The sequence below is a fragment of the Nymphaea colorata genome, chromosome 12, assembly GCF_008831285.2.
Source record: "Nymphaea colorata isolate Beijing-Zhang1983 chromosome 12, ASM883128v2, whole genome shotgun sequence".
In the NCBI taxonomy this organism is placed as follows: Eukaryota; Viridiplantae; Streptophyta; class Magnoliopsida; order Nymphaeales; family Nymphaeaceae; genus Nymphaea; species Nymphaea colorata.
This window is the reverse complement of record NC_045149.1, coordinates 15,123,641-15,260,902: the sequence shown is the minus strand read 5'-3', so window position 1 is coordinate 15,260,902 and position 137,262 is coordinate 15,123,641. Positions and strand designations below refer to the sequence as shown.

The 137,262-nt window shown below is 40.3% G+C and overlaps 19 protein-coding genes, 1 non-coding gene and 1 pseudogene across 38 annotated transcripts in view; 8 read left to right on the top strand and 13 right to left on the bottom strand.

Moving 5' to 3' along the window:
* Positions 1 to 852, top strand: part of LOC116266188 (uncharacterized) — a 3,304-nt gene extending 2,452 nt beyond the window's left edge. Inside the window, exon 3 of one of the 2 annotated variants that reach the window (XM_050081024.1) lies at positions 38 to 852. In XM_050081024.1, the coding sequence (XP_049936981.1) occupies positions 38 to 676 (639 nt within the window). In that variant the 3' untranslated portion in view covers positions 677 to 852. The remainder of the gene's footprint in view (positions 1 to 37) is intronic. The other variant, XM_031647302.2, reaches the window with a different exon arrangement.
* A 732-nt stretch (positions 853 to 1,584) lies between these two features.
* Positions 1,585 to 9,585, top strand: LOC116266362 (probable enoyl-CoA hydratase 2, mitochondrial). 4 transcript variants are annotated; one of them, XM_031647540.2, is made up of 10 exons: positions 1,585 to 1,767; positions 2,942 to 3,016; positions 3,197 to 3,420; positions 3,986 to 4,092; positions 5,534 to 5,608; positions 6,428 to 6,518; positions 6,640 to 6,691; positions 7,936 to 8,039; positions 8,151 to 8,227; positions 9,224 to 9,585. In XM_031647540.2, exons 3-10 carry the CDS (start codon positions 3,252 to 3,254, stop codon positions 9,398 to 9,400), a joined length of 852 nt encoding a protein of 283 aa, XP_031503400.1. In that variant the 5' UTR covers positions 1,585 to 1,767; positions 2,942 to 3,016; positions 3,197 to 3,251; the 3' UTR covers positions 9,401 to 9,585. The 4 variants fall into 4 exon arrangements, with proteins under 4 accessions (XP_031503400.1, XP_031503401.1, XP_031503398.1 ...); XM_031647538.2 differs by having other exon boundaries at positions 1,590 to 1,767; positions 3,986 to 4,155; XM_031647541.2 differs by lacking the exon at positions 3,197 to 3,420 and having other exon boundaries at positions 1,586 to 1,767; positions 3,986 to 4,155.
* A 528-nt stretch (positions 9,586 to 10,113) lies between these two features.
* LOC116266110 (glutamate receptor 2.7-like) lies at positions 10,114 to 15,011 on the bottom strand. Its single transcript, XM_031647203.2, has 5 exons — positions 14,680 to 15,011; positions 12,269 to 13,599; positions 11,225 to 11,537; positions 10,745 to 11,151; positions 10,114 to 10,620 (listed from the first exon to the last, which is right to left on the bottom strand). Exons 1-5 carry the CDS (start codon positions 14,930 to 14,932, stop codon positions 10,315 to 10,317), a joined length of 2,610 nt encoding a protein of 869 aa, XP_031503063.2. The 5' UTR covers positions 14,933 to 15,011; the 3' UTR covers positions 10,114 to 10,314.
* A 1,727-nt stretch (positions 15,012 to 16,738) lies between these two features.
* LOC116265271 (endo-1,4-beta-xylanase 5-like) lies at positions 16,739 to 20,782 on the bottom strand. Its single transcript, XM_031645825.1, has 8 exons — positions 20,726 to 20,782; positions 20,380 to 20,467; positions 19,943 to 19,992; positions 19,311 to 19,530; positions 18,455 to 18,621; positions 18,050 to 18,148; positions 17,171 to 17,959; positions 16,739 to 17,080 (listed from the first exon to the last, which is right to left on the bottom strand). Exons 1-8 carry the CDS (start codon positions 20,780 to 20,782, stop codon positions 16,739 to 16,741), a joined length of 1,812 nt encoding a protein of 603 aa, XP_031501685.1.
* A 645-nt stretch (positions 20,783 to 21,427) lies between these two features.
* On the top strand, positions 21,428 to 24,900 carry LOC116265395 (uncharacterized). Its single transcript, XM_031645975.2, has 4 exons — positions 21,428 to 21,890; positions 22,600 to 22,715; positions 22,818 to 22,975; positions 24,327 to 24,900. Exons 1-3 carry the CDS (start codon positions 21,537 to 21,539, stop codon positions 22,930 to 22,932), a joined length of 585 nt encoding a protein of 194 aa, XP_031501835.1. The 5' UTR covers positions 21,428 to 21,536; the 3' UTR covers positions 22,933 to 22,975; positions 24,327 to 24,900.
* Positions 24,901 to 27,184: 2,284 nt separating this feature from the next.
* On the bottom strand, positions 27,185 to 27,258 carry TRNAN-GUU (transfer RNA asparagine (anticodon GUU)). Its single transcript has one exon. It is a non-coding gene; the product is annotated as a tRNA-Asn (tRNA).
* Positions 27,259 to 28,415: 1,157 nt separating this feature from the next.
* Positions 28,416 to 29,989, bottom strand: LOC116265611 (oleosin L-like). The gene has a single exon (XM_031646336.2). The coding sequence runs from the start codon at positions 29,101 to 29,103 to the stop codon at positions 28,693 to 28,695; it is 411 nt and encodes a 136-aa protein (XP_031502196.1). The 5' UTR covers positions 29,104 to 29,989; the 3' UTR covers positions 28,416 to 28,692.
* A 141-nt stretch (positions 29,990 to 30,130) lies between these two features.
* On the bottom strand, positions 30,131 to 37,261 carry LOC116265610 (nitrate regulatory gene2 protein-like). Its single transcript, XM_031646335.2, has 4 exons — positions 36,151 to 37,261; positions 34,576 to 34,760; positions 33,102 to 33,325; positions 30,131 to 31,152 (listed from the first exon to the last, which is right to left on the bottom strand). The coding sequence occupies exons 1-4, from the start codon at positions 37,160 to 37,162 to the stop codon at positions 30,342 to 30,344; spliced, it is 2,232 nt and encodes a 743-aa protein (XP_031502195.1). The 5' UTR covers positions 37,163 to 37,261; the 3' UTR covers positions 30,131 to 30,341.
* A 3,671-nt stretch (positions 37,262 to 40,932) lies between these two features.
* Positions 40,933 to 48,181, bottom strand: LOC116266270 (leucine carboxyl methyltransferase 1 homolog). 4 transcript variants are annotated; one of them, XR_004175317.2, is made up of 14 exons: positions 47,997 to 48,181; positions 46,824 to 46,912; positions 46,579 to 46,721; positions 46,267 to 46,314; positions 45,743 to 45,824; positions 45,542 to 45,644; positions 44,503 to 44,623; positions 44,326 to 44,373; positions 43,558 to 43,641; positions 43,393 to 43,457; positions 43,206 to 43,257; positions 42,538 to 42,692; positions 41,303 to 41,341; positions 40,933 to 41,171 (listed from the first exon to the last, which is right to left on the bottom strand). XR_004175317.2 is itself a non-coding variant. In XM_031647416.2 (13 exons), exons 1-13 carry the CDS (start codon positions 48,062 to 48,064, stop codon positions 41,127 to 41,129), a joined length of 987 nt encoding a protein of 328 aa, XP_031503276.1. In that variant the 5' UTR covers positions 48,065 to 48,179; the 3' UTR covers positions 40,933 to 41,126. The 4 variants fall into 4 exon arrangements, 2 of the variants coding, with proteins under 2 accessions (XP_031503276.1, XP_031503277.1); XR_007575104.1 differs by having other exon boundaries at positions 42,538 to 42,656; positions 47,997 to 48,180; XM_031647416.2 differs by lacking the exon at positions 42,538 to 42,692 and having other exon boundaries at positions 47,997 to 48,179.
* A 7,636-nt stretch (positions 48,182 to 55,817) lies between these two features.
* LOC116266335 (ethylene-responsive transcription factor 2-like) lies at positions 55,818 to 57,107 on the bottom strand. Its single transcript, XM_031647501.2, has one exon. The coding sequence runs from the start codon at positions 56,978 to 56,980 to the stop codon at positions 56,117 to 56,119; it is 864 nt and encodes a 287-aa protein (XP_031503361.1). The 5' UTR covers positions 56,981 to 57,107; the 3' UTR covers positions 55,818 to 56,116.
* A 14,530-nt stretch (positions 57,108 to 71,637) lies between these two features.
* LOC116265270 (ethylene-responsive transcription factor ERF105-like) lies at positions 71,638 to 72,711 on the top strand (the record flags this gene model as incomplete). Its single annotated transcript, XM_031645824.2, has 1 exon — positions 71,638 to 72,711. A coding segment is annotated over one exon (828 nt), but the record flags the coding sequence as incomplete, so codon positions are not given.
* A 1,396-nt stretch (positions 72,712 to 74,107) lies between these two features.
* Positions 74,108 to 75,509, top strand: LOC116265825 (ethylene-responsive transcription factor ERF104-like). Its single transcript, XM_031646771.2, has one exon. The coding sequence runs from the start codon at positions 74,295 to 74,297 to the stop codon at positions 75,300 to 75,302; it is 1,008 nt and encodes a 335-aa protein (XP_031502631.1). The 5' UTR covers positions 74,108 to 74,294; the 3' UTR covers positions 75,303 to 75,509.
* A 3,792-nt stretch (positions 75,510 to 79,301) lies between these two features.
* LOC116265760 (ATP-dependent 6-phosphofructokinase 6-like) lies at positions 79,302 to 87,741 on the bottom strand. Its single transcript, XM_031646635.2, has 14 exons — positions 87,375 to 87,741; positions 85,713 to 85,759; positions 85,568 to 85,607; positions 85,407 to 85,469; positions 85,198 to 85,335; positions 83,782 to 83,940; positions 83,640 to 83,693; positions 83,469 to 83,537; positions 83,044 to 83,173; positions 82,782 to 82,822; positions 81,352 to 81,576; positions 81,179 to 81,227; positions 80,057 to 80,211; positions 79,302 to 79,726 (listed from the first exon to the last, which is right to left on the bottom strand). Exons 1-14 carry the CDS (start codon positions 87,642 to 87,644, stop codon positions 79,484 to 79,486), a joined length of 1,683 nt encoding a protein of 560 aa, XP_031502495.1. The 5' UTR covers positions 87,645 to 87,741; the 3' UTR covers positions 79,302 to 79,483.
* A 1,049-nt stretch (positions 87,742 to 88,790) lies between these two features.
* LOC116265761 (uncharacterized) lies at positions 88,791 to 90,632 on the top strand. 2 transcript variants are annotated; one of them, XM_031646637.2, is made up of 5 exons: positions 88,791 to 88,987; positions 89,199 to 89,243; positions 89,683 to 89,848; positions 89,953 to 90,013; positions 90,157 to 90,632. In XM_031646637.2, the coding sequence occupies exons 2-5, from the start codon at positions 89,213 to 89,215 to the stop codon at positions 90,490 to 90,492; spliced, it is 594 nt and encodes a 197-aa protein (XP_031502497.1). In that variant the 5' UTR covers positions 88,791 to 88,987; positions 89,199 to 89,212; the 3' UTR covers positions 90,493 to 90,632. The 2 variants fall into 2 exon arrangements, with proteins under 2 accessions (XP_031502497.1, XP_049936830.1); XM_050080873.1 differs by lacking the exon at positions 88,791 to 88,987 and having other exon boundaries at positions 89,102 to 89,243.
* A 3,679-nt stretch (positions 90,633 to 94,311) lies between these two features.
* Positions 94,312 to 96,265, top strand: LOC116266201 (uncharacterized). Its single transcript, XM_031647317.2, has 5 exons — positions 94,312 to 94,425; positions 94,601 to 94,645; positions 95,382 to 95,496; positions 95,617 to 95,677; positions 95,829 to 96,265. Exons 2-5 carry the CDS (start codon positions 94,615 to 94,617, stop codon positions 96,129 to 96,131), a joined length of 510 nt encoding a protein of 169 aa, XP_031503177.1. The 5' UTR covers positions 94,312 to 94,425; positions 94,601 to 94,614; the 3' UTR covers positions 96,132 to 96,265.
* Positions 96,266 to 97,566: 1,301 nt separating this feature from the next.
* Positions 97,567 to 100,120, top strand: LOC116265151 (transcription termination factor MTERF4, chloroplastic-like; annotated as a pseudogene).
* A 483-nt stretch (positions 100,121 to 100,603) lies between these two features.
* On the bottom strand, positions 100,604 to 111,669 carry LOC116265660 (uncharacterized). Of its 3 annotated transcripts, none has more exons than XM_031646430.2 (15): positions 111,512 to 111,669; positions 110,603 to 110,736; positions 109,675 to 109,795; positions 109,474 to 109,538; positions 109,281 to 109,394; positions 109,085 to 109,159; positions 107,785 to 107,823; positions 107,516 to 107,641; positions 105,536 to 105,649; positions 105,384 to 105,455; positions 105,267 to 105,303; positions 103,652 to 103,764; positions 101,883 to 102,074; positions 101,250 to 101,369; positions 100,604 to 101,028 (listed from the first exon to the last, which is right to left on the bottom strand). In XM_031646430.2, the coding sequence occupies exons 1-14, from the start codon at positions 111,564 to 111,566 to the stop codon at positions 101,283 to 101,285; spliced, it is 1,344 nt and encodes a 447-aa protein (XP_031502290.1). In that variant the 5' UTR covers positions 111,567 to 111,669; the 3' UTR covers positions 100,604 to 101,028; positions 101,250 to 101,282. The 3 variants fall into 3 exon arrangements, with proteins under 3 accessions (XP_031502290.1, XP_031502291.1, XP_031502294.1); XM_031646431.2 differs by having other exon boundaries at positions 107,570 to 107,641; XM_031646434.2 differs by lacking the exon at positions 110,603 to 110,736 and having other exon boundaries at positions 111,512 to 111,661.
* Positions 111,670 to 112,544: 875 nt separating this feature from the next.
* On the bottom strand, positions 112,545 to 119,606 carry LOC116265204 (lipid droplet phospholipase 1). Of its 2 annotated transcripts, none has more exons than XM_031645753.2 (11): positions 119,373 to 119,606; positions 117,947 to 118,014; positions 116,327 to 116,397; positions 115,971 to 116,219; positions 115,576 to 115,739; positions 115,411 to 115,466; positions 115,276 to 115,328; positions 115,060 to 115,177; positions 113,749 to 113,846; positions 113,103 to 113,285; positions 112,545 to 112,848 (listed from the first exon to the last, which is right to left on the bottom strand). In XM_031645753.2, the coding sequence occupies exons 1-10, from the start codon at positions 119,498 to 119,500 to the stop codon at positions 113,214 to 113,216; spliced, it is 1,077 nt and encodes a 358-aa protein (XP_031501613.1). In that variant the 5' UTR covers positions 119,501 to 119,606; the 3' UTR covers positions 112,545 to 112,848; positions 113,103 to 113,213. The 2 variants fall into 2 exon arrangements, with proteins under 2 accessions (XP_031501613.1, XP_031501614.1); XM_031645754.2 differs by having other exon boundaries at positions 115,276 to 115,319.
* Positions 119,607 to 120,285: 679 nt separating this feature from the next.
* LOC116265970 (uncharacterized) lies at positions 120,286 to 122,344 on the bottom strand. Of its 2 annotated transcripts, none has more exons than XM_031646991.2 (2): positions 121,951 to 122,310; positions 120,286 to 120,629 (listed from the first exon to the last, which is right to left on the bottom strand). In XM_031646991.2, the coding sequence occupies exons 1-2, from the start codon at positions 122,165 to 122,167 to the stop codon at positions 120,532 to 120,534; spliced, it is 315 nt and encodes a 104-aa protein (XP_031502851.1). In that variant the 5' UTR covers positions 122,168 to 122,310; the 3' UTR covers positions 120,286 to 120,531. The 2 variants fall into 2 exon arrangements, 1 of the variants encoding a protein (XP_031502851.1); XR_004175231.2 differs by lacking the exon at positions 120,286 to 120,629 and adding an exon at positions 120,647 to 121,814 and having other exon boundaries at positions 121,951 to 122,344.
* Positions 122,345 to 123,083: 739 nt separating this feature from the next.
* On the bottom strand, positions 123,084 to 133,457 carry LOC116265683 (protein ARABIDILLO 1-like). Of its 6 annotated transcripts, none has more exons than XM_031646482.2 (14): positions 133,100 to 133,455; positions 132,852 to 132,891; positions 131,195 to 132,386; positions 130,851 to 131,009; positions 130,658 to 130,738; positions 130,440 to 130,571; positions 129,117 to 129,244; positions 127,997 to 128,084; positions 127,255 to 127,349; positions 127,090 to 127,153; positions 126,749 to 126,921; positions 124,815 to 125,036; positions 124,046 to 124,130; positions 123,084 to 123,664 (listed from the first exon to the last, which is right to left on the bottom strand). In XM_031646482.2, exons 1-14 carry the CDS (start codon positions 133,125 to 133,127, stop codon positions 123,482 to 123,484), a joined length of 2,670 nt encoding a protein of 889 aa, XP_031502342.1. In that variant the 5' UTR covers positions 133,128 to 133,455; the 3' UTR covers positions 123,084 to 123,481. The 6 variants fall into 6 exon arrangements, with proteins under 6 accessions (XP_031502342.1, XP_031502343.1, XP_031502341.1 ...); XM_031646483.2 differs by having other exon boundaries at positions 132,852 to 132,885; XM_031646481.2 differs by having other exon boundaries at positions 130,703 to 130,738; positions 131,195 to 132,891; positions 133,100 to 133,457.
* A 1,511-nt stretch (positions 133,458 to 134,968) lies between these two features.
* LOC116265214 (uncharacterized) overlaps positions 134,969 to 137,262 on the bottom strand; it is a 5,678-nt gene continuing 3,384 nt past the window's right edge. For both annotated transcript variants that reach the window (XM_031645770.2, XM_031645769.2), the window contains 2 exons: positions 136,684 to 136,794; positions 134,969 to 135,549 (listed from right to left, as the gene is read on the bottom strand). In XM_031645770.2, the coding sequence (XP_031501630.1) occupies positions 135,182 to 135,549; positions 136,684 to 136,794 (479 nt within the window). In that variant the 3' untranslated portion in view covers positions 134,969 to 135,181. The remainder of the gene's footprint in view (positions 135,550 to 136,683; positions 136,795 to 137,262) is intronic.

Here is a 137,262-nt window from a genome sequence, read left to right as displayed (position 1 = left end):
TCTTCATGCTTATTCGGCGGTACATGTAAAATTGCAGGCTACCCAACTTGAAGCAGCTGAAATGCCTTTCTCTCTTGAGAATGTGCTTTTAAGAGCCAAATGTGAAGATCTCCAAAGTAGGCGTCAAAGGTTCAGTCTTATTCATCCAAAAGACATAGTAGAAGGAGGTACAAGCTCTACCGAGGAGGTTTATACAGTTCCCGCAATAAAGGAGGAAAATCCCAGAAAGAAGGAAGGATGCGATTTAAAGAATGTGCTTTCAAGTTGTAAACGTGAAAATGATCAGAAGATGGTCACTAGACCTCTAACAGGAGCTTTTTTCTCGCCAAAGAACAGGGAAAATAATTTTGCCATGGAAATAATTAACTCGGTGGCTGAAAAGAGAAACTGTGCAGCTTCAGCTGCAAGTAACAGCAGAACAGAGGAGAACAAAGGCTACGATTCAACGAGCAGACAAGAGGGTTACTCAACGCTAAGCACAGCTCGTATGGCTGCTAGCAGAAGGCCTTTTTCAGAAACAAGCAACTTTGTTCAATTGCAGAATCTAGATGGAAAAGTTGGAAAATGGCAGTGTCCTCGAAAGCGCAAGGCTGACTTTGGACCACCAATGAAACAGCTCCGCCTTGAACGATGGGTTCGTCGGTCTGAAACAAAACGCTTTCAGCATATTCGTTAATACGTATTTGGCTTGTTCTTGATTTTAGTCAAGCTTGTTCATGGTTGCTACTGTTTTTCCTAGCTGCATATCAGATACTAGCTGATGATACATGACCACAGTCCTGTTTGTTGTACTTCTGACGTCCTGATGTATCTTAATTAGTTTAAGAGTATCCTTCTGAATTCCCGTCTTCTGACAGTTCTTTTGATGTCGTCACATTGATGAACGAAACTTATGGGAAACCTCAGGTTTTTTACAAACAAATTAAGCCTTGCTGCGTACCCCATTGATATGTGATGACATGATGTTTTAACAACTTGGCGAACCAAAAGAGAATTTAATTGAATGGTTTTTGAGATATGTTTGCACAAGCCAGCTTGTGGCCCATCTAACAGAAGCCTGTCAAAGAGGGCCTACTCTGCTTGGTGCGTTGGGCTCATTTATGGGCCTTTTTTGGTAAGAATTCAGGTACGTGGGGGTTGGGCTCACTTGCAAGTAGAGCTATTTCAATCACAATTTCAAACAATAATATGAAATCTTTTCGTTTGAAAAAATAAATAAATAAATTACACATAAATTTGTAATCTTTACATCATGATAACATTTAAGAGGAGCGTGTGCAATATCAGTTTTGTCTGGGGTTGTCAAATGCCACCTCATGTTCGGTGGAAGCCAATCAGCCATACTCATCGTCGGATACGGGATCCAATCGATCCCCATCAGTTGGTTCCCGCGAGCTGCACGAAATGATGAATGGCGTCCATCTTCGGAGGCAGCGTTTGATATAAAACGACGGTCTCGGCTGTCCCCCTCGCAGGAGAAAAGAGAAGGGAAGTGCTTCTATTTTTAAAGCGTGTGTTTTTGAAATTTTTTCTTCTTTTGTGGGTGGATTTTGTAAAATTCAAAGAGGGGCGGGTTTTATCGTCGCCTCGCCTGTGCCTCCTCTTTTTTTTTTTCAAAGAAAAGAGAGAGAGAGAGGGAGAGAACGGGCGAGAATGAGCGGGAGAGGTGAAGAGAGAACGAGGGAGACCGAGAGAGAAGAAACGAGGGGGGAAAACAGCAAACGAGAGAGTAAGAGATAGAGAAAGAATAGAGGAACGGTAGAGAAGGTAAGTCATTCGAATTTCAATTTCTTCTTCAACTATTTTTAAAATTTCATCTTACATTAGAAGTTTGAATCTCTGCCTTGTGAACTTATGATAGAGAAATCCCGTTTTTATCAGCCTTAGCATGGGATTCACATAGAAGTGATATTTCTTGTTTATAGAGGGCTGAATGGGTCATGCGATTGAATTTTTGAACGCCGTTTCTCTGAGTTCGAGTGTTGATGGCTATGGTAGAAGTGTTCAGCACAGATTGTGGAAAAGGAAAGAAATTCTCAGTTCTGTATTATTTTCAGATGGTGCTGAAGCTGTACGGTTTCTTTTTGAGTCTTAATCAGAGATAATGTTAAAACAGAAAGGGGGCTTTTATAATTTGGTAAGAGTTGAACAAAAAGGAGGTGGATTTGGGGAAGGCTTGACAACGTAGTTAGAAGGTTTGTTCTTGGTGAGGCTGCTGGTCATGTAAGGGGACTGGGTTAAGACCTTTAATCAAGGTTAGTAATTGAGTATGTATTTATTTGTTTAGATCACAAAACTGCACCCAAGGACGTACCCGGAGAACGTATTGAATAGTGTTTTATTTTTCGGTGAGCAGATTTTAGTATGTTTCATCTAAAGTATATCTTCATGATTGTTTAATTTGTTGAGACAGAACTCAGCTAATAGAGGTTGAAACATTTGAAGGCAAGCAGATATAGTGAGAAGATAAATTGATTAGAATACTAATAAAATCTTTCAGCAAGTCCCGATTGTGACTGGCCACAAGGGCTGCTTAAGGGCAGTGACCAATGATAGCCCACAAGGGGTATGGCCTGCAAGGAGCAAGGAGCAAGTTCTCTTAAAAGAAAAAAAAGAAAAGGAAAAAAAAAAGCGATGGTCCCTAGTCCCAAGATTCCATGAAGGAACAAATCCTTCAAGAGTGGGACCTCAAGGGGAGAGCAAGTCTCACTTGAGGCGGTAGGGCGAACTTTAATGAAGAGATTGACATGAGAAAGCTAGAAATCCAACAAAAGACAATTAAGTTTGAGCTCAAAACAACTCTGAGATATGCTTGAATGCTTGTTTATGTGGTGTTATCTCTTAAGTGTTGATATCATGTATTTACCTTCATTTGATATGATCTTACAGTGTGATACTCATTGAGTCAATAGGACTCACTCTTTTGTATTTCTCTTTTCAGTTGAGCAAGATAGAATTTCTGAGAAGGCAGCTAAGCATCAGTTATATTTAAGCCTCCGAGTTCCTAGTGTGATAGGTAGAGTTAGATTCATCTTTATTAATTATGCATTGCATATCATGTAGAAAGTAGCCGTTACACTTCTCTTCCAGTTCATATTTCTAGTTTTAAATTGAAATTGTGTTCTAGTGACAAACTAACAATTAGATTTTGAATTGTGCTAGAAAGTTACAGTTTTCTTCTCACTCCCTGGTGCAGGAGGTGATAATCTTTCTCTCTGTGGTGATTCGGAAGCCTTTTTCCTTCTTTGGGGATGGCGATGAGTCTTGTGCCCTGCGTGAGAAGGTCCCTCTCGGCCTTTCGATGCTCTCCGAAGCCGGCACTTCTTTGCCAAGGAGTGAACAGCCAGTTTATTAGGAATCTCATCTTGGAGACGATCTCCGAGCCCATCAAAACTCAACGCCTCTCTGGCTCCGACTCCGGTCTTGAATTCCTCTCTTCTTTTTGTTTCCTTGTTTCCTTTCTCCCATGGGCAGCTTTGCTTGGTTGTCTTCCATCCTTGCTTTTTGGGCGTTCCATTCTATTGATACGTGAATTTCTTGTGTTTTCTTCTCTTTTTCAGTTTCTCCCATAAAAGAGGTCTCCTTTAAACACCAATTTTCAACTGATTCACTGTGTTCAATTGATCTTCACATTTTTAGTTTATGATTGATCTTTCTATGGCACTCACTCTTTTCTTCTTTTTGTCTTTTTTGATATTTCCTTTAAGGGAGCCCTTCAAGGAGAGGTTCAATTTAGGAGGTGTTACCCAAGTCAATCTTGAAAGGGCGTTTTTAAGTGTTTATTCAGAATAACAGGGCACATTGGGAAATGGGTTGTGCTTAGAGGCTGCAAAGTTCTCGATTGATTTACTTTTCTGTATATGTGGGCCATCATGCAATTGCCCCCGAGGCCACTGTTTTTACTTGAGCTATCAATTCCTTCAATCACGTTGTTCCTTGTTTGAATTCCAATTCCAAGTCATTAAAACATTAGCATCCATTGTAGGAATCGTGGAGGTGAGCTTGGACAGGCCAGGTGCTAAGAATGCAATTGGGAATGACATGTTGAAAGGCTTGCGGCGTACCATTGAAGTTATGAATGAAGATCCATCAGTACGTGTCGTCATGATTTCTAGTTCGGTACCAAAGGTCTTTTGTGCGGGTGCCGATTTGAAGGTTTTTTATCCTCTTCATCTATTTTTCTCTTCCTTTCTTGTGCTTCTCTTGTGGCTATGAAAGTAACCTAGAGACGATTTTTTTTGCTAGACCAAAACCATATATTTCTAAGTTTCTGGTAATGGGAAAACATTTTCTGGGCTGCTATGTTGGACTCTTCAAAGTGATGAATAGCACATTGTTTTGGTATTTTCTATGTTGAGATTTTGTCATTGCATATGAAGTAGATCACGCCCACAAGGAATTGCCTGTTAGAAGGTTAACATTTAAAATCAGAGAATACTGCTTTGGCCTCTTCTGGCTTATAAATCCTACCTACAAATACAAAAAAAGAAAAAAACATTACCGAATAGTTTATTCTTAATTTTCAGCATAGGGATGGCATCAATATGGTTTACTTACATAGGACATCAAGGATGTGAATCCTAACCAGACACTATACATGCAAATGGCTGTACTTTTGCAAAATTATTCAGTAATCTGTTTTCTGTATCAAGACCTAGGGCCTCCAGTTTGTTCTTGTACATCATAGTTTTCATCAGTAAAGGTGGGGAGACCTTCGCCCTTTGGAGCTACTTTCTCCTGGACTATACATTTGCAACACCAACGTCACTTCTGACATATCTCTGTGCTGTCAATTAGAATTGGTGCAGACAAGTGTTGTATGTACTTGCATATATGATACATTATGTTATGCAATGTAACTATGAGGAAAAACGACAGAATACACTCCTGAAACTAGTTTGTGCCTTGTGGGACTGTAGGAGGTATAAAACTCCCTTATTGATGTCATGGTAGGATATTTGTATTTCATGTCACACCTTCAAAACATTATAAAAATGAGAAAAACTTTTCTTTGTTTTCTTAAACTTATATAAGTTTCTCGAGGTTGAACCTTAATTTTGTCACAAAAGGCATTCTTACATGTTAAAGTAAAAACGTAAAATTTAGTGCTGATTGTATGCAACAAAATTAGAGCAATCATGGTTTTTTGAGCAAGAGCTTGTGGTTGTCCTCCAAAATGTCAAGTTCTGTTATCATTAAATTGTTTCAGGACTCCAAGGAGAATCTCATACACGATAAGTGCTTATACGTGTAATTTTGTGATGTTTATGCAATTTATGATTTTTCATAGGGAGAATCTTTTTCCTATTTTCCAAAATTTTCCTTCTATCTTGTATATTTATGATTTTTAAAATTTCTGTTTATTAATATTAAAAATTTAATTTCTGATTTTTTATGTTATGGTATGTACCGAATGTTGGGCCCATCAGATATGGTCTACAGCATGCAGACAATTTTGTTTCTTAGTTAAATACCTTAGTTGCATTTGACTGTCTGCAAATGACATGTATTAAATGGCAAATCCATTTTGCAGGAGCGTAGATTGATGTCCCCTGAAGAGGTCAGGCACTTTGTGAACACTCTACGTTCTACCTTTTTATCTTTGGAGGTTAGTGTGAGGATGTTCATTCACATTTGCTGGAACAGAATGACATTCACATGAGAAAAATTTTCAATCAAATTTTGATGGTATTGATTGTGTTCGCACTTTGTGTGTTTTTGTGAATTCTGTTGAAGCTATGCCATATATATTTTAACCAGGTATATTTTCTTGCATTCAAGTTGCATAGCCAATCAAATAAGAATGTCTTTGATTCCTTAATTCATGCTGCTTGTCTTACCCCATGCCTATCTTTTATTATGAAGACCAACCACAGAATTATTCATTCAATCTGATGAAACATTATTACCAATTTGGTGTTTGTCCTTTTCTCCTTGGATGTTTAATTCTAATGTGTTTGTCCTTTTCTCCTTTTTTGGATGTTTAATTGTATCCTTGCTACTTGTCCACATTTTTCTGCCTTATCCTGCTCTATGCCAATCAGTCAACTATTTTTCTTTTTCCTGTGTGTGGAGGCAATTGGGTTTTTGCATTTTTTTTATACATTATGCTCTGGACTTGTTTAGTTTAAAGGTAAGTAGGAGGCCTTCAAACCGATGATTCTATCAAAGATGTTATTTCTTGCATTTTTCTACTAGACTCTTTTTATTTATTAGTCTATTGAGTGCACTTAAATGGCTGCCATGTATTCATCATTTGCATGTGCCCTGCTTGAATTGTCCCTCTTGTTTGTATTAGATGTGCCTTCTTGTATGAACTGCAATGCTGCATGACTCATGGGGGTGGTGCTGTTTTGTTCATCAATTGTTACTGGCTAATATATGTAGAGCCTACAGCAAGTTTGTTAATGGGCTGGTTTATGTGCAGGCACTGCATGCTCCTACAATTGCTGTTGTTGAAGGTGTAGCATTGGGTGGTGGACTAGAACTGGCACTATCTTGTGATCTTCGGATATGTGGTACAACTTGTTGCTTATTAGACATTTTTATGCTAGTCCTTGAGGTTTGAAGCCTTAAGTGTCATCCAGAAAGCCATGACTGAGGCCTGACAGGATCCCGCTACTGCCTTCAAACATTCAGGAGGTGATGCTGTGTTTGCCATGCCAGAGACTGCACTTGCTATAATCCCTGGGTTAGTGCTTTAATTCTGATATGCTCCTGCAGAATAAGAATAGCATAACAAAAGTGATCTTCTATAATATATCATCTTTGATGTTCATAACTTCTCACCATTAAGATTATATTGAGTGGCCTGGCTATGCTTTGCCAAGCTTGTTCAATAAGTAGTCAAGTCTTAAGCACGAACTCTGTCTGAGGTTTATGTAGGATCTGAGTTCTCAGGTTCTTCAACCAGATGAGCCTGGTTGAATCCAATTAAGAACATCCGTGTGGTTGTTATTTTCTCCCCTTTTTGTTGCATGCTCGTGTCAGCTATGGAATGGGTCAGAGACTCAGAATCTAGGTCACATTGGTATGGTTACGGGTTCGGGTATGTACGGGTATGGCAATTTTAGAAAATCTTGTTTCAGGTGTACGGCAAACAAGAGTGTGTATGTGTATATGTATATATAACACATTATGAAGACAATTTTTCATAGTTTCTTTCATAAATTCTACATATAATATCATAAAACAGAAATAAACTAACAAAAGTATGGTTAAATTGTAAGAAAAAGAAATTTTAAAAACAAGGTTTGGATCAGTTCCAACCCGGTACTTGTCCAAACATCCCACTGTACCCGTACCGGCATACTGCCGTACTGTTACTGGTATGTGGGCATATCCCACGTACTACTGTGACATAGCTCGCAATCCACCAGATTGGGTGCACAAAACAGTTCGTGACAGCTCACAATCCACCAGATTGGGTGCAGGGAACAGTTTTGAGGCAGTTGTCTATATGCTAAGAGGGGTGAGATTATAACATCTCAGGTGTTGAGATGACCTGAGAGAACAGCCTTGGCTTGTGCTACGTACCTCCAACTTACTGTTATTCTTTTCCAAATTTCACTAGCTTTGGTGATAAGTTGTACTTATGATCCTAAAAGGTATCCTTCGTGCTCAATCTATTTGTGCTTATGGGCCTTAGATACATCTGTTTTAGATACTGTATCTTCTTTTTGTCATTCATGCACCCTTGAAAATAGGATGAAGCATAAACTCGTTAATTTACTTCTGCTACATATCTCTCATAGACATGCCAAAGATGCATTTTGTTGCTTCTCAAGAGAAGAATCTCGTCGTAAATGTCTCTATAAGGTGCATTTGTTGTGCTAGTTCACTAGATTAATTTCTTCTCATCCAAAATGTGTGTCATTTTTTGTTTTCTTTTCCCTTTTTCAATTTAGGTTCTCATAATATGTATTCTGTGTGCAGGGCAGGAGGTACTCAGCGTCTTCCTCGGCTCGTAGGAAAAACATTAGCAAAAGAACTCATATTTACTGGGCGTAAATTCCATAGTGAAGATGCATTAGAAATGGGTAATATATATCAACATACAGTATTTTTGCCTGCTTATAGATATTTGCTTGATTGTCCCCAGCAGTCCTTGTCATCTTGGATCTGTAAGTCCAACAGTAAATGGATTGCAGGTCTTGTCAATTATTGCGTTCCTGCTGGAGAAGCGTATTCAAAAGCTCTTGAAATTGCTAGGGACATAAGTCAGAAGGTATGGGATGCAGGTTCTTCAAAGCCACTTGGTACCTTTTTGTGGTCATGCTTCTTGGTTTTTACCTTCATGATGCCAGTTAAATTTTTTGGGTTTTATTCATACCATTGATTCATTATGTTAAGAGTTTCTTCAATATTCATCTTACATTGCTACCTGATCTTATAAGTCACTGTATTTTTTTCTTAAAAATTTTCCGACCTGCATCTTTTGGTCAGTTGATTTGGAAATTGAACCACCTTTGAATCTAATTGGTTTTTCATCATTATTAAAATTTGATCATATATTGATAAACTAAAAAGTCAACATAGTCCAGGAGAGTTCTGTCATGTCTTGCTTCCGGCCCTCTGGGTGGAATTTTACCTATGGATGACATGAATGATAGCTCAGCATGACACCAATTTTGAGTTTGCAAATTAGTGATCGCTATCCACAAAACAATTTGACATGCGTAATGAATCTTTCAGTTGTATTTGCTAATTAGTGCCTGTATTAGACTATTAATCTTTTCATAGTACTGCAAAATCAATCTGTGAGAAGCTTGCAAGTTACCTGCATTTTTGATGTCATATTTTTGCTCTGCCAATTTGGCCCTTTCTCAAGCATTACCTTGATTTAACTGGATAAGTTGGTGTAAAAGAAATAGAAGGTACAAGGCTGTAGCCTGTAAGCTGTTGTGAATTGACCAAACCCAGCAATTTGAAAGCCATTCCATTTATGTCCTTCCAAAGACTCCAAGCATGATAGTGAAGGTTTAAGAAAAAAGTCCATGCTTTTTTCACTAGAAAGTGAAAAGTTTTATTTTTCTTGCATATGAAAAATATCAGCAAAAAGGCAAGGCAAGCTCATATATTCCAAAAGGAAGGCGGGAGGCCAACTTCTAGTGACATTTTCTGATTATTATACACTGGAAAAAGCTGATGTATGTTGCATGATGCAAATGATCCATATTCTTGGATCCATATGGCTAAGAAAACTGTTAAATTCCATTGACAGGGTCCACTAGCCGTTAGAATGGCAAAAATCGCTATAAACAAGGGGATGGAAATGGATTTGTCGTCAGGCATGCAGGTTGAAGAGGACTGCTATGAAAGAGTATTGAATTCAAAGGACCGGCTGGAAGGCTTAGCTGCATTTGCTGACAAAAGAAAACCAGCATATAATGGGGAATAGGATCCATTTGCACGAATTTTTACCCTTCACCAATGTCAATGGTGGGGCTGCAGACATTGTCTACAAGCAAGTTGACTGCAACACTTATGAACTTGTGTGATGTTCAGATCTACAGGCTTATCTGTGATATCCATGCATTCTTCATATATATTAAATTTATGTCTAATAAGCTGTTTTGCGACAAAGTGATGATTTTACGCTCACTTGCTCTGAGACACTCCGGAACATTGTTTGTTGGAAAATGCTACGCGCTTGTGTTGCCATCTAAATGTTAAAGTCATTCTTTGGAAACTACTCATATATATATATATATATATATATATATATATATATATATATATATATGTATATATATATATGCGCTCCACAAAAAATTTAAGGCGTTTTTGTCGTGCCAATTAACCTAAAAGCAACCTGTATATATATATATATATATATATATATATATATATATATATATATATGTATATATATATATGCGCTCCAAAAAATTTAAGGCGTTTTTGTCGTGCCAATTAACCTAAAAGCAACCTGTTTCTGATGCTAACAAATCAGAACTCTTGAGTCATTTGGTTATGGAACTTAAGGAAATCAGATTTTGATTGATGTAGAATTGCCACTCGTTGCAGCAAACGTTTCTGTGATTTTAAAGGCTATACAACTCTTTTTAGAAGTACACGATCAAAGCACAAGTAGAAATGCTTAGTGGGCTACCATCAGATTATTGGGTGAACGCTTCATCTAGCTGAAAGCCTCTTCACGAGTGGACATGTTTTGCTCCACGGAGCTACCGTCTTTAAATGGAATTTCCTTATTGTAGCAGGAGATGCTTACCCTGGTTCACCGCCGGCTGGATCACCACGGTTCTGATGGTAGGAATGACGTATCTTTCTGATCAAATAATCTAGTCATGGCTAAAGGGTTGTGGGGTGACCTGGTTCAGCAGATAAGCTTGCTATGGAGCGGCCTTGCACCCATCGGTGGAAGGAGGAGAGGATGAAGACGATAATAGCTCCCAGTGAAGCAGTTCCTGTTATCAGGAAAAGACCCCATAAACTAGAGAAGGTGAGGCTGTTGGAGTTCACTTCCTGATTGGGGTCTGCGCATGCTTCAGAATGCTCAAACCAAGCCCTTTCGATGGACGCCATACTGTCTCCTTCTGTGATGTTTAACACTGCTCTCGAAATGTCCGCAACCAATGGAGAACCCTTAGGAAACACCTGCAAGAAACGTTGCCCATTAGCGGAGCATCCAATAGTCTATTTTCAGCTTTTGGTCTTAAAGAAGACAACACCACAAGCAGTAAATAATTTGACGGGTAGAATGAGAGAGGGTAGGATTTACAAAGCCAAAGCCGCCGTTCTTGTAGGTGGGTCCAACCATGGAGAAGCCGGTGCAGTACTTGGCAAGGAAAAGCTTGATGTATGGGATCTCGTCGACAATGGCGGACACCCCGCCACCGCTGCTGCCCCTCGTGAGCCCCTCCTTGTACTGCTCCGCCGTCGAGTACTCCCTCAGCTTCGACTTGTCGACATTCATTCTCTCCAAGAGGCTGGGAACAAAAGATCCCTCCAGGTAGCCAATGTAGTCGCCGTTCCGGATGAGGCTCTGGATGCTCGTGACCGTCGGCCGGAGCTGCTGAAATGTGAGTATTGAGGTCAAGCTTGCCGTGTAACTCGACGTCAGGATCAGCACCACAAACACCCAAACGATGACCACGAACCGTGCCAGATTGCTCTGTAGTCTCTCCTCTGCATCCATGAATACAGTTACCAACAGTCAAGAGAAGAGAGAGAGAGAGAGAGAGAGAGAGTTGTTACGTACTGTGTGCAAAGACCATGGTGGAGAAGGCGAAGTAGAAGGTGACGCCTATCTGCTCGAGGGGAGTGCCTCTGAACTCGGGGTTGATTCTGTGCTCCAGCAGCCACACCACCAACCCTGTGAAGACGAAGAAGGACCCGCTCGTGATCCAAAGCTCCGCTGTCAGCGGCTTCGAGAACACGAACACACTCTTCTTATGCTCGGCCTCCGTTGGAACCAGCAACGACACGCCCGATTCTGTGTATGGCAGTGTGAAATCTACGTAGTTGGATCGGTTGGCGATGATGGTAACGTCCCCCACAACTGCGTCGTACTTCTGCTCAGCACCACCACCAAACTCACCATTAACAACATGAAACACGGGAGTTTGTTACCAGGAATTTTAAATATGGCAAGAAGTTCCGTCAACTCATTGGTTTCACCACATGGCTGAGCCAGATCTTTTGAGCTCAGGGCACTAATTTTAAAACTCTCTCAACTTTAGGGGCACCAATATACATATAAACGAAGACACCAACATGAAAATTAAAGAAATTTGTGGCTACACCGATGCAGCAGCTAGCACATGTATTTGTAGTTCATTTTTTGGAAAAAAACACGAATACCATGAAGCATGATTAGAAGCATATAAATCAATACGAAAACTATGTTATTGGATATAATTTTGAAATTTTATAAATTTCATGTATACATTTAAAAGATTCTATTCTTTGTGCATCCGTAACGTCTTCAATGCCAAAATCACATCCAATATCAGGTATATTACAAAACAAAGAGTGAAATATACATGTGAAAAAAGTGTAGTATTCTCAGTCTCGAAATCAATGCATGGAACTGCATGTTGACAGCCATGAGCAGCTCCAACAAGCCAATCCATTTACGTCTAATGTTTCCTTTTTCGACTGGTATATTGGTATTTTCTCCCAGTAGATGCATGGAAACAATTAATGGCAGGCAGACGCATTTCTCTCTCTCTCTCTCTCTCTCTCTCTATATATATATATATATATATATATATATATATGGGAGTTGAAGAAGCTAACTCACCCCAAGAATGACTTGGTCGACTAGTTGATCGTATGTCCCTCCACTCTTCCCATGTTCATCAGTAAAGGGGATGAACTCATAGGACAAAGAATACGGCAACACGTTCACGACGGCCTCGAATACGTCTATGCAATAGCCTCGCACCGTGGTCTTGTTGGTTGCAGGGTCGGTCCGGACCTGGAGGAACTCATTGAACCCAGTCTTGTATGGGACCCCAATCCTCAGCTTATTCCCGTTGGTCGGCACGACCCAGCCCTTGGGCACCGCACCTGGATCACCTGGCCACACCACTGTGCTTAAATTGGCTCTTCCAGGCTTTCCTTCCACTGGTTGGGAGGAAAGCCCGGTCTGGGGAGTCCACACTCCCACCACCCTTTCTCCTTTTCCGATCACGTTCACAACCTCGAACCTATTGGACTGCAACTCCCCATTAGCGAAACTGAACTCCCCACTCAAGCCCACCTCATTAGTTCTCAGCATTTCATTCAAGAGTTGGCGACCTGTTCGCGAGATTCTCAGGCTTTCCACATCCGTGGAATTTAAATTCCCAAGTTGAACCTGCTGGAACTTGAATTTCCGGGAATTGGTTTTCTCCACAGCGAAAGCCAGCGCCTGAATGGTGTCATAAGACCAAAGCCCGAAGACATCGAGCTCCGGCGTGGTCTCGACGTCGGGATTGTCCAACCGGAACTGTCGGCTCCATCTCGCCACGAAGTCGGCCCGCTTCGCCGACTCCGGTACGTAAGTTCTCACCCCTAGAACGCCTTGCATTGCGGATATTACGGTTGAATTCATGGAGCCAAGGAGATTGCCAACTCCATTAGTGACGATCCAGACGTAGTCACTGCTCATCATGTCCAGCTCATGAACGGACAGGAAAAGGCGGGCACCGAAGGACGGCGTGACGTGAACGACGAACACTCTGGTCTGCATGGTCATGAGTCTATACAATTCTGCCTTGATGAAGCTGTTGCTGCAATCAGTTGGGAGAACGGACCTGCTGGCCACCTTCACGTCGATCTGCTGAAGGGCATCGGCGAGGAAGGGAATCATCCCGCTGCCGAAATCGTTGTCTTCGTAGATGGGCACGACCTCTCTCCAACCATAGAGCTTAACTATGGACACGATTGCTCCGATCTGAGCTACATCGTTCTGTGCAGCTCGGATGAAGTATGGCTGCTTGGCTGGAGAGAGCGAGGGGCTCGTTGCCGTGAAGGAAATCACGGGGACGTGAATTTTCTCGCCTAAGTTCGCAATGAAATCCGCTTCGCCGGATCTTAGCGGGCCTAGAATTGCCTGCACGGCCTCCACATTCTTCAGCAGGTCAATGGCTGAAAATATGAAAAGGCCACGGATCGAGTCAAACACAAAGAAGCTGTTTGATAAAAAGAAAACTGTGTTCTCAGAACATACATGTTTTAAAAACGTCATATTTTGTTTCATAAAAAATATATATATAATTGTAGATGTTTATTTTTAAATCCAACAATCATGATCCTTGATAGGGAAACCTTTGTATTATTAGTTGACTAACTTACGAAACAAGTTAAATGGGCACATTTTGTTGACCACCAAAAATTTGCTATTAGTTGACTAGTTTTTTTTTTTTTTTTTTTTTTCTCGATGGCATATATCTGGATAACAAACTTAATCATAAACAGGGCCTTATTTTTAAAGGCGATCAGCACCAAAAATGAAAATATTGCAGGAAAAGGGAAAGAATCATGCCGATCTTGCTACCTCAGATGATCGGACTATTTTTTGTTGTAGCAATATGCAGTTTGGTGCAAGTACATCCATGAAACTGGAACTAGTTTATGATGTATTTTTGTTGACTTCAAAATTTAATTCTGGTCGCCTTGACTACAGAATTTTAATATGTTATTGCTGACTATTATTTCTTCATGTCATTTCGCTTCTAACATCTTGTTTTGGTATTTGAATTGTTCTTTTGAGTTTCTTTAAAACAGTCTTGAATATATATTATCCAGGTATGCAAATGAAATATCAATAAAACGAAATCAAATGAACACAGATAAGGCGTTACCCCAGCACCACTCAGTTGAACAAGAGCGATGTAACATAACAAGAACGCCCAGAAAAGCAATTCCAACCGCCGTTAAAAGACGACGAAATTTCAGTTTTTTGCCATTTGTTCTGTATCAGATTCTTAAATAATCTACACGCGACGCAAAATAAAAATGAAGTTGAATCTTTTATGAAGGATTTTCTGGACCTTTGATGTTTCAGTCAGAATCACAGTCGTGAAATACCAAATTCATGGATCCTCTCACTCTCTCTTCGTCGCAGGCACCATTAATCAGCACCCGCGTATGCGGTAATTATATTATATAAGAACGAAGGGAGCTTGAGAAATCACAGAGAAGTCAGAAGGATGAAATAAGGGAAACCTGCGGATGCTGCACCGACGACGCCCCCATCTGCGTAGTCGAGGGCGTGAATGACCAAGCGCTTCGTGTGGTTCCTGGTGGAGTAGAAGTCGTCGAGCGCCATGGAGATGCAGGAGTTGCTGATTCTTGATATGGGCATCTCGAAATCAAGGATCAACCCTACGTTTACTGGTACCGCAGATTGATTCCTCATGGCAGCATCTGAAGTTGGCGGAAACAAGACCACCAAGACGAAGAAGATGACGACGATCATGGAGGTAGCCCTAATCTTTCTCCTGTGTGTGTTTGTTGGAGATGAGAAAGGGATGTTGGTGTGAGGTTGAGGAAAACAAAGCTGGCTTACAGAATCAAAGATTCGTCTGAAAATTCGTAGCGACTTCCACCGTCTTCATTGTTGATTCCACCAGCAACCTCTTCATGGACATGGACGGGATCGCTGATTTCTCGGGAGCTTCCAATAATAGCACAAGCTATGCACTCTAGAGCTTGGGATCCAAGACATGGGTTTAGTTTGTGAGGAAGAGGTCAGGACCCGATCTATAAACCAACTTTGGAGCATCTATGATCCATGGATCTGGCCTGCACGTGGACCTTGACGGAGTCCAGTCAAAAGTCAGGGATATCTAATTGGCCGACAACTCGGATCCTTTTTTATTATTGGTTCAACCCATGCATGGGTCAAAACTTTCAAACCGGGCAAACAAAAAGTCTGCCAAGAGTGGTGAGCGCGGATTAGAGATGTGAATTATAATCAGTCTGATTCATATCGAATCTAAGCTTACCTAACCTGGTTCAATCGGGTCCGACTTAATTGGGCATGGGGTCCATATCGGGATAGAATAATTATACTTACATTCATTTCTGTATTAGCTTAGAATCTGTGATACTTATGCTTGAATCGTCACTATAGTTTACATTCATTTCTGATTCTCGTTCTAACAACCTCCTGCAACTTAATTAAATTCTTTCAAGTCCGACCTTCATCTACTCGGGAAGCTCTATCCTTGGCCAATTAAGGCTCTTAGATGTGATGTGGCACCTTTTACTATGATAGAGGGGAAGCTAGAAATTTCTAGCGAAGGGACACTAATTAATTCAAACTTTGAACTTTTAACAAGTACTAATATCTGATATACGAGACAACAATATGTAAATAAGCAACTGCCCACACAAGCCCTTGATCAAATTATTTACACTTCCAGGTTTGAACCCAACAATCAGCTGATTCGAGACATTGTGATGACATAGTACTGAGAATAAAGTATTTCTTCTTTAATTACCTTGATGTTGATTTCCTGGTAATTTGTCTGAATCCCTTACTAAACTTTCTTTATGAGTTGGCACAAGAAAAAGAACAAGCATCTAATAGAACAAAAAGGGCCAGGTTTATAAGTTTGAAAATCCTTCTATCAGATCCGATTCATTGGCAACGTCCCTAGTTAACACTACCAACAAAAATTTGATTGTCATGGTATACCATATACTTTTCTTACATGGTTGATTTTTTTTTTTTGGGGGCTCTAAAATTAAATACTCATGCATGGTAGACTAGTAGTTAGGGAGCAAATGGTAAGCAAGTAGACTCTTCTAGAGGGACTTTTCTCATCTTTGGGCAGATTTTGGCGAAGTAGAACCGCCAAGTCAATAACTATATAATATGTGATGCAGGAACTTTCTCAGCTGGTAAGAGCAAAATGTGTAAGGATATGTTTATTTTTTAGGAAAAGAAAAACATAAAAGGAGTGGCAATTAACTGGTCCGGACCCAAAAGCTGTCAAATAAAGACCTGAATGAAATCTTCGATAACTTAAAAAATTGAAGGATAATACTTAAGATACCGAATACTAAAGGATTGGATTTTCTTTAACGTTTAATTAGATATATGAAACATGGGCGACTAATTCACCATTTAGTCCACAAACTTGAAATTCAGCTTATCCAAATTAACAAAAAAAAAAAAAAACAAATTGCATATAAAAACTGAAAAGGACACCTAAATTCTTCATCTATCTCATTCGTTCTTCAAAGGATGATTCTACTCGTTTTTTCTGCTTCTCTTTCAAGCAGAAACTTTCATTGTATTTGGGGTTCCGGCCGTGACGCTCATCGGGTGCGCGGAGGACACATTGGTCAGGGGGTTGAGGACCGTTACTTCATACTCTCCATGAGTCAGCGACATTTCGAGTCGACCGTTGCCGTCCGTCGTGCCCTCCAAGTCCACCGCGCCTTTCCACTCGCGGAGGAGCTTGTCGACGACGTCGCCCGTCGCTAAATTGTTGAAATTGTGGTCCGTGAGGCACATCCTGTTGCAGCCCTCGGGGCTCCATCCCACCCACATCACCATCCCATTCACCGCCGGATGAGCGTACACCTCTCTAAGCACTTGCTCTAGGTCACTCGCCTGTAAAAATTAAAATAAAATTAAATACAATAAACAGATAATAATTAATTAGTTATAAAATATATTAACCGGATTAATTTTTCTCGTTACCTGATTTGGTCCACTTTGCAGATCCAACTCCGTGATCCAAATGGGCAGCTTGGCCTGAGCCAGTTTGTCCAGGGCCGACCTGATGTAGGCGGTATCGACGCTGGTGGAGAAATGCCCCTCTAGCCCAATTGCCAGTTTCAGGCCGGCGCTCCCCGGATACGCCTTCATCTGGTTGATCTTGGCCAGGTACTTTTCCGGCGTCGAGTTCGGGTCTCTGCTGTCCTCCAAAGTATTGTACTCGTTCAGGAACAGATATGTTCCAGGGTCCAGCGTCTGGGCCTTGTTGTAGAACTTGGAAGACGCGTCCGGTCCCAGTTTGGTTTCGTAAAATGAGAAGTGCAGGTTCTCGTTCACAACATCCCAGCCGATAACCTGGCCCTTGTACCTACTAACAACCGAGTTGATCCTGTTGTCAGCAGCCTGGGAAAGATCAGATGGGGACAGCGAATCCACCCATGAGGGCTGGTATTTTGGGTCGTCCCAGAACACGTTGTGGCCCCTAACTGCTATCTTGTGGCTCTTGGCGAAGTTCATGAGGGCGTCCGCCTGAGAGTAGTCGACGGTGCCGCGCTGTTTCTCCGTGGAGTACCACTTCATCTCGTTCTCGAAGACGGTGACGGTGAACCGAGGGGCGAACCAGTTCTGGTACGCCGTGTTCCCGATCAGGTTCTTGTTAATGGCGGCTCCAAACGGGAAGTTGGGTCTCTTCTGTTGCAGCATGACCTTCGCACCGGGCAACTCTTTGCCTTGTGAGTCCACAACATGGAACTTGGCCTTGGATTTGCGGACCTGATGATTCTCAAAGTTTTAACTTCAAACAAGGAAAAAGAAGAAGATGCTGCAGTAGATCGATGCATCAATTAGCATATGTGGTGTTACCTTCTCAATGCTTTGGCTCTGATGAGATCTCCACTCTTCCTCTGTGAATGGTTGAAGTGAGACGTTGTCCACCCAGATTTCTGTTCTATTGTTCAGGCTCTGCAACAGTTGATCGACCAAATGAACGAGTTTTTTTCTTTTATCAGTGAACTTATGATTAAGAAGATGGATTTCTATGTTCATGATCAGGGGATATGCCGATTGCGGGTTAGACTTACTGGCTGATCCATTTCTGGATCCAATAAGTGATTCCAGTACCTGATCCGGACTCGGGTTCAAATGGATTCCTGCCAGATAACCCGAACAATACTCACTTAAAGCATTTCTGTTTCAATATGGACCTGGATCGGGTGCTATCTGATACATGATGACTGCTAGATGCGAATGCATGGAAGGAAAATGTACCTCAAAATAAAGTTGAGAAAATCCTGAGGATCTTGGGGAGAAGCCTCCCTTGAGCATGGACCAGCAGCCAGACCTTGCACCAACTTCACCAGCACGCAGGTACTGACCCTCAGCAGTTTTAAAGATGGCTCTCACTGTTGCCTTTTCTCCATCTACTTGCACCCAAGCTGCAAAAAATTGCGGGGAAAACATCCGGTTATTGTTCTCAGATTGTATCCAGATCCAACTATCCAATATGACATCCAAATGTGATTCGACGGTAGCTAGATCCCTAGATTATGTGTTGGATTATCAAATCCAGGTCCATATCTCATGAGTCGCCACCATCCTTAGTTTTTTTTTTTTTTATTATTGTTTATTTAAGAGAAATCACCTTTCAAGGTCATACCCTTATACCTCCAAGATTTTGGGTTAATTTGGAGTCTCGGTGGACCAATAGTACGTCATTCAACTCAAACTGCTGCACTTGCCAGTATTTACATAACACACTGCAACATGATGATGGCACGAGCGAGATTCAAACATCGGATCCTTTGAATATAAGTTGCCTTACTGCCAGCACTATGACCCTTGAGGTATCCCCATCTTTAATTTGCATGCTAATGATGAATTTTATGTATTAGAGGAGCCATAAATTTTTTCTGATGGGGGCACTCGTTCAATACCTTTAATTTCTTTGGCACACTTACATGTATAACAATCAAATATATCAAAACATTAACATTTTGTGAGGTTGAAGTGGGCAACTGCCACACCAACCACCATGTGGCTACGCTACTGATTTTTCAGTAAACACGTACACACATACATTCATACATACACAGATACATACATACATATACATATGTGCTCTTACCTGAGAAAGTGTAACGATTTTCCTTCTGCAGGTAGATCGTCTGGGCAATGCTATCATACGAATGGTTCCGACTTACGGCTGCTGCGTACCGGTTGCCACTGTGAAATCTTGCTTCCAGTTTTGCCCCTCCAAAGTTGACCCACCCTTTCAAACCATGGTCAAATCCTGGGTTGGCTATGATCCCTCCTTTGTACTGGGCATCCTTTGGCTTGGCCAAACACTGAACAACAAAGAATTAGCACTTGGAAAAGCACTTAAATTTGGAGGAGCTCCGTTCCATGTTCCCTCTATGGTTAAAAATCATGAGTTAACAAAAATACAGATATTTTTCGTGGAAAAATAAGCTATTAAATTCATGTTGACTTAGCTAAATAGATGTATTAAATCCTCCAAATTCATTGTGCATAATAATATTGCATGCCACATTTTCACCCTTCTAAATTGTAATTTGCAGTATCCTAGTTAGTGTTAATTTACAGGATCTCCACAGACATCTCTCTCTCCCTCATATATATATATATATATATATATATTACTGTACTTATTTAATGGTAGGTTTTGTGGCAACGGCAACCACAATGAGATGAAGAACAAGAAAAGATTATGGTACCAAAATGATACAAGTAGATCACCTGATCAGCAGTATATGAGTAGTCGTATATCAACCCGTTGGCTGTGATAGCTACACAATTAGAATAAACAAGTGGAATTCAGAGATCTAGAGAGTGGAAAAGAAAGAGAGTGTGTCGCGGACAATATAAACGTGGGTGCTGCAATTTTTTAACCACAAGTAGTGTTTCGTGCAACGCAATCGTGAGTTTGTGCTGCGTTCCGTCATCGCCTCTGCTGATCATGTAAAGTATTGCATTTGCAATTCTAATAACATGTAGTAGTATGTATTTTGTTCGACCATACACATAGATGCACACATATATACATACATACCACAGACAAACTCATATTTTGGGTTTATATGAAATAGTTGCTTAATGCAATAACTATTAGAAACAATGTCTTCATTTACTTGTTAAAGAATATGAATTGTCACAAGTGATCATATGATGCATACCTGCAATAAACTGAAAGGAAACCAACAAGAGCAAATAACTCCTAAGGAGCTGATGCAAATTACTTGGATCCGTCTTCATGATATGTGCCTGCCCAAAGACAACGCAAGAAAAAGACGGCATATATGATCGTTAATCTTACACCAACAATAAAAAAAGAAGAGAAAAACAGATTTACAGGAAGAAATTTCTGGGACACTTACTATTGATAAAAGAGAGAGAGAGAGAGAAATGGCTTTGGTTTTCATCTTATTTAAAGAGTGAAAGCATGGCCAAGGATGGCATAAAGGTAAGTATGTTAAGAATTGATTCTGCATGGGACTGAATTATAATGACTCTAGAGATTGCCTTATTCTCTAACCCAGGATTTGGTCCAAATCTCCCAAAATTGTAGCCATTCTTCATGCGGACCAGTGCTCCTAAAGGAAAACAATAAAAACGATATACTACACTTCATTTTTTTCCTAACTTTCTTCAAAAGCAATATTTAGTTCCTTAAAATGTATGATATATCAACAAACTTTTGGGTGTAATTTTTCATAAAATTTTGGTGACCTATTTAAGCAGCAAAAGTAAGCTTATTTGAAGTATAGCCTAGGAAACTCGTCAGTTTAAGTTTCATTTTATCATCGGAAAATATATATTGCCTGTATTATCACAAAAAACTGTCTACTATAGGGAAATTTTCAAACTAGCGAATAGCACCAAATTAAATAAGAATTTTCTAGGAACTGACATGCAATCCAAGTCAAGTAATGCATACTTAGTCACTCTTGTATTTCTTCGTTCGGTTCATGAGGAGACCAAGTTAATTAGTGCAGATCAATCTACTAGATTTGAAGCTAAATAAGAAACGTTGCTGTAAAATAGAACCTAGGCAGATTTGCATCTAGAAGAATATCAAATTATCTCTGCACGTATATGAATGAATCCAGACGTTTTCTATTGGGCGGCTGCTCGATAAAAGTTTAAAAGTTGGGGGCCGATTTGTGAATTGCTCACGAGCGGCTGGTTAAATAACACTGGGCGTGGTAACGAAGGAACGCCCGCCAAAGAGAGCAGAGGAAAGAGACGAGGGACAGAAGTCGGAGCAGCTGGCCGGTGCTTCGACTTTCAGGGCGAGCATTTGCATCACTTTCTCTTTACAAGATGAATCCAAATGAAGGGTAGCGTTCCACGTTGCTGGAGCTTATTGCGTTTCTCCTCTTCTCCGGAAACCAAACACATGACGCTGAGGAAGACCCTCGCCCCCAAGTCCCGCTCTCTGCTTTCCTTTTTCTCGTCTTCTTCTTCGTCTCCTCCTCCGACGATTCGGACGATTGAAGTCGGCGATGTTCTGAGGAGATGGAGGGTGTTCACTCCCGCGGACGTCGACGCCTACTCGAAGGTCAGCCACGACACCAACCCCGTCCACTTCGACGCCGATCTTGCCCGCCTCTTCGGATTCCGGGATCGCGTCGTCCACGGGATGCTCGTAGCCTCCCTCTTCCCCAACGTCATCGCTTCTCATTTCGTGAGATCCCTGTTTTCCGTTTCTTTAATTTCTCTAACCGTCCTTTTTCTCTTTCCCCATTCTGATTACAGAGGCGTATTTTTCGGTGACTTCCCCCTTTTTGCATTTCGCTTGGTTTCAGACACGGAAAACCTTGGCGTCTGATGTAGCTAGGTATCTAACACTGAGACTGCAACCAGTTGGTTTCAGTAGTTATATGTATGTATAAAACATAAAGGATTCGTACCGTCTTTTGTTGGTAAGTTTTAAAAGGAAAAGAACACAAGTGAAGATAAATAATCAGACCATACAGATAAAGTTAATGGCAAAATGTTGATTGTGATTGACATTTATTTGACAATGGCCAAGAACGTGTTACGGTGATGCGGTGTGCATATGCCAGGTTTGAATATGATGTGATCATCAGCTCGAATGCAATGACTGTCTAACAGGGCATTCTCCATCTCGCTTCAATTCGTTTTGCAAGTAATAATTCGAGTTTATGTAAGACGCAGACAGTTAACAGCTTTTAGGCGTTTAAACCATTCATCCAATTTCTTCTATGTATATCATTGCCGTGTTTTATTTGCTCTTGGATTGCTGATTATTTCGGCCTTATTATTTGGTGTCTGCTCTTTTCTCGATGTACTTCAGTTAACCTGTGACCGCAAATTGTACTTGACAGATTCTTTTCTAAATACCAGTTCACTCCTTTTTGGATATTGTGCAGCCTGGGGCAGTATATGTCTCGCAGACTCTTCAATTTAGGTCTCCAGTTTATGTTGGGGAGAAAGTTGTTGCTGAAGTACAAACATTACATCTAAGAGAAAACAGGAAGAGGCACCTGTAGTATTCTGAACTGATTTTGTTACTCCCAAGTTTTGAGAACTCTGACGGACTTTTCCAGTTTTATTTGACGCACCTTTTTCCATTTATTCAAATTTACAGAGCAAAATTTCGGACGAAATGCCTAAAAGATGGGAATCATGTGGTCATTGACGGTGAAGCTATGGCGATATTGCCAAGCTTAGAAATGAGGGAAGTGCAACAAGAGGAGTCATGATCATCATCTATCTGGCAATCATGTTATTGACTTCCTGAGTCAGGTATTTCACAGATTTCTCAGCTTTTTGGAAAAAACAAATTCAAAATGATGTTCGTCTAGGTGGGAGATTCGTTATTGCAAAAGTATAAGATGTTTGCTAAATGCTTTCTTACAGCCAGGTAGTGGGGTATGGAGGGAAGTTTCTCATTTTAGAAAAACGTGGGTCGATAACATAACTCTTATGCATACAACTAATGCTGCAAAATTATTCTGTACTTAGAAGGCAGTCAGCAGCATTGAGTGCCTGTGCAGAACGTGCACAGCAATATTTTAAACTTAACTTGGTATTCATCTTGTGGATTGGAAGTTCCAATGGTTTATATTTTGTTGCCAAGCGCCATTTGTGCTGTCATCACTATCTGGCATATTCAATTGTAGAAACATGAAAATATGGAGATGAGATTAAATTGGTAAATGACCAAATATGATACTTAGAGTAAATCATATGTACTGATGTGAAAAATAAAGGGTAATGAGGAAGCAAGGATATGACAATCAAAAGAATGAGAAAATCAATTAAGGAAGCAAAAATGAGTGGACTAAGCCAATTTTTGCTATTATAAGAACTGAGTCATCTGTCAGTAAAAGATGAGCTTCCTCAAGTTCTCCTCTGCAAAAGAAGCATGAAATTTTCGGCTTCTGAAGTAACTTTGCCACTTAGATAGAAGCTTCTGGCTGCTATATTCAAAATGTTTTTTTTTTTGGCTATTTTAAGCAGTTCAATTTATTCTTGAATTATACTTAAATTATCTCTTTAGATGATTAAGTGCTGGTTGTAAGCATCTGTAGGTCAAACTATATGTCTTTGTTTGCTTTTCTTTATTTTAATATACATTTCAGTATCGTTATTTTATCATGCGACAAGCCCTGTTGTTTGTGGTCACAATCATGTAGATGCCTGGAAGCTTCCATAGCGGCTTCGTTGATGGGGATATATTCTAATTAACCAGATTATGCCAAAAAAATAGGACCTGCTTTCGATTCTGGTGGAGCTTTCAAGCTACATTTCAACTTTCCAATAGAAGTCCTACATCTCTTTACAGAATGAGCATTCAAAGCAAAGAATGTTAACACTGTAGGGGGAGTCAGGTTCTGATGTTTGGTAATTGCCATCAGTACTATTTGCAAGTTCCCTTGGGAATTTCAATTTGTGAGTGCTTTGTTGGATACACGATCTATTGCTGGACCAATGCATTTAAATATCCTACACTACATATGAACAAAATTGGAATTCTAGCGCATTTATTCTTCTGCTTGAGAAATCTGTCTTATTTTTCAATCTTCTGATTCTTCTTGCTGTGGCATGAAATATGAGGTTTAATCGTTGTTCATCTGTTGTTCACTCCTTCCAGGCTTAAAATTGTCCTTAGTATATGCATCAAGTAGTCAAGGTTTAGGGTCATTATGTGGTAATTGGTGGAAATTTGGTCCTTCATGAGCTTCTTTACAGTCAGACACTGATCTAGGGAGCATAGCAGCATGAGCCCCTTTATGGGACTTAATTAGGGGGACCAGGCAACCATACGGAACTTTGCAAAGTAGAGCAAATGGGGATTGCCAGACTCGCCAGTTGAGTTATTCATCAGCACCGTTGTTTATTGAGGAGAGCCATGGCACCAGTTGGCTGTAACAGAAGGATCAACAAATATAATGCAGCATCATTTTTTCATGATTTGGAGCAAGCGAACTCTGACCACCTGATATGAAGCTACCCGAAAAATTCAGAGGTTGTTGTGACCACCTAACATGAAGCTGCCCGAAAAATTCAGAGGTTGTTGTGTCCACCTAACGTGAAGCTGCCTGAGAAATACAGTCGTTGTTGTTTTGTCAGTAGAAGTCAAAGGAAATCAATTGTAGTAATCGGAAATACTTGAACTCTCTCTCTCTTGATATCTTCTAATTTGAACTTTCATTTGATATCTTCTAAAGCTGGATTAGTTATTCACCAGTTCCATTTGCGGTTTCAATATGCTCGCCTTCGCTTGATATCTTCCTAGTTCCTTCTTTTCGGGATGGAATCGAATGGTTTTTTGGCGGCGACAAAGCTGGAATAGCTCAGTCCTCTGCGGTCGCAATGATTGCTTCTGCTGCCATTGTGATCGCCCTCTCTCTCTCTCTCTCTCTTCGTGTTATGGCTCAAATATGCATCCCAAGAAAAAGTGCGACAATATTTCATTTCTCTCTCTTTCATTTATATTACACAATAGATGCTACAAGTTGTAGTGGGTAGCGATGCTTATTCTAGGCACTTGCAAGTTCTAAGAGAACCATTGCCCGTTTCTCTCAAAGAAACTGAACACAATTCTATATGCAACAGCGAAGGATGTCTCCCTTCATGATTTCGATATGGTGCATGCCTCCCACCCGAAGCGTTTTGGCAAGACATAATGTCCCTCTACCCCTCTTGTTCTCATGAAAGAATGACAATCAAGCTTTTGCATGGATTGCTTGTCGGATGTGTGATATCCGCACTAGTTGCCTCTGTCACGGTTCCTTACCAACGACATTCAATTCTGTTCTTCCATTTGATTTCTTTGGAGATGTTTGTAGTTCACGATATTTAAGGTACTGATTCAGATTCACATGTCGTTGCTGTTTTCTCTGCACTTGCATAATCATTGTTAAAGCCGCCAGAAGCATCATAGCGGCTGTTTTTTAGCAATAAATTTTTTAATTTAATCACAAGCATCTAAAAAGATTTTAATCACAAGCATCTAAAAGGATTTTTATCACAAGCATCCAGAGGCATAGCTAAGGCAGTGAAAATGGACATTGAGTTTTGGTAATGGTTTTTCTGTTTGCCGCCACCGCTTGTACCCGACCTAAAGAGGTTTCTCCACTCCACCTGTGTCCACTGCCATTAATTCATCGTGCTTTTGGATGGTTTCTTCATTCGGCTCAAAGCCAATGTGGGTAGATGCTCGGACTGGGTTTGGTTCCGGCAAAGCTACCAAAACTCCAAAGGATAGCCGGTGACAGGCTCTTTCTATGGTATGGGGTACAGGTTTCTTTTATAAACTGTTATTTTAAACTATTGGGATTTCATGCTTAGAAATATTGATCACCCATAGAATTCCAAAAAAAAAAAAGCCTCCTGTTATGTTCTCTTTGCAGTCCCTTGAGATCACAAAAGTTGATCCGTAACTAGCTGTGATGCCATTGTTGGACATCTTGATATACCATGTGAATCAGTTCTGTTTGGTTATCTTGGATATGCAGCGGAAGAACGATGAACAGTGATTAGCTCCAGTGACTCGACAGGGACGACATTCTCACGACTCGGAGAACGCCCTGCTTCCACAATCCTTGCCGCAGTCACCTTCTCTTCTGTCACCCTCTGCTCATTGATTTTCCTTTTCCCAATCGAAATGCAAATGGCAACTACCATTATCGTGAGCAATGGTGCATTACAGCATTTTAGTTTTGAAAAGATTGCAGACTGCCTCTTTCACATCCCTTCTGATTATATGCCAGTATTTTGTTGAAGGATTCAACCCCAAAAGCATTAGGATCAGGCGTCTTGCCATTCTTCAACATAAACTACACTTTCTCTATCTCCTCTCCACTAACAAGCTCCTAAAAAACTCTCTTTCCAAATCAGTCATCTTATCACATTCAACCAGATTGTTGAGAAACACACCATCAAGCCTACCACTCGTGAAAAAAATCTATGAAAAGTTCTTGCATGTTGTACCCGCAGCTTGTAATCCTTCTTCTCTCACCACTTGTAATGGTTTTTCTGTTTGCCGCCACCGCTTGTACCCGACCTAAAGAGGTTTGGCCACTCCACCTGTGTCCACTGCCATTAATTCATCGTGCTTTTGGATGGTTTCTTCATTCGGCTCAAAGCCAATGTGGGTAGATGCTCGGACTGGGTTTGGTTCCGGCAAAGCTACCAAAACTCCAAAGGATAGCCGGTGACAGAAAGCACTTAACTGGTGTGCCCTCTGAGAAGTAATAAAACTAGTCGATCTCGGTTACCATCCTTACTAAACCTGATCCAGACTCATATGAGGTAACATGCCATGGCATCGGAAGTGTTTTTTTGCACTTGACTTTTTGTTTCGGTATAAGATCCATCTCCTCAATAAGTATAAGGGAAGGAGCAAGCAAATAACTGCTACCACAACCCTACCCACAAAGGGTAGGAGAATGAAACGCTGTTAAATTGAAAGGCAAAATAACACAAAAATAGGCACACTTTCACTAACGCTAGAAGGAGGGCTTGAACCTCCGACCTTGTGGTTAACAGCCACACGCTCTAACCAACTGAGCTATTCCAGCCTTGTTGATGACTATGGAAGATTAAAACCTTTAAAAATATATTAAGGTTGTGTAATAGCTTATCGGATGGCTCGGAAGAGACATTAAAAGAAGAATTTATAATTGCATCCAACCTCCCTCCCAAAAAGTCTATGTTCTCGACCGTTGTTAACTCACCACCCATCCAACCACCAACGCATACAATAGCTTACTTTATAATAGGCGACGACTTGTGAACGTTCTGTCTTCCGTCCGACAGCAACTATGTATTTAGAAAAGAACTGAAAAACAAAGTTGAGATATGCTTCATAAAACATGTTTTCATAGAAAAAAGGGCTCAAATTTTTTGCCGAATTGACGACAATATATGCAACTAGTATACCAAATTTTTCCGGGATTTCAATTCTGACGATTCGTTTCGCACGAGTAATGCGGCGAGTCTTAGATTACAGCAGGCAGACCCAACGAGGTTCTTGGATATCAGATTGGGGTTGAACCGGAACTGATCACCTTTACCAAATGTGAATGGCCGCCGGCGGGCCTGTGGTTGGCGGATGAGTTCCAAGGAAACCAATGCCAATGTACCCGACCGAAGGAAATCCCACGCTGAGCAGCTTCAGAGGCCACCCACTTGACATTTTCTTACTGTTTTCATTGGGTCGGGTCGAGAAACTCCTTGAGGATCTCTTCTCCCCACAGGCGAGAGGGCCACTGAATTCCTTCAATGATAGATGCGGATATGACCGTTGATTACAATTCTTCAGAGTGCACTCAATCAATTTTACTAGCTACCCATCATTTTTCGTCTCCTTTATGTGCCACCATTACCGTTGATTTTTTCTGTCAGAGCATCTTCTCGTCTGTTTTCCCTTTCTTCTCATTTCGCCTTTTCAACTAACTGTGTACCAAATTTTCATCGTTCAATCCACACAAATGTGAGACGAGCGATAAAATTGGAATTTGAGAAATGCCGCCATGTAGACGTGGTGACTACCATTTCATCTCCCTTCACCGATGAACATTTAGTAACAACTAGAATTATGTGTGCCATGCCATTTGAGATTCGTAAGTCCCAGTTTAAGTTCAGGAATTACATAATATTACGTCTTCTCGTCAATGTCGTCACGATGTGAATGAAAGATTAGTAACGGACATAAAACGGACTTCTATATCAAGAATAAGAACGAGAAAATCAGTAGAGAAGGGCCAAAATTGCAGAACAAAAAGTAATAAATGCATGTCCAGATACATTCGCTTCTTCATCGCACATTCTATGATTCTACCGCTCCATGCCTTGCCGAGAAAAGACATGCAGTCTTGACGCTCATGGAACCTACTGTTCTTTCCTGCATCAGGACATGAGATAGACAGAGGGAGAGAGAGATGTCCAGGGCGTAAGGCCTTTCATTAGAACATGAAAATGGCAGCAACAGGGAGCCAGTCAGCTGCCCACTCCTAGTGGGAAGCGGCCTCATGCGCCCTGCCATGGACGTGGTGAGCGAAACGCTCAGCTCGCTCCTTCGCCTCCCGCGCCTTGCCTGCAATGCAGCCGCGTACCGCTTCCATCCCCTCAGCCCCCGGCGGCCTCTTCCCCGTCGCGTACCTATAAGCCCAAGCGAACACTGACACCGCGGCCGCCGCGAAACCGCCAGACGAGAGGAAGCCCAGGACCAGCAGGATCGCCGCGATCGCAGCCGGGACGAGAACGGGGCTGAAAAGGATCAGGAGCGGCGTCGCCACCGTCAAGGCGACCACCGTTCCCCCAAGGCTCAGGCCAGAAAGGACGGTGAGGCTGCCGCCAATCGTCACGGCCGTCACCACCTTCACCACCTGCTGCGTCCGCTGGTCTGCCTGCCGCTCGGCCATTTCGACGATGGGGCTGAACGTCAACGGCGAAGGAACGCCGTTTGCGCCTTTGCTCTCTGGGTCTCAAACTCCACGCGCTCAGGGAATCGGACGGAAATAATGGCTGTTGATTGAAGAAGCAAGCAGACCCCGTTGTCGAGAAAAGCGGGCACCGTTGTCGGAAAATCGATGTGGGGAGGCCGAACGGTAGCACCACATAAATAGCCCCAAGGCAAAACACGTTGCGAGTGTAGAGAGAGCTTGGAACGTGTCAAATCCACCTTCATGCAGAGCGATAGCGTGGAAAGCAGCCATGAGTTCTACATAAGTATGTGGCAAATGGTCAACGAGTCCGGTTAGTTCGAATCTCTATGGCCAACCTATCTTTAAAAAGAAAAGTTCGTCCTCGTCAGGCTTCGAAGTTCAGGGATAGTCGTTAGGATTTTCCAAATTATTAAAACCCTCAGACAAGAGGCCACACATTTACGGTGCCACTTACAAAATACATCTAACTCAAAAAGTTTGAAATTCTATTCAATCAGCTTAGCTAGAGTTTCAACTCAACAATTCTGTCAATGGCAACCTCTTTAGATGAAACACAGGGAATGCCAGCATATTTTTCAATAAACAAGGCAATACAAGAACCGTCCTTGACGTTCTACAGGACCACACAGATGATCAAGCCCTTATGGATTATCTCATATCTAAATAACAAGGAATATGAAGGGACATTTTCTGTCAGCAACAGAAGCCCCAAAGATTAGAACTGCAGAAACAAATAACGAACTACACAGAGCATGAATGAGATAAATTTTCTGTTGTAAGCAGACAATACACGGTTTCTGTTGTAAGCAGGCAATACACGGCTTCAATTAAAATAGTAAGTTGCGTAATGTGCGTGTGGGCCCTCATTTACCCCTGCGTGTTACCCCCATATATTCATGTTGGAGAAAGATTTGGATTGATGGGAAAAGAAATAACAGTTCCACAGATTATTTGAACCTACCAGATAGGGTTCAAACTACATGTTCTGAAGGAACGAAAAGAATTGTGGGACAAATTTATTTCATACATTTGATCTTATTACTCCATAGTAAAAAATACCTCCCTGTACAACTTTATATATTACCATCAACAATAATAATATACTCAAATTTTCATCAAAAGAGAAGCTGGTGAACCTTTTAGCTTTACCTCTGACCACCAAGATTATAGGTGGTTTCACCTGAACAGCGCCATAGCATGGTTGCTGCCTATGACTAGACTCCAACATGGTTGCATACGGCTTCGAACACCTCAGAACACACACCAGAAAATGCTGTCATAGACTGGAAGACCCCCGGCAAGCCTGTCTGGATGTTGTTAAGAGTCATTGCCCTTGTTACCTGCACCGCCTTTGCATGCTTTGAAAGCTCTTCTTCTGCTCTCCTCCGGCACGATTGCACTGCCAACCTCTTCTCAGCTAGTGGATCCCTTGCATCAATAGCTGCTGGATCTGACCCACTGCCTGGAATATTAATTCCTGCGACTGAGTATGAGGCCACTGAACCATAGAACTTCTTCTCAACTGCTCTGAGGGCAGCAGTCTTCTTCTCAAGTTCTCTTGCTGCTGATTCAGATCGTTTTCGGCATCTGAGCTCCTCTGACTGTTGCAATGCAATGGTCTGAATGACAGTGACAAAACTTTTGATAGCCTCAGAGGCAACCGTATCAGGGATACGATCCACAGCATGTCTCCACTCATCACACAGGGAGTAGATGCGTGAGGCAGATTCGGAGGCTAGAGGCACTGTGGCAGCAGGGAGAGTTTCAGATGAATCATCTATGCGTTGAAGGGTGAGTCTGAGCCAAGAATGCAACGAGTGAATGTAGTCACGGTGGTGCTTTACCAACCGTGAGAAGGAAGAGTGCCAGCCAGATACAGCAAGTTGGAGATGGTGAGTTGACTGCCGGTGTAGATCAGAAGTTGAATCTCCAACAGTAGAACGGCTTGTGAGACCACGAACCTGCTGAACAATATCATTTTGGATCTCGTGGAAATGATTCATGGCCTTCCACATCTTCATCAAACTGTACAGCAACAGATGGAAACCTTTAGTCTTTTCTAGCTGTCCAAGATCATTTCGAGTTATGAACAGATATGCAGGACACCACATAGAGCGGTTGTTGGTCTCATGGGACAAAGAAGCAAAGTCTGTATGTGAACCCACATGCATATATGATCACAATGAACTTGCATCGATCCTGTGATATGATGATAAAATTACTTATTCTTATCTGCCTATGTGGCTTAAAAACATGGTAGACTCATAATTTTTTATTTCTAACCTGAAGAAACCATAGGATAAGTGAGACTCTCTCGTTCTCGGAGGCATAAATCTCCTTAGCTAGTTCCCCCACCCCTAGGGCCTATATACCTGCTTAGGCTTGCACAGTAAGTGGTGCAAATGAAATAGGAACTTCGCTTTCCTCACAGCCATAGCCCAATCCACTGCACCAACCACCTTGGGGCTTGTAGAGTCATTAACTGAAAAGAAAAAAGGAAAGTGGTGTGCCAACTCTGTTGGGAGCATGTAATGGCACGTTTAACTGAAGTATCCCAATACATGAAGAAACCATAGGATAACTGGATAAGTGAGACTCTCTCGCTCTTAGCAGCATAAATCTCCATGGCTAGTACCCCCGCCCCAAAGCCTATACCTGCTTAGGCTTGTACACTAGGTGGCGCACAAGAAGTATGAACTTTGCTTTCCTCACAGCCAAAGCCCAATCCACTGCACCAACCCCCTTGGGGCTTGTAGAGTTATTAACTGAAACGATCAAAAGGAAAAGCTGCTCCACCTCTGTTGAGAGCACGATAATTGTACATTTAACTGAAGTACCCCAACAACAATGATTTAGGGCCATGTAAAAACTATAGAATAAGAATATTATGCTCATGCTCCTACAACCACAAAAAAACAGACGGACATTCATTGTGGTTGTCCACGCTCAGCAGCATCAACTTTTCCATAAACTAACAGCCCACTAAGAATTATATCTGGAGATGACAGAAAATATGTACTTTACCTAAAACAGTAACTGGAAAAGGAAAGATACACATTTATGTAGTATCTCAATATATTTGTTCTGTCAAATGCACTAGAAGAGAATATAACCAATGGTGTAAATATCATTACATATAAGTCGGTAATATGTAGTATCTAGATATTTTATTCTGTCAAAGGCACTAGAAGGGCATTTAGTTAATTCTGCAACTACTGTTGTACAATGTCCGATACCAGCCAATACACATTGTCACATTCAGAAACAAAATGAAAAGGGCCCTGTTTTGATATCAGCCTCTATATGGGGCCCATATTAGCCATATCGGTAGTGAACACAACATGGTATTGGCAGACATACAAAACAAAATAATAATTTTTTTATTTTAACAATTTGATTTTAAAAAATGAAGATACTGATAAGGGTGTCGTATCATTTAGCAAACCGTCATGGTTATGAAACTGATACTGGCAATATCTCATATAGTTGAGTTCGATGGGTTTTCCTGAAGATGAATCTGGATCGCCATGTTCAATCAGCAAGGTAACATAACGGCCCCAAGTTTTGGAAACAAATTAACAGCAGAGATATTGCAGTGTCTGCAGAACCCATTAGCTCATATGTTTGACCTGCTGCTTTCAAGTCCAAATGGTCTCAAAACCAAGGGCTGGCCACATGCTTAACGGCCTTATGTCTACACCTCAATTCTAACACGAAGATATAACTGACAATAAACTGATAGACGTGTACAATAAGAAAAGGAAATGGATTTCTTTCTTCATGTACAACTAAACATGTGAATCAATCTTCATATTCTGATTTTGAAAATGTGGCATGACTATGAACCCACCAACCCTTAGAGGGGTTGACGTGCAACCTTCTTTCCTTCAGTTGGAAGAGGAAAAATACTCATCGAAACAAAATGGGAGAGAAACAAAACGATGCAGGAAGAGAAAAGGGAACATTGGTGGTACCCATGACAAAGCTCAAGCAGTTGTGGCCCGAGTTCATTATCTCTAACTGTTGTAATTGCAGAGGAAGTTGTATTTACAGCCTGAGAAGCAACCATTATCAGAGACTGCAGCCTTTTTATAGATGCCTTGGTCTTGTCCAGCTTGACCTCCTTTTCTCCTTTATATTCTTGGCTCTGTAATAAACTCAGTTTTTTCTCATGTTCTATTCTTCCTGCTTCCCTTTCCTGAAACATGCATTAGTGTGTCATATCCCTTTTGAAGAAGTTACAAGTATATACACGGTCATATATTCTCAAGCATTATATGGATTCCTTTTAATAGACGACTTTACTAGATGCACTCAACAACGATATGAAGCATAATTCATGTGCAAGAAGAAAAGAAACCAAAGCAAACAACAGATAGTACCAATTTTTGAAGGAAAACCCTTACTTTCATTAAAACAAGCTGCTATTTTATCAAATAGAACATCATGTGAGGAAGTTTTAACATGATAATGGGGTGCTTGTTAGTGGACAATCCAAATTAGATAACATAAAGTATTAGCTCTACAACTGAGAAAATCACAAGGACGCTTGTTTTATTTGCCTTTTTTATGGTGGAGTAACAAAGTCAATGCTTACAAATGCTGTCAAGTACCTTGAGGAACTGCTAATCTTCCAATGGCTAATTAAGATGTGCAAGAGATGAATAGCAACACAGAAACAACTTAAAGGTGATGAGTGGGTGTCAAATGCCTGACCATAACAGCACCATAACTCCAGAGCCTGATCGAATTAGTGCAGAATGACTGCATGCATGAATGTCATTAGAAGCAATAGAGAATTGCAGACAACATGAGAGTTCATTTTAATCAAACAATTGCCTAAGAGCAGTGGCGGAGACATGTGTAGGCTGGTGTGTGCAATTGCCCACATCAGCCCACAAAAATTGCTTTATTTCTATATTGATACCTCCCAGAGTGCCCCTTAAAAAAGTTAAACTGCTAGTGCCCCTTAGCCAGAAATTTCAGGCTTCGCCACTGCCTATGAGACAGAGAAGATCATATTGTTCAAATTCCTGATCCCTAAAAGAGAAAGGGCAAACATCTCTTCTACTCTCAAATCAAATCTCCATAAGGACACATTCCACAACTAAAAAATGTCGGAACTAAAGTAGTCGCTTATTCCTCAGCACAACAAAATGAGCTGCAAAAGATCCTATTTTGTTAACCTGAAGATCTTCGAGACTTGTACAGCTAAATGTCATAACAAAACCAATACAATATGGCACCAAGTGGCAACAAAACCACCAGACAAGTAAGAATCAGTACTCACATTTTACGAATTCCAGCAAATATTATAAGCAAGAGTTAATACATCAACCAGGATTCTGACAGTGTATGTAAATGCAGCTTTGATCAACATACTATTGCTGCCATTGCACAGAATAAGCAATTAAAGTGCAATTCAAGGACAATTGACAAGATACTTACCTTGACTTCTTCATAAAGCTTTTTCTCCCATGCAAGAAGTTGCTCCAACGTAGAGCAGTGGCTTTTCCGATCACCAGATTCTATGAGTGCCCCTGTCTTCATGCTGTACTTAATTGCAAGTGGTGGCTTCGATGTCCAAGTAGAAGAAATATTAATGAAGACATTGTTTGAATGGTAGACAGTTCCTGAGGACAACAGAGAAGAACTTGAATTAGAAGGATGAACCGTTGGTTCCAAGTTAGCCAACCCTATAGACCTTTCCCATTTAGAAGGATTTTGTGATTCAAAACTTAGTTAAGGAAGCAAAGAAGCAAACCGGACATTCAAGAGAAAAATATAGAATAGACTCCTCATCGGCATACAGAAAAAGATATGAGTTCTACATTTTTTTGAGCTTGTATACTTTTGGAAAAAATGCCCAGTATACCCTTAAGCATGGTTGGCATTGTGATTAAATTATATCTCCCAACAAGGATACCAAATATCGTAGTTACTAGTAAACGAACAAAGGTGTGACGTAAATGAAAAGGACACGTGAAGCAGAAATACGGAAGCAAATACTTGAAAAAAATATTCCATCGTATAAGTGACGAGATTCGGCGAAACAGCGAAACGCGAAGCGGATCTAAAGTGGGGAAGCGATTTTTTAAAAGAGGGAGCTGTATCATCGCGACTGTGCTGATCATGCCGTCATCGTATCCGACGAAAATTTAAACTTAGAGAAAAGAGATCTAGCAGATGAGGCGGGAACAAGACAAATTGGTTTTGCTAGACATTTACTTGTCCTTTTCCTCAAGTGGCAACAAGGATCCTTTTAGCTGTAAAAGAAAAGCATAGAAAGAGAGAAATGGCAATAATTTAGAGTCCCAACGAAGGAATCCTGAAAAATTTACTGCCAGAGAAGGCACCTGCACCAGCGGAGCCGCCGGAGGCAGGAAACAAAACTCTGGAAACAGAAGGACGCCAAGTTTTTAGACGGCTATGAGGTTAGAAACCGGCGCACGACCGTATATGGTAAACAAAGGAGCAGAGAATTCTAAGCTGACAAGCAAAATGTGTACGACCGTCGAAACAAAAGCTGCGTGGCAAAAACTATAAACAGATGGAGACAATGGCCACATGAATTGTCTCAGACACTAGCGATTTATTCGGGAACTAAGTAAGTAACCATTACGGTGGATCGGAAGCTGTATAATTCTGCCTGAAGTCTGTGCTGGAACATATATTAAAAAAAAATTGGAGAACACTGAACACCGATTCTATGGTATCTAAAAGAAAGAACTGCAAGGGAATGTGAAATTTGATCACGTAGGAGAGCGAAGCAGGAAAATCAACAACACATTTTGGAAAGATAGCAAGACTTTTCCTTTAAAATTTTAAAGCAAAACCCAAACTTCAGCAAAATAACTGAAAGCCACAAACCAATAAATTAGGAATGAAAGAGGATCGCTTTTCCCCTCGCAGATTTAGAGGCTGGGGGCGTTTCCGCAGGATTTGGTTATGAAAAAAAAGACGACCATTTCCAAATGCAGGACCAAGAGTTGAGGAAAATGACAAAGTCCTACAAATCCTTACTCGTCAATTGCCGGAAACTCCGATCAAGCTGCTCTCTATCCGTCTCGAGGAGTTCCGCAACCTCCTTCCCGGCTTCAGCCGCCTTAACGAAACATTCTTCCAATGCCACGGCGATCTCCGCCAGATCCTTGTGCCTCCTCACCATCTTTAAGTCTTGTACACTTTCGTTCCCATTCACAGAGGAGCGAACCAAATCCTCATTGTCCGACCTCCGGCTGAACTTCTCCACCGATTCTGGCGGAACCCAACTTTCGGAACGAGACTCCACGTTCGCCGGCACTCCGTGGTTCCTGTCATCATCGCCGGAGTCGGCTTCACTGCTGCTGCAGCACTGCTCATCTCCCCACTCGCTGCATTCCACCTCCTCCCGCTCGCTGATGACACTCTCCTCGTGCACCCGGGATTTCGCCTCTTCGCGCTGCCGATAGAAATCTGATCCCGGCGGTGATGGAGGATAGAAATTCTCCCAGTCCCACATCGAGGACGTCTGTGAAGGGGACATGTTGGAGTAGACTGAATTCGTCTTCGCGGTGACGCTGGGTTTTCCCGCAGCCCGGAAACTGGAAGAAGCAGAGGATCCGGATATAGAATGAGTAGGCGACGGGCTTGCGGATTCCGGGTCAAGTCTACCAGTGGAAACTCCCGCCGTCACGGCTTTGGCGGGAAGGTGAAGATTAGCGGGAGAGGAATCGGCGGCAGAAGTGGTAGTTTGGTGGAAGGATTTGGATTTCGCGGGAGGGTGAAGGGCCGGAGGAGGAGGAGGAGGAACAGCGGCAGAGGATGAGAGGGAACGACTGAGGAAGACGGGGGGAGTACCGTCGCTGACGGCGAGGGACTCGCCGGCCGCGAAATGGGAGAGAGCCGAACCCGTGAGGCGGAGGTGGCGAAGGTAGTCGGCGTGGGCGGAAGCGAAGTGATGGCGGGACTTCACCGCCTGCTTCATGAGGCGGCGCCGCTCTCTGCAGCGGCCCACGGTGTCCTCGCTCTCTACCTTGGAGGTGGCGCAACCCATGTTGTGTCGCCCGAGAGAGAGAGAGGATCTGTCCTCTGTACTCCGTAGTGAGCCGCAAGGTCGTCTGCCCTGTAGTGAGAAAGTTAGTGAGAAAAGAGAAATTCATAAAGACTTGCTTTTTTAGTTGGGTTTGAAACACATAAAATTACCAACGGTTACTAATCTTTATTTAGTGTAAAATATGCTTCACAGTAACACAGCTAAAAGGTTAATAGGATTGTGAGCAGCTCATTTTCACCCCTTTAAAAACGTATAAGCATACAAAAATGTCAAGTTTAATTTGTACTAACTAAACCACTCTAAACCAAAATAATTAAGGCATATATATATATATATATATATATATATATATATTGTAAAAGAGAATGAAAAGGGAGGAAAATGAATGGAGCAAGTTTTGGAAGTAGTTGCACACCATCTACCAAAGCTAGCTTCTTTTCTGTGTGGAGCAGCTGTGTTTGGACTGTACTATCGCATTGATTCTGCTTGCCTCCTTTTTCGGGAAAAACCCATCTTTTAAACTAATATTTGAATTTTTCATTCGTGGTTCAACCGACCCATTCCTTCCTGTTGTTTATATCTTGGTTTAATGTTCCTCCTACCAGATTCGGGTAGCTTACGGAAGCCTCATCACATTCAACACGTTTAGCAAATCTATCTAAATTTACCACACTCTTGTATAATTTTTGTATAAATTAAAGATTTACGTTTGAATATCTAAACGAATTCATCATTCATGTCTCATGCATCCTCATAGAGGACAATATGCTACTCCTTGGAAAGCACATCTAAATTTTGGTGTTATCTGTTATATGAAGAACTGTGGAAAGATTTGGTAGTTCGGGTTTTGCTTTCAATCTACTTTCTGTTTCGTGTGTCAGAAAGCTCTTGGCTCAACTACTTGTCAGTATATAGCAGATCAAACCAGAGAAGTAAACTGAAAGCAAATGAGCCGGCAGTTCTACCTGGAAAGTCTCTGCAAATCAGCTTAAATTAGGAGTAGAAATAGATTAGATTCAAATAAAATAGAACTCTTAAATCACTCCCCTAAACTGGATAAATTGAATGCAAAATCAAGTTAAAATATGGTAATTAGTAAAAAAATGGCAGAAGCTCTTACCGTTTCCGCGAGCCAATCTCAGACCTATTCAGACAACAAGTCGTACGTGAGAAAAGAACGCTAGCTGCTAAGAACAAAAAAAGGAGAGCGCATATATAGTTTTCCGTTCTTACATTTCGGGATCCTTTTTCTTTAAAAAGAAAAAAGAAATCACTGTTGGTTCTGCAATTATGAACCAGGAATTGTCACCTTTCGTGAGAGCATGTATCGACGCCACTTTCTGCTTTACTGTAAACTTTTCATTGTTTGAACAGTGAGGGAAACAAATACTGTTCAATTCTTGCGTAACCTTCCCTTTTAACCTTTTCCATTAAGCTTCGGTACGTGCAAGTCAGAATTGTAAGTTGTCTTTCTGCATGCACATAGCACTTGGGGTTACATTACCTGAGAATTTCCTGATCCAGAAATGGTGAAAATGCCTGTGACAGTATCTGATCGGCTTGGGTGATGGGGGGAGAGGCAAAGATTCACGCCTATTTAAAATTCATGCTTGTGCATTGTCTCAAGCAGGATGAAATGATCAAATAGATTCATTACAGTCTTCAGATTGAAAATGTATTTTGTAAAGGGGAAATTAAAAAATAGTTTTCATCTGGAAGATTTACGTCGCCTAGCTATCTTTGAAGTTTATGAAAAAACATAGTTGCAGATGAAATTCCAAATAGTTATATGAACGATGGCGTTAACAGAAAAGAAGTCAGAAAAATCCATTTGTATGCCCCGATTCAAATGAAGTAACATTTAGAATGAGGTAAATTATTGACCTAAGTACATGAGAATAGAAGGTGAGGAAAATCTCTTTTGGCTGATCCGCAAGGGGCCCATTGCTGTTGTCTGAAGGCCAAGGAACCAGGAATCAGCTTGTTGCAGTGTTGAACCGATTCTCTCCCTCACATGGACAGCTAACCAAATGGTCCTTGTCTGAGCGCAAATTGTAACATTATTTGCCTTCTGTGGAAAGAGAAAAACAAGAAGAAGATGGTGGTGGTGGTGGTGGTCGGGTAGACTGCAACGGGTCTTCATCTCCGCAAGGGCAATATGTAGTTGCAGGGTAAGCAGAGGAGGTGGCTTGCCTGTTATGGCTCAATTCTTTTCGTGCCGCCACAATCTGATGATGGTGGTCGCACAGGAAGATTTAGAGCAGCTTCTTGTTACTCCAACTTAGCAAATTTAACATATATATACACGCATATTTTTTGCTGGAAAATTAAAAAAAAAAAAAAAAAAAACGTCATTCTTTTCTTTACAAGCAGGACGACAATGTGGTTCTTTTATAGAATTTGATTCTCAAACAGCTACTTGCAGGCAGATTGGACCCAGATTGCCTAACTGCATTGGAAGCGGGGGTTAAGATTAGCATCTTACAGCTAGAAATGGCAATGACGCCCTTACCGTATCCACCCATTTTGCTACCTTACCAATAACCAACAATTCATGTTCCCCTACATTATATACTCTGGGCTTCAGGGCCATCCTTTTCTCCCTCTCCCTTTTCCAAATAAAATAGGCGAGGTGGAACATGCAAGACCGATACTGCACTACCTCCATAGCTGGGCAGTGAACCTTTAAACTTCTTCCCGGGGTCAAATGTCAGGGATGGGGCAAGCCCCAAAATCATGATCAGGCCGGCTTGCCAAAGAGAAACTGGATCTTCCAAAATCCAACCACGCGGGACCAGTAGTCTCCCACCGGCGTAAAAGGCGAAGGGGATTGAGCCGAGCAGTGAAGGTGGTGCGCTTTTTCACGCTTGTCCCCCTGCCCCGGATGTTTCTCCTAGCCTTTTCATCACCGTCCACGTCAGACTGAGTCCCGTCCAATATTTGTCAGTACACGGCTGGATCCCATTAGGACCACAGGCAGGCACCACGGGGCCACGATGCCGCGGTAGAGTGAACTGAGTATACGACTACATCGCCGAAATGCCGTATTGATACGCATGGTATCGGTCTGTTGCCCAACCGATTTCAAATCGAAAATATTGCTTTTATCGGTCGTTTTCTCGGTAAGATTTATTTTTTGAATAAATAAATAAATAAACTGGTAAGGACCAAAAGTAGTTTTATAGGCCATTTGAGCTGCTTGGCTCCAGTAATAATCATCGAAAAGACTCGCAACGAAGACAACTTCGCATAGAATATTGGGGAGGCGACCAAGGCCAAAGGCTTGGACCCCAAAAGTGGTTCCTTAGCTTAAAAAAGGTGCAACGTCCGACCGACCTCCACCCGAACTCAAAGTGGTTTGCCGTGAAACAGATCTCAGGTTTACATCCTGCTCACCGGGACCAGACTTAGAAGCCGTATTTTCTGACTCATCACAAGATGCCTTGGAGACGAAGGGAGTCGTTTTCAATCTCCAGCCACATCTTCAACTTCAACCCAACATAAATTCCACCATACCACGATAGAAAAAAGTGCCAAGATAAAGGAAACAGAAAAGAACGAAATACATATAATAAAAAGGAGTAAAAGGAGGGGAACAAAGAAAATCTCCTTTCCGACCTTCACTTCAAAAATTCCCACCCCGCGGGCCCTTCCCCTCAAATAATCTCAGTGAGCAACAAGGGACCCCCTTCCTTTATTGGCCGTGTAAAGCTTCTTAGCCGCCCGTCCACTCGCACGTTAGGAAAGAAAAAAGGAAAACATTAAGAGAGTTAAAAAAGACATCATCGAAGCATCCAACACTTACTTTGCACAAGCGTCAGCCACTACAAAATCAACAACAATCTTCCAAACACCATCCCCAACCAAAATCAAGCAGCAATTTTTCGTGACTGAGAATATGAGAGAGAGAAAGAGAGAGAGCAACCCGGTTATTTTCATCCCAACTCATCAACCCAAGCATATTTTAGGCTTCCTGATTGCCTGTGAAGCCAAATCCCTCGAAGATGCCCTGTGACAGAAGAAGAGAAAACAAAGAAAATGAGATCAAGGAAGAGGAAAAGCAGTCTGATTGCCAAAAAACGGTTTCATAAGGAAACAACGAGGAAAAAGAGAGATTTGTCATCGGAAATTTTCCTTCACCTCAGCGTCGTTGATCGCGTAGGCCACACAATAATGTTCCTGCAAAAGAACAAAAATAAGGCCTAAACAATTAGACCAGAATTTGGTACATAAAACGGAAACACTATCTGTAGTCCTGTAGATCCAAATAACGAGACAGAGCTCAGCCTTGTCTCTTTTATATGGATCTGGATCTGGCCTTAGCAGGCCGTCAGATATAGATACAAAATTACCGCAGAACCGTTGGTAGCTCCAGACTGATTAACCCTATCAAACTAAAGAATGAAAACATGGGCAGGCTTAAAGTTACCTTTTATCAAACAGCTGACAGTCAAGGGTAAAGGCCAGTGGTAGAGCCAGCTAGGGATCACCTGCCCACTCGCTTTTAAAAACCTTAATATACCTACATGCATAGGCAACCTTATCCCATACAACACTAGCTTATACGAGCTCAGCTCAATGAGGACAATTTACGCATACACTACCAACATTTTAATCATTTTTCATGAAACGTAAACCAGAAAACAAGAACGGTGGAGGACGTGTTTTTCCATCAGCTGCACATTTCCAATTTTCTTCTAAACGCATCATAATTACGTTAACCACAATTTTAGAAGATACATAGTCCTTCACCCAAAAACACGTTTTTTTTAATGGACCTGTCCCATTTTGAGCACATCATCACACTAGCAATTTATCATTTCTAAAGAAATTTGATTTTCAGTTATATTGAAATTTTTGCATTTCATTTAACTAAATCCATCAGCATTTGCCGGTGATTTGGTTAAAAAAATCAGGCTTATTCTCAGCTTATTCATTGCCATAAAAACCCCGGCAACAAGATGTGTGACTGGTTTGGATGGTACTAGGGGGGAAAAGTTGAAAGTAACAAAAGGACGCCGGACAGGGCATACACAGCAAGATAACATCTCTAGGGCCAGGCACCAGACACCAACCATCCGGATGCCAGGTCGACAGGGCAGCGGTTAGTAAAATGTCCACATCAGGCAGAGTGAAAATCAAAGGAGAATCCAACCAGACCCCACACAAGCACGCGAATGATGCCAATAAAACTATGCTGATAAGCTCCGTTCCTTTGGATCATCAAAACCTAAGATCCAAACTCCCACCTGGTTTAAGACATGCAAGCATGGACCAACACAAATGCAAACAAAAACTCGCTCCAGTAAGCGGCGGAGGACAATTAAAAGGACTTGAAATAGGCGGTAATCGGCTTCTCAAAATATAATTCTTACTTTGGGTCTTCCTAGGCTATGCCAAAGCCTCTAATTTCAGGCACGAGGTACTCCATGATCTCCACTAGGAAGCCTTAATTTCATTGGGAATTTCCAGACCAGTGTGGAGTCCTTCAAACCTGGTAAGCACTCGGACCCAAGTCACAGTGCAGATACTGCTGAAGTGTTAGCTCGAAGAAACAAACCAATTTTTAAACTGAAACCATTTTACGTGCTTAAAGAATTTATCTTTTCATATGCATTACATACTCGATATGCCCATATTTTTGAAAAAATTCTTAAAGGAGAAGCATCTTTCTTCCGAATTATCTAACACAGGTTTCCTCGACCAAACTTTTCTACAGGCTCAGATCTGCATCTAAAGGATGCAAACACAGGCTAGCAACAACTTAAGAGCCTCAATTCAGCACTAGGGCATCTTAGGATGAAGCCACCCAGCCCAGGAGAAAGAAGAAAGGAAGGAAGAACACGGAAGCAGCCCACCAACCTGTCTACTCCTTCCCCCCAGAAACTCAAGTAAGTTGAGCCAATGGACTCGCTTCCATCTTTAGGAGATTTATTGGATTCTGAAATCAGCTACCTAACCATTTTCTTCCCCTAGAAACTCAACTGAAGTTTTGAGATCATACACCAGTTCACATTCATAACATGTCCTTAATGTAACTAACCTGCATCATATGCCACTCTTCAAATTCGTCAAATATCTCCAGCCGCTCGATCCTGAGCCAGATTCAAGGATGTAAAAAAGAAAAAGTGCCAAACATGAGTCCAACAAATTGCAAGTGGTGATGCTCTCAAAGAGTGATGCAACAGAAATTAAAGATGAACGAAAAGCATTTTAGCTCCTCCAGCTACCTTCGTCTCTCTTGGACATCAATAAAATTACTGTAGACCTTCTGCATATCCCAAGCAACAGCTCTCTGCAACAAACCGCACATGGTAGTGCACCAAAGAGTAGATCAACAAATCATGCACGAGATAAAAAGCCAATGTGCAGGATGTACATATACAACTACCTACCTGCCACCCTTGATCAAGAAAAAGCTTTTCCTTTGCTTCTAGAGTTGGTGTTGCATAAATACCTAGAAGAGGGCATCCCCGGCTCTGCAAACAAGATAAACATGGAATTTTTTACAAAAGATCATCACTCAGAAATTTTCAGTTTGCAAACACATAGTATACAACTAAGAACAAAAATAGTAGCTGCTTACTGACAAATATGACACTAACTTTGTTCCATATTGTTCTAAAATATACATGGTGAGATGTAATTTCTGTAAATTTTAATATGCATGTGATGAAAAAGATACTACTTTTGCATACAAAAGCAGATAAAATAATGCTAAGCTATTGGAAGCCAAAACCAGGCTTTGGACATAAGTACTTTAGAAAGAAATGGTCCATCGCTAGGGGAAACGGACTTGTACTCAACCAAAGGGTACAGCACAGTCTTTAGCCAATGTATCGATCTCATGTATGTGTGAGGGAAGGGAGGAGTGGGTTCGGTTCGTGAGCGCCAAAATTCCAGCAGACGATAGAGATAGAACAAAATAGCAAGTGAGCAGGAATATACTAAAATACAGATTAACTCAAGCAAGGACTGTCGTGCAAAGACTTAAAGAATATTAAGCCACCAACAGAACAAATTATTATATGGTTCCAATATAGGTAGACATTTAATGCAACATAACAATTTAAGGATTAGCAGTTAAACAAAGGTGACAATCTTCAACATGGTCTCTGTCGTGGAAAGCAATTTCAGAATCATGGTAGGAAGAAAATTGCTACCTCGAGATTTCTGATCATTTGGTGTCCAAAAGCATCATCTGGATGAATCTGTTATCAACGGCTACAAATTACTAAACTACTAACTAGATGCCTTAAAACAGGAAAGTGACTATAAAAATCATGTGTTTAAATAAAAGTGAGTATAGAACTCCTTTGGCTGGATGGACAGGGACATACCTGCTCATATAGGAAAAATATAGAACTGGAGAATGTCTTTGAAGACCAACCAACTACAGCACGTGTAGCATCTGGATCCAAGTAAATTAGAACACATTCTGCAATGATGAATGTGGGCAAGCTGCCAACAACAGAAGCAAGTAAATAAAAACAAAATGGACCAACATATGATCACACAAACTACTAAAACATCTTTAAGGACCTCCCTTCAAAACCCAAGTATATCAAGACATAAAACAAGGAATGAAGAAGACATCCATAAGGACCTCACGCATTCCTAACCAAAAATCCCTGATTATCTTGATATCCCAAAAGGATCTACTTTTTAACTTTCAAACAGCCTATAAGAATATCTGTAAGTAATAATAATAATAACCATGCACTTGAAGGAAAACATCTCTTGTATCAAGATCTAGAAAAATGTCTTCTCAAAACTTAGTCCATAGCGGCTTTCATGTCTTACAGGCTACTACCTGCAAATGTGAATGTATGGGAGTTTTACAAAAAATGTGTACTGTATTGACATAATTGCATCTAAATCTTCTTCTCTTCTCTTCTCTTTTTTTTCTTTTTTTCTGAATAAGCTTTCTCTCCTCAAAGCTGCAATTTTAAAACACTACAAGTCTCTTTAACCACACAAGTCACATTCATCATCTTTCATTAAAACACTTGTAAATGATATCTTTTGCTATTCATTTTCCCTAAGCCACCTAAATGAACCAACAGATACACAACCCATTGGTCTTGGCCAGCATAGTGGCAAAGACAACTGCTCATGATACAAAGGAAATAATTTAAAAGAACTTAACTTGGTCTTGGCCAGCATAGTGGAAAACTAGCAAAATCATCCACCATTTTTCTTATCACATTGTATATCCAACATGTACATGATTGCATTCATAAGTTGCATAAAGATCTTAAAGTAAATAATCTTGTTTAAGCAGTTGGATAAGCCCTCGTTTATCATACACACTCGACTATAAAGTGAACTGTCATTTGGCACAAACATTCCAAACACAAAGCAGGATATACTGCTCACCTACAATCCAGCTGAGCTTTCTCCAGGACAGGATCTAATTGTTTGATGTCCCGGAGATCAGCAGGAAGAAGCTTGTAATGTTCACTTAATATTTCCCCTCTCTCTGCAGTCCAAATCCCAAATTAATTGGCTATAATACAAAATTCCAAACTTCGTGTGAAGGCACATATTGAGCAGCATTGGATCTATAAAAGAAATGACCATGTGAAATAGATGCCTCTTCCCCAAGGTGGTCTCTTAGTTGTTTAGAGGACTCCACAATTGCAGCTTTCTTGCTAGTTACCTGAACAAGCCATCAAGGTATCAAAGATTGTTCAGAGCCTATACAGGACCTCGCTTGAAAATAAAAAGAATAATTTCCTACTTCAACAGAAATAATTCAATATGAAGAATGAAGAGGAAATTGATTTCTTATAAGTATGGTTGAGCAAGATGAAATATATTCAGAAAATTAAATAAGAGTCACAACATGAAGAGACTGGATGCAAGAAAACTTTTCTTTTGCATCTACGTTCCCTTCATTAGTGGCCCTAACATTCTAGCCAAAGCTAAAACACTCATTGCACAGCAAGACTTCCCATAAATAGAACACCAACCAATTGTTAAGAATTGCATAAATTGAACCCAAAATGCAATATTAGGGTGGTGAGTAAGCACCACGCAAGAGATTCACAATTTGCACTATTAAACCCAAACCTAACATATGAATGTCCTGAGCAATCTACCTCCTTAAAATCCAGCTCCACATATAGATCAGGTGCATTACCATCCTCCTACAAAGAAGCCATTATAGATGAATTAAACAATTGTCCATGAGTTCTTATGGGATGAAGTACATTTCTGTTCATAACTTAACCTCTGCATTTCAAGAACAGCAAAAATGCAGAACACTTTATCACATAAAGCAAATTAAGATTTTGGAACTGATGCTTCATATTTGCAAAAGCATGACATGTTGCAATAAGTATGCAACCAGCCAAAAGTGCCAATTCAGTCCTTTTATATCCAAATAAATATATAAATGAAGAAATACATACCCGAAGCTGGAAAAAGGTCGTATCGAAGCCAGCTCCAAGAGAGACAATCTGTTTTTTGGCGTGGCTTTCAGCGTCTTTACCATGTCCAGAGTTCAAGAATTGAAACATAAGCTTCCTCAGAGCAGCCCATCGTGCATAGTAACCTTCACAAAAACAATTTGCGTGCTTACCCGCAAGAGAGTTTAGTCAAAAGTCAAAACGTAAAACATCATGCAGCCTAAAATGGAAGCAGAAATCATCCCTACCACGATTGATTATTGGGGATCTCCGGATGGGTCTTCGGACGAATAATTGAATGTGATTATCTTTCATGTATCCCTTCTTAACACAAGATCTATATGCAACCAAAAATCAAATTTTAAACCACACTTTTACTCAAAAGTTATCCAAGTAGTACGGCTGCACATTCTAAACAAACAAATAATCCTATCCCAACAAACGGATTACACAGGACCGCAATTAATTTTCTTTATAAAAACAATAAAAGAAAAAGAAATAACCTTAACGAATAACTGGATAAATAAGATAAGACAGTACAGATCTCTTCAAGAGGTAGATGTGAGCTGCTGAACGTCGTCAATTTCATATTTGATATCAGGCTCTGCCTCGTTGGCCAGACCAGAATGGCTGCGTGACGTTCCGGTATAAGTTTCTATAGTGCTATGCATAAAGCAGACGTCCCTAGTTCAAATGTTAACTCCTCAGCAAAATATGAAGATCCGTTTTGTTGGATAAACTCATCTTGGAAATATTTTGAACCCAACTATGAGTTCGACCAAGCACCAACCAATTCTGGCTCCCTATCGTTGAATGAAACTCCCACAACACTCTGATGATGTACCTGTTCTGTTATTTTTTGTGTCTCTATATGAATATGATGCGTGCGGGTTACATAACCGGCAAGGAAGCATCGAATTTAACAAAGTCGTATCAGCTTTTTCCTGACACATCATAAACAGATTCGGTCGATAGTATAGTCACTAAATTGCAGCATACATGCGCCAAGGCTAGTCAGGAGAGAAATCCGCAAGCCACAAAAGTTAAGACGTTAGAACAACGACATAAAACCTCGCATGTTGCACCATATGAAAAAATAGCAAGATCGGATCGTCAACAAGCAACTCGCTTCTCCCCCGATCATTGCCGTCCTCTTCAATCCTATCCAGATTTACCGACTTCTCCGAACTCCAAAGGATGCCAATAGACGACCGCATACTCAAATTTGATCTCCACTGATTCTTCTTTCGCGGGAAGGAAAAAAAAAAAACAACAGGCAGAATACCCTAAAGACCGGCGCTGGGAATCGGGTAAAAGAACACCAGTGAATGAAAAACTAAACCGAATACTATTTAACAATTCAGGGAACCGCAGGAAGATAGCAGATGGAACTCGAGAGGAAGAGGGAATGAGGATCGTACAATTTACTGGCGGAGGCATCGTCGTTGGTGGCTTGGACGGCCGCCGTATTGCCCCCGATGTCCGCCATGTCCTGATCTCCTTGGCCAAACCCAGATGAGGAAACCCGAATCCTCCCCGCTCCCACCCTTTTCTCCCGGGTTAATATTTCAGGTACACGACGCGGATGCCGCGCTCCGGAGTCGCGTAGAAGACTGACGAGCGTAGACGCAAATGATCGGGCGCCCAGTGTATCCGGTTTGTATTAAACGATTTCCCATTGTTAATTATTTTGTTAATTCAAACCATATTTTTATTCAAACAAAGCATTCAATTCATTTCTCTATGAACTTTAATCATTCGATGGAAAGAGGGAGATATTTATTAATTATGCAACAGCTTAATTATATTATAAAAAGTTATTGGACATACACGTATGTGGGCGGACGCTAACGGCCGCTACTCTTGGTAATCCAGATAAAATTGAACATATTCTTGTCATGCTTTGAATCGTGTTAAATTGTAAGTGTTCATGACTTACATGTAAGTTGTTTTGGGGTTAAGATGAGAGGGCAAATCTCTCAATGTTGTAGCGTTTTAATTCAATACAAAGTTGTTGGGAGGTCTTTTGGCATTGGAAACAGTTACAAATTGTTTTATAAATCGATTTGATATTGAAGTAAATTCATGAAACAGGATGTTACATTCCACAAACCTACCACAATATTTTATGTAGATACATAAAATAAAACAGTTTGTTAATGTTGTCATTAGCAAAATACCCCCTTGATATTGGTATCAAATAATAAAAACTATAAATGGACGTCAGATTTTGCATACAACTGCAAACAAATATGTACAAACACTTATTAAGGAGAAATGAATATTATTACAACCATGAAGATAGTGAAAGTTTAATCCTAACAGCTCGTGCCTGAAATTGGCGAGTTGTTGATACGGTAACAGCGTGGAACGCAAATTTATAAAGATTTCCTTAAACAAAATTAAAGATTGGTTTCTACATGTACATTATTTCAATTTCGCATGAAAATTAAGACGATTACAAAACCAATTCAAGTTTCAAAATAAAAAAAAAATTATTAAACCTAGTTCTTCGTTGTATTGCACGGATAACGGGCTTGGCAAGGAACCGTATTAACAACGCCGACCCAGGTGAGGTCGAGCCTAAATCAAATTCAAGGCCGGCCTTTCGAATGTCAAATTTTCCCACGAAATTGTCAGGGGTCTTCCCGCGCGCAGCTTCGCCCTCCTGCCGGGAGAGATCAGCGTCTTCCTTCTCCCACGAGACAGCAGCTAAGGGCGCGAGGAATCTGCAATCCGCACAGCAACAGGTATTGAGGGACAAAGCGGGGCGAGAACGTTCGCTTTTTCTCGCTGTGGGTTCAGGTAGGTCTAGATTTCAGTTGCTCTTCCTCCAGTTGTTTATTTTAGCTGCGGATTGATGTCCAGTGGAGGCATTTTCTCCTCGTTGGAGCAATTCGGAGATTTAATTCCATTTTCGGTTGGAATGCTTTGATCTGCTGTCTGAGAGTCGTCGTGACGGCGATATTGATTTGATCGAATCGTTTTTACACAAGCATGTGCACGAACTGGCACAGACATGCACACACACACACACACGGAGTGGCCAGCGCATCCACGTCTATACATATGATCTATTGATGGCCAAGATCTCTAGATGGACAAACTTGTATTCTGTGTTGTGTAGATTAGGCGCCAACTGCATAGCCTTTTATGCAGTAATATGCATCTTTTAGTTTACTTGCATAAATTGATCCATGCCGTTTCAAAATAGGAAACAAATTACGAAAGTTTGATTTCCACGTCAGATTCTATGGATTAAAGACATTTATAAAGATCTGATCTTTACCTGAATTTTCTGTATAATCTAACTATTGACGCTTGGTTGCTGTTCCACAAGTTAGAAATATTGGTCTTGTGAGTGGAAGCGTCCCTGCATTTTTTGGGGTAAACTTGACGCCCAATATATGTACATCCTGTCAATTGAGAACAACTCTTACAGGAATTTTCTTCTCGTTCAAGCAATTCGGAGATTTCGTTCATTTTTCGCGTGAGAATGCTTTGATCTGCTGTCTGAGAGTGGTCGTTACGATGATATTGATTTGATCGAATCGCTTTTACACATGCATGTTCTCAAACTGGTACAGACATGCACACACACACACGGAGGGGCCAGGGCATCCACCTATACATACAATATAGACAAAATTACAAATGGACACTTAAGTTTTGTGCCAATAACAAAGAAGCCCTCAACTTTTACAGGGGAACACAGAAGTGCTTAACTTTTAACGAGAACTCACAAACTACCACCTCCATTAACGGAGATGGATGAGAAACGTTGTTATTTTTCTTATTGCAAAAAGTTCCTCTGTAGCTCTTGTTTCCGATCGTCCCTCCTTCCCAGTCAACAGAGCATGGCAGATAGAAGAGTGGTCAGACCCTCTCTTCTCGTCTCGAGCATGAGGTGAACAATCGGCCCTTTCGGTTAGGCGAAATAGGCGTGGCACGTCGTCCATTATTTGGTAAAGTGCCTTCAAGGAACGTAATATCGTTTACAACAATGATAGACCGCTACGCTAAGAGGCAGTGTATGATGTATGCAACGTCTTTGTTTGATCAGCTGGGTGAGAAGGATTTGTTCTCTTGGTTTGCTTTAATCGCTGTTTACGTGCATAATGGACCACCCAATGAGGTCGTTGAAATCTTATTTCTGATGCAGTCTAAAAGCATAAGACTTGACGAGTTTGTCATGCTGATTTTGATATCTGCGTATCCTCTATTGGCTAGGTGGTGTTTAGTCAGATGGATTGGCTGTTATGCTGGTGAGGCTGTATGGACCTGAGGGCTCAAGTGATGGCTGGTCTTGTGGATGCATGACTAATGTATGAACATGAACAGAACAGAGCATGCAGTTGTTAGATAAGATTTAGAGGAAATGTTTGGTATCATACTCTGCATTGATGCTATGATTATCTTTGCATGGCCAGGGAAAGGGAGCTATTGAACTGTTCTTCCATATGCTAAAGTTGGGCATCGAGCCAGATGCTACTGCATTCCCCATAGTGCTTGCAGCGTCTAGCCGTGCTAGGTCGTTCAATGGAGGGTTTCATTATTTTGAGCGTGAGTAAGGATTATAGTATAACTCCACTTGTAGACCACAATGAGTGCGTGGTTTAGTGGTGTTCCAACGAATTCAAACTCCCTCTAAAGGATGCATATGAACTGATAAAATCATGCCTGTAGAGCTACATGCCGATGCCTAGGGGTCACTTTTAGGTGCTTGTAGAGTTCACTGTATTGCTGCAAGACGTCTCTTCATTATTAAGCCAAACAATGCAGGGAACCATATTCTGTCATCAAATATTTATGTTGCCGCAAGGTCAAGGATCAGCTGTACAATGGAGGTTGTTTTTTACTGACTGCTCATCTAGGCATTTCAACAAACATTTCGGTGGTGTTCGCAGCCTCATAAAACTTCACAAAAGTTCATTCAACGGACAGGACAACTTCACAAAGTTCATTGCAAGGTAGTGAAAGATATTGTCTTGCAAGGGATGCACTCACAACTGAGAATATACAAAAGATGAAAAAAATACTCTCAACAAGGATCATTTTTTCAATGGATAGGTTACAAGGTGGTGTTCCCACCATGGGGCTGCAATTGTGAAATGGTTGTCCTTGCTGCTTCACCAAAAATGATGTAAAATGTGAGCTCCTACTTGCACAAGAGATTTGTCCTTGAAAATGCAAAAAAAGGAATACCAGCACTTATTTTTTTTTCACATTTATAATTGCTTGATCCATATTTTGTCTTTAAGTATCACATCTACTCTTTTTTAGAGTTTTCGCCTTTTTGTTGCATTATATTATCTATTTATGAAAACACCCTCATTTCCCTCTCTGATGCATAGGACCTTGTTAAAGGATATCTTGAACTTTTGCAATGGCAGGCACACTTTGCTGCTGTTGTTGCAATGTGGGATCCAGATTCTGCATCAAGGTTGATGACGACGTTCGTGTGAACATAGGTAACGAGTTAATTGTACTTATAGGCTCCTTTTGTCTTTTTTGTAGTGATCAGGAAATGTAAGCTTCAGTTGTCTGTTCAAATATTCCAATAACATGGGTGATGGGTCTTCATGTAGACTAATTAGATTAGGTCCGAGGTTGAGCCATACCTTCCATTTGAAATCCTTTTAGAAAGGAAAAGTCAAATAGGGATGTGGTAGATGTGTGGCTATTACTGTTTTTACAGCTTTTCATCGTAGAAGTTTTAATTAGTGGTGGGGGTTTTAGTGGCAAGTGTTGCGACTCAGTGACTGCTTTACTGAAAGTTACTTTGCTTGTACACACGAAATTGGGGAAAATGGCCTCACAACTTGAAATGGCATTAGGTCAAAGCACCCTTGCAAAGCCTTAGCTTTGCTCGTTGCACTATGCAGCTTTTGTTAAACTATACATCATTGTAGGCTTAAATTAAGATTAACGAGATCAAGCTTGAACATGTGATGTTCTGCATGTCTATAGGTAGAATCAGTCAATGCTGTTCAAGTAACTTCCCTTGCACCTTTTGCTGAAATAGATGTCCTCCTGGGTTTACATTAACATTAATGAGATAAAGCTTGATCATGTGATGTTCTGCATGTCTATAGGTATAGCCAATCAATGCTATTCAAGTGACTCTTGTCCACAATTTTCTTTTCTCTTGAAGTCCAATTTTAAGTGAGGTATGATTTTTAATGTCATATAGAATGCTAAGAAACATGATCATGTTGTTGCTTACCAGAAGGCTGATGAGCTTAAATCAGTTTTCTGTCAAATGGTGGCCTTCCTGATCCATCTGTTCTGAGTCAGCTGGTGCAAAATGCTGATGTAACATGGATGATGCAGAGCCTTCTTTCTTACCCTCAGTATATGAACCAGGAAAAAGCTGCCAATTAAGTTTTATTCCAATGAGTGGATCCCTTGATATTGTTAGTTGATATCTGCTACGGTTTTAGATTCGCAATTTAGAGACATGATGCAAAATTCAGAGTCCCTTCATTAGCTTTACTAGAGGCTTTGCAGGTCTATTCACTTGTCGCATTATTGTTGTATGTGTATTCCTCCCCCTCATAATGATTTCAATAAACTGTGGCGCTTATGATACAGCATCATAACATATGCACCACTCTATCTTGCCTTAACACTTATGATACAGCACCATTTCCTAAACTGTTGCTGTCTCTTCTGGGATTCGTGATGGCTTTTGGTATCCAGAAGGAGTTCAGGAGGGCTGACTTCCCAATGAGGTGCACCAAGGACGAAGTTTGAGATCATCATTTGGGTTTGGTGGAGGTGGGAGGATGCTTCCATCTGCATCATCCATTGTTGCTAAGGACTTCATGGACCTCTGTGTGTTGGAAGACTAAGCCGAGAGGGTATGAGTGTGTTCAGGGGATTAACGGGACGCTACCACTGGTCGAGTGGATTCAACCTCAGCTCTTACGTTGTGCTAGATGGTGAGATCTTGATGATTGCTATGAAGGAAAGTGGCCTGCAAAAAGCTGTTCATTATGTCATACTATCTGGAGCTCAGTAACTACAGAAGGCTAAAGTTAAATGGCAGCGGCCAGGAGGTTACCACGACTGATGACTTTCTCCCGTGTGGCATTTCTTTGAAAGCCTTGCCTTATGATGTGGATGATGATCACCTTAATGAATGGCCTTTATCACCACCCGATGCCCTTCCTTCTAGAAACCTTTTAACCTTAGCTATGTGATTGTATTTGGTCTGGGTTGGTTGGGTCTTTTTTTCCGAATTTTTTTTTATCTTGCCTGCATTAAGTTAAGATCATGATGTCCATCCAAGTCCTGATGCAGTCCAGGACTCCAGAGGCAAGGAAAATTGGTATGTGTGGTGTGTGTGTGTGTGGGGGGGGGGGGGTTGGTGCGGGTGGGTTAGGGGGTGGTGGTGCCGTGGTGGGCTTCTGCTCAGCCGAAGTTAGGTTCACGTTGCAGTTGCTGTCAACTACTAAGTATCTTTCATCAATTTAATTTCTTTTTGGAGAAGAGTCTCGAGGTTGAGGATTTGCACTGGTTCTGCTAGGGGATTTGTATTAACAGAATCAAGCACAAGAAGGAACATATATGTGATTCAGCTAGTATGAGCTAACCATGAAAAAAGCTTGTATACTTATAATTAATTATCACAGAGTAGCATACTTATGTAGAGTGAAGAAGAATAGGAAGAGATGAGGACAGCAAAAAGGAAGGTCAAGGATAGAGGAAAGAAGGAAAAGAAGGAAGGAAGAAAGAAAGGAACAAAAGGAAGAAATGAAGAACAAGGAAAGAGAGGAAGTCTTTTAAGATTTATTTAACTTGTAGACTTTTTCAATGTTTCAAAAAATATGGAGGAAAAAAGATGTCAAGAAAAGAAATTTATTGAGAAATGAAACTTTGTTTTTTGGTGTTGTGGATTATAATGACCATTTAGTCGACGGTTTCCTTTTTTGGTTATAGCCTTATAGGCTGTTGCTGAGGTAGCGAACAGAAGATAGATGCACGCGCACAACTTTTTTTTTTTTTTTTTTTTGGCGACGTAAGTATTAGTATAATAGGCTGTTACTTTGCTTGATCAACCTGTTGAATAGATGCTGTTTTTAGATTTGGCCACCTCTGCTATTGGCTGCAGCAGTAAATGATCAACAAGTTAATATCTTTTACAAGTTTTACTTGAGTGTTCCTCTCCTTGTAGAAAAGGAAGTAAAAAAGAGTAGCCAATCCATTAGCAGCAATCACAGAGAATATATATCTGTGAAATCTGCCTTGTCATACATCCATCTTACTTCCTTCGGGATCACATCAAAATGATAAGTAATTCAAATCGAAGATGATATATTTTGATGCTCTTTTACTATTTTACTCATTTCATATGGTGCTTCTGTTTATTTTCCCTGTGCTGACATGTTCAGTTTATCTAGTTTGGTTTGTATGTGTGATAGTTCCTAGTTTGCTATCCTGTAGAATTTCTAAGCTCTGGTTCAATTGTCGGCAGAATGTAGATTTACTAAGAATGTGCAGGTTTATGATATAAAAAAGAAAGGGAAAGGAAAAGAAAGTAAAGGCTGTGCTGATTGAGTGTGTTCTTCGACATTCATGTTTTCATTTTTTTTCGTTTCAGGTTTGCAGTTTGAATGATCATCACGGCCAGCAGTGGAATGAAGGACCGCAGCATTCACATCCTTGGTGTTCTCATTGGCTGTTGAGGACTGAGGTGTAGCAGTGAAGGTGAGGATCTCAAGCCATCACCCGGTCGGGTTAAAACCAGATTCCACCCGTGCATGGATCTGCAAAGATTCAGGCTTCCGGTTTCCTTTCAGGATTCGATTAGCATATGGATCTGGGCATAGCTTATGTGTGTGTGTGTGCGTGCGTGTGTGTGTGAGAGAGGGAGGGAGAGAGAGAGAGAGAGAGTTCGTACGTCGTACCCAAAGTTGTGTATTGTTGCTTCATATGTTAAACTACAGCAATCTGTTTCTTCATGGCCTGAATTGTGGTTCTGTATTTCAAGGTTTTGGTGCCTGATGCATGGTTCTGCGATTGCATAGTTGTTCTCAAAACAAAGAGAATTAACTCGTACTCCCCAATCCTGTTAAAATTGCAATTTGAGGATATCAAGAGCAATAGATCTCTTCCAGCTTGTAGAATGCACGCCATTTTACGGCTTTAAATGTTCAAGAGGTCAGGTCTTCTGGACGCTGACCACGACCCAATCCGTTTTCCGGTTCTTTCTTGGTTCCTCTTAGATAATCTAAATCTTTGTCTTGCTGAACATTGTTGAAGTGGAGTTTTTAATTCAATGGCAATTTTATACCAAACCGGCCCAAAAAGCCACACTCTTACAAACAGGCCCCTGAATTGGAACCTCCCTTCACTATTCACAGCACACAAGGGAGGAGGCGAAGGAGCACTTGTAAGCCTCGTGTCGTTTGCCACGTAGGAGAGAGGGTGGCCCCACACACAACAACTTTGCAGAGCAACAGCTGTTTGCCACAAAGAAAGGTGAAGATTATCCCCCGTCGTTAAGGACGACGTGGATGCATATGAAAACGTCGATCTAGTTGACCGCTAGCTGGTCGGCGCACAGGAAGGAAAGGGGGGTCCCATCGGGGTTGGGAGCGAAGGAGTCTTGCCGTCCGGTGAAGTCCAGGCCGTTCTGGGCTGCTTGAACAGGGCTGGACATGGGGGAAGAAGCCGTGTCCTGCTGCTTGCGGCGTCGCTTCGGCGAATACGAAGACGATGAGGACGACGACGGCGATAATGAAGCCGACCTCTTCGCCGGCGACACGGGCTCCGTCTCCACCGTCAGCGACCCCACTTCCAGTGGGAAATTCAGCAGCGCCCTGCTCCCGCGCATCCTGTATGCCGCCCGGTCGTAGGCGAGAGCGGCTGCCTCCGCAGTGTCGTACGTGCCGAGCCAGACGCGCGCGCCGTTCTTCGCCGGATCTCGGATCTCAGCTGCGAATTTCCCCCACGGCCTCTGCCTCACTCCGCGATAGTGCTTCCTCTTTTCCGCAGCCGGATGCTGCTGAGGGGGTACCACTGCTGCCGCCACCACGGAATCGCCAGGAAACCGGGTCGGGATGTGGAATTCCTCCGCCGGCTCGGGCTTGACGGCCGAGACGGTCACCGCGGTGCCGTCAGTCGGCTGTGACGGCGCCCAGCCGGCAATGACGGCGTCACGGAGGACATGAAGGAGAACCACATCCTCGGAGTCATTCTCCTTAAGAGGAAGCTCGCCCCAGCCCTCCGTCAGGCAAGGGAATAGGGTGGACCCGAAGCTCGGGCAACGCTTGAAGGTTGGAGCAGCGAACAAGTGGCCAGGCGGGTCGGCGAAGGGGTAAACGTCGGGCTCGTCGAGAAGATGGTGCCGGATGGAGTCGAGCGCCCCCTGGTTTTCACTAACGCAGCCGTACATCATGTGCTCTCCGGTGGCCGGAAATTTCCCTTGTGGATAAGCGGCTAGTGAGTCCACGATTTTTGAAGAAAGGCTTCCGGCGAGAGAATGAAGAGGAGAGGGTGCGGTGGACGGAGGGAGAGTGGGTGGGGGAAGGGACTTATATAAGGGCAAGAAAATAAAGAGGAGGGACCCGATTTCCTTGAAGCTTCTGGCACCCGAGTGGAGGGTAAACCCACGTGCTTTTAATTATATTTCTTCTCTCTCTCTCTGTCACGACTGGTCGTCATTTTTGCTTACGCAACTTGGCGTTACGTCAGAGCCTGCCGCGTCAGGATAACGGCGGTGGGGGCCAACCGCCAACGCTGGAGGATGGTTCTCTGAAGAAGCTATCTAGTCGCTGTGTGGGGCCCATGCTACTCCTGTTTTCGCTTTACTCGCCAGGCGTCCTTATCTGGGGCCATATGATACGCGCCCACTACGTCTTCGTCTTTCGACTTCGAGGGTAAGGAAGTTCGGATTGGATCGTTTTAACAGTGTTACTGGTGGGTGGGTAGGAACTAGGAAGGAAGAGTATTTTACCGTGGAACTGTTGAAACGCCCTTCTCTAAATAACTATGTCGCGTATGGAGTAGAGAGTAGAAGCGTCAATTTCCTTGGTACATGGTTATGTTGGCATGTGGGATGGATGAAGTCTTTAATGAATGTCAGCCAGCACACTGGTTCTACCCCAATGACACAAAAAGAGCTGACGCCCATGCCACTCGAATTAGTAACCAGCAACCCACAACTACTAATTCAATAAATTTTGGGTGGTCGTTTGCTTTATTTAGGCGGTAAGAAAATTTGGATCCCGTGTCGTTGCCACCCAATAGATAGGCGTGTAAGAAAATTTGGCTAATATCGTATGCATCCATATGCTAGACTGGTATCGGCCCACGACACGGACATAGGATAGGAAGGGCGACAAAGACGTAAAAGAAGGCATTGATTGATTTTTCGGTGTCATGGGGCCGGGAAGGTGGTCAAATCAGGCTAGGGGAGACGCTGCGATGGCGTGATGGATCCGGAACTTCACAACCACCGTAATCGAGCTTTATGGTTCCACAAGGCGACGAAGAAGCCCTGGACCCTGGAGCCCTTCCTTTTCATTTTCAGGGTAAAAAATCACGACCAAGTTCATGAACTCCAAACGTCCCAATCAGTACGCATCTCGTTTGGCACGACAGCCTTCCCCACCGTTCAGTTGATGCCTTCTGCATTCTTACATTCCAGCCTGGTTCAGTCACACACTCATTTTCCTCTTCCCTTTTTTTAAAATTTTTTTACCGTAATTAATTTTTTTAAATACTTTGTTATTGAAGCTATATGTTGAGCCATGATGTGAGGCTTGTTTGGCAAGGGACACATCCATAGTTCCGTAGTTCCTGATCCGACCAAACTCACAAGCCCCCTATGACGCTGACCGGAGATCCAAATGAGTTGGATTCGGTTTGAATCACTAAGTCTCACTCAAGCCAAAATGCGCTCGGCAATTCCTGCCTTCAGATCTGTTCCCGGCCTGCACTTGGTTAACTGTTTTCTCCACTGAATCTCATTGACTGGGTTCAGATTTAGGTGAATAATGACATATGTGGGGATACATTATTTATCTTTTAACTTTTTCTCCAACCATTCATCTTCTTTTCCATTTTTATGAGAAATGGTCGCCCCGAGGACTCGACCTTCACATATTTAACTGTACCTGTTCATATTACAGCCAAAGCCACCCTACCAAGCTAACCCTTTTTGTGTCTGAGCTCAGGCGGGCTTATTTTGTGTAGGCCTAATAAGGATGTCTGTGATTTTCTGGGGAGCCTCTTAGTTTGGTGGGTTGCTGACGAACTGTCAATTTCTTTGGTAGTTTTTTTCTTCCAAAGGGATGCAGAAATATTCAAACTTTCTACGTTCAAACGGCAACATGATATGAAACGACGAACAATGGGGAGCTTTCTTATGTTATAAAAAACAGATCCGTCCGAAAGTCATGGTCAGATCTTGAAAATATTTCTATCATGCGCATCCTTGACCGCCGGAAAGTTTTAATGTATTTCCGCCGCAAAGGAAATTGCAGAAAGGTCAATAGAAGGGCTTCCGATTCCCCACCCTCCAAATGTTCCTGAGAACCCAAGCACATGTTTGGTTTCCCAAGGAACGGGAAAGATTTTCCCCATGCCACGTTTGTCTTGATTCCCTTTTCCAACAGTCTAAACAGTAAAGTTCGGTCCTCAACTTTGAAAAGAGCAGCCGTTTACGTCTTTCCTGCAGGTACCAGTAAGTGTTCTCCGATCCGACTTTTATAAGAACAGATGTCCATGGGAACCAATCCGTGATTTCATTTTCACCTGTACAGTAACACAAATCTATCCCACTGCACCAAACTTTTCAGGTCTATCATACTTGTTACTTCAATCAAGATGTAAATGTACCTTACTGTAAAATATGAGAAACAACAAGACCACATGAAAATAATGGTAAAAACGTGAAAGGATAATAATCAAAGTCCCAACTGTCGATTATTATGATGTGACCTTAGCTTGTGTGGGGCTATGGCAGAAGCTTGGACTGTTGCAGTGATCGATAGCCCGAGAGACCTTAGCAATGGAGACTGACGTATATCATAGTTACACTGGCGCTCCAGACACACTTATAAAGCATGCAGTACTTGGCACTTCCATATTAATGTTAGGGAACTCATCCATATAATGCTCCACCTTGCAAGCTTGGTGCACTGTCGTGTGCTTTAAAGTCAACAAAATAATTCCACTCTGACATGTCCATAGTCACGTCCTTTTGAAATAATAATATCATAATCTCCTATGCCACTATTTTTTTGGGCACATCGTTAGCATCATCTTCTATATATATATATATATATATATATATATATATATATATATATATATATATATATATATATATATATATATATATATATATATATATATATATGACATCCTTGTCAAAAAAATTGGACATGAACAAAAAAATTAACATCCCATTAAGAAATCACATTGGATTTGGATTAAAAAACGACATCCAATCAGATCAGATCTGCATGTAAATAAATATTCAAACAGATTTGGATTCAAATTAGATTTAGTTTTAAATAAATATGCTATATCTAACACTCTTAGAGTTCGAAAATCGGCTAGATTCAGAATCGGACATGAAAGTGAAAATCATATTTGGATCAGATTCTGATTGTAAAATCAGATATGGATTCAGATACGACCTTTCTTTGTTTGTATTTAAATCTGAATTCAAACGAGTAGATGGTTAAAGATATATCCAATTTAAATCTTGACATGACCTGAACATTTTGGTGGATGTACCAAATTCCACCAAGGTAATTTCTCATTCATTTAGAGTGTCCAAGGCAGTCCCACGGGCAGTTAACAGAGAATGAAGGTTTTCTACCGTCCGTTCTTCCTGTTTGATACTGAATGGCACATCTCTATCTAAATCTATGGAGTAAGTAGCGAATTGATCTCAAACGCTAAGTGCATGACAAAATGTGCTTAAGTGCATGACAAAATGTGCTGCACATGAATCACGTCACGGGCACGATTCTTTTGGCATCAACGTGAAAGCGATGACGCGGGGGAAATGGAATCTAGTGCATCAAACACATACGCTTGTCACCCAGTGAGTGAGTGATGATACATGTGTCACGGCCTGCAGATGCTACATGTGTTTTTGATGCAGTGCTGGTGAAATAATTACCAGAAAGCGAGGGAGATGATCTTTTGGTCTCTCTTTTCCAAACACTGGATGGAAATAATGTCTATAGATAACTTGGAAAGCGATCATTGTTTAGTCGCTTGACACAACAATTCTTCTAAAAGTTTGTAAAAGTCGGGCACTGTTCAAGAAGGGATACGTTTGTGGGAAAAGTATTTCCCAGTGAAGTGGGTGGGCATTTTTTTCCCTGAGAAAAATGGGTTTAGGCTCTGTGCCGACGAGGAGACTGACGAAAAGGGTGTTTTTGGAAATCTAAAAGTAAGGCGCTGTAGTACTTTTGGCAAAAGGAGGGGACAGTTTTTGTAATCTGTGGGGACAATGAGAATGTGTTTCCCCTTGTGACAGCTCGGTTCGAGCCTGAGTTTATTAAATTAAAAAATACATATTTTTAATATAATATATATGTATATAAACATAATAAAATATTATAATTATATATAAAAATTAATAAAATATATCTTTAAAAAAAAATTATCGAGCCGAACACGACTGAATCGGGCCTACCTGGGCCGGTCCGGTTCCCTTTTTTTTTTTTTTGAGTCCAATGAGTCAGGTGGGGTACTAGGTACCCAACGGGCACTCGACCGGATGCCCAGCCTTACATGAGACCGAAGCTCCTCTTCATTTACCTCACTCTCAAAGTTCAAGTTTGCTATTGGATTTGGTCGAAAAGCAGGATGGGTTTGGTATCTTGAAGTGGCTGAAACCCCTCACCCGGTCCTCCAGTCGGCGGCAAGATAAGACAACTTAGAGATCTGGGTATGAGACCGAAGCTCCTCTTCATTTACCTAACTCTCAAAGTTCAAGTTTGCTACTGGATCTGGTCGAAAAGTGGGATGGGTTTGGTATCTTGAAGTGGCTGAAACCCCTCACCCGGTCCTCCAGTCGGCAGTCGGCGGCAAGATAAGACAACTTAGAGATCTGGGTATGGAGCGGGATGAGTCCAAGTTTACTCTATGAGGATCTAATGTCAATTTGGGTCCCAATCTGAACAAGTTTTCTCCTTCTCCTTACTCATCATAGCTTATGCTAATGGTCAACTATACATACTTCGGCATTAATGCCTTGGTTTGCTGGCAACTGTGATCTAAGCCCCTCATAATCCTCGAAAAATGCCTCAATGGGGAGCAGAAACAGCTAGATCCAACTTGTTGCGTTCGCTATCCAAATCTAACTCCGAATTAAGTGCTAGAGATCGATTTGGAACTATATTGAAAACAAAACAAAACTTGGAGAGCAGATGTGGTCCGCGCCATATATCTACTGTGACTGTGACTCAGATCTGATCCAATTTGGAAGATAGATAAGATAGATAGACATGAAAACCCAATAATGCAACCAAGATGCGCATATAACTTGGATCTTCGAAGTTTGCTAATTAATTCGCCATCCGACTGGTCGCATCAAATGGCCATGCATCTCTTTGATAGATGATGGCATCAAATCGATCGTCACATGTACAAGAAAGCGATAGAAAATACATGAAGAAGTACTGCTAAACTTTTAATTTTGTAAGCTGCCTTCTCATTTCTAAGGCGTCAAATCGTTTGTAGTTCATAAAAAGTAAAAGGTAGCTCGTAACCGCCTCACTGCATCTATAGTTATAATTTCTTTGTGCTTTTGAATAAAAGTATCCGACGAGCTTTAGAATGATCTAAATTTTTTTTTGAATAACTGCCCTCGAATAAATTTTTTTTTGGCTCTGCTAGTGAGCATAAATATGTAAAATTCAATATGAAGATATATGTATATTAAAATCTTCGCCAATCAAGTGCGATTGAATTCACATTCAGCTCTGCCATTGCTTAATTAGATCGATTTAGAATCCTCAAATCCCTGTCGACTACAAAGTTTTGAAAAACCTGCAAATCAGCATTCGAATTGAAAATTTTTATTTCATTAATATTCGACGAGAAACTTAAAAAACTTCCAGTTGCAGAATTTGAAAAGCTCTGGTCAGTGAACATACACCTATGAAGGGAAGGGAGAGAAGGCTTTACGACAAAAATGCCAGCATTATATTATTTGTCTTTTCTACCTTTTCTACACAATTCCCTACATACTTATATAAGCAGAATGATAGAAATTCAACGTACCTAAACCATGCACTACGTGGCCGCATCTGCTCCTCTCAATAGAATAACAGATCGATAAAGTGTCGTCATAATCTTAGCTCCTTCCTCCCTCAGAAGATGACGATAATATAAAGAGAGATGGGGAGAGAGAGAAAAGGAGGTATGCAGATGAACATGGAGATTATGACCGTTACATATATTATTCATGGGAGATCTACTTTTGTTGGGAAGGATCGCCTCTCCTTCCCTGTCCCCATACGTTTTATTTTATTTATTGGCCATCAAGTGGTGCTCCTGCAAAGCTGAAGCCACCAACCATCCGTAGTTTTATATCGATGCCCGTCAGGGACGAGTATTAAAGTTGTTGTTGTTGTTCGGTTTCCAATAATGAGTATCGTGTAGATTTTTCTACCTTCTGTGGACTCGGACGTTGGAATTCCAAGTCAAACTCAATCTCAACTTCAACCGACTCCGACCCCCCTCCCTCATAATTCTTGCTTCTTCTTCTTCCTCCTCTTCTTTCTTTCTTTCATTGAGGGGACTTGGATTGGAGGTCGTCGCTGTGATGACGGAGACAACACACGCTACATGGGGTGCTGGTCGATCGATGACAGTCTAAGGTCGACAGAGCTGGATGCAAGTGCTCTGTGAAGTGAGATAGGTCTTCATTGACCTGCGTCTTTCTAGTGCATCACCAGTTAAGCCTTGAACAGATCGGCCTTTCGATGGTAGGTGGTTGCTCTCTAGTTCAGGTGGTATCCAGTACATAGTCATCTCCTCTTCTTAATGAAGCCCAACTGAAGAATATGTAATAGTCATCTCCTCTTCTTAATGAAGCCCAACTGAAGAATATGTAAAGACGAAACTTTAAGATTTTCGAATTTGAACTTACTCTATAGTTTCAAGAACTGTGAAATTGGACTCCGCATTGCGTTGGATATGTGCAATTTTCACATGGATCCGATAATTTGTTCTAAGAGAAATAGACTTCCATCCAATTGAAATTTCTTCAGTTTCAGATTGTATCCAGACTTTCTAGGGCCTCGCTACTACCAACAATTTCAGCAATCATGGATTTGTCTAATGCCCATAAGTCACAAAAGATTCTGTGAAAAGAGTTCTGAAATTTTATCCAGCAAAAGCTAAAAGACAGCAGGTCATTTGCCAGCTATAAAAAATCTCTCTGGTTTGGAATGATAAGAATCCGATAAGAAAGCAGCATTCAAATTCGGATCTTTCTAGTCAAATCCAGGATTTGAAATATGAATGGGACTCGGACTCCATGTGCAGTTGAGGTCACCGAACTCTGAAGCCAACTGCAATATCCCAAAAGGACCTCAGCAGATAACATGTAGACATCAGGTCTTATATATGTTTGTCAAATCTAAATTCCCACGGTTTCAAAGGTTCATGCCCAAGCTCGAGCCAGATCTGAACCATCTGATTAGGGTGGAGATCTAGAATGAATACCGGTAAGCCTTGCCGACATTGGATCTGAACTGGGTCTGCAACCTTGTCATCCCTAGTTACAAACCTTAGAATTTTTACTAATGGGACGAAACTATAGTTTCGAAATTTTGATAAAGGTCCAAATATAATTTGTTAAAAATTTTATATATATTAAATGATTTTTTAATTGTATATACTTAAAAAAAAAAAAAGATGAGGGGGCCCCTGCCCACCACCATTCACATATTGGGGATTTGGATGAAGTTATGTTCACATGCATGCATGCCGGCGAGAACAAATAAATGAATTAGGTGATGATTTCCAAGTTTCGTCAAGATCAGTGATATCATGTGGCTGACGTCTGTTCCTTAATTTTTTGACCAACGAAAGCGTAAGGGACCCTAATCCCTGCAGTCTTGCGTCGTATATCATCACAAACAGCGGCGCATAATTATTGATCAAGAAGGTCACCACCACAGGAGCTTTTCAAACTTCAATACATTAATACCCCAAAACAAAAATTTTAAAATTTTCAAAAGATATGACCGGCCGATATGGTTGCACATTAATGAGAATTTCAAACTTCCAACGCCACCGAACCGTGACTTTCAAAGCCGGCTAAGTGAAAACTCGATATATTCAAGAAACCGTGATTTTTTGTTTACATGGTTTGTAGGTTGTGGACAACGAATATCATTTGAATCTGTTTACTGTTCTAGAATAACAGTTTAAAACACAACTATTTAAACAGAAACTACAACATGGATCGAACCTGCTTGAAATAGAAATCTTACGAGCGCGTGTTTGTGCATGAACGAATGTGATTTTTGACCCCTTAGAAATAGCTAAAACTTCATACTGTTTGTCACCAAGATTTTTCTCTAATGGGGTGGAGACTTGAGGAACAAAAGCTCTTCTCTTTCCCCATGTCTCTAAGGGGTGTTTGAATAAGTTTTTATGAATCTGTGTATTAAAAGTCACTGTTTCATGAATCTGCCCTCATTGAACATTAGACACTTGCAGAGTATTTCTTCCTCCAAACACCAAACACCCTTTGTTAAGATGAACTATGATTGATCATGAATACGTGACACAATCTAAATGAGATTAATTACAACCACGTTGCATTATGTGTGCATCTAAAAACATGCTGCCCGTTCCTTTCTTTTTCACTTGGATGGAGCAGGAAGTAGTTTAGTTCATCCTCCAAGTAAGGAAGAGTCTCTTGTTGGTGGACCGTGTGGACAGCTTCACAAAAAAGCCGTAAAGGAGAAAAGTCCGTACTTGGTGAATGCTCCTTCCTTTTTTTCCTGGCCACTTTTCCGGTAAATGCTAACCATATAAATGGAAGAAGAAAAATTTTGTTAATTAATGTTAGATGACTGAAACGCCTCTTTCAATCGTTCATGTGGAAAAGAACAACAGCCAACGGCTAAGATTATTAATTATTATGATCAACCTCCCTTCTCTCTCTCTCTCTCTCTCTATATATATATATATATATATATATATATATATATATATTCTCAATTAATTATGGAGCAGATGATGGAGCTCCTAGATCTTTGAAATAAGCATGTACACTCTGAAGCATCAATATGACGGCCAGATGCATCAAGAAAACATTAGAGGTAAACAATTGATTGGCCGGAGACTCCATCCATCTGGGCGCGCGACCACGACGGTCCTAAATGAAATCTTCTCCACAACTCCCTGTCTTCCTTGTCGCCGCAGCCGTTTTTTTGGATATCCGCAGCTTTTGGTGAGCTAAGGTTCTGGAATTCCGGCCGGACGAAATACACGGTTGGACGGGAACTGCACTTATTGTTCTGACTTGCATCAGAGCTCTCCAGACGGAGTACATAACAAGGAGATCGAAGTATACATAATATGACCATTTTTTCAGTTTAATTCATTGCTTTGTTCTTGAAAACTCTAGTTGGCTGTTGCCTGTGAAGGAATGACAAACTGTATAAGAACCACTGAGCGAACCACCGATTGCTGATGAATTTGGAGATTGGTAAACTTTGTTGCTTCATCTGATTCTAATGTCTTCTCAGTAGTGTCTGAGATCAGAAGAACTTATAGTACCGATTTAAAAAATTTGAAAAATAACAACTTACGGCCAATGATTCTTAGTTTAATTTTGTGAAGTTTGGATCCCTACATTCTCTCCGTCAACAAATCCATGATGGATCAAATCCTCATATTTAAAATCTACTAATTGGCACTTGAGCAATTCTTGCTGTTACTTCGGACAATCTATTCTCTTGTCATCAAACTGAGCCCGCTTCCATTAATACACCAAGATTTTCGTCTCAAATTCAAAATGGTATCTTCTACCATGCCTCTTCAAACTCTACAAGTTGGTGATGGTGTTATTACTTTTTGGACGCAATAGTTTTCATTGCTATCTTATAATTCATTCTAGATCTATAGAAGCAATAAATTAAAAAAAAAAATCAAATAATGCCTCTATATAATAAAAGGACTGGTGATCGGTTAGCTCCTTTTTTGGTCCTGCATTAATTATTTAAACTTATTATTGAAAGGCCACTGCATGTTTACTGCGTAACGTAACTTGAAGCTTTTCTCAAACCGTTCAATATGAAAAAAATTCTGGTAACGGTCGATATTGCAGCAAATTCCAGCGCAGGAACCATAATGAAAATAACATATATTTAATTTGAAGTTAAAAGAATGTCTTAACATTACTTCGTTTTACTCCAAGTATTGCATCTCCGGTTGACACAACTTGGTATGCCATCTACATGTAAATATACAAGAAATATATATGAAGCATGCTTTATACATAGTGAAAAAGCTTAATTAAGCAAGCGACGCAGTCAAAACACCATCTACATGTAAATATACAAGAAATATATATGAAGCATGCTTTATACATAGTGAAAAAGCTTAATTAAGCAAGCGACGCAGTCAAAACACGAATGAGATCATGCTTCGAATTAATAATTCCAAGGGTGTACCTCTTCAACATCTGATCCGACAATATTATATTAGCTAAGCCTTTTCCTAACGAACATCGTGTTTGCTTGCTTGCATCATGGATCCGGTCAGGTCGAATGGTGGGTCAGCTGAGCCCTGACTCCAACGAGTCAATGTGGCTCAGTTATGTCCACCAAGTTCTTACCCAACAACCAGAAACAGCCTGCCATTAGTGTTTCAAGACATTGTCAAGTGCTTAAATTAATGTCTTTCAGAAAAAAGGAAACGGTCTTCCTTAATTTCTTTACACAATAAGTTAAAACTTGATGCTTTTGTAGGATGACCTCCTTTAGGTGCATTTAATGTAGGAGCAGAGTCAAAAAAATTTCATGAAAGGAGAAGAATTAAAGTTTTTAAAATTTTGACATGAGCAACATTTTTCAAAACTTTTATATATATATGAAAAGTAAAATTTTTTAAAATCTACATGTAAATTTTTTATTATTTTGTTTTGAAGGGAAACCAAAGCCGTTGCCGGCCCTATCCTTCCAGCTCCCTACCCAAAAAGATAATGGCAGAGAGATGTAGGGAGAGAAGATGGTGGGGTATGAACATTTATTATTGAGATTGGTGATGAACTTTTCAGTGTCAGGTCAGTGCTAAATAAATATATTATTCATGAGAGACATACTTTTTCTGCTGGTTTCCTGTAAAGGAAGGGCCGTCTCTCCTTCCCTTCCCTGTCCCCATTTCTTATCTGTATTATTGCCCATCACGTGGTCCTTCTGCTTACAACTTGGCCTGTGGGAAGAAGCCACCAACCGCTTTCGATATTGTGCAATCTATTTATAACTTTATATAATCGATGCCCGCAAATTTGAGACTGAAAAAATGATACGTGTTAAGAGCGTTGTTCGGTTTCCAATGGAGATTTTTCCGTCGTCAAGTCTCCAGAAATTTTCTCTGGACTGGGACGACGATTCTGCTTCACCTTTGGCTTGAACTAATCAGCTGGAATTCCAAGTCAACTAAATTTCAACTCACTCCCCCCTCCGTCTTCTTCTTCTTCTTCTTCTTCTTCTTCTTCTTCTTCTTCCTTGAAGAGGCTCGGAGGTCGCCGCTAAGATGACTGCGACAACACATGTCACATGTGATGTTGGTCGATCGATGACAGCATAAGGTCGAGAGAGCTGGACGAATCCAGTGCTCGCGAGTGAGATGAGAGATCTTCATTGGCCGTGATATGATTTTGAGTGCAGGGCTGGAGATAGCGTTGAAATTAATTTCACGCTATGGAGTGAGCGACAAAGTCTCTCGACCTGCGTGCAATTTATTGGAATGAGAAACAAATTCATGAACTCTTTATCATAGACATAAGACAAAGATAGATAGCCTGTTAATTAAATAATGACACGCTAACATGTTGAAATAATTGCAATAAGATGTAGGATATAATGGAGAGCATGCTGTTGAACATGTCTACGATTACGTCACAAGGGCGGGAAAAGAAGGGACATAGCCAAATTATGCAACTCTTAAGGAGGAATAAAGCAGATTACATGTCAGATTCTTCAAGCCCAAGTTAGAACCCGGATCTGATTAGGGGGGAGATCTGGTAAACCTACATTGGATCTGAACTGGGTCTTTCCATCCCTGATATATATATATACATACACACACAAGCATGGATTCCTTCGGCCTGCCCTCACACACATACAACCTGATGCATCCGGAGCAATTGAATTGCATGCACTACAGAGCGAAATTTCCCACGGAATTATATATATATATATATATATATATATATATATTGAATGAAGTTCTGTTCACATGGCAGATATGCCAAGCAAAATATAAGAGAGGCAGCTGATGGTTTCGGTAGGGATTAATTTTTGGATCGTCCATATTTATTCCTCAAGAAAAGTGATATCACGTGATTGACGTCATGAAGGTGTAGTCACAAAGGACGGCGCATATTCTTATGACGACTGCATGAGGTTTTCAAACCTCACTACATTATTATCCACACTCAAAATTTTCAAAGAATTATTATCACGTAGCTCTGAAAGTAATTCACCATAGGAATCAAGACTTTCTCTTTTTCCTTTTAACTTGCATAAGAAGTTGATGACGATGTCACTCAACCAACATCTGACCATCTACCAGCCGCTAACCCAAATCCCTCGAAGCATGAACGAGATCAGTGCTTATTCGTCGAGATTCAACAACGAATTAAGATGATCTATGATTGATCATGAGTCTGCAATGCGATACAAGCTGAACGACTCTAATTACAGCTACCTTGCATCATGTTAGCATCTAAATACATGCTGCCCTTTCTTTTCTGTTTGACTTGGATGGAGAAGGAATCAATTTAGTTCCTTTTCCACATACTCTTGTTGGTCGCCCGTGAAGGAGAAATTCCGTAGTTGATGAATGCCCCCTTTTATTTTCCTCCTGCCCGTTTTTCTGTCAAAAATTCTAACCATATAAATAGAATATTAAAAATATATGTCGTCCACCGTTAGGTAGTCCGAATCTCGAATATTCAACAACCCATTCATTATTCCAATCATCTTTCGTTTTTGCCTGTGATCTCAGAAAGAGACCCTCATTATTCTGAATTGCCCTTCGAAGACTTAGATTTTCCAGTAGTTAATCGCCCCATATTTTGGTTTCAGGTCTTAAATGACGAAATCTAATTTCTTTGCTTTTTTAAATGCCCCCAAGATCTTCGGATTATGATGCGATTGAGCAGCATGATTTGACATACAGCCAACCGCCTTGATTATTTATATGTGAATGTACAAAAAATTATCGAGTCCAAGTTTCTAGATGAAGCGAATATAATAATGTAAGCAATAGGAAACCGAATACAAGTTGGACAAATTAATTTAATGACCAAGAAAACATCTAATCTAAGGTGACAAGATCTATTTCCCGTTATTTGCTTCGACATTTTTGGATTGCCTTACACCCTCGTTATATCGACAGCATGTCATAAATCTGAGTTTCACTTTTTCATGTTCTGGAGGAAGTATTAATTTGGAGAAAACTATACTATTCCCTGTTTGAAGAGATGAAGCGTAATTCTTTACCCCCGAAGCCAAGAACGTCCGGCGAACCAAACACTCTCTTACTACGTTCTTGGACACCATAAAATCCTTTCCTTTAGCAATAATGTGCCCGTGTATTCCCTAGCTAGCTGTATCGAGGCGGACACATGGACAGTGTTGTCTTTTGCAGGATGGAGAAGTACTGGACGTCTCTGTTTTTCTGAGATTCATAATTAACGGGGGCTAGAAGTCGTGGATATGTTTGTCCATGGACAGCCTGGGTCCACTTGCCTCTATTACAACTAAAAGTGGCCGACCTTGAAGCTGTATACGTTGCGTGTTGCCGACTCGTGAAGTCGGTAACCGATCGGCCACTGAAACTTACCTTCTTCTTTTATCCGACGATTTAAGTTTTCCCCACTCTTCATCTCTTTGTATTGTATTATACAATGAACCGGAAAAGTTTGAAAGGGCGATGATTCAAGACAACGATGGCATGTGTTGCTGTCGAGAAAATTACGATCCTGGTTTCTCTTTTCTCCGGCGAGAGCAACTGGTTCTTAAAAGGGCCTTTTGTTTGCAACTCGTTGGATATTTTTCCCCGAAAGAAGTTGTCTCTCGAGAAGGCCGTGTGGCAGTGGCGGAGCCAGCGTGAGGCAGGTGTGGGCGCCTGCCCACGCCTGCTCAAGAAAACTCCATGTGAAATGGAGTCTCAACCCAGCTTCACGCCTGTGTTGCCCACGCCAATATTTGCTTTATTTTTAAAATAACAGAAAATTTTTTCACAAACTATGTACTAGTGCCCCATAACCCAAAATTTCTGGCTCCGCCACTGCCGTGTGGAAGCAATCCGATCCGATCCGCAGCCTTGCAATTATTGTCGCTCCTTCGCTTTTTTGTACTTTTTTTTTTTCTTTTCTTTCTGGGGCTCTCCAAAGAGAGAGGGAGTTCCAGGAAGGTGGACCAGTTTTGTTTGGGTTACGAAAAAGGGAAAGGACGAAGCTTCTCCTCCGCCTTCCACTCTTCCCTTATCACATCTCCACCACCTCCGCCTTCCACTCTTCCCTTATCACATCTCCACCACCTCCGCCTTCTCCCTCACTATTTATTCCCCTCCATCCCTCACTCTCTTCCTCAGTCCCTCGACTCTCTGCATCCTATTTCCGCTCCTTCACTTTCCGTCATCATCCTCCCCCTTCGTCCACACGATGGAAGTTGTTTCGGACTCCGATCGTCTCGTTCTCGAGAATATCAGCAACCACCTGCTCGGCAATTCTTCCCTTTGCCTTCCGATTCTTGTTGACCACCTCTTCTCTGGTCGCTGCGATTCGGAGGAAACACAAACCGGTTCTGAGTTTGACATCGATGATTTTTGTGCGAGTTCACCGATTTTGATGGCTCTAGTTTGGGACCTCAATTTAGCGACACCAAATCGGAGGCCTCCTCTTGCAGCTCCATTGGAACGACATCGAAGCCGACACTCGTCGAGCCCAAAGCCGAAGTCTTCGATGTCGATCTTGCATATTCTAGCTTCGACTCGCCTATCAGCGACCTGAAGGTCGTTCCCTTTCCTTCGTCCAACATCCATAACGTCGGTGTTACTCCTTCTCCTCCACGCTCTATTGCCGGAACCAAGCGCCGCCGGCCTCCACCGCTGAGCTTAACCGGAGCCTCTACGGCTCCCGCCCTTGTCGGAAACAGTACGAACGTCGGAGTAAAGGAGCCGACGAGGCACTACCGGGGAGTGAGACGCCGGCCATGGGGAAAGTTTGCTGCGGAGATCCGGGATCCGGCGAAGCAAGGTGCTAGGGTTTGGTTGGGGACTTTCGACACCGCAGAAGAGGCGGCTCGCGCCTATGACCGAGCGGCCTATCAGATGAGAGGGAGCAAGGCCATTCTCAACTTCCCGCTAGAAGCCGGAAGCTACGTGGCACCGAGCGAAGACCACACGGCCAGCCGGAAGCGGAAGAGTCACGAGAACGAAGGCCGAGAGGTTGCAGAGCCCATGGCAACGAAGAGGGAGAGACGCGAACCAATAATCAACGACGACTCAAAGGCCGCCGCCGTCCAGGAGAGCGGGCCACTGACACCGTCCATCTGGCCGAGCACGACGGACCTAAACGGAATCTTCTCCATCCCTCCCCTGTCTCCCTTGTCGCCCCACCCGCTATTTGGATATCCTCAGCTTCTGGTGAGCTAAGGTCCTGAAATTCCGCCCCGATCGACGAAATCCACAGTTTGACCGGAACTAAACTTGTTGTTCATGACATGCACTGCAACTCTGTGCATGGAATGAGTACATGACAAGGAGATCGAAGTGTACAGAATATGACCATTTTTTCACTTTAATTCATTGCTTTGTTCTTGAAAACTCTTGAATGACAAACTGTATAAGAACCACCGATTGCTGAGAAAATTTGAGATTGATCAAGAACTTTATATTGCATCTGACAACTTCCCTTCAGTAGTATCTTAGATTAGAGCAGCCTATAATACCGATATGAACAACTTATGGTCTATGAATCTTGGGCTAAAGTAATAATGCCTCTAAAATGATAGGAGGACTAATCGGTTAGCTACTTTTTCACCCTAAAGTTAACTACAAACTGCTAAACATCTATTGTTTAACATAGCTTGAAGCTTTTCTGAAATGCTTTAGTTTGAAAGAAATGTATTCCCGCTGTATAGTAACAGGAAACATAATGGAAATAACAAATATTCTCGTTGAGGACGGAAACTTTGATCACCGGAAAGGCCCTGGAAGGAAACACCAGAAAACAGGAGCTCAGTCCGCCTGACTCACTCAGAGCTAAGGTTGAAGACTTCCAAGCTAAAAGAAAGAGTCTCGAGTGGCTCCAAGTGTAATCCAAAGGTTGCATCTGCCTTTCAGATATCTACATATAATTTGGTAGGCCAACTACACATAGGAAATATATGATGAAGCATGCTTTATATATATAATGGAAAGGCTTAAGCAAGTGTTGCAGTCAAAACACGAAAATGAACATGGTTCGAATTAATAATTAGAACAGTGTACCTTTTCTTTCTTAATTATGTCTACTTTAACTATTAAAGTCCACAAGCGCTCCAAGGCAGAGTTAGGATTTTTTTAGGGTCAAGCCAAGACGATTCGCAGGCCGTGCTAGGGTCGGCCAAGAGAAGCGATGAGGAGCGACCGGTCGGGCCAAACTAAAAAAATTTGATTTTTTCAATATAAAAAAAAATTCCTGCGCTCACTAGCCCGAGCGGCCCCCCCTCCCTCCGCCCCCTGACTGTATCGAATCCAATTCCAAGTCAACCTCTAACGAGCGGCCCCCCCTCCTGTATCGAATCCAATTCCAAGTCAACCTCTAACGAGCTGCTCTGGATTCGTTCAATTTGAAAAAAAAAAAAAAAAGAACCAAGTTGAATTCCTTTTGGGAGAAGGAAAATTAGGTTGTCATGCACTTAATATTATGTTACTTGAACAAATTTTTCTTCAAACAATAAAATGATGTTATTCATGTATACAACAATGAACATAATTAGACCAAGTTTGTTGGAATATAAGCATTGTTTAGAAATTTGATTATATATATACATTTATATTTTTGTTGATTTTTTGGTTGTGTCTTGGACCAATTTTAATAATAATGAGAAAAAGTTTTAAGTGTCTTGTGAAATGAAGAAGTAGACGCTCGTGTTGCTGGCGAGTAGGAACCGGATCTAAGTCGATCCGAGGAGTTCGGGTAGACCTCGGTCTTCTCTGACCTTTTTGCGACGGCAGAAACGGCTTCGTAGAAGGGAACGCCTACTTGTCCACATCCGGATAAGCAAGGGGAAGGGGAAGGGGAAGGGCGGAGGTACGGTGGAGGAAGCTTCCCTCTTTCGGCGCAGCACCACCACCTATTTATGGCTCCTCCGCGACCTTCCACTCTTCATCACTCCTCCTCCTCCTCTTCTCCACACTCCTCCCTCCTCACTCTTCTGATCAGTCCAAAAAATTCCGTCCTTTCTCTGCTATTCGATCGCCGAAATCCCCACTGATCAATGGAAGGCTTTTCTGATTCCGATCGTCTCCTTCTCGAGAGGATCAGTCGTCACCTGCTCGGCGACTCTTCGCCTTGCGTCTCGTTTCCTGCCGACGACCTGTTGGATTCCCGTCCAAGAGAGAGTGTAGTGGTCGGAGGCTTTTGTGGTTTTCCGGTACAAACTAGTGGTTTTGAGAAGATGACCGACGCCCCCGGCGTTTCGGAGTTTGATATTGACGACCTTTTGGGTGAATTCGGTGATTTTGATGGCTCCTGCTCCGGTACGTCGGAATTTAGTGATGCGAACATCGACAAATCCGACGCCTGCTCTGCGGAAATCCTCGAGCCGAAAGTGGAGATCTTCGACGTGTCTTTCAGCGCCGGCTGTTTCGGTGAGAGCCATGGCTTCCACTCGCCGGTCTCCGAGCAAAAGATCGTCCTCCCGAGCGCTGCTCCTCCGGCCACCGTTGGAGTCAAATGCCGCCGACCTCCGTCGCTGAACTTCTCCCAACCACGACCGGCACCCGAGCTGTCGGGGAACCGTGTGGACGTTGAGGAGCCGAGTAGGCGCTACCGAGGAGTGAGGCGCAGGCCATGGGGGAAGTTCGCCGCGGAGATCCGGGATCCGGCGAGGCAGGGCGCTAGGGTTTGGCTGGGAACTTTCGACACCGCGGCCGAAGCTGCCCGGGCCTACGACCGGGCTGCGTTCGAGATGAGGGGGAGGAAGGCCATTCTCAACTTCCCGCTCGAGGCCGGCGTTGGCATGGTGTGCGGGATCGACGGGGCTGGAACGAAGAGGAAGGAAGACAAGAATGACAGTAGAGAGGCAGAGCTCCCGGCGACGAAGAAGGGGAGGCACGACGTGCCGGAGAGCTACGAACTAAAGGCTGTTGTCCACGACGCCGCGCCACTGACGCCGTCCATTTGGTCGAGCCTGACGGATGTGAAGGGGATCTTCTCCATCCCTCCCTTGTCACCGTTGTCGCCGCACCCGTTCTTGGGACATCCCCAGCTTCTGGTCGTCTAACTTACAAACTCCCGCAGGACATGTTCGACTGGGAAAAATTTTCCATCATTGTCTCCCAACAACTTCAGAATGATCAAAATGGCGCTGCCACTCATGATCAGCACCAACAGTTCCCCAATTGGAGCACATGAAACTGTTAGTTTGTAAAAACGAAATGTACATATAACAATTCTTTCCAATTGAATTAATGAATCGGTTTCTTCTCAACATGTGTCAATTAAGGGCCATAATCTAGTTCTTGCTGCAGCTGGAAAATCTTGTCATTAGTTTGATTCTCATAGATGCCATTTCTTTTAAAAATGCAAATGATGTTGAAGCAGAACGGGAGAAAAAGAAGCTCAGAGTTAAGGATTGGAGGCGAAATGTTCAGATTGCGTTCTTTTACCAATTGTTTAGGTGCGATGTGAACCATGGAAAGGGAAGGAAGAAGCTGGCCGCAATCGGTTCTCAGTTTGCAGGGCCGTCGGATGGTGATGCTCTGGGGACATTTACATATGGTTTGAAGGTCTCAAGAGTCAAGATAAGGATGCCTTTTGGGGAAAAAGATTTACTCATTGTATTCTTCACTTGTTGGTCTGACATTCTCCCTTCTACGGATACGGATGGAAGCGGCAAGGCAAGGACTGTTTCTTACTTTCTTTTGCAATAGCAACCCACTTTTGACGTGTTTGGACTATGCCCCTGAAAAAAATCGTTGCTCCGCTCTTGGTAGGACGCCCCTTCCTTGTGTCCTACAATATCAAAACTTGTATCCCCCAACTTCTATCCATCATCGTTAGCGCTGCATGACTCGTTTCTAAAGAAAAATGAGAGTGCAAAGATGTACGCTTTGCGATTTCCTTCCATTTGTGAAGTTAGATTGCACTAAGAGAGAGAGAGTGTGTGTCTTGACCCTAAGTGCATGTGTTACAGGTTGAGTACACGGCAGATATTTTTGAATTGATTAAAGTGATGCTGTTTTAATGTCATTAATGATGATAGACGAAGATCTTGTTGAGGGCTGGATGTCGGGCAAAGAGGAAGAGATCAACTAGGACTCGACAAACAACTTAGTCAATAGAAAAATTTTTTGAGAAATTTCTTTATTATCGTAAAGAGCTAGATTTAATTCTCCAACTCCTCAACAGTCTGAACACTGAAGCTTGCACCAAGTTTTCTCTATCTGTTTTGATTGCGTGAAGAAAGATCAAAAGCCATGGACCCCAAGTGTTTGAGAAGGTCAGAAAAAGTCGGGTCTTCTGCATTTGCTGCTTCTTTCCTAGTCGAGCGTAAAATATTTGTAATTTTCGGGCGGTCTACATGTTTAAAAGCGTCAGATCCTAAAGACAAGAATCTCTTGTGGCAAGAGCTCCCACCAAAGTCCAAGGTCCATCTAACTAAAAATCTAACATAAGGCATACGATTTGTTTAAAAGTTCATATATATATATATATATACACACACACATTTAAGATACTAATTCCAAGTAGGGATGGAGAATCTGAAGGATCCTCAGATCAGATTATATATAGGGTAACCAAAGTAGTCTTTATGTTGGTTCCAAAAGAACAAGGCAGGCATGTTTGACGTGTAAAATACATATTGGAATTGTTCAATGCACATATAACTACTTCTCTTCTTTCTAATTATGCAAAAGTAATGTGTCCAAGGCCTGCACTGATGATACAGCTCCCAACTAATGTTCAAAAGAGTCAATTTTTTAGCGTTGTGTTGGAAAACTATCTACATGTTTGGCCCAAACACGTAGCCCTAATAATGCAAGAATTGAACCGAGAATAAGTTTAATGTGCCTCAACTTACGTAGAAAAGCATTTAAAATCATAGTTTCATTACTTATGATAATGAAAAAACATATGTTAGTAAACCGAGCTTGCTGCTGGATAATTAGATAAGGAGCTTTTAGTAGTTGCATTTAGATGTTTATTATAGTTATTATTATTTATTATTTCCATTCATGAAAAGAAACCCAACAAACAGCAGATCCCTTTCCAGCATACTTCAACCACAATGATTTACGGGGATGGCTTCGAATGAGTGAGAGGAAATCTCACCGTTTCGAGTGAAGGCTGATGTCTCTCCCCCTTTCTCCCCATTCCTTTTCAGGGTTTAAGGCTTCCAAGTGATGTCTTTATTATGTTTCAACTTATATGTCAGCAATTCTTTTTTACAGTTACGCTGTAGGGGTTTGAATCGGAGAGTGGCCGTCGGTCATCGCTTCCCTGGGACGACTTAGAAGGGGTTACCTTGTGACCTTCTCTTCGTGAAATTGCCAGCGCTGGCCGGCCATGGAGTCAAGAGTCAATGCTGATTGTCCTGGTGATTCAACGCCTGCGTCTGCCTTTCGTTTGAATTGGGAAGAGATTTAGAAGGTGATGCGTTTGCACCATTATCCATAGACGACCGATAAATTTCAGTCAATGTTATTCTAAACCAACTCTACAGCTTCCAAGTTTGTTGCCATACATAAATTCCCAACGGATTTCATGACAGTAGGACGACTGAAGAAAATATTGAGTGGGGTAGACCCCGAGTTTTGCCCTTTCGTCTGTTCTTCCAGTCAATCATGTCTAAAATAGCTCAGCCAGCCAGAGTGTTGCTTCTTCTTTTAAATGTATTTTAAAACCTACAGCTCGAACAGATTATGTTGTCAAAGATAAGGTCCCCTCGGGAAGGGAAGGTGACCCTTCGGCCTTGGCGAAAGGTGCCGGTGGCCCTACGCAGACCCTCAAATTTTGCAATTCAAAAAAAAAAATGTCCAAGCCTGTCAACATTCTAGGCCGGGTCGTAGCATATATAAATCCTTTCATGATTTTGAACACTATCTTTGAAAGGTTGAAGATGTAATTATATACATATATATATTGAAATCCTCTCATGATTGTGAGTTCCATCAGGGATTTTGACCTTTGGACCTCGCGAAGGGTCGCCGTGACCATACCCAGACCATCAAATTTTCAATTCATAGAACATTAGGGGCTCCGTCAAAATGAGGTAGAATTTTAGGGTCTTCATAAATGACGTTAAGAATAAAAAAATGTCCAACCACAAACCATGTCAACATTCCAGGCCGGGTCGTAGGGTGGAGCATATATATATATATAATATATATATATATATATATATAATATATATATATATATATATATATATATATAGAGAGAGAGAGAGAGAGAGAGGACATTATCTTTTATGTAGTGATTATTGTTGTCTTAACAAAATTAATTAATTTATTATAAAACCTCTTATATATTTCCCACAAAATCTCTCCAACATGTAATTTCTTTCTGTCTCTCTCGTAAACACAAGGGCGAGCAAACGTGCATTTAATAGAAAAACATTTTACAAATGCTTCACTTCATCACTAAGGCAAGTCATGCTTTCATGGAAGAAATTTGAACGAGAAAAAACCATCATTGTTGAAGAACTAATAAAATACATCAGTAAGTCAACTGCTGGTAATGGAAAAACAGTGATTTAGACATCAACCACTGTGAATCTCAAATTAAACAATGCTAAAGTTGTTGGTTCTCGTCATTTGGTCACAGATTGCCAGATCTCCACTTGGTTATGTTGGATGCCTAAGATCTAATCACGATTATCAAATATGAACCATATGTTATTTTGAAACTTCACAGCAGTCGTAATTTCGTTTCATATGGTGAGCAATTGGACCGTGTGGTCCACCTATTTTCTTTCACAGCAATATACTTTCTATACATACAAAATTCTTTTTCCAAGAGAAGAACCTCAGATATGGCGAGATCTTTATATGCAAAGGAGGCATACCAAATTCAGAATTTCATAGCATCACACCAAATAACAGCTGCGATGCCGTCGAAGGTGGAACCAACGACAAATTCGAAAAAGTGAACACTCGAGAAAGCATAAGATGCAATTCTTATCGAGCCTTAATTGCAAGGTTTTACTACTTAAGATCCTTTTTCTATTAATGAGGGCCACAGGAACGTCGGACGAAGCATCGGTTGTAATATCATAATATAAAAAAAAAATATGGTCCTTGCAAATAAGAACAATTATATTCCTGAGGTTGTGGAGAGGCGACTCTGTCGTCTCATTCCTTATGACATACTCTAAAATGAATAAAACATCTGAAAGAATCCAAAGAACGTGGACGATTTTCTATGCATTCCGATTTTAATCTAGCATCACTGTAAAATTCTTCAAACTGGAGACGAATTTGTTCCCTCCGAAGGGTCTTGAGAAGCATTTTGGGCAGAATCTGCAAATGCAATGGCCTTCCCAGACGGGTTCTGAATGCCGTCAATCATCTTCTTGGTCTCCTTATCAATTTTCTCCAGCAACAAATCATCATACCTCAAGAAGGTAGGCTGGTTAGTTGAGGAAAGAAGCCTTGCCCACATTCGGCCGGTCACGCAAACCTTGTTTTGTGTGTCAGTTATACGCTGCAATAGGGGACCAGTGGCGACGAAGTAAGCATGCTATACATAATTTTCAATCAGATTTTCTCCATTGCTTATTTTTAAAAATTAAACTGCCAAGTGTTGAACTTGCCAGAGAACCACTTTGAGCACCTTTCTGGATATTTTTATGGTAAGTTGAAAAATTTCGTGCAACAACATTACTTGAATCAAGAAGCCACATATAAAAGCTACCTTGTCTATTCTGACCTTAAAAAATCAGCCACTTGGAAAAAAAAAAAAAGTTAACTACAAGTAATTGCAAAACATTAGCATTTGCAAACACAAAAATGAGCAAAAAGAACAGAAACTTACAGCTATAGGAATATAAGCATGTCTGCTATTTACAGGTCCAACAGTGAAGCCAGAATAGCCAGCCATGGCACCATGAACCGCACCCTGTGCAAGAAGTGTGCAGTAGACGTTGTCTGATGCATTGCTTGGGATGGCGCGTATCATGTATGTTGGGTCTTGCAAGATTAACAAAAAGAATGATGACTAAACTATGGACATCGATCTTCAGCTATTATGCAAGCATGTAAAAGAAGAAAAAAAATATTTTACTAAAAGAAACTAAATTTTTCATTTTCTACACCAGTAAGGTATTTGAATTTGAAGGTCATCAACTTAGACCTAGACAAGATGGGTAATGCATCCAGATTTTGCCTGGACCAGGCTCTACTAGTTGCAGAAAGCTCCAGCAGCATATATAAATTGTGGGTCAAGGACTAGGATAATATCTCATTTTCCCGACTTGAGCCCGTATGCATGTGTCATGATGCACCCACCCCATGTCTAACTGGGTTGCAGTGCACTTGCAAGCATGCCCATGTTTATATTCCCAATCATGTTTTTTATTATGTAAACCACTTGTTCCAGAGATTTACTCCATTTGTGTTAGAAGCATCACTTAAGAGATCTACATTTCAAAATTCTCTCGTAATCATGATTTTTTCTTTTTGGGTCTTAGATGTATTTAATCAAATTGTGCAGCCTCCACATCGGTGACAATGACATGTACTTTTAAACTTGCAGTCCTTTCACATATTAAGATTGCCAGGTCTCATAGTGCCTAAATTTACAAGATGCAAGTATCATGAGTCATCACATCATGGATTTTGACTTCACTTCCGGATTAAGCTTTTAACGTACACACAAAGCACAAGTCAAAGTCTCACAATCTTAATTCTAGGAGCAGGACTGCTTTCTGCTGGAAGGCACACGGTCCCTATATTCTTTTATCTTTCTTGCCACTAAGGACAGGATTTCCACATTTAAATGAAATGCTTAAATTTCAGCAACTGCATGGTGACTGGGCTATAAAATTGTCAAAATTAGCCAAGTCAAAAGTGAAATATGTCAATTTTTTGACAGCTGCAGGTAGCAAAAGCAAAGTAAATTCCAGTACTCTGCACGCACTGAAGAAAAGATACATACCTATATACTTGAGATTTATTGTCATCTTGCAGTCCTTGGTAAAATAATCCTACAAAACAATACCACCCAACCTTAACAAATGATGCAAACACATGCTGTGAGAATTGAGCATAATTGAAAGGGATGAACAGAAAATAAAAGCAAAAAGAAATTTTGTAACTCTCCAACAGTACTTTGATCCTTTGAGTGAGCCATAGGCCAACATCAAGGAGTAGCCGGTTTCCAGAAGCATCTTTTTCGCCACCTGAATCCAAGCTTTCGGCTAAATGTTCCTGTCCAGCACCTTCTGCAACTACAATGACCATATGTCCATTCTCCTTAAAGCGTTGCTCAATAAATTCAAAGAGTCCACCTTCACCCTCCAAATAAAATGGTGACTCCGGGATCAGGCAGCAGTCCTGTCTCACTAAGCAAGCTTAATATCAAGAAAATAAATCTTAAGGGACATAAAAATTAAAAAAAGATGCCTATCCATGGAACTTACAAGAGAAACAAAACATAAAATTAAGAGAATCTCCTCGAATAGAAAAGAAAGCTTTTCATATACAATGTCAAATAGCTTATCTCAGCAAATTTTGAGACCACCAATATTACAAAAATATATAGCATTTGATTTTTGTCCATTGAAGAAACCACAGAAGTAAGAACCATCCAGTACCATTTGCTACAGTGATCTATTCGTGGAAGTATAACATGGGAATACGGAAGAGTGATTTTTACCAAACCTAACAATCAGGGTGGAGTCAGGATTTTTTTCAGGGGTGGAGTCAGGATTTTTTTCAGGGGTGGGCTAAACAATCCAACCTCGGATCGGGGTAGGGCCAAACTGAATCCGAATCTAAAAAATATATTACACAACTAAAATTTTTAATTTTTTCAATGTTTTTTTTTTTCAAATAGTTGGGGTGGGGCCATGGCCTAGGTGGCCCACCCCCTCCCTCTGCCCCTGCCTGCTAACAATCCCATAAAATGGCACGACAGTTGGTGATAGTTGTCAAAATCGGAAGTTAGACTCAGGTGAGTCAAACCACAAAAAAGACCAACTGGGACTAGTCAGTTGGCATTGGTCCAAGTCAGTTACCAGGAAAAAAAAAAAGCTAATGAAGAGGTACCTAAACACAATGCCTTAAGGGGAACAAGTAATAAAAAAATAAAATATTGTTATGAATCATGTCAAGCACATAGTTTATTGGCTGAGCTCAGGAAGCTTGAGCACAGGAAGACAGAAACTACCACGATTAAAGCCAATCCCTAGTAGCCGAAAATCACGGAGGCTGTGCTGTGAAAGATGTGCCAAAATCCACCATGAAATTCAACGAAATCTGAGACATTCACATCCCTAATTTTGAGAGGATATTTGGCTGATCAAGCTAAAGGATGGGTAATCAAATCACAATTGTTTTCGCATTCTCCATTGTTGTTCTACTCACAACAAAAGCTGTCAAACTGGTGCATAAACATTTGTTAAACGTTAAGCAAAAGAACATGTCGAATCACCATTGCTGATGTCAAAATGATTGAAAACCAAAATAGATCACGAGTTATATATTTGAAAATCCTATGCATGAAAAGATAGATAGGTTAAAGGGGTTTAAGATCTTACAACATCTCGGCTTGCCAAAGTAGCAATCATGGCAATAAATCCTGCAGGAAGGAGACAGTATGGAGTTAAAAGACACCTAATTAGAAAATCTTCCATTTGCTACCTGTATTTAGTATTTTCAGTATGGAATTGTGATTAACATATCCAAGACAACAGGATTAACTAAGTACTGCCGTCTTTATTTGATACTGTTGAAAATGAGTTGACATGCACAGGAAAATTTCAGTGAAGTAGGGAAACAAGTGAGAATTTTACTACAGACCACTGTAACGGCCCATAAGCTTCACAACACCAACACCATTCTCAGCACTTTCAGCCTCCACATGAGCTGCATTGATGGCCCTTTGAGCTTCTTCAACAGCAGTATCAAAACCAAAAGACTTGTCTATGACCTGAAGGCAAGCACGAAATAGATCTTAAAGTTCTTGGTTGATCATCCAATCTAAAATGGGAAAGTTTAACTGAAGTATGCTAACTTAAAATTAGAAGAAACCAGTAACGTTCATCAGTGGAGCTCCATAGCGGTGCCTTTAACGAATTGTCGGTGAGTTAAAAAGAAAATATATATACAGCTAAGGACAATATACTTCAAGACCACACTCCAATGCTTCATATAGTGGTGGAAATTATGTCTACATTGAGAAAACCCCTTGTCAACAACAAGGACATGATTGTATGGGAACCTACTGCAATATCATTGTCAATTGTCTTGGGGATGCCTGCAACAGCCACCTTCAGTTTACGTCTTTCAATTTCCTGCCCATGATACTACGGGATTAGATCCACAAATGACAGGAATGTACAGCACTTGCAACATAAACATGAATTAGATGCACTGTTCTTAAGGAAAAATATCACCTCACAAATAACGGCAGCTCCTTTCTGAGTCCCATCCCCCCCAATTATGTATACCTGGAAAAATTGAAGAGAGAAATATTAATCCAGGCCAGAGGAACATAAACACTGGTAAGTGGTAGTATTTATAGCTACATAAGCTAACCTGATTGATCCCCCGGTCCTGGATGCTGTCAACTATCTTAGAGGTATCATGACCACCACGTGAACTGCCTAGGATGGTCCCACCACGTTTATGAATATCATCGACAACCTTTGGTGTCAAAGGAATTGTGTTCCTAGAATAAAAGCCTCTGTACCCACCCTGTACAAACCCTACTCAAACTTACAAAACAGCAACCAGAAATTTATAAATATATGAGCAGCATACTTCACCAAAAGAGAAACAAGAAACCATTGGTCTCAGATGCGTTTAACCCATTTTTGCACAGAAAAGCTACATTGAGACCTCTCCAATTAAAGGTCCTTATAATAATGGACTTGCTTTAAAAGAAGTACAATTTAACTGGAAGTTGCATCAATTTATGAAATCATAACTTCCCATATGTTTGCATAGTTTTTCCCTCAAACCAAATCCGGGTTGTACTTAAAGAGAATATTTCTTCAAATTAGTAACAAGATAATCATTATTGAATTTGAAAAGATGCAATCATCTTTGACTAATATGTAGATGCATGAGAAGTGCTGCATATTTTCTGCATGCACTAGCAAATCCAATAGGCATCATTGGTCATTTATAAGTGGATTTTCTCTTTGGGAAGCCTAAATGTTAGATTTTTCTTTAATTTACAATCTAAGAAGTCAAAATAATGTTGGATTTTCTTTTTTAATAATCGTTTCAGAAATCTCTCTAGCATATTCAGCACAAACTAGAAGTACAGATCAGAAGGTGTTTATGGAGGATGCATGAGAAGTGCTGCATATTTTCTGCATGCACTAGCAAATCCAATAGGCATCATTGGTCATTTATAAGTGGATTTTCTCTTTGGGAAGCCTAAATGTTAGATTTTTCTTTAATTTACAATCTAAGAAGTCAAAATAATGTTGGATTTTCTTTTTTAATAATCGTTTCAGAAATCTCTCTAGCATATTCAGCACAAACTAGAAGTACAGATCAGAAGGTGTTTATGGAGGAGTCATCAGTGGAAATTACTCAAAAGGGAAATTTAAGTGGCATGGTGATTAAAGGAACTTCCAGGGATGAAACAAGAAAGAAACATTACACAGAGACTATATTATCCAGCCTCTGATTTAGTAGGAACGTATGAGATCACTTTACTTCCTAGAGAGTTATGATAGCATGAGGTAGCTAAATCCCACAAAATCAGCCTATTATAATAAAATATTGCAGCCAACGCAATAGCTGGCCAAGAAATCAGAAGTCTACATGTTGTTTGTTTGTCCAATCAACTGTATGAAGCAAGACCACAAGAGATCAGCCAAGTGACCCTAGACTCTCCAGATAGTTACCCTACTAGAAAGCCAAAACTTTCCGTACTGGAAAAACAAAATGTGCAAATTTACTGCAGAGGACAAACTTAAATAGTCCAACCAGCCTCACCTCTATTCCGAGGATGTTATTAACTCCATACATGTAGTTCAGGCCACACACAATTTCACGAACGACAGTATTGATTCCTGGACATAGCCCACCACATGTCACAATGCAAGCACATACTTCATCTGGCTCAAAGTAAACCTGACCAGCATCAAACAGAAGTGAATAAAAGGACTTGTTGAAGACCACCCATGGAGGGAAATGTACATTACCTTTTCACGAGGCCCAGAACGGCGAAAGTGTACACCCTTGGGATCATTCTTCTGAACAACAATCTAAGAGAAAATAGGGAGAAAAGAATCATTTGAAGTGCATGTTCAAGCATAAAGACTGAAGAATTACAAATGAAAATTAATGCCAATGAAACACAGACCTTTGTGGCTACCACATCATCTACACTGACAAAGGTTTCCCTGGAGTAGATAAGTTCTATCTCTTAGCACAGGAAGAAAAACACAATGTTCTCCATGTTCAACAATCAAAGAAATATTACGAAGTAAGGTTTATGATAGTCTTACTTAACAACAGCATAAGCATGACTCTTTTTCAAGGGGTTTGCATAGGACTGCAGTAAGAGAGATTAATAAAAGGTTCAAATTTCAGAAGAGCAGAATGAATGAATAAGATCAGTATGAAAAAAATATTTTGGACTAGGAGAATTACATGTCTACGATTATCAATCAACCATGATCATTGTACTTTAAACAAATAAGGTAAAAAAAGACAGAATGAAATGGATCGGTCACATTTTTTTCATGTCCACGGCATCTTTCTGTCAAAGGTATATGCACACAAGCAAAACATAGCATGGAAAACTGGCATCTGATCAACAATTCCCAAATCTATTCAGAACAAAAGGTGTGCAGGAAAAACTTACACTGCAAATGTCTAAGGGAAACTTTACTTTCACAGAAACATGTTACAAGCTCCTTGACTGCAGAGGGGCAGCTGGACTCTTCTACAGAACAAGACAGAATTTTCACACCTTTAAAAATGAAGCAACAGAGACATGCAACCAAGTAAAACTGTGTGCAATCAGCGGCAGAGCCACATTTCATCCAAGATGGACTGTTCCTCCTTAGTTGAGCTAGTGTCCCTCTCGACTTGGCTCATTCAAATAAATTGTGAAATAGCTAAAAGAAGACCTCAATTTTTTCTAAAAAATATAGCATATTAAAGCCAAACAAAAATCTTAAGGACGTTGTTTGCTATTGATAATCTCTTATATACAAGAAGGTTATTTTACTATGTCGTTTATAAATCTATTGGAAGTTTCATAAATAACACCCTTTACATGTGAACGGTATCATTATGAAACAAGACCACTCAAAATGAAATTGAAATGGTTAATTTTTAATACAGTTTAGAACAATTTATGATGCAACACAGGATTTCATAATAAGAATTTTTAAATTTTTGCAATAAAATTAATCAACGTCATTTGCAAAAACAAAAACATAGCTTCTCCTGCTAATATGCCTTTTCTGTTATATATTTCAATAGTTGTATGCTATAAGATGTCTAGTTAAAATATATATGATAAAGCAACTAAAAATGCAGAAATAATAAGCTTAAACAGTAATTTTTAATTTTAATTATAATTTGAACTTTGCTATTTTTTCTTTTCGTTTTTCTTATGTCTTACTAGTCCAGCGCCCCCCTTTAATTTAAAATTTTGGCTCCGGATGCTTAATGCAGTCATTCTTCACATACGTTCGACATACATCTCCGTCATGAATCTGCATATATATGCAAAGGCACTAAAATATGAATGAATCACAACTCGATGTCAACCACGAATCCCTACACTCCAGAATCACAACTCGATGTCAACCACGATCCCTACACTCTAGTCCTTGAAAGAATCATCCAGCAGTTGCCTCCATCAAGTAAGCATGCACCTAAATTCCTTGGATGCCGCTTCAGAAACAAACTTCATCGTAAACAATAATATTTATTATTGCTTCTGTTGTTGTTCAGTTAAAGATCAGATGGAGATTAAAAAGATCGAAGAGAAAATATGCCTCTAGAATTAAACCAAAAGAAAACGACCAAAGACTGGTCCATTAACCATCCAAGATTATAAGATTCGTTAAATCCCCAAAGCATGCAAAAACCATTAACTGGCGATCCAAACTCTAGATCGAGAACCAAAAATAAAATAAGAAAAGCGCCACTACCTGCAACTCGGGCAGATAATCCGTTAAGTGAGGAATGTCCTCGATAATGAAACCTCCATTTCCCTGCTCAACCTTCTGCACACGCGCAACGACGTCGCCTTTTCTCCTTCTGATCGTCCTCCCCGCCGAGAATCCTCCTCCCGGAGCAACCCTAAATCTTGAGCTCAAGGAGCAAAATCTTGCAGGCTTCTTGCTGTGTGAGTGTGACGGCGGGAAGATAGAGCAAGGCAGAGGCTCGCGGCTGAGAGAGGGCGGAGAGATCGTCCCCATGAGAACGAGAGATAGAGACAGAAAAGAGTCGACGAATTCAGAGATCGGACCCCTGTGATTTTGGGGGGAAACTCGGTGGCCTTTTATAGGGGAGCAGCGCTACCTGTGCGCGTAACGGCTCGTGGCGGTGCGATTGGTTCGCCGGCTGCCGTCCATCAAGCCTTTTAACCGTTCGTGAAACTATTCGGACCGTTCGATCTTAACTGTCCCGATTTGACGGTTTTCATGTGGACCTTTTCGATCGTTTTGGTCAGGTGGAAGCTCCAAGCGAGTCGATTTTGGATCTTATAGTCATCGATCTGAAAGCCAAATCCGAATGGAACCAGTGGATCCTAGTTAATAATTTCATCCAGAGAAAGAAAAACCGAATCTAGATCCATATACTGCCGGTTGGGGATGGCAACCAAATCGGACCCGCGGCTCCAATCCAACTTTAATGTGTTCCAGACTGGACCCACTAAATGTAAATCCATACCCAGATCCCGGATGGAACTTATATGAATCAGACTACAAAATGTACAATTTAACATGGACGGACCTGTATAAAACTGGTGATCAGTCTTGACCTGAAAATTTGTGGTCAAACGCATAATTGGTTGCAATTATCAGATTCTTGCATTAGTTTGGATCAATCCGTTGGATTCAGATTCAATGGATGACTCGTAACACCTTCTCGTCCTTGGCTATATATGTTAGGGCTCGGTGAAAGCCTACTGGGGGCGTCTCGTCTCCATAGACAGGAGCAGAGTCAGGGACCGTCGCCCTATCTCAAATTTTTTTAAAAAAAAATTATATGTAAATTTTAAAAAAAATTACTTGTTTTATATAAAAATTTTGAAAATTGATATTTCATAACAAAATTTAAAAAATATGTAAAAAAAATAAATTGTATTTTTTTTTAAAAAAAAAAGATGCACAATAGATTGAAGAGCAGACACTAAGCAAATAACTGAAGAGTACTGACATCTGAAAAAGCAAATGTTTGGAGACAAGCAAAGCAAATGTTTGGAGACAACCGACATGTGAACAAAATAATTTTGGAGGGACGTCAATACAAGGGTGTTTTAGTCATTTTACATGTCCAAAGGGAACATATAACATTCTTAGGGTCCTGAGTTTCCGGACCACAAAGCCGGGACTCGTAAGGCAGGAATCAAGTGGCGTTACGTTCACAGGGAAGCAGAAATGCCTTAACCCGAGAAACAATGAATCAATACAAAGGTCAAACTCATGGTATCCTGCCGCCACCTGCACAATCAGAAAGAAGTGTATCTCATTGATATCTTATATCTAGCAGGAGCTTACTGGAGGAAGTGATTTTGATGAGCAACAGTTTGGTGAAGGTTTGGATTTTTTCTGTCTTGTGGGTGACACCCAGATCGTTTTCACATTCCTTGCTTCAACTTTTAGGCTTCCTTCTTAACACTGGATGCTTGTCATTGATTCTGGTGTCATTTCTGAGCACGCATATAGCAGATACAACGCGGCCCTGTTTGTTTTGAAGGCATAGAAATAGCTTCAATTGCTGTAACTTTTTTAGTTTCTTTATTGCAGATTGCTTGGCAGGAATGGGGCTGGTTCTCGGCTCTCTGAGCGGAGGTAATGCGGTGATGCTTCGCCTTATCATGGATTTGGGTCTTGTTTGCTCTGTGCTTCTGCATGATCTTACCGTTACAGTACTTTGATTTTTCTTAAACAATAATGGTTGGTTTACTGTCAATAGTTAGATGGTACAGAACATTTCTCGTCACCCAACAAAAATGCGTTGCTAATGTTGATGTGGGGATCGTTCATCGTCTAAAATGAAGCTGATTCCTTACCTACTTAACGATGTTATTTGAGAGATTTACTTGATTCAGTTGTCTTCGGGGAGGCGCTTGGTAACAGGAACACTGCGTTCTCCCAAAGAACGCAACAATGTTCCTGCTACCAAGCGCCCCCTTATGTGGTCTATATTTTGTCTCATGATAAGAGTGCATCCCTAGAACCCCATCAATTGTGCTAATTCAAATTAACATCCGCCTTTGCCAATTGACAGCAACTCTGTTCCTTAATAAGAAGACCGTGGAGTCTTACTTAGGTCAATCGGGTTCCTTTTCTAAAGACACACTCATTGACTGGGTTTACGAACAAATCGTCAAGGATTCTGCAAAGGAAAGGATGGATCTTAAGACAGTTCGACTAACGATTCTCAACGTACTGAAGTATTAAATCTGTCATTGCAAAGCTTTCTATTCTTGATCTTTTTCTGGTTCTAGTTCTTGTGAAATGCTTGACACTATCTTGTTTGTTGCTTTACTGAGAGCAGCGTAGTCAATTGTTGCATGCCAGGAATGCAGTATGATCCGCCACTTCGGAAGACAGTAAAGGTTGGCACCTTCTATCTGTTAAATGCTGTAATCTCCGCATATTATAGGAAAGAGTTGGTACCAGAGTTTCTGTATTTGAGAGCCAGCCAGCAGTGTGGCCGATGATAGTCTATAATGTTTTTGTTTTATCTTTTCTCCTCCAGAACTTCTACGATGGGTGGAAACATTTGAAAGAAGAGGAGAAGAAGGAAAAACTGAAGGAATTCATTGTGAGTCTTCTGGAAAAGCCCAACAAATCTAGCCAGTACACTGAGGTTACCGGCGTCGTTGCTCCGCCATTGGCCATGATAATGAAGCGGGTGGGCGAGCAATCGCCGCAATTGAAGCCGATGCTAGACTACATTCCCGATGTAGCATTTGTTCCACTTTTTACGATAGGCGCCCTCATTACAGTAAAGTTGGTAGAGAAGAACGCGCTCAAGCAGATATTGCAGGCATTTTCACCAACTAACTACGGAGGAGCATCTTCAGAGACATGAATTTCTCATGCTGCTTAATTTGTCCAATGAAAAAGTTCTCAAACCATCTTCAAATAAATATCCCATGTCTGCATTTTGATTCTGTGTAGCTATGAACATCTATTTTCTTCAAATACATGTCCCATTTCTGCATTTTGGTGCTGTGTGGCTATGAACATCGGATTCTTCGGATGTCCATTTTAATTGACATTAGAAAAAAAGTAAAAGACTGAAATCGGCAGGATGCCAAACATTGTCGGATGATTAAAAACTAAAAATATGCTGTTAAAACTTAACGGCAATAGCATGAGTCATTACTGAAAGCATCATAAACCGTTCGTTAATTGTCCGTCGTGAATGTGCCCGTTGTGACTATTTCGAGTTTTTAGTTTTTGGCCATCCGGTAGATTTGAAACCTCTGAGGCCATCAAATTTTTATATTTATATGTTTATACGATTTTACATTTTTTTTTTGTTTCTTATGCTCTTCAATGGAACAACTACTTTTTCAGAGCTTCTCCAAGATGAAAAGAATTTGACATGGAGCCAGTGTTAGCGGCGAGGGGGATTCTCTCTCCCGCCTCTGCTTGGCAGCATCTGCCTGAAGTCCTGCTCAGCTCAATCAAGTACCCTTTATATAGATAAATTAGTTGGTTGGGTCTACGATCAAATCGTCAAGGATACTAAACAGAACCAGGTGAATCTTGAGATAGTTCATCTACACATCCTCCGCATACTGAAGTAAGAAATCTTCCATTACCAACTGTTCCATTCTTCATCTTTTTCTAAGCTTGACGCTATCTTGTTTGCTGCTCCACTGACAGCAGTACAGTGCCAATTCTTTTGTGCTAGAAATGCAATTGATCCACCATCTCAGGAGGAAGCACAGGTCGGCCTCCTTTATCTGACATATACGTCTAGAGTTACGGCAGATTACTAAGTGTGTCTGCAAGAGCCAGTGCTCATAATAATCGTGATTCCAACGATTTATAACAACTTACGAATATCTGTTCGAGTTTAGCTTTTCTCGTCCAGACTTTCTCCAGTGAGTGGAACCAAAAGATGAACAAAGTGGAGAAGAAAGCACTGAAGGAGTTCATTCCTGATGCATTATTTGTACCAGCCATGACGATAGCTGCTTTGATTATGGTAAAGATGGTTCAGAAGAGTGTGCTCAAACAGTTCGAGGAAAGTTTTGTGTTGAGCTCATGAAGGAAATTTTTTGTTGGGCTGGGTAAAGATCAAAAGGTTACAGACGTTACGGGCAAATCTGATACAAGCACGAATCACACTCAACAGAATCACTACTCACAGAATAAGTCATTTTCAGGTGCAGAAGAGAAGACATAGCTAAAGTCATGGCATATTTTGAATTTCATACTCTCAGAAATAATGTTATACTGTTGCTATGCTAACTTGTTTTTGAATGTTAGAAAGGGTTTTTGAGAGTTATTACGTGTTCCTCTAAGGTAAATCAGGAGGAGTATATACAAGGTGAAGCCCCTTCAATGATAAAGTATCGAGTTCTTTGGGTTATCGTCTGTTCTTCGACTTTGGGTTCCTACTGCTATGTATTTTTGTTTCTGTAAATATAATGTCTTTCCAATGTTTGTCCAAATGAGGATTTTCCTATGAACTATGGAATCTATAAACGCCACATATTTCAGGTTTTTTTAAACTTTTTTTCGTTTCCTATTTTTCATATTTTGTTTTACAATCACGTCGACGAACTCCTTTATGAAGCTAACACGAACTCAACTCGCCAAAGCTCGACTCGAGTTTGCATGTCATAGGAACTCGACTCAACTCAATTATGTACATTATATAACATATATACTATAGTTGATAATATTCTTTCTTACCATAGTAGAACGAAATCCTTAAAATTCAGCAACCGCCTGGTGTGCTCTAAAATTGTAAAATATGTCGAGTTAACAGCGACATATGTCCACTTTAGGACAGAAGCAGATGGCAAAAAATAGTGTAAACGCCAGTAATTGAAGAGAAGATCTATTACAATTACTGAAGATCTATTACCTATAGACTTCATATTTATTGCCATGTTGCGGTCCTTGGTAAATTATCCTACAGAAAAATTTAGCATGACTGGAAGACATGAACAGACAAGGATTTTCTGAATCCCTCCAACAGTACTTTGATCCTTTGAGTGATCCATAGGCCAGCATCAAGGAGCAGCCGCATCTTTTTCGCCAATGGCGTGCAAGCTTCCGGGTAGATATTTCCCGTCCTGCTCCTTCTGCAACTCCAATGACCATGTGTACGCTCTGCTTAAGGTGAGTACGAAAAGATAGAGAAGCTCCAGGGGTTTAAGATTAAATATACTTGAAAATTCTGTGCCTGAAAAGATCAACAATTAGCTATACCGAGCCGAGCCAGAAAATTTTGGCTAAGAAGCATTAGTTAGATAATCTTAAAATTTTAAACAGCATTTATATATAAATGAGAAAAGCTGCCATGAAGTTACAATATAAAATTAAGCATTTTCTGTGGGCTTGTGTGAGCAATTGCTCACACCATGCCCGCACTGCCTCCGGCCCTGCTACACGGGTTTAAGATCCACCGGTTTAAGATATTACCACACCTGGGCTTGCCAAAATAGCAACTAGCAAACATGGCAATAAATCCTGCAGCAACAAGAGGGTGTGGATCCTTAAAAGAATCCTCTAATTGAAAGATCTTTTTAGTTCACTATTCAACAGAACAGGGTTAAATGTTTACTGTCAGGATTCTACTTGATACTGTTGCAAATAAGTTGAAATGAGCGGGAAATCTTCATTAGTAAGTGAGGATTTTACTGCAGACAACTATTACGGGCCATAAGCTTCAACACCACTTTCAGCCTTCCCATGTGCTACGTTGATGACCACCAAAGACTTGTGTGTGGCCTATAAAGCAAGCAGGGAATAGATGTTAAAAGTTCTACGTCGATCATATCCAATCTAAAACAAAAAAAGCCTGTCTGAAGTACGCTAAAAAATTCAAAATAGAAGACACTAATGTTGTTCATCCGTGAAGCTCCATAGCAGTGCCCCTACAAAATCTATGGAGAAAAATTAAATGTAGATAAGTTTACAAGTAGGATTTTTTTCAGACTATGGCATTCTTTTCTTTTCTTTTTTGGTTGCTTTTCTTCTCTTCTAAACCTTGTCAGGTTACCTCCATAAAGTTGAGAAATGAGAATATTCTCATTACTAGTCATGCAAACAGGAAATGAGAATAACTGTTTCAAAACAGGATTGATTTTTCAAGTCTCTTTTTCTTTTAAGATCTACCAGGTCCAATGGTCGAGCAAGCAAAACTTTTTAAGAAAAAAAGAACAGAGCAAATGTGGGTAAGAGAGAAAAAAAATGGTTGAAAAAACCACCCTTCCCCACAAGCAAACAGGGAAACCAAAATCTCTAAAATGACACAGATCAATTCAATGTGCTCTCTCTCTCTCTCTCTCTCTCTCTCTCTCTCTCTAGTAACGACGGTAAGGTAGGATCGCCAACCTCTATTGGGCACAATATGGGAAGAGACCCTCTCTCTTTTTTCCTCTTATGACAAGCGATCTCTTCTCCGTATAACCAGGTTGTCTCACCATTGGAAAGACGTACTCCGAGTAATGAATCGATCGACGTTTGCTTGCAATCTTAAACGAGAAAAAAGCCAAACGTGCACATTTTGGAACCTTGTCCTCTCCAACAGAACCCGGCCAAAGGCCAGGGCTCAGGACAAGAATCAAATGGCGTTATTTTACTGCCAGCCAAAAAGCGATACCTTCCCCAAGAACCAACGAATCATCCATCCCAACGTCAAGCTAATGGTTTCCCGCTACCACCTGCACAAGCTTGCAAAAAAACCTTGGTCGTAATCGACATCTGACATGATATTACTGGAGGAAGTGCTCTTGAAGAGCAACAGGTTGTGAATATGCCCTTTTTTTGTCTTGTGGTGAGTTCTTATTCCTTGCTTCCATTCTTGCAAGCTTCCTTGTTAACACTGTGAAGCCATGCCTTTGTGCCCTTTGTGAACACCCATATATCAGACTGAACTTCGCCCTATTCATTTTGAAGACACAGAAGTAGCTTCAATTGCTATAACTTGTTTGTTTTCTCCTCCTCTCCAGATTCTTTGATAGGGATGGGGCTGCCTCTGAGTATCCCAACAAAAGGTAATTAATGCGATGGTGTTTGGGTTATGATGGATTTGGGCATTTGTTTGCTCTGTATTTCTGCATTTTCTTACAATTCATGTTGATTTATTTGTGCTAATCTAAAAGAACAATGGTCAGTCTAATGATACGGTTAGATTGTAAAGTTCAAATAGGCTCAAGGTTCCTAACAATTGTTACTCCTGATTGCTCTCTTTCTTTCTCACCCTCTGTCTTATGGGCGCATGCATGAGAGCACATGAAGAGATGGACAAGTGAATATAGCGAATTCTTAAGTTCACAATCAAGGTCCTTGCCATTTGTTTGAACTTTTGCTTGGTACCCAATAAAAGTACATTGTTAATTCCCATTTGGGGATTGTTCATCCTCAAAAATGAAGGGGGAGGATCCCTGACTGTTTAAGAATGTAATTTGAGAGATTTATGTGATCCAGTTGTGTTTTATGTGGTCTATACCTTGTTTCATTATATTAGCAAAAATCTTTCGAATCCCATTACTTATGGCATCAATTGTGCTATAGTGTGCCGCTATTGTTCTCAAACATCCGCCTTTTGTTGGCGGCAATCATGCTCCTTGATAAAGAGAATGAGAAATCTTGCTTAGAACAATCTAAAATGAAGTTATTCTTTTCCAAGATGGATCCCTGAGTTTACGAAATGCCGCATGATATTCTTTTCAGTTGTCATGTTCCCTTTTTTGTTTACTAATTGAAGCTCCTAACGTTACAATTGTACAGATATCCTTTCTATAAACTCAGTCGTGGACAGGGTTTACGATCAAATCGTCGAGCTTTCCGAACAGAAACAGATGGATCTTGCGACAGTTCAACTGGCGATTCTCAGTGTACTGAAGTAGGAAGTCTGTCCATTACCAATTCTTTCCGTCCTTGATTTTTTTTTTTTTTTTTTATTTGAGTTCAAATCTGAGTGAAATGTTTGACACTATCTTCTTTGTTGCTTTACTGAGAGCAGTACAGTCAATTCTTGCATGCCAGGACTGCAGTATGATCCGCCATCTCTTGAGGAAGTACAGGTTGGCTTCTTTTATCTGACAAGTACTGCAGTTACAGCAGATTAGTAAGAGTTGACATCAAAGTGTTTGTGTGTAAGAAAACGATACTCATGATAATCATGTTTCCAATGATTCAGATGAGTTTCTCTTTTGTTTGTCTTTTATTGTCCAGAACTTCCACAAAACGTGGAACAAAAAGTCGGACCAAGAGGAGAAGAAGAAAGAATTGAAGAATTTCATTGAGGATCTACTAAGAAAGGGCAAAAAATCCAACATGAACACTATGATTACCGGCATCGTTGCTCCACCAGTGGCCATGATAACGAAGCGGGTAGGCGAGCAAGTGCCGCCATTGAAGAAGACATTGAAGTTCGTTCCTGATGCAGCATTTGTCCCAGCTTTTACAATAGGTGCTCTGTTTACAGTGAAGATGGTGCAGAAGAATGTGCTGGAGAAGATCAGGAAGCCAATTTGAAATCTTTCTTGCTACCATATATTTACCAATTAATTACCTCCATAGCCGTGAACTTCTCATGCTGATTGTACAATGAAACAGTTCCCATGAACAAGCACACCATCTCCCAAAAAAAAAATCCATTTCCTTCTGCATGTTAATTGGTGCTGGATGGTTTAATCTAGGAAAATAACGCCAACAGATTATTGTGTGTGTACGTTTCTAGAATCTTACTGTTTCATTGTTCTTCAGGCTGCTCGTGTGCATATGCCGTTGAATGTTTTTTGATACAGAATGTTAAATGGCTCATGTCAGCAAGTTTTGCGAATTCCACTGCTCTAAGCTCCATTACTCAGCTCATTCATTCATTAAATAGATAGGTTGAGCTCAAACCCAAACTACAGGAATTGAACTCGCCTAAGCTCAACTCTACCGGATCGGCTCGTTCGAGCTTGAGCTTGAGCTTGAACTGAAACCGAGTAGTTAATCAAATCCTGGAGCTCAGTCTCAACTCGGTGGAGACAAAGGGGGTGGGCCGCACGATCTGGATTTTGATCCCATTCACTTATTAAAATGTTAGATGTAAGTATTAAAAATTTAGTTTAATTTATATAAAAATTTTGAAAAAAAATATGTTTCAATATTTTTTTAAAAAAATTAAAACTATAGTTCAACCCGTAACACAAAATTCATGACTCCACCCCTAAGGTTGAGCATCATCTCATTCTTTGCAAGTGTCCAAGAAAAAGGAATATTATTATTCACCCGTTTCTAATACCCTTTCCTTTCTTTCTTTTTTGGTTTGCTTTTCTTTCTTTTTTGTCACCTCTAAATTTTTCATTAAGAGGTTAAACTATAGTTCCAAAATTTTTCATTAAGAGGTTAAACTATAGTTCCAAAATTTTAACAAAGGTCGAAATATAACTTTTTAAAAATTTTATAATGAAAATTTTTAAAAACGGGTTCTTCAAGGAGAACCAAGACCCCTGCCTGCTCCCCTGGTAGTTAGCTTGTCACTCATTTGCTTGTGTGTCTCGGTCAGGAGTTTATCGTTTCTGTGTTGTTCTGCTGGACCATTTTTAACGTTTGCTTGTAAGCTCGAGCATAGCATGAGCAGTTAAGTGATCGAGCTTCAAGTTAGCTTGTATTTGGTCTTAGCGGACGAGCTTATCAAGTCAAGCTCCATTGATGCAGACACCGCTCAAGACCCTGCAAGCAAAGGGAATGGGAGGGCTTTCGGACTCTTTTCTGGCCTGAAACCAAGTCGAGCTTGTTCAAAATTTCCAGTCGAGCTTGTTCAAAATTTCCAGTCGAGCTTGTTCAAAATTTCCAGTCGAGCTCGTGCTTGGCTTGTAAAGTAGCTGCACTGGGTTCGAGCCAAGTAGTTTGTTTACATGAGTGGACCGTACTCGAGATGGACTGGGCTCCAGCCGCGGGCGAGTGTGGAAAGTAGCCCGTGCCTAGGGTCTCTCTTTCGAAGAGAAGAGAAGGGGTCTCACTAGACAAGCCGTGTCTGTTAAGGGCTGCGTAAGGCATGCTCTTCACGGAGGCGTCCGCCTCACGCGCTGGTTAAAAATTTTCCTTCGTCGTTCTTCCCCTGTTTCAGTCCCGCAACCTCCCTTTAAGCTGCTGCGTTTTCTCAGGGTTCTCCCTCTCTTACTCACGGCTGAACGGCGATTCTCAACGCCGCAGGAAGCTTTGTTTCGCCGGCGCCGGTTTAACCCTCTGCTCTTTCCTCTCTTGAGAGCTCTCCTCTCTCTCTCTCTCTCCCGTCACCACCTACTTGCTCGCTCTCTTGCCCGTGCAGTCTCTTTGGAATTATGTGATTCTAAATGCGTGACATCTGGGGAATTCGATGGTTGCACATAAATCGTTTGATGAAATGCCTCAGGAGGATATGGTGTCATGGAACTTGTTGATGGTGGACTGTGAGAGGGGCAGGAATATGGATTCTGCGATGGCATTATGAATGTGAGTGATTGTTTAAAATAAGGAACTTGCTTGTATAGTATTTTGATCAGTCAAGAGTTCTGGATTCAGCAGTTCGCTGTCATGTTGTTTGTCGATGTTTTCGTTATTGTTATTCATATTATACATTTCACTGATTTGATCTTGAAGCTCACTCCTCAGGGCCTCAGGGCCTCATGGCTTACGCCTCAATTCGCCTCAACTCCTCTAACAGCGTTGTTTTAGAGTCCTCCTGAATTTGCCCACTCTCACCCTATTTCTTGTGTCTATTGCAGAACCACAGTATCAGAAGAAGGACGAGAAACAGAGAGAAAAAATATTTATATGCATCAGTCTTCCCCTTAGTTCCTCTCTAAGGATGAGCTCCCTATTCAGGCGAAAATGCCCATTTCCAACGCCCCATCCCCTGTCCAAATGCTTTTCCCTTCCTTCCTTGGCCCCCAGAAGCTCTGCAACAAAAACCCCATTCCTCGACTTGACAAGCCTCTCCTCTTCTCAATCTTCACCAACTCACTGCCCCCAATCGCCTGTCATCCTATCAATTAGAGCTTCCTCTCCAATTAGGTACCCTTACTTGATCTCCAAAAGGCCCTTCTCTTCTGGCTCCAGCAAATTCCCAGAGTATGAGATGCCGTCGGTCACGTGGGGTGTTATCCAGGGCCGAAAAGAGAAGCTTGTCTCTAAAGTCATCATCTGCGACTACCTGAAGAGCATAGGTGTGGTCCCTGACGAACTCGAGCGTGTCGAACTCCCTTCCACCGTCGAGGTCATGCAGGAGCGCGTCGAGTTTCTCATGCGCATTGGCCTCAACATTGACGACATGAACGCCTATCCGCTCATGTTGGGTTGCAGCATGAGGAAGAACATGATCCCTGTTCTGGGCTACCTAGAGAAGATTGGCATCCATCGTTCGAAGCTCGGCGAATTTGTGAAGAGCTACCCGCAAGTCTTGCATGCCAGCGTCGTCGTTGATCTCGTTCCTGTTGTGAAGTTCCTCCGAGGAATCGACATTGAGAGGCAGGATATTGCCTATGTGCTGCAGAAGTACCCTGAGCTACTTGGGTTCAAGCTTGATGGAACCATGAGCACTTCCGTAGCGTACCTGGTGAGTATAGGGGTTAGTCCGAGAGACATTGGCCCTATGATGACACAGTATCCTTACATACTGGGAATGAGGGTGGGCACCATGATCAAACCCATTGTTGATTACTTGGTCAGTTTGGGTCTCCCAAAAAAGGTATTGGCAAGGATGTTTGAAAAGAGACCTTACATACTTGGGTATAGCTTGGAGGAATCCATGAAGCCCAATGTGGAAAGCTTGCTTAGTTTTGGGATTCGCCGCGAGAGCCTTCCTGCCATTATTACACAGTACCCACAAATTTTAGGAATGCCATTGAAGGCAAAGTTGTCTGCACAGTTGTATTTCTTCAACTTGAAGTTCAAGGTCGATCCTGAGGGGTTCGCCCGCATTGTAGAGAAGATGCCTCAGATTGTTAGCTTGAACCAATCTGTGATTTCAAAGCCATTGGATTTTCTCAAGGGACGGGGTATGTCCACTGAGGATGTTGCTAAGATGGTGGTGGCTTGCCCACAATTGGTTGCTCTAAGAATCGAGCTGATGAAGAACAGTTTTTACTTCTTTAAGAGTGAGATGAAGAGGCCGGTGCAGGAGATTGTGGAGTTTCCAGCATACTTTACTTACAGCTTGGAAATGAGGATTAAGCCTCGGTATGGGAGGGCGTCGAGCAAAGGACTTCAGTTTTGCTTGGATTGGCTGCTGAACTGCAGCGACCAAAGATTTGAGGAGAGAATGCAGGGAGCTTTCATTGATTCAGATGCGAAAGGACCTTCTTTCAGTATGGGGGAGTCCTGGAACTACCAGGAAATGAAATTGTTTCTGAGGAAGAAGACGAAAGTGACGGCGAGATAATCTATAGGCGTACTGTTTCTCTGTAGTAACTGATCTTTTTTTTTTTCTCAATGTTGCTCAACAAGCTTTATTAAAATTGAATGCAAATGTCATAATTTTCTTCTTCTGGTTATTTTGTTTATGGCTTCGACCTTATCTTGAACTGTGATCATGTCCTGCATTTGTGCATGCACATCATGAATGCCTCATGCAAGTTTTACGTTCCAAAACATAGTTTCTATGTTCAATAGAGTTACGTGACTAAAACCGTTCTGAATGGTTTCATATAAACACTTCCAGAACTTCAGATGGAAACAGGCAAGAACTTATCACTGTAGGCCACGGGACAGGTTTTCAACATAAGCAATGAATTTCTAAAATTCCTGCATAGCTTTTCATTAGCCTAGAAATGCAGATCCTCTAGCCCAACAATTTCGTAAATAAATTGTGTTGAGATAAACGAGGCTTGGCATGACCTAAAGGGCTTTACGGGTCATATGTAGAAGAAAGATTATTTGTAATTTTTTTCTTCTCTTTTATACTATTTCGCTTCTTTAAAAAGGGCGGATTTCAAAGTTTCCACAGTGGAAGTACAAACGGCTCCTAATGCTCCACAGGCAAGGAAACAAATTTCGATTGCTACAGGTGCGTGTCTCAAAGCCTTGACTGCGAAATTTTGAAAGGCGTCACCAGTATTTGCTACATCATAGCAAGATATGCACAAGCTCCACAAAGCTTGGCAAGTTTGCAAGTTCCTAATACAGCAAGTCTTACGTGCTTCATTGCCCTTGTTCAAATAAAAAAATTCATGATTTCTTCCCCTGGGACGCCCAGAAATCCCCGTCCTGAATCCTGACAAACATTTCTCGCTGTCTACTGTAAATCACTAACCCAGCTGTAGGAACATCGATAGGCAGATTTTCCTTGGCAGGATAATTTCATCTGAAATCACGTCGATTTCTATGCAACTGAAATCCGCCTTGGCAGTAAGCAGCTACATTACTCTTTTAAAAACTCCCAAGTCAGCGTTACTAGCACGATCTGGAAAACACAAGAAAAGGTGCCGCGTTAAAAAACTGGTGAGTGAGTTGACTCCATGTTAGAAACATCGGATAAATCATGAATAAAAAAGTGTTGAATACAACATACGTGGATGATCTCCCCTTTTGAGGGGGATGCATCGTTACAGCAGAAACACAAAAACACACCTCCCATGACTCCTAATATTGAATAATACAAGAATAGGAGAGACAAGGGATCACCTTTGTGTTCAGCAGGTTCACTCTATCTGAACTCTAATGTTGGTAGCCTTCTCCAATGACATTTTGGCTCCTAATCTTAGCCAGCTGATGAATAAGTAGATCGTGGACCCTATGCTTCAGCTGCATTATGCACAAACAAAAGGATCTGCTTACCAGGAGGAACCAAAATAACAGTTTTTGTCCTGCTCACTCATTTCTTCACTAAAGAGTTACGCGTTACCTTCAGCACTCAATAAAGCAGCTTCGCGAATTATAAGCTGGCCAGGTTTGGTTTCAACCAGGTCAGTTCTGGTTGCTCAGAAAAATATTAGAACCCAGCAATCTAGTCACAGAGGCTAAGGCCAACCATTTATGCTCTTGCTCAGCCAGTCTTTCGGATGGGTGGGTTTTTTCAATTTTCATTCAAGAGGATCAACAACAAAATCCAGCAGAAAAAAGAGAGGAAAGATTATAAAATAACAGGACATTAGTACAGTCAGCACTAGCAACTGGGTTTTGCAGCATGAAAGCATAACAAATTTGATAACAAACTACTATTAAACTCACTAGTTTATTGAGGAAGTAAGAAAGAGAAACAAAAAATTGCCACTGAATTACGAATCACCTTGGTGCATACAGGTGCAGGATCCTTACCTCAGGTATTCCAATTTCTGTTTTGACTGAAACACAGATTGCCCCATCTGGTCCAAACCTTTTATACCTAGCAACTTCATCACCCTCATCGGTATCAGAAGTGGACTGTGCGAGTGGCAGATCACATTTTGAAATAACATCAAGCCAAAGCTGCTCATGAAATCTACTTCTGATCTCCTTATATGTGACAAACTAAAGAAAAGGATAATAGAAAAAGAAAGTGATGTTAAACTTTAAAGAGCATAATGTATAAGCAGTCCACAAATAATAGCATAAAATGCACCAATATGGATGCACTTGACAAACCAATTTCCACAAATTCTCAATTGATCAACATGTACGCTATTCTGTCTGCAGGGAACCTCAGACAATGCAGTCTATTCAGATTGAGATAGTTAACAAGCAACAACTTCCAGTTCCACTCAATGAAAGAAATGTTGCACTCAGGCATATTTGCCAACACAGAAAGTAGAAAGCAGTTGCCCCAGTCTCCATGTTGCAAAAACAGATTGAGATGTAATTTTGTTGCCACAAAACTTTCCACTTCAGAAAAAATATCAAGTGAAAGGATTTTTTTTCTGCATGAAGAGGGAGGCAAAATGAACTAAGAGAACCAATGTCTGAACCTACCTCCTATTCGAGAACTCCAAACCACAGGAGAAGAAAAGTCCACAGGTGATAGTTCTAGATATTGACCTTATCATATAGGATAAGTTTGCAATTCTGAGATGAACAAGATGAAAGAATAATCCTATCCACAGTCCGATTATTTCATGATGCACTTGCATATAGCAAAAAATAGTTTCCTATTCAAAGGTTGAGGAATATCCTTTTATGAAGGGGAAAAAACTCAAGACTTCTAGGATTACAATCTTTCTGGCTTTTCTTTAAATATTGCAATAGATCGAACACTAATTATTGCTAGAGTTTTAAACATGACTTGACAGTCGATACGGTACATGTACACACCAAGAACTGGTTGCATTACTTTCCCGTATTGCTATCTAGAGCAATTCTAGCTGTATAAGGATTGGAAAATTTGAATACTCATAAGAAAGAAAGCCTGATGACTACTGAATCATTCAACTACCAATTTCCTCCTCCAGATTTATAGTGTCAGAGCACATGAGATTGCAACCAAGACAAGTTGAGGTGCTAAGCCAAACAACCAGGGACTCAAATTAAGCTTTTTCAAGCACCTAAATTTATTCATGATCCAATCAAATAAGTTAATGGGTGATCAAACAGATGCTCAGTTGATATCAAGCTGACAAAAAGGATATGGAATGAAATACATGCCTATTTGATTTGCTTGTGTTCTCAACTACCTACGTCAGTAGTGAAACAGAGAGAGCTAGTAAATCATACAAAGCCAAGAAAGGTTCAGTTTAAATCCCGGGGAATCAATCACCACATTGACAAGTGAATTTCTAGAGAGATACAAACAAAATAGAGAAGCCAAAAGAGAATATACATCCGAGATGCAATGAGCTAAGTACTAGGCAAGCAACGTTAGAATGCCCATAAGAAATATAATTAGGACTTTTGTTCCCCAAATGCTTTTCTGAAGGGAGAGCCTTCGACATTTCAAAGAATTTTATTTGCTTTATTCACAGCTTAATTTTTGGAAAACTTGTAACAACAGGTTTACCAAAGGAAAAAATTCATCATACCCATTCTTATATTCATGTGACAAATTAAAATGCATTCACAACATGCTCACAATATGAGAGAGAACGGGAGTAAAAGATGAGGAAAATACAGAATACCTGATCAGAAGGTGAACTTCCACATTCACCAGAAAGATCATGAACATAGAGTATGGCAGTGGGCAAATGCGAAAGAACAGCAAGAGTCAACTTCTCGATGTTGTTCCTCTCATCTTAGATACCACATAATACAAAACAAGGGGACAGTAATATCAAGAGCCATAACTTAGTTAATGATAATCCAGGGCAGAGAAGGGGGGTTGGAAGGAGAATACTACAATACCATGCAACTGTAATAGCTTAACTTTATTTAGATTACTTTGGCAATTATTTGCACTGCCAACTTTGTTAAAGAAGTTTCCTTGAGTGCAAGTTCATGAAACAATCAATGCCGCAAGCAAGTTGCCACTTCATTCTAGCTGTAAAATTTTCTCCTCGTAGGAATTTAATTTGCTACAATATTTTGGAGTTTTTTGTTCAGGAATAGGTGATTTTATTCTTTTTAACATTAGTGACTAAGAAGACAAATAGATGGTTTTATTCTCTTTAAATTACTGATTAAGGATATTGCTACTTTGAATAGACAATCTGAAATTTACAAAACAAATAAGTTGTTTTAGCATAACAAGCTATGATACAATAACTCTTATTCCTATGATGCATATAACCTTTCGTGTGAAGTATAAACTAAATGTAAAACAACAAATTTAATAGCCATACTTTCTTTAAATGGGCATTAGAGAACTGAACTCTTAAAAGATCTGCAACATATCATTCTAATCAAAAGCACTGGCTGGTGACAAATGGAAGATTTACAAATTGAAGCTACTTATGTAAGAGTAAGACCATGGAAAGGCTCTAAGCATAGACAACTCAGAGCATAAGTTGAGGATCCCTTTCAATTTCTTTTTTTCAGATTCAGATAATACTTTAACTGTTCAACATAATATCACACCTCCATATTCTTCAATTAGCAGTGTCGTCACAAATACCGGTCTTGCAAAGCAAAGTCCCCACAATACTAATATCTAGTAAATCTCAGGGAAATATTGGACAAAATTACGGAAGTGGGAGAAATGAAGAAAATTTGTTTATTAAGCAAATGAGGAAAAACATTCATAAAAATTAAACTGCAAAGTACTGAGTTTAGGATTTGTTCTCTCAATTTTCAGAGTGCAGGGGACTTTTAGGATACTGTTGTAATATTATCGGGATGTCATAACAAGTCACTCGGATTTTCCATACTTTCAACGCCATGGGTATTTTACATCAAAAAATGTTTTTTTCAATATCTCATGCTAAAATCCAAATGTCTCTTAAAGGTCTAGGGACGATGAGTAGTAAGTAGTAACAGCTGCAACAAGAAAGCAGATTATAAAAATGCTGAAACTAGTATTAAATAACCAGAGCAGTATGATTTACTACAGGTTCATATAAAATGGAACTTAGTACTTAGTAGCCATTTGTAACAGCAATAATTGGGGTAACCATAACACTTTCATTTTCCAGATAGCTTCAGCCTTCAGGTACATATCTAGATTTGTGTACATGTACTATGAAGTTGTTTGGTGCATAAGTGCAAATTTCTTTGTGATGAAAACAAAATGCCTACACGACTGCAAAGTACTTTAGGCTGAAAATGAAATGGCACCATATAAAATGAGAAATCCCATACCATGAGGTCTCCTCAGAAGGCCAGGTGTGTCAGTCACCTGAAATCAATTTTTCCACCTTAATAAATAGGTTTCACATGCAAAAGGGAATCTGCCATTTAGAAAAGTGAAAAAAGCACCTGGAAGCGCTCATAGTTTAGAACAATGTGACCCATCAGTATGCCTCTTGTCGTGAATGGATAGTTACAAACCTATAATATGAGATCAACTATGAACTAGCAGCTAGAAACAGAAATCATATAAAACAATCACATATGACAAGGACAATGACCTCAGGTTTTCCTGATGATAGTACACGAACTAGTGATGATTTCCCAACATTTGGGGCTCCTACAAGGCATAGGGTGGGCGTGCCTGGATCCACCACAGGCATGGCACGTAATGTCTACAGAACAACATAAGACACTTCTTAAAAGCTTCCACCTAAATGCAAGCACGTGCAATTCTTCATTATTTCTAAGAAGAAATCAAACTTAAGGAACTTAGACAAGCGATCAACATTTGAATAGACATCTGAGCAGCACAAGAAAGTCAAACAAGAAAATTTTAAAAGCAGCAACATAGTGAAAAACTTAAAGAGACTGATGTAAGGTAGGGGAGAAATAAGAACATCATGTGACATCACCACCGTTCAGCTGTACATCTATTGCCTTTTTTTGTCTATACAATAGATCTGTAACTCATCTGTACATTGCTTATAGTCTCAAAAAAATGTAAAAGAAAGGCAGTTATTTTCATTATCAAAAGAGCTTCAGCCGATTCTTTGGTAATGGGCAAAAAGGTAATCTCTATCTAAGAAGGAATCTCTTAGGCACATAACGAAAAGCAGTTGTATGAACATACTGACTAACAAGTTATGGTTATCTATAGACCTCATGGACGTAAGTTGTTTATCAAATTTACCTACCCAATCGACCTCATCATTGCTGAAATAAAACACACAGGTCTGAATACTGAGGGTGCGAACCAGAAAATTTTAAAATGTGGATCCAAGTGTATGGCTAGATAATGCATATACAATGCGAAAGTGAATTGTGCCTTCCACTTTTGTGTGTTTGTCATCCCACCCATTTGTTTGAGCGAAGCAAGTTTAAGGGCACCACAAATGGTTAAAAGTTAAAACTTAAAAGTAGGCAAGGCAGGCACACAAATTACTTTGACAAAGGTGTTGTGGGCCTCAAATGGCTTAAGAGGGATAGACATGGTACCCACACAGACAATGAAAAACCATATCACTTTCTAAGTAAATAAATATATAGGTACACACACATAATGATCTACAAATTTTAAATAAAAAAAATTATAGTTCATATACAATCCATTGCAGCGATCCACAAAATTCAAGCAAAACAGTTTTATAAGTTTGAACACAATCCATGGAAATTAAAGATTAGAAAATATTTACAGACCACAATAAAAAGTTTAGGGTTAAAGATGGCTTAAAAAGGAATCCGTTTTCTCGATCTCACCCTGACCCAGAGCCACATGGTGGTTGTGGGTACAACACGCACCCCCCCCCCCAAACACCCGATACTTTCAACATTTTGAAATCTATAGGAAAACTCTTTTAAATTTTATAAAAATTTATGAACTCGTCCTAAAATTTGAAAAGAATATGAAATGTGTCCCATCTGAAATTATTTCTTGTTCCACCACTGATCTCCCGCAAACTACCTGCTATATACTACAGGTGCCCCTCTTCCAGAATCGTCATACTGACACAAGTACATCACCCAAGATGGTGTAACCACTTTAGTACCAAACAACCAGGAGTAAGACCCTTTTTTTTTTTTTTTGAAGAAATCCCCATAACCCACCACATGTTTCATTGTGCTACATGTAAGGACACATTCAGCCAGAAAAAGGAAAGCAACCTTCTTTAATTGAAAATCGCTGACTGAACAGCACAGACAAATGGCTTTGAGTGCAATAACAAGTTCAAAATTGCAGAATTTGGTAAACATTTGTGGTCCTCATTTACGCCATACCATTATTCCTCCACCCGCCCTATGATAGCCCATGGCCATATTCTCAAGGATAACATATGTTAGATGTTGTTTCTACAATTGTTTATATGTAATGTGCCACAATGCACATTCAAATAGATCACTAAGACATCAAAACGTAAAAGAATATCTTTCTAATGTAACACTACAAAATCATTCAGGATAGTCGATTTTAACCAAAGACAACTGTTTCTGAAATCTAAAAAATTCTGAATTTTGTTTTGTCCAACAAATAAATAATGCACCTTTTGGACATGTAACATCACCGAAAGAGCACATATGCAGCATAATCTAGTCACCTTAGCAATTTTTAACAAATCATCAACAGCACTTCCATCATGCAGAAAGACTTCCTCCAACTTTTTAATACCCTGATGGTAAAAGACATGCATGAATTTTATTTGTTAGTGAGACTAATTAAAATTATGCACTAGGAAGAGCTACAGAAACACTGAGAAGGCAAGCAAAGCATCATGTCAAATTAACAAGGAAAGAGAAAACTTCAACACATTACCTCATTTAGTCGTTCTACAGCTTCCTTCTTCGACATGGACTGTCAAAGTTAAAGAGGCAACCTTGGTAAAACAAAATTTGGATAATTAGATGAAATGTTATTCATCCTTTTTCTCTTTCATCTAGATAGATATAAAAATTCACTCATCCAAATTATTAACCAAACAACAAATTCATCCACCCAAACACAAACATGCCATTTAAACTTTAAAGCATTATATAAAGAACCCAATGCTAGGAAAAACAAATCCTGATTACCGAGAAAGATATGAAACATCAAAAAGCATCTTAAAGTGAAACTAAGCATAGATTATTATTCATAGTCTTGCAATATCAGCGACTTCTTTTTTTTTTTTCTTTTTAAGGTAAACAACTGAAGCATATACACCACAATATACATGCATGCACTGCAGTTGGTCAGTTTATTTACCTATGTAATAGCCTTACAAGATGAGAACTATTATCTCCAAGATTTGAACTTAAAGATCATCATTCAGTTGAATCATTCTGAACAAGGAAAGCAACCAAATCTCTACTAAGTTAAGGTTCAAACAGGATTGCCACTACATCAAGAATATCATATGTCATGAGATTTCATATTAACACCATTATTTCTTGGTCTCTCCATAGTCATAAAAAAATCTTTACTAAAAAAAATGCCAGACAAAGCAACATAAATTGAAAACTCTCACTGATAGCATGACATAATCCGATATATAAATTTTGGTTACATTATTTTACTAATGTTACTTACACTAAGTCTATCCTCTCTAAAATTTACTGTCCAAGAAAAAAGGAAATAATATTAGTATCATCATGAGACCAGCATCATCAGCTATTTTTATTGCACCATACAGAGAACTTTCCTTCTTGTAATTGCTAGATAGCGTCCATTCCACATTGACACTATTCAATGCATGACAAAATTGTCAGTCTAGAATCTGATGATTTGAAAATAAAGGCACCAGAGAAACAAGAAAGCCATGGGGAATGCTCTGGGTGCCATCACCATACAAGAGGTTGAATTAAACATCAGACACAATAATAACCAATTTTAGATTGTTTGGTCAGATAAATTTCTGAGTACCATGATTGTTTCATAATAAATTTATGCAATTATGTGCATGAAATGTATTTATCAAGATAAGAAAGCTCCTACATGAGTTACTCAAAGGAAAAAACTGATTGAAAAGGAAGCAAAATAATCTAAATATACTAACATTTTTCAGGAAAAATCACCAGGAAGGGAGAAATACTCAAAAGAACAATAACCACAATCTTGGATCAGACAGAGCACAAACATTAGCACATAAAGAAGCTTGTGACTTTCCTACAGAATTGATCTTCTTTCGCAGAACATCAACGCTTCCCAAAACCTGGTCCATATAATACAAATTTAAAGATTAACCAGTTTAAAGAAAAAATGAGAGGGTTACTTTCCATTTCTGGGACCTAAATTTTCAAACAACATTAAAACGAAAATAGGATACATCACACCTCTTCATATCTCCCATCCCCAAGGGTCAGGTCAATAAGAGATCTTTCATAAGGATGCAGATTTTGCTTGTAAGGGAAATTCTCCATGTATCCCCTCAAAGGAATGACCAATTCCTACACAAGGAAGCACAGACACTTTAAAACTACAGCTTCACAATCTGCCTATGTTGTCTAATTACAATAAAATGTTTGCCTTCATTAGTGCATCTAGCTGTCTCGCACCCCTGTTCCTCTCCCGCTTTGCAATGTTGACAATGCCTTAAGAAGCATAAGGTTATTTGTTATAAGAAGCATAAGTAAAAAAAAAATTATAACAGGATCTTGAAATCCAGTAAACAAAATGGACCATTAAGAAAATAATCTTCAATGGTTTAAAAAATTTAATATCCATTACCTTTTGTTGGAGATACCTTCTTTGACTTTCGTAATGCAGAAAAGAATATGTCCTTTGAGGGCAAGACCATAGGCAACTTCTGAAATGCACCAGTTTTCTCATTCTTCACCGACACTGCGTCCTATAGTAGGAAACAACAGAGTACCATACTTTTGCAACTCAGACATTGACATGTTGACATCTTATTATTATAAAAAAAAAACAAAACAAAACAAAACAAACAAACAAACAAATCTGTCTTGTGTATCTGTCAGAATGAAAGTAGAGCCTTGCGAAGACCATCTATTTAGTGGGCCAGGCCAGGTCAACTCACGAGCTCCTGGCAGGGGCCCAGATTAGAAATAGTTTGAGCATTGTTAACATCGTTAGATTGTTTGATATACTGAGGTTTTTGATATATATTAGATTTGTGGCATCTTGTTAATATTATAAGATTTAAATGAACAATTGGAAATTGTAATAATAGGAAGGAGAATATTTTCAGTAAAAACTGATGAAAACATAGTCTTTTTAACGAGTTTGATCTAACCAAATTCATTTAGATTGAATTGGGCAGGTACTGAACAGATTGTCTGACCCTGCTCCATATATAATGCCAAACCTGGCCCAGCCGCCCATCTCTTACCAGGCGGGTGGGCTTTGTTCAAGCCTATAACAGCCTGTCTAGCCTTTATAGGTTGGTTAAAAGGCAGGCCCAATGCCCAACCCCAATCACAAGTTTCTTGGATTAAACAAGAAAGACTATAAACCAAGAACCGAATCAAGGGGAGAGATTAAAACAGACGTGCTTGGTGTATAATGAGCTAATACAAAACAATGTAACAATGTCAATCAAGTATAGCCCATCATGGGTTGCCCTGGGGGTATAGCTCCGTATTATTACCCTAATATAAGACATGTAATAATGTCAATTACGTAATAGAATTACCCTGTTATTGCTTTCTGTTTCTTCATGTACAGTGGGGGTATAGCTCCCATCAACAATCTCTGATGCAGTTATCTGAATAGGCCTCGAGAAGCTCAATCTAACCCGCAAACGCCTTTCAGAAACCACTCGTGAACCTAAATAATTGAACAGAGTCCAAGAAAAATTTTAGAAAAGTATTAACATGTTACCTACTAACTACAATTGATCAATTAGGATTTTTTGCACGAAAGCACCTATTGGCTCCTGATTCTACTAGAAGAGTATGAACTGCATTTGAAAAATGAATGCATCTACCAATTATATGAAAGTGTCTTCGTGAATGAAAGACCTATCAGGCAATTTCTCACTCGATATAACTATGAAGCATTAGATAATGCCAAGAATAACAAATTTATTTGGCGAAATGCGAGATAAGTACTTTAACCTGGAGAAAAAACGAATCGGGAGACCATTTTCCAGAGAGAAGAAAGTACGTCACTCGGTCAGTTCTATTGAATGGTTAAACCAAGAAACCAAGTAAAAATCAGTTCAAATTGAGATTCAAGAAACCGATCAAACAAAGCCCATCCGAAGGCAACACAAGTAGTTCATCCGCACAAAACCTAAGAGCGAACCGACGCGCCCAATTTCCGACTAAAAACTTCATCGGCAATCCAAGAAAGAACGCCAGAAAAAAAAATAATAAAACGACAAATAGCTAAGCAAACGGGGAACGGATGGTTTCACCTTTTACAAACCATCGGTGAAGAGAAAAGAAAACCAAAAAGCCGCTCTGGAATAAGTAAGAAAGAAGGACCCAGATTCTCGCTAAGCAACAAAATCCATAAGCCCTATATATCGCATCGATATCGGAAGACAGAGGCGACTGCAGACGGAGAGGGGGAATAGAACCGACCGGGGGCTGCTTACCTCGGTAAAGATTGGAGGCGTAGCATAATGGCAGTGGTTTCAACACGCCGCTCATGATGCTTCCTCAACAGAACCCGCAAATCGTGCGTGCGGGTGCCCGCGGCTCGCTGTAACTTATTAAATACATCTAAGAAATTCCTTTGCGTGATCCATATTTAGCGCCGTCCATCTCCATGATGGACGGCATGGTATGAATATGGAGATGGCGCGATATGAAAATGAGCGGATCGCGTGTACTGCGTTCATTGTGGACGAGAATGGGCTCTCTGCGACGCTCGGTGATCGGGTGCTCTAAGAATCGTCGTCCATGTCTATGTGTTCGGCCATTCGAATTTTTATTGGACTGTTCATATGTCAACCGGCTCGACCAGCTATACCAAAGAGCATTCTAAGATTGGTTGAAGTGGAGTAACTGATTTTTAGTAGCGGAAAATTGAATCGGATGTAACGAGACTGGATTCACTGGTTTTTTAATAGCCGAAAATTGAATTGAATGTAACGTGACAGTTGATTCATTGTATTCACCAGCGATTCATCTAAATCGGTGCTGTAAAAGTATCGGAAATTGAGTAGAATTTGGCCCAAGCGGTTGATTCGACGAGTGTCCGCCAATAATTCAACTGAACCGGTTGTAAATCGCAAAAAGTACTATAATATTGTTATCTTTATTATTTTTAACTTAAATCAATGATAAAAGTTGTTTTAACCTAAGCGTGCTTTTAAAAATACCAAAAGCGTGTTTCTTGCTCCTTAATAAAAACCTTGGGTTGTGTAAATAAAGATATGGCATACCGACAAGCTTAGGCCATAGAGTGACAAACTTGGCATTTAAATACTTTGACAACCCTACATTTTGAGTAGGGAACCCTACGAAATGTTTACTAAGAAAACAGTGAGAGGCCATACCACCAGAGAGTGGAGGCTGCTCTTTCTGACTGATCCAATACTTTAACAAACCTACATTTTGAGTAGGGAACCCTACGAAATGCTCCATTCAGAACAGAAAATTGGAAGGAAGGTGAGGAAAGAAACATGGAACAAATATTTTCGCTCTTGATTACGTCTAAAAGCTTGTTTATAACAGCACATTTTTCCTTTAAGTACAAATGAGCGCTTTCGGCAGCGACTTGCAAATGATGGAAGTTACAGTGGTATCAGATTCAGCTCCGCCATATCAAATACATCTCTGGTTGCTTCGTTTAAAGAAATTACCAGCCAGAAACGTACCAAGGAACTGATTTAATCTCCTCAGTTTTCCTTCAACGCAATCTCCAGCAAGACGAAGGTGCAAAGAGAAGTACGGAATCAGGACCTGTAAAGTTAGGCTACCCACTTTCCTGCAGGCAAACAAACTTTAAAACAATAAGAATCTGAAAACAGCAATTAACTTCCAATAATACTAAAATCAGTGCGGACAACAACAGAAGATCTAGAGTCGCAGGTGCCAATAATGCCTTAGCCAAATTGGCATTCTTAAACCCAGAGGGACCTCCTTTTAATTAATTTCAAAGACCAAAACAGAATCAGAATAAGCAACCAAACCATAACATCATTAACAAATTAACCAAGGAAAACAAAGAATCACCCATACCTGGAAAAGTTGAAATGAATGAGACTTTCCCACTTGTGGCTGCCACCCCTTTGAGTACATGTTGAATAATTGTATATTAGTACAAACTAGCATCCACCCAAAAATGTCCTGCTAACAAAGGAAATTATCGATCATGTGCATTATGCAGTCAACACCTTCTGAATGCACAAATGGATCCTTGACCTACAAAAATTTGAACAAATCATGAATTTAACAAATAGACCAAAACGATTCAGCAAATGTGAAATAACCATCGCCACATCTAATAGAAATTGGCTTGAGTCTTTCCGAATTAAAAAAGGTATGCAAGTCATCGATATCAACTTCTTTAAACTTAGGTATGAATTTCCTTAAACTAAAAAGGAAAAAGGAATAGACAAAAACATGACTCTAAACATACCACCTGAGTTCCTGATACAATGAACTAGAAAAAACTACAATAGTATAATGTATAAATAATTGGGTATATTTATGAAATAGAGCATTTTTCTGCAACTTTGCATGAATTTCTGATTTCTCAAAATTTAATTAATGTTTAACTAGACATGCGTGAAAATTTTAATTCTGTAAATATATATTTCAACCAAGAATATAGAAAAAATTCAAGACTAATTAACATATAAATCACAGAAAGAAAGAGAGAGACCTGAATGAGACTATGTGCCGCAAACCTCCTCTTGCTAGTGTGAAAGCTGACATCAACTCGTTCCCAAGAAACTCGTCTGAGACCAGATGCCAGTTTTTCTGCAATAGTTAACTTGATACCATATAAGAAACCATATATACATATTCTTTCCTTAGTCAAATAGAAGACAAAATCAATCACTGGATTCATGTTTTTTTTTTTATTTATTTTTATATCCACCCAAATTCTTGATGAAATAACAGTTTTCTAGAGAAATTGGAAATAAAAGTATTTATTTCCATGTTTAATGTCCATGAGCAATGGCCAGCAAACCAACAGCTGAACCATTCAAAGAATAGGTGCCCATCCTTCAGTGGTATAAATTAAGTTGGAAAGAAGTATTGGAAGTTTTCCAAGTACTGAAATGTATACTTCATATGGAGGATATGGAAAGTTTCGTCCAAGCCTAACTATTAATTAAAGCTTCTCCCTATACAAAATTTTTATGGACAACAAAGGCAATTGCAATAGCTACACATACACACACAGCAACTGTAGTCTGATTCAACCAAAAGACACGCTACTATCAAGTACCAACATCACTTATGACGAACCCTCCATAAACCAACCGAATCCAATTACTTTTCCACTGGATTTCTACAGACAGCAAAGCAATTACAGTAGCTGCACTAAATGAGCCATCCATTACCGAACTCCTCTTTCCAAGAGAAGTGAAGCTTATGACACACAATTTCCATATACCATCTTAACCAAGAAGCTTTAAAGAACCAAGAAACAGCCAATTTCACTTTGCCTAGAAAAATTTGGATGATGTTGATGATCATTTTTGCCATGGTATGAGATGCCCAACTAGAAAACTCATTATAGGGAATTGGTTGCTTAGAGATTCCATGAGAGGGTAGATCACACTTTTAAGATTTTGCTGGATGCCAAAAATTTAGAAGTCACATGGGTACCTGGGCAACCCTGGACATGGACTACCAGTACCTATATGCGTGTATGGGTATGGGGACACACCACGGTATGTTTTACTTTTTTAACGATTTACTTTTTATTTTTTAAGCACATTCTGATTCTACTGTGTTGTAATTTTTCTAAGCTGCAAATGAACTATGAAATGACATGATTTAAGATACAAATATAATTTTACTTTAATTTTGATTTTTCTATGGGATTGTGGGTGTGTGTGTACACACACACCCACATGCCCGCATAACTGTACCCATACCAGCACCCATATGACTTAGTTTAGAAGGTTAATTCACTTGCAATGCATGTAAATTCAAGAGATAAATGTTGAAGTGAACCAACCTTCCAGCACATCAGATCCATCATCCACAACAGGTATCTGTTCATGCTGCTCTTCTGGAACCTTTGCAGCTTCCACACGTACAATATGTGGATATTTCTGACTTAGTGAATCCTCCCACTGATCCATCAAACAACATCATTAAGAATAAAAAATCAGAAGTTAATATATACACATAAAGTAACACACATTATTAATTACAACAGACAACAGGAAACCTTAGGCAATTCACAGTTGCGCCTAATAGATGCTGTCCTCCAGCCTACAATATCTTAGTTGCACAGAGTCAAGGACAAAGTGATGTCATAAATCATAAACACATGAAGAAGAGAAGTTTTAGAATGTAAGGATACGATCATAGCCAACATTAGCATAAGCCACTCGCCGTCTAAATGCGCATAATGCAGACCTGCATTATTGAGTAAAAGATATCATACATTAGCATCTTCTGATAGTAAGACCAGCTAAATCTACACACGAAGGATAATTTTAAAGTAATTAAAGTGTACTCCACAGACATGAAATAGAGGTCACCGCAGTCTGTCAACATGAGTTGCAGTAATGGGAGCTTCCCTTCTTCATTATCAGTAAGAAAAAGATGCCTTCCAGTTCTCCTGAAGATCCAGTGGATGACAAGACAAGCAGCCTTTTCAAATATGGGGACACCAAAAAGGAATGGAACCTGTGAATAAAGTTCAAGCATGGAAGCAGCTTTTAGCACCATACGGACAAGTCGCCACAAAACACAAATGCAAGCAGTAACAGAGACACACTTAAACAATATCAGGAGATGATCATATCCCTTTGCAATAGGATTCTCATTAATTCTAGCGTGGAATAAAGTTCCATCAATAAAATCCCCAGTGCAAAATCGAAGCAACAAAACTTGCAGCAAATATGAGACAAGTAATACCTGTTTGTTACCTCTTGAGCCAAGATGAGGTGTTGCAACTGTGATAAAATTCGCTGCTTCTAGGCCACATATAGTACCTCTTAAGCTTCTTCCTTGTGCACCATTAGCCGAAACATCTTCATTTTCTTCCTCTGATTGAGGGGGCTCATATAGCCTACCAATGGCATACCTAGCAACTAGACCTCCCACAGAGTGTGCGATAAATGAGATCTTCCGAACTTTGGGCATTTGTTCGACAACTTCTTTTACCTAACAATTTTAAGCAGTCTTTCTGTCAACATAAACATAAACTCATGGCTTGAGAATTCTTAAATGACAAAATTCTAGCTAAACACATTTAGATAAGGACTACAAACCTCTTCTGCTAAACGTTCTCCCATCACATCAACACCATCTAAGGTCAATTTGGAGACATTTCTTTGACTACCTGGATGGAATTTTAGAAACATCTAAGGTCAATATGCTCGCATCAACATCAAGTGCCTTCTAAATTAACAATCACTTGTACTAGACAATAACATAAAATTGTAGAAAAGAAAAATGTTACAGCAACTAAACGAAAGCCATGATATCAATGGCATGGACACAACAGTTTGAGCAAATAGGCATCACAGCTGCAAGAGGATAAAACATATGGCAAGAGAAACTATGTGAAGCATTCATTTCTTTTAAAGGAAAGGTCAGGGATGAATTGTTTTTTTTTTTCAAACTAAATGCCTGAAAGCATAGAAACAAACTCAGACCTACAAATCCACCACATTTTTTGTGGCATAGACAATAGAATCTAGATTACCAATACAACAAAGTCAGTTGACTCAGTTTTAATATGATTTTGATGCAATTTGATCATTTACCCAAATTTTCCCTTTTGCAAGGTTGACCTAAACCACCAACATGAAGAGCTCTCCAAAAAGATCTAGAAAAAAAGGACAATTGGTTTTTCCATCCATGTTGCATATGGATAAATGAATTTGTTAAATTTTACATTGAATGGTAGCGATCCTTGCCAGTTCTTGCCTTTTGTTGAAGAAACTTATGTTAAAATAAACTAGCAGAAATGAGGCCTTCAAATGACTCCAAGTACATAACACCACAATTAAATGCAATTTGTATCATCTGTTGATCCTGGACTCATGTTCCATGCAGGACCTAAATTAGCAGGAATAAATCCACATCCAATATACTGATATGTGTAATAAAAATCAAATGCAAACCTGGCAAAAAAATGAACCTTTAAATAAATAAAAAAAAGACCATTTACACCAAAAGATTTTGGGTTATAAATTGTAATGATAGTCAAGTACCAGTACTCATGCTTGAAAAGGCCATGCATAGACTGTGAGGGTAAATTCATAGCTATGGTCAGGTGTTACCGTTAAAAATGAAGTGAGCGTACTGTAACTGTTTAGATTTTATAAGAGTAATGCATGGCTTAAGAATGGTAAACGTAGAGGTTTTTTCAAACTCAAGATTAATACCCAGCCAAAACAAGATAGAACGTTCTAATTTATAACCTTAATGTTAATAGTTTGCCTTAAATTTGATTCTTCCTTGCACAGTTTTCGACCATTTGTCCAAATAGATGGAACAGGCATCATGGGCATGAAAAAAATAATCCCAACTTCTAACTTAATTTTATGAAACTACATTTCTGTTAGGTATCTGTTATACTTTGTTGTGTTCCTGATGGTATCTGTTATACTTTGTTGTGTTCCTGATGCATGGTTATGCTAAACTCAGCACTTCACAAAAACCTTCCTTCTGCACTTTTGTATGCATAAGTCAAACCATTGCAGTACAATCAGGGAAAAACAAGCTCGAGGGGTGTCAGAGAATATGACTTTTACAGTGACATAAGGAAGTGCACAGACAGGAAGCAGAGTAACAAAAACAGACAAAAAATCATTCTGATTCCTTTCGGTTTTTATCTAGATTTTAAGTAATTCATCACGTTAAAATTGAAAGTGAATACTTACAATGGACAACTACTTTATCTGGAAGAACCCGAACAAATTGTTCAGCAGCAAATTTCCAATCAGTAGCACTGCAACAAAGAAGAAAAAGCAGATGCATCTCAATATGGAAGCGATCAATCTAATCCACAGCGTGTGCCACACACAAAGAACGTGAATAAGAGAAACCATGTGTAGGTTAAGTCAAAAAGCAACTTATCGACAGGGAAAAAAAGTACAACAGAACAATAAACAAAAGAATGCTACGAAAAAACTGAAAAGTGAAAAGCTATAATAAGTGGAGAAGAGATGCATATCACTTGAGATACAAGACCCGGTCAATGTGCCAACTATGGCGTCCGTCTTTTTGCTTAAAGAATTATTAGTGCATACATTTAACTTGAAACAAAGAATAAAAAACAATCAAAGAAACTCTACAAAGAAACTATTGACTTTGCTTTTTCCTTTTCGAGACGACAAAACTCAAGCCATCTAATTCTGAAAAGACTATCGTAATGAAACTGATACTCTTTTACCTAACCTATACCTCTTACTAGGCTTAGTATCTGAAAATCATTAGAAGGATACCTCATCCAGCGCTCCTGACAAACATGGACAAGTCATGTAGATTCATTATGTTTTCAAGAAGGTTTACAATTAAGTCCACTCCACATGGAGGATGCGATTACACACAAACACGAAATAACCTCTTGATCACCACCCAGTCCTACGCCAAGATGGGCCCAATTGCTCATACGTCACATTTCGTTATTAATGACATACATTGATCTCCATGTCGCTGCACCGGCCCTAACTTCAGACCTATTCCAAATATGATTTCTTGAGCTCGACCCTAATCATAACAAACATTTGCTATCGAACGTTCTTGATTCTCACGCTCAAACATACCGTTCTATCGTACTTTCAAGCACGCTACCGCCTTCGACGTAACAACTCCAACTTCCAGAATCCAACATGTAGAAACATAACACGTCTAATTCCAACTCCAAGAACTTACCAACCGATGCTCTTTTTACGGACCCTTCCGAACCCTTCTCATTTCTAACATATATATGACATAAAATCCCTAGTTCCATGTTTGTAAATGGATCAAAACATTTAAACCAAACTTTCCGTTGCGTCCAGAATAAAGGAAATTTTTAGGGAAAAAAAAAAGATAACCGCGATTCTAACATCGTCTTCTCGCATCCCTTCTCATTCCAAAACCGCAGAACGAACAAATATAATACGACCACGTCAAATCCTACTCCCCCACCAACCTTTGACCATAAGAAGGCCCCCATTCCAACAAGAACCAGGATCGTCAACAGAAAACCCAACACAAGAAGCAAAACAAGAAGAAGAAGAAGCACATTGAGACGCAGAATCAAAACTTCCAGAAGAAAAGAAGCAGAGAAACGAAGAGAATAATTACGATCAACTCTCGTACTTTCCGAGGATCCCATGGACCATCACGACGAGATGATCCGGCAAGCCTACCACCAACTCCCCCCCAGCGCCGCCGTTGACAACGGCTGCATCCATGCCGTCGTTGTTCTCGGAGAAGCGATCGGGCATTTTCTCAATTGCCGTCGTTGGCGACCACCGAACACCAAGAAACTCAACAGGAAACTCGAAGCGAGAACGGAATAGAAGGTAAGAGCAGAACGGTAGACTCCTCCTTTGCGACGTCCCTGGACAACATCGTGCTGACATTTATATCACAAATTTTCCATATGGCCATCAACAAACAAAAAATTTGAATATAGCGACTCATATATAAAATATTTCTTATTAGTGCTTACTTTTTACAATAATTTATTAAAAAAACCGAGCATGAGGTGGCCCTATATGTTCCTTTTTTTTTCCATTTGGAAACGATTGCGCGTCTTTTTGCGTTTACCCTTTTATTATGATAACTCATTCTTTTGTTTCTATTTGAGTGGAATAGTTAAACTTCATGACAACCACCACTGTTCTCATTCCCGCGATATTCAAAGTACCAATATCGGATAATTGTCGGTAAGCTTATATTGAGAAAAAAAATCTTGGCCACTTGCCTACTTAAAATATCATTTATATTACAAGATATATTTTTTATTGGGCCGAAACTGTATACTATGTATATAATTGTATATACTATATTTGCTCAATAACAAGTACATTTACATTATATAAAATATAATATTTTAAGCTCAAACGTCCCTGCCGCCCTCACTGGATAGGAAAGAACACAACGATCGCCCTCAAATGACAAGTCTCCATTTAGCTGCAGTTATAAACAAAAAAAAAAAAGGAAAAAAGAAACCCTGGTTTTGAATATTAGATATTTATAACATTTGAGTTCGATATAAAATTCTAAATAAACTCAACAGCTCCCTTGTGTATTTAATAGGAAGACGTCCCTCAAGAGTTACAATTTCAAATAAGTACCATCTTTTTGTTGCCATTTTACAGTGGGCGCCTGGGGGGCATGCTTCACAGGGGGAGGGCGGCTTTACACCCTTCCATTCTTATGTCAGAACACAGGAATCGCTTCCCACAGGCAAAACAAGTAAAGGTGAAGCGCCTCATGTTTTTCCAAGGAGAAGTTTGGAGTTGGCAAGTAATTATTGCTTCATTCCGCACTTGTCGACCGCCCATCTAATCTCCGACTCTTGTTGCTTGACATGGATATTCTGAATTCGGGGAGCAGCAAGTCTTCCAACTGAGTAAGATGGGGTCCATCAGGATTCCAATAGATATCAAAAAGTTTTCAAAACCAAACAGAGTACTGTTTCGGATTTGGAGTTGGCAAATGACATCCAATTGAGATAGAGTTTGTTTTTTATCTCACAAAAGCATCAAACTGGATAATGAATATCACTTTTAATGTAATGTGCCAGTTTTTTTTCTTGGCACATTCACATTCAATTCAACTTTAAGAATGACATATTAACTTTGTTATCAAATTGGATCTGATTGCAGCTTTGAGAATTAGATTTTAAGATGGGCTGGCTTTTCAGGAGAATTCATGCGAGAGGAAAGCCCCACTGCATTTATTGACAAAAAATTGAGGACATGTACACACAAAATGAATTAGGGTCCTGATTAGCAAGAAAGGCAGGAAGAAACGAAAACCTCCGCACTGAGAACCGAAGAAACCTCAATTGACAAGCCCCTGATAGATATATTCAACCCGTCTGGCATATTTGTGATTCTCCAAAAAAAAGCAAGGAAAAGATCAATCCCCGAAACAATTCTTCCGAGTCTGCGCCTCCATCTGTTGCAGCTGGTTTGCAAATGAATTATGTTGCCTCCCCTCCCTGATTCTTGAAGACAATGGTTGAGCATCCACAGACGTGGACTTGGAAAGGATTTCTCGCTGCAGCAGACTGCGTCATACAAAAATTTGCCATAGTGGCGGCGCACCAAGGTAGCCACCCTAATAGCTCCATCCTTTCTCAAAAAAAATCAATCTGGATGCAAAGCTCGATGCCATGGTCCCAATGCCAGTTGTGCCATTTAATCCCCATGACTATCCAAGTCCCGATCGGCTTCGAAGATGCAGAATTCCGGTCTATCTACTGAAACTGATGCATAAAGACTTCCTAGGCAGGCAGCTTCTACTACATCTCGCTGTCTATTTTACTCCTTGTGCCTTCTTTCATTCCTTAATTTCCAAACCCACCATACTACTAGATGAGAGCAAATAGACCAGCATTTTTGGAAGCTCCTTACGCTTGAATTTTTGTTTCGTCCACCATTTAAGGCCCTCTTTCACATCCCTAGGAGGAATCTGATGCAGCCCGTCACCAGTTGGCGACCAAGACCCGTTCCCCCCACCCTCCAACCCCCTGGACGGAGCATCGAGTTGAGTTCTTCCTTAGACGACACCTTGATCAGGAACTTGCTATTCCCCATCGAACATGAAGTGGATATTACGAATTCAACCAAGGACTCAAAAACAAATTGTTAGTCCAGTCGAGATCTACCATTCTCCCCAGCTAAGCGGCAACGCAGAAAACTTTAAAAGGCCGGATCATTACCTAGTAGGATCCTGGTAGAATGGCGAGGTGGCATTGACCGTTCGCTGGCCATTAGAGGAGAAGTCTCCCTCCTATTCGACCGCTGATCTTCGACGGAGCTCCACCCTTTAACCAAACTCCAACCAGAATGGGGACCATCCGCACCGCCTCCACCTCCAGCACGTTCCGAAGACCCCCTGCGCTCCCCCACGCCTTCCCCAACTCCTTCGCACTCCATCCCGCCCCCAAATCCTCTCCCCGACGAGGGGGAAGCGCACCCCCTAGAGCTTCTCCCTGCAACGCGAGAAACCTAGTTGAAGCGGTTCCAGTGATCAGAATTGGAACAATCACATACATCGCCCCTAGCGTCCCGTGGCAAACCTGGTTTTTAGCATATTTATCGACTTTAGGCCTGAGCAGGTCCCGTTTCTTTTCCTTTTGCCTAGCGACGACATGTTTATGTTAAGATTATTGATCAATACAAAACATGCTTTCCCATATTGTTTTAATTATTCTAGAAGGAACAGTATAACACCTAGAAGGGACATGCCCTGATACTTGATTGACAATCCTTCACGTATCACATATGGAACATACATTGGAACCTTCGGTTGTCAAATTTTATAATTCCAGGAGATGCCCAAGTATTAAAAAATGGGACGCTTCAATCGCATATGGAATCTTTACTGCCAAAAGGAGGTCCTACAGACAATCCCTTCTTTTGCCAAGAGATCAGCCTACACTGGTTCTGCAGCATGCAATTGGTCTGCATTTGTCATTTTAACTCACCGATCTAGCCAACAATATCACCACTATGATATGGCCAACAAAGTTTTCCAAGGATTTGACATAGGTGCGAGAAACGTTTGAGAAACGATGTCATCCATGCATCTTTCAAACAAAAGATTTCAGATCATGGTTAGAAATCGAAGAACTAAGATCTTGGATCTAAGATCACCATACACTCAAGCTAATCAACTACAAGCTTAAACTCATTTCCTATCCAACCAACTTATCTCTGTTACACAACCAGGCACCTACCCACATCAGGAGAATGGTGGGTGACCGCATTTTAGAAAGAAGTCGGCGGCTTTGTAAGAAAATTTCCAACTTAGGTACCACAGAACTAATTTTTCCCTAGTAGTACACTCAAATCAAGAATTAAAAACTGAGATCATCTTGTGCCCCATGCTGCACCATCTTGTATACATAAAGTGAAAGAAACGAATAACCATATGAGTACATGTCAGGCATGTATGTGACAATACAACATTACAGCTTACACAACTTGGGAAGACAAAAAAGGAAAAAGTAGCAAATTACCTCATCTGTTATCCTGGAACCAACCTAGAACGCCCTACTCCATCCTAATAACCAAAAAAAGAACATATACATGAGAGGATGAAGTAGTCTACACTCAGTCCCAAATTTTGTCAATGACATTCTTCTTCCATGCATTTCTCTATCTTATGCAACTTATTATCCACCTTTCTCCCATCGTTTTCCATCTGATGAGGAGGACAACAAATTTAAACCATCCTCATGTTACAAATCATGTCAAGCTACAAGCTTCAAATGGATGGTGTTCAAGGTTGCGTAGAACAATTCTTGCAAAGACCTTAGCCTCAATTGGTGCTGTTGCTGATGCTGCTGCAGCACGCAGTACACGAGCAGCACCAGCCTTGTGCAAGAGACTTGCATGGTGTACAGCATGCCGACTTCCAGGTATTGTGAACTGCAGTCAACGGAATGAATGATATCAAACTAAACCAGCACGCAAATAACAGTAAAAAATGTTAAAGACACCAGCTAACATATTAGAGAAACTAGAAATTAAATATCAGATGGTAGAAATTGCAGATTAGAGATCTGCAATATTTATAAGAGCAGTAGCTCACGAAGTATCCATTACAGTCTGATGACTTCCTACCAGTCCCCAATAAAATTGGCATGATAAGCATTGAAAAAGCACCAATCTTGTCTAGAAACTGGCAAACATGTATGCCTTTGGCAGCCACGTGAAAGTTTGGAAAGCTTTCCAGTGGCCAGTGTCTGTCCAAAAATTCTCATAATATATAAACTTCAGTTCTCATTCACAGAAACACATGATATGCACCTGCAAAAGGGCAAAAGCTGCACACGATCTCAGAATAGATGATGTGTTCCTCAACATGCTAATGAATCTTCCTATCTCTGCCCCACTGTAAAACAATCATCAAAGTTATTTGTAAAGTGTAAGTGAATTTAAATTGAAAACCAGAACTGACAAACGGATTACTTCAATAAAAGCTACAGTATCTGATGGAAACATGAACAGACATAGCATTTGGGAATCTTTTAAACAGGCAGGTTTTGGAATTTTAGATGATATTGCAAAAAAGTTCTTGCTCTTCCTTGCTGAATTTTAAATTCTATTACGGAACTCACAGAGAAGACACCAAAATCTATGCAGAGAGGACGCCCACATGACAAAGGAAAAATGAAGTTCTTCTAAACTTTTGTATTTTAAATGAAATATTAAAAAAAAAAAATTTGCTCACTTGTCGAATTTTAAATATTTTATGGAAACTTGGACGAGAGAAGACACTAAACTTTATGCATGACGGATGACCACATGATAAAATGGAAAACTGAAGTTCTTATCTCATAGAATAATAATGTTACAGAAAGCAAACCCAGCTTTCGCTGCCTTCTAAATCCAACTGTTCTAATTTTAACCTCAAACATCAGCAATTTACACTGGCAAGTTGGAACCAATTAACTGACACCCAAAGTTTCCTTATCATACTCACAAGCAGTTATAATCCTAGTTTGACAAGAAATCATATGGCTAGATATTTTTCTTATGTTTCTTTTGTTTGTTTAGACAAGGCATCAGAAAGCACCTGCATCTAAGATGTCCTGCTTCTTGTATACGTACTGCCTCCACAACTTGAGTTAAAGATGCAGGAGCTGAGGATGCAGCTGCAGCTGCAAATAAATGTTGATCAAAAAAAGTCTGAATAAAAGCTTCAATGTTCTTTAACGCCATTCTTCTAGCGCCATCTAAGCTTCCCGCCTTTGAAACACCTTCTGTTGATGAACCCGTTAAACCAATTTCATCCATTCTGTAGTAAAAAAGAAGGAGAAAAAGAGATGCTTATTGGTTCAGGTCCTTCAAGAATCTCCTAGTACATTTAAGGGGACAGATGTTCATTGCACAGAACATAGTTCAAGCACCAGAATGTAACATAATATCTTTTGAGATACTGTCATCACTTGAGTTTGGAAATGCTTGTGCCCAAACTAATGGAATGCAGAATTAGACAACTATATGCACCACTCTACACAAATACATTTCTATGAACATACATTTTCTTCCCAATAGCTTGCAACAGAAAGAAGAATGGAAAATCATTAACTCAGAACAATAGACACAGATACGCTTTGCAGATTCCTATGGTGTTCCAGAACTTGAAGTACATCAACATTAGGGTATTAATATATATGAAGAAAAACAATGTGCTTAATTAATCATCTCAGGAAACCCAAACAATCTTTGCTTAAAGTTAAAATGATAGTCGACAAGCAAATCACACACACAGGCCAAATTACTAAAAAAATAATTAAACCCCTCATGTCAGCATGATCCAAAAGAAATGCAAATTATCCAAAAGAACTAACAGGTGAAGGGTAACAATTGGCTAGAAAAACTAGTCATTGTCCTGATTCAAGATGATTGAAAAGTTTATCAAATTTCCAAAAAAATAAAATATTTCCTGCTATAGCTACAAAAAAAAAATGCACGGAGATAGAAACATGCATGTGTGGCAAAAGACATAGGATCCACTAACTATTTGCTTGATCCACATAGACTCCTTTTCTCCAGGCTTTTTTTCATACAACAGGGGCATAATTACCCTTGCAGAAGTCCTTACAGCTGCTAATTTCTTACCTGATAATCTTGTATATAGCAACAACCACGTCTAAGTTTTCTTTTTGTTTCTTGTCAACACCAGATTGATGCAACTCTTTCTCTTTTTTCTCTCCCTCCATTAGATCTAATGTTTGTTTCTCTTTTTTTAGAGGAAGGAGAGAGAGAGAGAGAGCAGGTGGAGGTAGGGGATGCCCTTCATTTTTTTTATTTTATTTTTCTATTAAAGAAAAAGCAGAGCCATCCGATCTGAAAACATTGGACAGCTCAAGTCTCGTATAGCAGTGACGAAGTGAACCTTGTGTGATGGCTCAATTACTTATATATATATATAATACAGCTGCCACATTTGCAGTCCACATAAATGTTCTCTTCTGCTCTTCATACATGACAAGAAAGAGTGTCTGAACAATTGCACCAAGCCAACACTTCGGACACCACATAGTGGAGAATTTGGAATCAATGAAACTGGAAGACCTTTAAAGAGCAACCAAAATAGTCAATTTCTATTCCCTCGTTCCATGTGAAATTAAGATATTGGTGGATGTCAGATAGCTCAAGGAGGATACCAGGACTCGGTCATTTTGAGGCAGGAACTGGGCTTCTCACCTTGCTCATGATGTCCTCACCCTTCCACTCCTCCCTCTTACCTAACACTAAACACATTTTTCTCTCCTATAATCAGGTCAACTCCTTAACATGCTCATTTCTTCTATAGTGTTCCTGTTTATCATTTGTTTTTCCTTCCTGGGAACTACTAACTAACCCAAAAATAAAGAAAATTGAACCATGGAGACGCAAGGAGTCAAAAGCTTGTGCTACTATGACCAACTATATGAAGAAGACCACAAAGGTTAGCAATTTGACAAATTTGACCATACTGTAAATAACCATAAAAAAATTTACCTTCCATCAAACATGTAAGCTAGGGCAAGTGCAGACATAAAGCGGGCCATTTTTGAAACTGAGGAGCACAGATGTACAAGAGCTGGTACACCCCCTTCCTCTACTATCCTAAGAGCATTTCCAGGATTGAAAGCAAGATTCCAAAGGGCACCTGCAGCAGTCTCATGGACATCCTGAAGTCAAAAGTATAAAAAAAAAAAAGTCAAATTAGAGGGTAAAGGTCAACCACAAAGGAGGGAAAAACATTATATAGACATGGAGCACAAAATACAAACTAAAGCTAAACAAATGTGGATAGCAATTTAGCAAATGAAAACTTGTGGATAAAAAATGAAACTCACTTCAGCATCAGAACGTGCTAATGCAATAAGTGGTGCAACGCCACCTTCTCGCCCAATAGCAATGCTGAGAAAAGGAAAGAGGATCATCATAGTGTCCAAGGTACTTTAACAGAATTTCTTAATAACAGTAATCGGAAGTCCACTTTCATGTGGAAAACTACTGACCTATTAGCTTCAGACACTGAGAGTCCCCATAAAGCACCAGCAGCTCTTTCCTGAAGGCCTTGGGAGCCATTTGAGCAAGTCTGTGCCAGAGCAACCTAAACAACCAACATCAAAATTAATGGACACAAAAGTGAGTAAAACATGAATTAGTTGCCATGAATTGATTTGGGTAAAAGAGACATCCATAGACTCATGGCATAAGAGAATAACAAAAAGAAAAGATTTCAGCCACAAAGACCAGAAAAATTGATGCCTCAATAATCAATAATTGAAGAACGCAATGAAAAGTGAACAAAAATTGAAGAACGGAAGACGCAAAAGAAAACTGAAATTAGGGGAAAATCTGCCTTAATCTCACTCAAAGAACTAATTACAATGGGAAGATGTGACCCTTACATAGGGAGGGTCCCTCTAACACACGATCCAACAATCTGGATCTTATTTGATTTGGGTCCAACTAAAATAACATAAATAAGAAAATAACTAAACAATTGAGAATCTAATTGGAACCATTGGATCCACATCCATCCACAAGACTGCATCAGGAAGCAGTCTGATAAATCTATCATGTCTTCTCACCTTCTAGATGCATAGAAAATTGCATGCTTATCAAAATCAAATAAGATCATAATAAAACAAATGATTTCATCTGGTTAGGAAACTCAAGCTGATGAAACATGCTGGTAGCGACAGATATGATATAATAAGAGAAGAAATCCTGACTTAAGAAGGCAGAACGTACCAAAGCCTCAACACCACCAGCAGCAGCAATTGCTTCTCGATTTCTATCATCAAATGACAAGTTCCATAGAGCACCAGCAGCCTCTTGTCTGTCAAGAACAAAAGCAGTAAGAATGTTTTCCTGTTATGGAAAAACCATGAACCATCAGTAAACCATTTCATCTTGCCTAGAATCTGAAATAAATGAGGGTATACCAAATAACTCATAAAAACCTAGGGCGACCATATGAGCTCCAATAAGAAACAATACTAAAAATAAAGTATCAACAATAAGAAAATTGAAATAAAAAATCAAAAGTAAACGCTGAAGCCAACTATTAGACAATTTTCATTCCTCATGGTTAGTTAACCTTTCTGAAATAGCTTACAGAAAATAATATACATCTGAGACTCTGAACTATAACAAGAAAGATGTAGTAATTCCTATAGGGCCAAAAAACTGCAATCCAAAAGAGTAGCAATTCCTTTTATGTCTCAAAAAAGAAAGTTTCTGTCAGAAAGCAAAATTTTTGCTTTGTTGTGTAATTAGTCTAAATTTGCTTGCATGAACTCTCATAACGATCCATGTTAGTCACTAGGAATCAAGCATTATCAGAAGGGTGCTTCCACAATATCAATCTCACAACCATTTTCAATACACCTTCAGAACAAGTTTCAAGGGCACAATTATATTGTACTAGATGTAATTCAGAATACACATCCGTACCATACATTATGGTATGAGACAGGGTCATCTTATGTCAAGCCTTCAAACCATTGAAAGTGAACAAAAAAGTTAAAAGTTACATAAATTTCTTAAGTGTCATGAAGGCTACAAATTTAAAGTAAAAATTTAGGGCTGATTTCATGCAGCAAAATAAGAGTTTTCATGGTTTTCCAGGTAAAATTCTACGTCTATACATCAAAATAAGAAGTTTCAAGTTTTATAAACATTAAGTTGTTTCAAGACTCCAAGGAGTAGATCATACACAATAAAAAACTTATTCATGTTATTATTCATCTACGTTTTAAGTGGTCAATTTTGAAGGTGTCCAAGCTGTGATTGGATCCAAAAGAAGCGACTTTGAGGTCCACTGATTCATAAATATGAGAGGATTAATTTCAAGCTCTGCACGTACTACCTTACACCTTCATGACGAGAACAAGTGAGCTGCACTAATGCTTCTAGAGCACCTGCTTCTTGTCCAACAGCAGCATTATTTCCATTACTGTCCCCATGTGCAGCCAGATTAGCCAAAGCACGAGCAGCCTGAAAATCAAGCCCAAATAATAAATGACAACAACCAGTTCAGATTGGCCAAAAAAAAAGTGGATGATACATTATAGATGACCAGCTTGCACTCTAATCAGATATTAAAAGGACAAATTAAAAGATGTTAAAAGGTCAATTGAAAGATTATCTTTCCCTACACAGGGAGACAAAAACAATGTTTTTATCTAATGAAACCTAGAAAGGAAAAATAGTATACTCCAATTTTTTGCTTATAAATGGAAAGAAAGGGTATGAAAGAAAAGATAACCATATGAGGCCAGTGAGGCTTGCCATGAACAGATGGTGGATAGCCTGAGAGCATGGGTTCGCCACCAATAACCTCAACGCTAGGAATGTGAATCACTCATGAACGGATTAAAAAGATCTAGCAACCAAGATACTGTGAGGTGATAAGCAGCAAGAAATTAAAGAATATTCTTCTTCAAGTGTGGAACAAGGAGAAGCCTGACGAGCTAGTTGCTTATAACTTTTAAATCATTGAAAGGTAGGAAAAGGGAAAAGGTACAAAGAACAAACATCTTCGAGGCACAGTTAGCTGTAAAAGGTCAATATATCAAGCATCAAATATATGTTGGTCAAAGCACTTACCTCTTGAAAGCTTTGCATTAGGGCAAAGCACACTCTCAAAGCTTTGGCTTTGCTCATGATTGCACAAAGCACTCACTTCTCAATTAGGGTTTTGGTCGTGACACTGGGGCATGAATAACACCCACATCACCTATTCCTTGGATAGAAGGAACCTGCCGAATATGGCAAAGAATCCAGCTAGAAATAGGTTTCTGGCAACTAGTGAGTGTGGTGCCTAGTTGACTAAAAGCCTTGCTGTTTAGCTTACTTCACTTTCGCTCATAGGCAACACTCTAATCAAAGCCTGTCAAGATGCCAACAATAACTCCACCCACATGGGTAAGTTGAATTTCAAGACCTTCGATTCAAACAAGGTCAATTCAATAACTCTTTTGGCGCAATCCAATAGCATTCTGCCTAACCCAGTTTGCCTATCTACCAAAACGAAGACACCTTGCCAGATAGGGAACAAGGAATGTAACCAAGCTATGTTTCTTCAGTGATTACAGTATAGTAGTAAGCAAAACTAAATGCCATGGCAACAATGCTAGCATGATCTAACAAAAGTGTATATAATCATGTATGCTAAAAATTTTCATCTTACCTGTTCTTGCACCCCTTCAGATTTGCAAGATCGTGCAAGCATCACCAGAGCATGGACGCCACCAGCCAGAGCAACTTCCATGCTACACTTGTCATCAGCTGCCAAATTTGCAAGTGCACCAGCAGCACGCTCCTATTTTATAAACAAGCAGATCAAAAATATGATAACCAACACAATGCACTAAAACTGTGAGATCAATGTAAATCACATCTACACACAAGGACTCCATCGCCACCAGAAGGCCATTTGAATATGAGATCTACCAGTGCTTTTACACCGCCTGCTTCAGCAATCGCTGCCTGAGAGACCAAAGCATAAGAGTACATCCGCAATTGAGTTTACTTATGATGAGACACATATAATCAACACGGAACATTGTGAACTTTGTGATGTAGCCTATTAATGACCAACCTTGTGCTCCTCTCCAACAGAAAGATTCCAAAGTCCTCCAGCCGCCTCTTCAGCAACCAGTCTGTTTGGAGACCTAGCAAGGGAAGCAAGGATACTGATTCCGCCTTCCATAGCGACAGCTTTGGCAACTTCCGCATTCACGGACAGGTTTGCTATGGCCTGCACATTCAAATCCTCCAGAGTTACACAGGAGAAGCAGCCCCAAATGTAGGCATCAGACAGGCTTCTTGACCTTTGAACAGTAGAATTCAACTTCAAAGTTCAAACACATCACAACTAAGAAATATAGTGTTCTGACTTTGGAAAAGGAACTGTGCTACTCTATAAGAAAAATTCCAACTTACTTTTGCTGCTTCTGACTGGACCCCCTCTCGACAAGATCTAGCAAGGTTGAGAAGAAGTCGAATCCCACCTCCTGACATCACTGCTTCTGCTCTTCTAGGATCCACAGTTGCATTTTCGTCATCAATGACCACAAAGGTTGCCAGCCCAGTTGCAGCTCTCTCCTGTACATCTTCTTGCAAACTCTCGATTAAGCTCAACAGCAATAAAGCACCTTCGCCTACCCAGAAACCATCAAGGCCAGAAGGATTATTCTCTGCAATCCGAAGAAGAGAATGTGAGAGAACCCACTCCATCCAGTCCATCACATCTTTTACATTACCAGCACCAGCTACTTGGTTTCTCTGATTCCATAAGCTTTTCTTATCAGTTCGAGGGACTCTATGTGGCTGGACCAGACCACTCACTAGTGAAGACAGGCCTTTCAAAATGTACGTAGATAGGGTAAGAAGAACCTTAGACTTAGTGTCATATGCTGCACCACTAGCAGCTTCTTCAAGAACTGAGCAATTAAGAGCACAAACAACTTTCAGACTCTGAGAAGATAGCAATCTAGATACAGCACTAAGGGAAATATCCGTTCGAGAAACATCCAAACCAACTAAGTTTGGCAACTTGCTCCAAAGTTGAGAAGCTAAACTCCAATTTATGTGCCTTAACCCCGAAAGAGAGAGAAACCTAACTGAGGCAGCATCTCCAAGAGCTGACCCATCCACCCTCAAGCAATCCATAAACCCAATCTCAACAAGCTGCTTACAGTTTCTCACCAAAGAGCGAATTGCTTCTCCATCAATATCCCTTACTCCAGATAAACGCAACCTCTTCAAGTTAGGACAGCACATAGCAACTTTTTGAATTGCATCACTGGTGATCTTATCACAGAAGTCAGGACCAATCTGAAGAGCCTCAAGAGCTTCATGTCGGGCAGCCATTACCGACAGAGTTGCATCACTAATGTCCCTACAAAAATCACAACTTATCTCTCGTAGACCTCTTGCCTGGAGACATATCACTGCATTGGCTGCCTCTGACCCACGAAACCTCAGCCTCTGCAGATTGCTGCACCGACTGGCAAGTGAAGCTGCAGTTTCAACATCACATTTATGTGCACGCAAATCCAATGAAGTCCACAAACATGGGGAAGATCCGAGCACCCTAAATGTCTTACAGGTAGAAGAAAGGCTTGCTCTGTCCCTGTAATTCAAGCAAGACAACACCTGAATAACTGTATCATCCGGTAAGCCCGTCCAGTCAACATTCATTGAATTGGTATCCGAGCGAGGAGTTTCCTCACAAACCCCATTGACACAAGAACCCTGGACTACAATCTTTTCTTTCTCCTCAACTATAACAGGTTTTCGCCGTACTCTCCTGCTCATTGGCGACACAATTCTGGACCTCTCTTAACAATTCTTTATACAAACCTAACCAATCAGCAGAAAACCTGATAATACGAAAAGGCTAAACTCCCATCTTTTGACTTGTCATCGGCTAGATAATGAAATAATAAACAACAGACATTAGCTAGTTTTAAGCTTACGGGACACTGAAGCACGCAATTTTCCAAAAGAACCAACTCAATTGGCAGCCTCCATCACACGGAGAAACGAAAATGTTCACAGATTCCGCATCAACTAGAGTTAATTATGCTACACTTACTCGAAAACAACCCATGCACCGACTTGGTTCTTGCCTGTTGCTAGGAAAACGAACAAAAAAAGAAACGAAAATTCTCAATCAAACACAGAATCGTCAAATGTATCTTAACAAGAAAAACAGCAAAACTGCCCATGTTTTACGAATTTCAAAGACTAAACATCCGTTTCTTCTTTGATTTCTATACTAACAACATAAGCAAAAATAAATTAAAATGCCAAAACGCGCGTCCAAATCCATACGGACCATACCTGGGGCTACAATTCTCATGCACAGCATCTTAGTGAAGCGGCAAAGCTTTCTTCGGATTATAAAGGACCAAAAGAACCAAAACGCTGCGCTAAGAAGAAATGAGGAAAAGGGGAGCGAATGGTTGGGATGGAACTCTAGCAAACCCTCCAGAAATCGACCTCCACCCCCTTTCCCTGCTATTTCGCCAAATTAATGATCAGAATTCTAAACGTTGGATGAACCTTTAACCCTCTGAAGGAGGTGGGGAGGATTTTGGGAGCTCCGTTCCTCAAATATTTTCTCAGGAGTCAGGAGCAAGAGGAGAACGGGGTCAATTCCGATGAAAAGGATGGTAGAAACCATCATATATAAGAGATATCTAAAGTTTTATGCGTGTCATTTGTGATTTAAGCATGCCAAGGTAGTGATTTATATTAGCAAATTATTTCCAGTTTTTACTATTTTGGGCTGCTGTTCGAAGGTAGGATACAGATGTTGATGCTTGGCAAGAGGGTCCTTGTGGTTTCAACCTGGTTTTGACCTTAAGGACACTGAGAAGAGTGCAGACCATCTTGGTACTTTGCCTTTATTTACTGTCTATTTTCCATTTTGGAGGTGTAAACGGGTGACATTTAAATCAGTTAAATGCATTAAAATGATTCGGATTAGTTAATAAATGCGGAATTGGATCAGAATTGAATTTGTTAGCAAAAGGAAAAGAGAGAGAATAAGAAGGCCCTCAAACCATACACAAACTACTCATACTTCCATGGTCTACATTGTCAATATAAAATACGATTAAACCATAATTTAAACAAGGAAAAATGTAAAGTTAGAGCAAAATGAACAATTAAGAAAAAAAAGGGAGCATAATGCATAGGAGACTGCCGACCCTGCCCCGATCCGTTCAGTTCCAAGTTTTTTTGAGCGGGGTAGGCGTGCGCTCACCCAGTTCTTCAGTTTGATTGCATCATGATTTGGTCCCTCGTTGTTCATTATTTGTAAAGCGACATGTTCATTGTGAGTAGAACTACAGGCTTATTTTTTGCATCAAACACCACGTTTGAGCAAATTAGTGTTGTTCTCATACTCATCAGTAATTGGTGGACAAATTGACACACTCATTATTTCATTAGTTTAGCCCGACTGAGCAGCTTCCTAGAATTGCAGTGTCAGCCGGGTTGATTAACTTCCACCCGAGCAAATTCATCACATGCTCTTCTCAAGGGTATTTGTTATCATCTGATTAAACGATAAAATGAGTTATGCTAGGAAACTTCGACAACCAATCTGGAACAGACAAGTTGGAGGTAAGATGAATTTGTCAAAAATGCTATATAGAGTTATGATGGATGTCGCAACTGACTGTAAGTTGGACATGAACAAAGAAAAAAACTAAAATACTCATTTGAATTTCCATGTATGCATTTTCAGGCATGAGATGTTTGTTGTTTCCAGGCTATTGTCTCTTTTAAGGTGGAAAAAGCAATTGTCTTTGTAACCTGTTATTTATTTTCTTTTAATACTTTTCATGTAAAAACGGAAATGCTGAAGGAAATTATCTCATCAGTGCACCATTAATGGAGTGGCTCTAGACAGGTTTGTATGGCCTTATTTTGCGGGCCTGCTCATAAGCTGGATAAAAGAGGGCAGAGGACGTTTCAGATCAGCTTGAAAATTATAGGCCCTGTCCTAAGCTAAAGTCAAGTCTGGGCTTCAAATTTCGAGCATAGCTTCAGCGAAGAGTCTACAAGCTCACGAATCTTTTTATTTTCTTCGCATTTTGAGGGCGATAGGTAAAACTATTCAGAGAACGAAGGAAACTAACCACCATACATTGTGGCAGAGGCACAAACATAGTGTCCATGCATGGGCACTTTTAACAGACATTAACTGGGCCAATCTAAGCATATAAATTTGTGTTCATGTTTCTTCTTGCAATTAGTAGTAACAGAAATGATTGCAGAGAAACAAAGCATTTAATTGTGTTCCTTGATTGACAGCTACAAGTAGTATGAGCATTACAAGCTTTGTCCCGTAAAACGTGTTCCCAAGTTTGGTCACATGGCAAAGAGTTTCTTGCCACAAGGGACAGAGAACTGTCATCCCTCTGAGCTCTCCTCATCAGACTCTGGCAGCATGGGAACTGCAGCACAGCAAAATGACTCACGATCCTTGAGGAGAAGGCAGCTACCATCTGCATTCCATTTCAGGTCATTGATCATAAACTGTGGCAGTGGAATATTTACGCAACATGCACCAGATGGTGTCCATATATACAAGTGCGAGCTTCCAGTACACAAAACCAGGCGAGAACGTGAAGGATCCCAAGCTGCTGCCTTGATTGGCTCTTTTTGTATCAAAATAGCAGAAAGCTCAAGATGGTGTATGTCCCATATCCAAAGAATAGTTGGCATGCTGTCATTACGAGTGAATAGATACTGACTATCTTTACTCCATGACAGAAGGCCTGAAATAAGAAACTGTCATAACTCGAGAGGAAGAGAGAGGGAGCACAAGGATGATCAACAAAAAGAATACAGCAGTCTGAGAGCATTTAAATAAAGTAAAAAAGGTGGGAAGCAAAACTCAGATGTCAACAAACACGAAACTGACCACACATCTACGACAGAAATGCACAAAAGGAACACCAATCAAGAAGATTTCACATGTTGGAACATAGTAATCAGGCAATGCACATGCACAGGATATGCACGTATAAGCATATCCACATGCTCAAATATGTCGTTTCTAGGTCTCATAGGTATGCCACTGCATTTAAAAGAAATAAAAAAGGATCTCTCAGGGAATTTTTAAAAAAGAAAAAAGATGGAGATTCATCTTGCCACAAGTTAAGAGCACGACAGAAACATAATTTTAACAGTTAGAATTGTTTAACTTAACCTTTAGGTGAGAAGGAGCAAAACAAGAAAACAATTAACCAGAAGCCACAAATGCAGGACAAAAAGGGCACCTAAATATAGAACCAAAGAAACCAGCATGATTGTTCAGAGTTGTATTACTGAATCATGTAGTGAACCATGAGACTGATTTCAAATTAGAGAACATGGCAAACTAACTTCAGTTGATGAGCAAGCCAAAAATCTGCACAAAGATTTGTCCAACTCAGACATCATTTATTAGCAGGAAGGAGTAGAGAAAAAAATATCAAACATATGCAGAGCATCATCATATCGAAAGAGAAAGATAAAGTATAAACCAGCGTTGATGAGGAATCTGACAAAAAGCAGAGAAACGGCTGATGCAACAGGTACAAAACCAGATGATTTTTCAACTTAAAAGGATGACATATTTTTGCAAATGTTCTATTAATGCCTGTAGAAAGAAATTGGTTTAAGAGACTCATACTTGCTCCTGAAAAGAATTTCAGAAGACTTAGCACAAACTTAATCGCTGGGATGTTTAAAAGCATTGAGTATCATCCACGGATTCCCATGAGCCTTTACTGGCTAGATTATGAGAGTTGATATTATCTTTACCAATTTAGTTTGGTATTAGATTATTCTGTTTCAAACCTGAAGATGATGTTCAAAAAATCATGCATCGTGACCACATGCTAGCTACAGGATATTCAGTGACTTACCAACACCTTGCTTTGGATTTGGTTTGTCTGGTGGTGGCTTTTGGTAAGGTAAAGTAATCGGAAGCTCCATCACTTTGTATCTAACTCGGAAGTGGCTTTCAGGAGTAACCTCTAAATACCAGGAAAAGAAGAAAATTACTTGTTACTCAGAAATACAAATTTACAGATGCACATCAACTAATGTTAGACGCCCTACAATGAAGTTCTCCAAAATGATATCTGTTGAATGCTTCTAAAGGCTTTCTTTTGGCATAGCTATTAAAATTTAGAAGATACAGCTTCTTAAGTGATTTTTATTTTATATGAAGATCGAGATCTGTTTGTCATCTGCAGAGTTATAAAAGATATCAACAGCATAAAAGATCATTAGTTAGCCAACTTGATGGCAATTATAACAGGAAAATATGAAAATTTTAGTTAAAAATATTAAAAGGATCACTGCAGCCCATGTCAATATTATATGGAATCTGAATATGTCAAAATCTGCTTAATTGAGTGTTGGAAGAAGCAAATGCTGCATGTCTTTTCCCATCAAAAGGAAACAATAATAAAACATTAAAGCTGCAATAGGCGTCAGGT

Coding starts and splice junctions, on each gene's coding strand:
- LOC116266335 (XM_031647501.2), bottom strand. CDS start 56,980: ATGATGTACGGCTGCGTTAGTGAAAACCAGGGGGCGCTCGACTCCATC.
- LOC116265610 (XM_031646335.2), bottom strand. CDS start 37,162: ATGGGTTGCGCCACCTCCAAGGTAGAGAGCGAGGACACCGTGGGCCGC. Junction 34,761..36,150: donor GAGTTTCCGGCAATTGACGA/GTAAGGATTTGT, acceptor TGTTGTCCTCAG/GAACTGTCTACCATTCAAAC. Junction 33,326..34,575: donor AGCTTTATGAAGAAGTCAAG/GTAAGTATCTTG, acceptor TGCATGTTTCAG/GAAAGGGAAGCAGGAAGAAT.
- LOC116265611 (XM_031646336.2), bottom strand. CDS start 29,103: ATGGCCGAGCGGCAGGCAGACCAGCGGACGCAGCAGGTGGTGAAGGTG.
- LOC116266110 (XM_031647203.2), bottom strand. CDS start 14,932: ATGATCGTCGTCATCTTCTTCGTCTTGGTGGTCTTGTTTCCGCCAACT. Junction 13,600..14,679: donor CGTCGGTGCAGCATCCGCAG/GTTTCCCTTATT, acceptor TCATATTTTCAG/CCATTGACCTGCTGAAGAAT. Junction 11,538..12,268: donor TCGACCAAGTCATTCTTGGG/GTGAGTTAGCTT, acceptor GGTGCTGAGCAG/AAGTACGACGCAGTTGTGGG.
- LOC116265760 (XM_031646635.2), bottom strand. CDS start 87,644: ATGGGGACGATCTCTCCGCCCTCTCTCAGCCGCGAGCCTCTGCCTTGC. Junction 85,336..85,406: donor GTTCTGGGCCTCGTGAAAAG/GTAATGTACATT, acceptor GATGCTGGTCAG/GTTTACTTTGAGCCAGATGA. Junction 82,823..83,043: donor GCTTATGGGCCGTTACAGTG/GTCTGTAGTAAA, acceptor TCCTTCCTGCAG/GATTTATTGCCATGATTGCT.
- LOC116265271 (XM_031645825.1), bottom strand. CDS start 20,782: ATGAAGAATGGCTACAATTTTGGGAGATTTGGACCAAATCCTGGGTTA. Junction 19,531..19,942: donor ACTCATATACTGCTGATCAG/GTGATCTACTTG, acceptor TTTGTTGTTCAG/TGTTTGGCCAAGCCAAAGGA. Junction 17,960..18,049: donor AGAGCCAAAGCATTGAGAAG/GTAACACCACAT, acceptor GAGAATCATCAG/GTCCGCAAATCCAAGGCCAA.
- LOC116265825 (XM_031646771.2), top strand. CDS start 74,295: ATGGAAGGCTTTTCTGATTCCGATCGTCTCCTTCTCGAGAGGATCAGT.
- LOC116266362 (XM_031647538.2), top strand. CDS start 3,252: ATGGCGATGAGTCTTGTGCCCTGCGTGAGAAGGTCCCTCTCGGCCTTT. Junction 6,519..6,639: donor TTGTGATCTTCGGATATGTG/GTACAACTTGTT, acceptor TCAAACATTCAG/GAGGTGATGCTGTGTTTGCC. Junction 6,692..7,935: donor GCACTTGCTATAATCCCTGG/GTTAGTGCTTTA, acceptor TTCTGTGTGCAG/GGCAGGAGGTACTCAGCGTC.
- LOC116265395 (XM_031645975.2), top strand. CDS start 21,537: ATGAAGGGTAGCGTTCCACGTTGCTGGAGCTTATTGCGTTTCTCCTCT. Junction 21,891..22,599: donor ACGTCATCGCTTCTCATTTC/GTGAGATCCCTG, acceptor GATATTGTGCAG/CCTGGGGCAGTATATGTCTC. Junction 22,716..22,817: donor GAAAACAGGAAGAGGCACCT/GTAGTATTCTGA, acceptor TCAAATTTACAG/AGCAAAATTTCGGACGAAAT.
- LOC116265970 (XM_031646991.2), bottom strand. CDS start 122,167: ATGGAGTGCGAAGGAGTTGGGGAAGGCGTGGGGGAGCGCAGGGGGTCT. Junction 120,630..121,950: donor TTCTACCAGGATCCTACTAG/GTAATGATCCGG, acceptor CATCTTACTCAG/TTGGAAGACTTGCTGCTCCC.
- LOC116265204 (XM_031645753.2), bottom strand. CDS start 119,500: ATGCCCGATCGCTTCTCCGAGAACAACGACGGCATGGATGCAGCCGTT. Junction 115,178..115,275: donor GCAACTGTGAATTGCCTAAG/GTTTCCTGTTGT, acceptor TTGATGGATCAG/TGGGAGGATTCACTAAGTCA. Junction 113,286..113,748: donor CGGCACATAGTCTCATTCAG/GTCTCTCTCTTT, acceptor AAATTTTTGTAG/GTCAAGGATCCATTTGTGCA.
- LOC116266270 (XM_031647416.2), bottom strand. CDS start 48,064: ATGGCGGACATCGGGGGCAATACGGCGGCCGTCCAAGCCACCAACGAC. Junction 46,722..46,823: donor ATCCCCAATAATCAATCGTG/GTAGGGATGATT, acceptor GTTTTTGTGAAG/GTTACTATGCACGATGGGCT. Junction 43,642..44,325: donor AAATGATCAGAAATCTCGAG/GTAGCAATTTTC, acceptor TCTTGTTTGCAG/AGCCGGGGATGCCCTCTTCT.
- LOC116266201 (XM_031647317.2), top strand. CDS start 94,615: ATGGGGCTGCCTCTGAGTATCCCAACAAAAG. Junction 95,497..95,616: donor GCGATTCTCAGTGTACTGAA/GTAGGAAGTCTG, acceptor TACTGAGAGCAG/TACAGTCAATTCTTGCATGC. Junction 95,678..95,828: donor CATCTCTTGAGGAAGTACAG/GTTGGCTTCTTT, acceptor TTTATTGTCCAG/AACTTCCACAAAACGTGGAA.
- LOC116265761 (XM_031646637.2), top strand. CDS start 89,213: ATGGGGCTGGTTCTCGGCTCTCTGAGCGGAG. Junction 89,244..89,682: donor TCTCGGCTCTCTGAGCGGAG/GTAATGCGGTGA, acceptor GCCAATTGACAG/CAACTCTGTTCCTTAATAAG. Junction 89,849..89,952: donor ACGATTCTCAACGTACTGAA/GTATTAAATCTG, acceptor TACTGAGAGCAG/CGTAGTCAATTGTTGCATGC.
- LOC116265660 (XM_031646430.2), bottom strand. CDS start 111,566: ATGAGCGGCGTGTTGAAACCACTGCCATTATGCTACGCCTCCAATCTT. Junction 109,160..109,280: donor GGGATGGGAGATATGAAGAG/GTGTGATGTATC, acceptor TATATGGACCAG/GTTTTGGGAAGCGTTGATGT. Junction 105,304..105,383: donor TAAACTATGAGCGCTTCCAG/GTGCTTTTTTCA, acceptor AATTGATTTCAG/GTGACTGACACACCTGGCCT.
- LOC116265683 (XM_031646479.2), bottom strand. CDS start 132,571: ATGAGCAGGAGAGTACGGCGAAAACCTGTTATAGTTGAGGAGAAAGAA. Junction 131,010..131,194: donor TCCAGTCAGAAGCAGCAAAA/GTAAGTTGGAAT, acceptor TTGAATGTGCAG/GCCATAGCAAACCTGTCCGT. Junction 125,037..126,748: donor GCTTACATGTTTGATGGAAG/GTAAATTTTTTT, acceptor TTTTTACTACAG/AATGGATGAAATTGGTTTAA.